The 120,016-nt window shown below is 41.7% G+C and overlaps 3 protein-coding genes across 8 annotated transcripts; 1 reads left to right on the top strand and 2 right to left on the bottom strand.

The window, feature by feature from the left end:
- Nucleotides 1–2,552: 2,552 nt before the first annotated feature.
- Nucleotides 2,553–49,722, bottom strand: WDR37 (WD repeat domain 37). Of its 2 annotated transcripts, XM_048287105.1 has the most exons (15): nucleotides 49,501–49,722; nucleotides 44,322–44,353; nucleotides 40,282–40,459; nucleotides 37,695–37,791; nucleotides 35,873–35,968; nucleotides 35,641–35,705; nucleotides 29,276–29,411; nucleotides 27,839–27,910; nucleotides 25,824–25,868; nucleotides 22,651–22,727; nucleotides 20,678–20,915; nucleotides 20,003–20,144; nucleotides 8,122–8,256; nucleotides 7,345–7,459; nucleotides 2,553–5,731 (listed from the first exon to the last, which is right to left on the bottom strand). In XM_048287105.1, the coding sequence occupies exons 3-15, from the start codon at nucleotides 40,417–40,419 to the stop codon at nucleotides 5,600–5,602; spliced, it is 1,488 nt and encodes a 495-aa protein (XP_048143062.1). In that variant the 5' UTR covers nucleotides 40,420–40,459; nucleotides 44,322–44,353; nucleotides 49,501–49,722; the 3' UTR covers nucleotides 2,553–5,599. The 2 variants fall into 2 exon arrangements, with proteins under 2 accessions (XP_048143062.1, XP_048143130.1); XM_048287173.1 differs by lacking the exon at nucleotides 44,322–44,353.
- A 5,640-nt stretch (nucleotides 49,723–55,362) lies between these two features.
- IDI1 (isopentenyl-diphosphate delta isomerase 1) lies at nucleotides 55,363–61,623 on the top strand. Of its 5 annotated transcripts, none has more exons than XM_048287008.1 (5): nucleotides 55,363–55,474; nucleotides 56,605–56,768; nucleotides 57,770–57,862; nucleotides 59,116–59,246; nucleotides 59,802–61,623. In XM_048287008.1, the coding sequence occupies exons 2-5, from the start codon at nucleotides 56,627–56,629 to the stop codon at nucleotides 60,117–60,119; spliced, it is 684 nt and encodes a 227-aa protein (XP_048142965.1). In that variant the 5' UTR covers nucleotides 55,363–55,474; nucleotides 56,605–56,626; the 3' UTR covers nucleotides 60,120–61,623. The 5 variants fall into 5 exon arrangements, with proteins under 5 accessions (XP_048142965.1, XP_048142738.1, XP_048142656.1 ...); XM_048286781.1 differs by having other exon boundaries at nucleotides 55,363–55,478; nucleotides 56,608–56,768; XM_048286699.1 differs by having other exon boundaries at nucleotides 55,363–55,478.
- Nucleotides 61,624–62,678: 1,055 nt separating this feature from the next.
- GTPBP4 (GTP binding protein 4) lies at nucleotides 62,679–73,556 on the bottom strand. Its single transcript, XM_048286570.1, has 17 exons — nucleotides 73,451–73,556; nucleotides 72,618–72,788; nucleotides 71,371–71,474; nucleotides 71,157–71,293; nucleotides 70,454–70,554; nucleotides 69,960–70,052; nucleotides 69,261–69,452; nucleotides 69,113–69,178; nucleotides 68,332–68,421; nucleotides 67,871–67,981; nucleotides 67,536–67,613; nucleotides 67,376–67,427; nucleotides 66,653–66,753; nucleotides 65,593–65,790; nucleotides 64,632–64,697; nucleotides 63,383–63,517; nucleotides 62,679–62,906 (listed from the first exon to the last, which is right to left on the bottom strand). Exons 1-17 carry the CDS (start codon nucleotides 73,496–73,498, stop codon nucleotides 62,754–62,756), a joined length of 1,896 nt encoding a protein of 631 aa, XP_048142527.1. The 5' UTR covers nucleotides 73,499–73,556; the 3' UTR covers nucleotides 62,679–62,753.
- Nucleotides 73,557–120,016: the final 46,460 nt, after the last annotated feature.

Genomic DNA, 120,016 nt, shown 5'->3' with positions numbered 1-120,016 from the left:
TTAACTTCCAGTCGTTTCCATTCTAGGCTCTAGCCATAATCACACCCAAATATCCATGCTTTCCCACTGAGCTCAGTCCTGCTGCTTTCCCCTTTGCAGGCTGTCCCTGCCCAGCTCCCATCCCTCATTTCCCTTCTCCTCACTAAGTCAGGGGCATTCACTAGACACTGACTTCCCCGCAGTTTATCCCCAGCTGACCAATAAATTCCATCTTTTAGACATGCATTCCTCTGAAGCACTTTGTATTTTCTTTCTGACTGCCTCCCTCCACAGTCCCAATTTTATTCCAGTTTCTCATTCCCCTTCATTATTCTTCCTCTGTGTTCCTCATCTGCAGTCCAAACACTTTCACCACAGATGTGCCTCTTCATGCTTCTCATACAGTCTTATTTCCTTCTCAAACGCTGGGTCACCACTCTTGCATACAGCACAGAAGCTCCAAACTAAGGGAAAAGTCTTTCCCCATAACTCTTCTGCAGCACTTGAAATCACTGTATGCTCCTGTTCAAAGCCTTAAGTCACCTACAACATCACCGCAAGTCGATTTTCTCTCGTCAGTTAAGGTGCACAGACTTGATTCAGCCTTCACTAACCCCACAGCATTAATGCATACAGCCTTCAGGAAGCTTCCATTATTAAAAATTTTCATCTGAACAACTTAAAAAAACATTATGTAGCTGGAAAAATGCACATTGAGATCAGTCAATTCTCTGCCCCCAGCACAGGGCTGCTGGATGATCTCATTTCATTGGTTCAGGGCTTTGAAATAAAGATGTAACTAAATTTGTTCTGCCTTGGGGAGAAGAAAAAGATCACAAATACAAGTGGGCGAGGAACAACACAAAATTAATGTTAAACTCAAGCAAATGCCAAGTATGGCAGGTTTTGGTGGAGGGAGGCAGAACTGTACAGTTTCCAGCAAATGGAAATGAAGCTCCAAGTAGAAGCAACGCAATTAACACACAGTGGTGTCATTCCACTGCACAGCAGTCACCAGCCAGGCTGAAGCTTCCATTTTCAAAACAATTCAAGGCAGAACTTTTCTTTCCTACATTACCTCTCTTCTATTGTACATGCCACCACTGACACTTTGCACCATTTACATTTTTCAGCAGTAAGTCTGAATGCTTGAATTCCAACTTCTACATGGCATGCTGAACCATGCCAGAAACTCCCCAGGCCTGTGTATGAGGCATCCAAGCTACGAATTCTGGCACTCGGGCTCAATGCTGCAAACGCTCAGCAGCCTCAACCCTGCACCTCTGGGAAACAGCCCCTGCTGGCAGGACTGAATATTCTCACTTGGAGGACACCGACAAGCAGCACATCTACAAAATCCCACACTGTTCCAGTATGATACCTCTCCAGTTAATGGTATGTTTTGACCAGAATTTATAGTATGAATTAAACAGGATTTCCTCTGTAAGCTCCTGCAAATTACTTATGTTCAGAAAACTCTGATCTGTGGGAATTAGAAAAGGTAACAACACTCCTTAAAAATAAAATATCACAAGGCTGGGTAATTTTTCAGTGACATACTCAGGTCTCAACAGAGCATTAAATAAAATTTCTGTGCCAGTCTAAGGAGCAAACTATGGTGCATGACAGAGTGGTTCTCCTGCAGCTCATCTTCAGGTTTAAACACAGACATACTCCTGAAACCACTAGTTGCACATGATATTTACTCACGGGCTTTAAATAGTACTAGAAATGGTAAGTTTAAGTCAGCTGGCAGTAATGCCTGATTTGAATCCCTCAGCTGAAATCAACTAAAGCCCAGGGTTTGGCATTCTGTCTCAAGCCAGCCCTTGTGCCAGTTGTGCTGCCTTGGAACTCCGGTCACTTCTTTTTGGTCCATATCACCAGCAACCCTGATTAAATTCCAAATGTGGCAATGAGGGATCCTAAAGCACATTGAAAGAGAATGAGGTGCACATAAAGCAACGTCCTGCACTCAGGTACCAGCCAGGACTCTGCCTTGGCTTCCAAAACCCAAGGGCAAGGCTTTCTACAACACCAAGTGCTTTGTGTTTTATTCCAACACTTCACAGCTTTGGTTTGAGCATGGGTGCAACAAGCAACCAACCTTTTACTTTAACCTACAGAAAAACTGATGGTGGGTTTTCCTCACCAGAGGATTTTTGTAATACTTTGGCTGTATTCCAAATGTAAAAAAACTTGTTTAAATTTAATTTTAAAATGTTGGTTTGTAAAGTGGTGTGAAAAGTCACATAGAAGCTTTTGCATAATCTGCATAACAAAATGCAATCACGATTTTTTTCCATACAGAACTGGAGAAGACAGTACAAATGCACTCCTGAACATCTTTTCAGCCTAGATACTTTACTGGCAGCATGACCATTAGTGCTACAGAAGACCTACTGTAATAAACAGACTTGGCCCTCTCTTCCAGAATTTTGCTCATCAATGCCTCAGAAACAAACTTTTTGAGTAAAAAAGAGTGGAAAGTGGGTAGGAAGATCTTTTGACTACAAAAAAATTGAAATACTGACATCAACAGCAACCGTAATGCAACACAGAAGAACAGCAAATTGGAAAAAAAAAATTGTTGAATGTTTTAATGCATTTTGAATTGTAATGAAGAAAAACATTTTACATCTAAAAACAAATTAGCAGAATAATAAAAAGTGGTTCCACATAACTTATAAATTCTTTTCCCCAAAAGGTAGTTTTCACACATTTAGGCAACAAATACAATGTTTCATTCCAGATCTTTCTGATTGTAAAGTATACACAAACTTTGTGAAAATTGATGTGCATTGCTTGAGAAAAAGACACACAAGGTTGGTTTTGCCCAGTGATGAGTTTTCTGTGAAATTCTGCACAATACTGAAACTGTAACTGCAACTCTCCTCCATTTAATGAAATGCTGGACATTGTTCAGTGCTGAAAAAACACTCTTTAGAACATTTAGAGCCATGAAATGCTTTCCATGTATTTAGTCAATGTAGTATTCTTCACTAACCCTGCTTGTATGTTTTGCTTCAAGGGGAATGGCAGTTCGGCTTACCCTTCAGTACAGTATAGAAAACTAAACTAAGTGATAGCTCAGTGTTCAGCTGATTTAAGTATTAGCCTGCTCATAAGAACGTGGCTCTAGCACCTTGTTTGGTTGATTTTTTCAAAATGAAATGGTGTAATCACCCATTCCTGGTGCCAGAGGATGGTTCCCCTGGTGATATAAAATGTTTGCAGCAATGATGATTAAACTGCATAGAGTCCAGTGGTCCTGTGTTACATATGTATGAAAGAAGCTTAGACACTATAGTTTAGCAGGACCAAAACCAGTGATCCTCTCCTCTGCCTCAGGTAATAGAGGAGAGCCATTGCTCCAGATCCTACACGCAGGCCACGCTGGAGAAACTGCTTGTGCTGGCCAGACATTTTTCCTCTTTTTTTAAACACACTAAACCTTTGTAAAGAACTCTCTGTTACCAACTAAAAGAAAGTGAGTCTTCTTTTCTTAAGGAAAAAAACCTGTACCCCAACTTCAACTGGCTTTACCCCAGAGTAAGAAACCCAGGAAAAAAAAAAGGGAAAATAAACTTTGCCACCATCAATTAACTCCTATCACCAGAAGACTTAAAACTCTGCAGCTGCTTTCTGCAACCTCACCAGTTTTAGTATTTAAGATTACTTCAGCACAGTTGTGTATCTTGTACCTCAAGAAAAAATCCCAAACCCCGAAACAGAAAAAAACAAGGGATCAAATTACTATGATGACGTGTACTATAAAGACACTACATATATTCTCCATTAAATATTTTGAGTTTCCTTAATGTTGCAGTCCAAAACTATGTCTAGGACCCCTATTTTCCTTCCAATCCTCACTGATGCATTCATTATCCCATCTCATCCCACCATACTCCTTCCCATGCCATATAAATGCTTGTTAACAGGAGAACCAGCTAACATGTTTTAATGTCATTATCAACAGTGCTGTAGAGGACATGAGCACAGCTGTAGTTGCACAGAATCATGATGATGAGATAAAAAGCTCCTAACACTTCTGCCAACTCACCATAAACCCCAAGATTCCCACTGTCAGAGTGCACCTTTCCTTACCCTCACCCTTCATCTTATACTGTGATGACAGTCAGACAGGGGCAGCATCTCCCTTTAGCCAAAAACAATTGTCTGTCTGAAGCAGCCTTTCCATTCTTTCAAAGACACCAGCTGCCACCTGCATTTACTGATAGCAGCAGCAGCAGCTGCAGTGTAACACCCCACTGGCAGTGCAAAAACAGCTAAATACAGTGAGGAGCAAAACCAGAGTAAGATCATTTGGGAGAAAGAAGGGAGAGCTATGTTAATTACCCCCTTTTGGAACAGGACAGGGACTGCAGCACCCCTGTCATGGCTGAGAACAGAACGGTGACAAATGATGTTGACTTAGTGTATCATTCCACTAGCTTTACGTGCTAACTACCTTAAGGATCACATGTAGTATGATTGTCTTTCCTCTCCTGTCAGAGATAGTACTTCAGCCAGAGACCAAAAGTGCTTTTTTCTAGGCTACAGAGAGATTTGATGCATCTTGACTGACATTCATTTTTGAGGTAGTACTCATTTGTTGCTTTGTATTGCTGGCTCAAAATAAAAATATGGGAAGTGAACACAGTTAAAAGTATGCTCACTGTAGGTACATAAACAAAAACATCAACCCCCAAATAAACTATTTCCTTTCTGGGCAGATCACCAAAAGGAATTAATCCTTCTTACAAAGGTTAGCTCACATTCATTGGTAAAGTCAAACTTTCATAAATGGTTTATAACAACAGCTATAAACTAAAGTGCTTCAGAATTTGCTTGACTTGATTTCAGTGATCAGAATCATAATATTCTGGATTTTTGCTATGTTTGAAATGTGATGAGGTTTCAGAATCACTTTATATAAGAAGGGCAGAATGAATATTTTTCTTTTTTCAAAATAAAAAGTACAAAAAGAGTTACAAATAAACCTGGCAGTCTATACTCACTACAAGTTGCTTGCATTTTCCTTCTCAAATCTACTATTACTCTAGTAACTGGAATAAAAATGGAGTTGAAGTTGCACAATACCGCAGCACTAAAAAAAGTATTCAAATCAGATGCAAACAGGAAAATGTTTACAATCATACTACTAGTGAAATTCACACTTCATTTCAAAGTTTTAGCCCTGCAGATTCCTTTTAACACAAGGCAGATATGTAGAGTCATGGAAAAATGTAACAGACTGTATACACTCTCTACAGTAATTACATAAGTTTCACATTTATGTCACAAATGTAATGCCCTACTGTGTAACTATTAAATGCTAAATAACTTATGAACGTTTATGTGCTCTACGCAACAGTGAACATATTGACCAGTGGATGCCAAAATATAAAAGTTCATACACAAGACAAACTAATTTTTAAAAAATCACATTTCTCTGTACAACCCATGCAAACTGTGCACAATGCGGTAACAAGAACAACATTTGCTCAAGTCTCCCCTCACAGAAGAGCTTTTACAGCAACAGCAGACCAGAGGTCAGAAAAGTCTGCCCAGGTGTAGAAGTCCACGGCGACACAAATGCAGAAACTCCCTCAGCATTTCACTTCTCTTGTAGCAAAGCAGGGATGTTGATGTTCCAGCCGATGGCCTGACGGTCAAATCCGCACGTGAAGAGGTTGCAGATGGGATGGTCCTCGCACCAGGCGGAGCAGCAAACCATCCTCCTGTGCCCCTGCCACAGCGGGGAGACAGCAGCGTTACTGACACGGATTTGGGAACTGCTGGGGCAGCAACTCTCTGCAACTCAAAATGCAACCCTGCCAGTGCTCAGCCCGCTCTTTGCAAACAGCCCTTGAGAATCCTAAAAGTCATTGTTACCTGCATCTGCAAGGCAAAGGTCTTCATAATGATGAGACTCCTTAACACCAGCACTGGACCCAGAAGGACAGATGCATACAAAAAGGTGCATCAAAACTTTCAAGTTTTCCAGGGTCTGTTTGCTATCTAGTTATATTTTATTTACAAAAGCAAACCAAATTTTGATTTTAGAATTTTTATGTATAAAAGTAATCTTAAAATAAGGAACTACTTGCTGGCAACTACTTTGTAACAAGCCTGCAAAACTAAATGTCCATAATGTTCATAATTCAGAAGGGATAATACTACAGCAGGAGGAATGTTGTACTGAGGAAAACAGTTCAAGAGTAACAAAAATGTCCAAAATAGGGTTCTGACCAACATTAAAGTTAAAAAAAAAAATTAAAATTGCCACAACTTCAGTAGTGTCAGCTTGAATAGAACTACTACGGAAAAAGAAAAGACATGCACACACACAAAAAAACCCCCTCAAGACTACGATAAACGAAAAAACCCACCTAAATTAGAATTTAGGAAGGAATTTTAAGACCTACTTTAAAAACGTTTTAGGTTTTTTTCTGTCAAGAATTGTTGATTCAACTGAAAAAAGGCCTATTTATGTGACATAATCCAATTAATTTCACGTAGTCTGATTTGCTCCATTAGTGATGCTTGCCATGCCACAAATTTGCACAAAACTTGATGGCTGCAGCAAGGATGGTTTATTACATGGCACGATATATCTAGAATGTATGTGCATAAGCACAGAAGAAAAAAAATTAAAATTTATCACCAAATCATACAAGGTGAGCTCACAAAACTGATCCTCACTTTTTCCTTCTGTGTTTCTATATCACAGAATCACAGAATGGTTTGGGTTGGAAGGGACCTTAGAGATCATCTGGTTCCAACCTTCCTGCCATGGGCAGAGACACTTTCCACTACACCAGGTTACTCAGAGCCCCATCCAGCCTAGAATATATAACCAAATTGGACACTGTGTAATTAAAAAAAAACAACAAAAAAAACAACAACAACAACAACAACAACAAAAAAAAAAAAAACCACAAGAAAACCACTATTAAACCTCATGGTGAGCCATTTTCCTGACACAATTCACATCAAGACATTAAAACACATCTGAAGTGCTCCTACACACTTTTTCCATTTCACAGAGAAGGCAGATACATGTTTCACTTTAGTAAGGGGAAAAATTGTGATGAAATCCACTTGAACTTGATCCATTTTCAACTCCAATAAAAAAGCTTAAAATGTTTCATATTGGCATGTTGGTTATTTTTAGTAACTAACAACATATTTATTCAGACAAGTGCCATTCAGCATTTGCTCAGCCTTAAGCTAGAGAGACCAAATCTCACTTTTAACCTTGCATGAGGAAGGACAGACACGTTTAAGGTGTAACCAAACCCCACTTTTAACCTTGTCCAAGGAAGGACAGACACATTTCAGGTGTAGCTCTGCAGTTACCTGTCTGTTGCTGCGGGGGAGCCGTGCCAGCCGCACCCCTGACATGTCGAACAATCGAACCTGCCGGTTGTCGTGGGGAAGGGCGATGATTCTCTGGCCAACACACACGTTAATCCTGAAGGGAAGGGACAAAAGGAGGCTGGGTAGGAAACAATGAGCCTGGCAAATAGAAACTGACAGCAGAAATTTAAGCTCACGGGAAGGGACACAGCTGAATTTTTCCTCACAAATGGAAAGACTAAAAAACATTGAACCATTAAGGTGTTTTTGATTGCACTAGATCCTCAAATACCCTTAACATCTGCATTTTCCTATAGAAAATTTCTGAAAAGCAATGTACTCACTAAAAATTAATGTCAATCCCATCTGCACTTTATAAAACCATTTCAGACCTTTTTCAAATTCTTATAAATCTCAACTTTAATTTCAGGGACAAAAATTAAATGTATACTCAGTGAATTAATAGAATAGACTATTTCAGTTGAAAGGTACCTGCAACAATCATCCAGTCCAACTGCCTGACCAATTCAGGCCTGACCAAAGCTTAATGCATGTTATTAAGTGTATTGTCCAAATACCTCTTAAATACTGGAATGCTTGGGGTATCAATTACATCTCTAGGAAGCCTGTTCCAGGATCTGACCACCCTCTCGGGAAAGAAACATCCAGTCTAAACCTCTGTGGTACAGCTTTAAACCATTTCCACATGTGAAAGAAATTAAGAATAAATTAAGAAAGCATGAATTAAGCAAAGCAGTAACTCCGAGCTCTGCTTACCTGTTGACTGCAGAATCTGTGCGGATCGTTGCAATAGGAGACCTCATGTTTTTCAAATCCCAGACTTTTACTGTACGGTCATCACTACCAGAAACAACATTGTCTCCCACAGTGAAAACTGCAGATGTCACAGTGCTAAACAATCAGGAATAAAGACAAAGATGTCAAGCTCTAAACTTCTATATTAAACTAGCATCTGATTTAAAGTTTTCATTTCTGTTCCTGTGTTTCCTTTAGCATATGTAGCTTGCCTTCTCTATTTTTACTTTTTTTTAAGCGAAGTATATTAAAATTCAAAGCAGGTATTTTTGAATAAAACAAAATATTCTTACAAGAAGCTATGACACTTAAGGTGAACAGGGCTTCTCTTAGCACTGGCCCAAGCGCTAAGAGAAGCGGCCCAACAGCACAGACTCGCTCAGAGGCATCTTTCATATTTCACTGATCCTAATACGAGCTAAACAGGTCCAGTCTTGAAACCTTAATTCACTTTTGAAGTTCTGCACTAATGTCCAGTAGGCTCATCATACAACCCCAACTGAATTAGTAGCATAGAGTACAAATCAGTAGTCAAGTTCTTTTCTTTCCATCCAAAGATTTCTGCAGAACCATCCCATTCACTGCACAGAGGACATCCCGAACACCTGAGATGTAGCTAAAGCTATTCTGTACACACACATGAACATGCTGTAATCCACACACAGAGTCTCCAGTATAGCTCCACTATCAATAGCTATAGCAATCTAACAATCTCTAATTGTGATTTCTAGTCCTGTTTCACAAGCACCTAAAGTCTGAGTCAGATAAAAATGGCAAGGAGTAGTAAGAAGCACAAACATACAGTTCTTCAAATTTTACCCATTACACCTAGAAGCGCACCAGGGCAGCCAGAGAAAGATTCATGAGAGTATTTCTAGCAGTTGAAAGTGCAACATATAACTTCCAGAATATATTCTATAAAGAATTTTATTTTCAAATTTTATTATCTTTGTATTTTACGGCTTCAGATACCAGTATATCAGTATTCTGGGCTCAAGCAAACAATTTTCGTGATGATTCTATGATTATTTTTAAACATTTTACCTTTATTTAATATTAACCAATTAAAAGCTTTTGTACTACAATTTTCATTGTAATTGTGTGAATTCCCAACTCAAAGCCAGTTATTTTCTGCCCACATAATGTACTAACAAAGCATTTTTGTCTCTCCTTACAACCATTAGGGAAGGCTTCTCAATCTGTTTCTACAGATTTGATTTAATGACCTATCTTGTAGCTTGGGTCATGCACATCAATTTCTTAGAATTTAGTAATTTTAATTTAAGTTGTCAGTTGTTACTGTCACTTTAGTTGTTCTGCAGAAATTTGAATTCATGTCCTATTCAAGCTGCTGATTGAGATTAGCACAAGCCAGGTCACAATGGACCAGTTTATGCAAGCCTCTTAATTTAAATTGACACCAAATTAAGTTTTAATTAGGATGAAGGCCCACTTTATTCATGATACCAAGTTTCCTAACACATTATTAGAGTGCAGCTAAGCCACCAGGGAGATGATTACAGTAAGAACCAAGAGGTCTTCAACAAATCTTCTGGACTTCATGAACAAAAAGTCAAAAAGTTAAAACATACATGAAGGCCACAACTGCTGAGTCTCTCATCAGGCACCTCCATTTTTGGGAAGAAAACTCACTCATGCAGTCAAGCTGCTGCACAATACAGCTGGTATGTTCTTACCACCAAACTTGTCTTCTACCAGCCCAACCTCCTTCAAACTTACCAACATCTGCACTTCTCACTAGTTCTTTACACAAGCTGCAAAATACCTCAGAAAAATATTTCAGGCTTTCACTAAACTCTATGCTGCTGCAACAGTTTTGAAGCAATGTTTGTAAGTTTAAAATTCTGTGTTCAATCTCCATAATTTGCACACACGTTGGGAGACTTCCTAGCACACAACAGCATAAGGAATTCAAGTCATAGAAAACCTCCAGGTGAGTGAATGTACTGCACTTCAGTATTCTGCTGCCAACAAACAAATCTGTTTTCCCATCATACATTTTATTCCAATTACAACTGGAATGTGTTGTGAAACTGTCTTAAAATAACCCTCCACTTTTGGGTGCTTTTTTTCAAAACTTTAAAGAGCTTTCCAGCTTCTCTGATCTCATATTGGTTCTGCTTTATCATTTATCACTTTCAAACATGGTTAAGTTTCTTTGACCACATGAGGTTCTCTAATCCTTAGATTTATCATTTTTAAAATAAAAATATTCAAAACTATTGCCAGGAAAACAGAATGCCAACCCTAGGTTAGCTCGATCCTTCCTGCTCCTACAAAAACTCTAAGAAGATAACAAAATCCTTTCCAGCTTAACTTACTCTTTCCAGCTTAACCATTCAGATATTACTGGGTACACTAAGCAAAAGTTTGAAAAATAAAAATGCAATGAAATTCTGCTGTAGCTCTCTGGAAACAGGGCAAGTGATAGAGAGGCAAAGGGAAGGCTGCTGGTCTGTTTTTAGTGACAACTCTAAAGGTGTTTAGTGGTCTTAGCCCTCCATTCACGCTCAGCTCAGCCCTGCAAGGCCCTGCAGGCTGGGATGTGCACTATTTGCAAGCACATGGGACTAGGAAAACCATCTTTTACATGAGGAGTTTTGAACTTAACAGCTAAATATAAAAGCATTTCTTACTGAACCCAGTGTTTATGACCAAGAATTTTGGTCCCAGTTCCAAAGCAAAGAGTATCTGGATATCTGCATAACATTCCCTGTGCTTTTACAAAAATGAAGCATGACTCTTCTAAGGGGAACATTCAATTCAATTCTCAAAAATATCTCATTTTCAAAATAATATTGCAAGGCTTGAAGTTTTAAGTAACTTAACAACAAGTCTAGAAAGGCCAAAACAGTATCATTCTCACAAACCTGACAGCTCTGGGGAGGGTTATCAGCATGTCACTGTCATCTGAGTAAAGACTAAGTGGTTTTTTGGTTTTGTTTTTTTTTTTTTTATTTTAAAGTGGAACATATTGAGTTCATACTTTAAAAAATCACATGCATCTAAATTCAAAAACATGCTTAACACTATTGACTTATAACATGAGCAAGTGCTGCGCTCATAGATCTTATGAAGCACAAATCATGTTCTGTCTCCTCTGATTTCCATCTGGGGTATCTCTTAACATGACAGATGCATCTCACCAGTTTTTTCCTTGGGTTTGTGTTTATTTGTTTTTTTTAATTAAACAAAATAGCGACAAGAAGAAAGGCCATTTACCTACTTAAAAACTAAACCAGGATTTCAGCCCAACTAAAGGGAAATGGTGAGAAGAAAGCAAGGGAAGCAAAGTCTGTGTGGGAAGAAAGAAGTTAACACAAGCAGCCAATAAACAAACAACCTTTCAGAAGTATTGCCTCCATAACCCCATCTTTATCACAAAAATTAAGTTTTTTTCCTCTATTTTCATGGGGCTAGATTTAATTTTGTTTGTATTAGTCTTCAGTTTGTTCTAACCCAGATAAAACTTTGGTTAACATCCCCTTGGCTAAACTAATAAAAAGTATCAACAAGAGATCATCAGCCTCTGTGTTAACTGAATGCTAGAAGACATTAGATTTTTAATAACTCAAAAAGATGACAGGTATTGTAGGACATTAAAAAACAAAAAAAAAAGAAACAAGTGAAGAGGAATCAGTCTTATGACACTTCAAACTGTGAGTCCCACAGGGAGTTTGGTGTGCTACAACTGTTCTCCAAAAAAGCTTCAGTCTCCACCAAACCCCAGCAAAACTCATTTATCTTGTCATAGGGAGCAGCCGAGCGTGTACTTCCAGCTGACAGCGTGGCACTTCCTCACCACACACCACTGCCTGGCCTCGAACATCCTGCTCCCTCCGTGGGTCTCAATCACCAGAAATGCTGTGGTGCTCACACTCCTCATTAGGCTGAACAGCTGTCTCCCCAGTCACACTGAGACACAAAACTGCTTTGCATAACAATCTGCTGAAATTTCACACATAGGGGAAGAGGGGAAAGAAAAAACATTGGAAATGTTGGACCATGAAATGCTGATGCAGAACTCTCACTGGCAATGCACCAAAAAAAAAGTTAACACTGCTCTTTCCATTTTGATTTGCAATCTAAACTGGGATTTACCACTGAATTGGGGACAACACATTTTCATGGCCTTGAAAAGGCATCTACATGCATTCATCTGTGTGTGGGATGAAAATGCACCAAACCAGAGCTTTCAGATAAATTTATTCAAGGTAACTTGAATACATACATTTACATACAATTGTATGCAAGCAGCAAAATTTGAGGGCTCAAATATGCCTCTCATTTTAAGTAGTAAAATTCAGAAAAAAAACCTAAAGGAAGCTCAATTTGGTATCACATTTTCTGCACAAGTTTCCTTTATTTTAGGGGAACAAAGCATATCCCCACACCAAGCAGTCTGCAGTCTGAGGGGAAGCCAGGACCTGTGTTTAAAACCTCCAGATGCGGACGACCCCACTGCCCATCTCAACAGGAGATGGCACTGACCACAGGAGTCCCAGGTAAGCAGCACACCAGTACTGCACATCTGAGTGCATTCAGGTTTCAGAAATGCTAAAAGCACTCGATTCCAGGAACAGCTACAGATATAATTCCCAAAGCCTGTCTGTGGATTTATTTCCAAATATCAGCAGAGCTTTTTTCTTCAACTTGAGAAACAGTAAGAACACATCACGGAATCACAGACTCAATTATGTTGGAAAAGACCTCTGAGATCATCGAGTCCAACCTATGACCAAACACCACCACGTCAATCAGACCATGGCACTGAGTGCCATGTCCAGTCTTTCCTAAACAGCTCCAGGGACAGTGACTCCACCACCTCACTGGGCAGCCCATTCCAATGTCTGATCACCCCTTCTGTGAAAAATTCCTCCTAATGTCCAACCTAAACCTCTATGGGCACAGCTTGCAGCCATTTCCTCTCATTCTGTCACTGGCTGCCTGGGAGAAGAGGCCAAGCCCCACCTCTTGTCAGGCAGTTGCAGAGAGCAATAAAATCCACCCTGACCTTCCTCTTCTCCAGGAATTAACAAAGCTTTACCATTTAAACCAGAGATACATGTTTCATGACGCTTGCAGAAAATTGCCAGTATCTGCCTTTCTCACTATCTGTCATAAAATAATAAAATTATGCAAGATTGAAAACAGTAACTAGCTTTTATAAGAATTTCTCAACGCTAAGTTAGTAGTTAGTTAAGGTGCAAATATTTTTAAATCCATTTCATCACATTTATGAGGGGATTAAAAAAGTTCCATTTATTCCTGCACCACTGCTGCATACGTTACCTGAGCTCAAGATAGGATACAAAGAAAAGGCCTCTCGCTATCCTCCTCTCTGGGTCGGTTGAATAAAAATCGTAACACTCCTTAGTGCATGCATTCAATACAGAATTAAGATTCTCTTGATCTATTGTAGTGAGGCTTAAAGCACTCAAAACCAATTGGATACAGACTTATCATCTACATCTTTTTTAAAGCAATTGACAAAACTCTAAAGTCTAACACTGAGTGCAACCAAACTTTGTTACATATCCCATTCCCCAAAATAAAATACTTAAAGGATTTTTTTTCTTTTAGCTACAGAGCTTTTAATTTTAAGCACTTACTCTTAAAGAGTACGTTATTCAAAATTTCTTGTACTTCTCCATTAATTAGGAAGCAACATTTGCCTTGAGGAAGTCCATCTGACACCAGAAAATGTTGAAGAACAAAAAGGAAACAAAATTATCAAAAGAATATTCACTTTCAAATTGCCTTTTTTTGGCACTTTGGTAACTCCATGACAGTATCAGGTTGGCGGAATGTTAGGCGAGAAAATTGGGAATTCAAGCTGTGCAAGAGAGCAAGGAGAGGCAACCTGGATGGGCTGAAGGCATGTAAAACATGCCAGCCCTAGTCTGTCCTGAAACAGATCTATGAAGAAGCACTCAGCATGGGAAGTGAGGCAAATTCAAAGCTGGATCCCTGGGGTTATCAGTCATTAAGGCTGCTAACAAGTCTAAGAAAACTGTTGATTCCTTAGCATGTTACCTGTATGTAGTAAATGTAAACCGAAAGGTTTTGTAAACATGTTCAGAAGCACTCGAAGCATTTTAAAAAGCTAACCCTAGGGCTTCAAGCCCAGGCCATAATCTTCATTTAAAGAATATTCAACATGCAAATGTAGGATCAGAACAGTGTGTGAAATGCAAGTTTGGAGCCTTTTCTCAATAAAATGCAAGAGGGGAAAAAAGCCCTCAGCAGACAAAACAAGGTAGGAATACTAACAGCAATATCACAACCATCTAGTTAATCAGTGAGGCTTGGGGAGAAAACTGAATGTTTCATCACAAAAATTTTGCATTTCTTACAGAACCTAGATTGAGATATCCACACATGGTGAATGCCTAAGGCATTCTTTGATGAGAAACAACAGAAAAATGGTAGACAAAGCATCACTAAAACCATTATGTGTTAGACTGATCAAACTCCACTGATAGCATCCAACTTGTTACATTTTGTTTGGCACAAAAGGTTTTGACTAAAAGCCCAAGCACAGAATTAGTCAAAGGTGCAAAGCTTGCGTTTTTAGGACTACATCCACAAATGTTTTACCTTCACCAAGAAAGTGTGGCTGAATACCTAGCAGTGACCTTGTAATATTGGGCATATCAAGAATAAGACTGCTTTCCAACAGGGATGTCCAATGACATCGCTGCCTGGAGAAAAGGCACTTCCCCCTGCCATGACTTGCTCTTTCATGAACAATATATTCAACACAGACACAAATAAGATATGAGAATTAAATCTTGCAGACCAAAGAACCTGAGAAAGACAACTGACCTTGGCAAACCCAAGTGTCCACAAAAACTAAAGCAATTATTACGCTCTTGAAACAGAATGCCATTTTGACATTAACTGTCAATTCACTAAATGTCAGATTCAGCCCAGCATCCCAATCAGCAGCTGCTTAGTAATTTTCCTATTTTTTAGTGCAGATTCTTCAGCAAGCATAAGGGTTGGAAAATAAAAAGTTGAAACAAGACATATTTGCAATTCTCTAATTTCAGAGTTCTCAGGATGAAGCACAACTCACCATCCAGCTGCACATTCAGAGACATACAGGCAGCAAATGAACAGGAACTTTCCCTTCTGGTCTCTTAGAGCCACACAAGCAGAGTGAAAGGAGATGGAATACGCTGCAGTCCGAAAGAGCTATAAGCTCTTTGTAAGAAATAACATAAGATCCATGATCAGCGTTTTTTTTCCCGAGTTTGCCCAGAAAGTAACATAAGGATACAGATTCCACAGCTAAGACACATTCATGCTTGACACACTGGCTCAATCTAGCCACAAACATCAGTAAGTTTGAAAAGTAGCAAACAAACTTTGTCATTTTCTTGGGCTAGGACAAAAGTACTCGCTCAAATTTATGGGGTTTTTAAAGATCAAAAATGCATTTAATTGCCATGACAAGGTGGTGCATAACTATATACTGAACAATCAAGAAGCATTAACAAAGGATATTCACTTAAGGAGAGCAACCCAAAGCTGCTTCTGAAGACATCACTTTATTCTTGAAGGATGGCATTTGCAAGTCCAGACTTGGAAGCCCTGCATAGTTTTTTTCAAGCATTTCAAGAGCAATGTCCCCAACCACTATGTACCTCTGACAGTCACTAAAGAAAACAAAACCCTTTATTATTTATCAATTAACTTTTCAGCTACATATGAGCATCAACATACTACAAATGTATAGTAAAAGCACTGCTTAGTTTAAAAAGTGTGCAAGAATCCACTAGTTAATAAACATTCTGTTGCCCCCAAGGTATTAATTTATTTCCAATGTTACTAAATTGTCAGAAAAAATGTATAAAATCTGTAAAGTACTGGCTAGACTTGTACAGACTAAGATTTTTTTTTTTAAAGCTACAAATGGTAAAAATTACCAACATTAGGATTTTAGAAGGCTCCACACATCAAGACAGTCCTGCACATGCAGAGTGCTCAAAGGGACAGAAAAACTCATCAAGTAGATATGCAAGAGCATGTTAACATGCCCAGAGTTATTCAACTAGGCCACCGTGTTGGGAAAAGCAAGGCCTTCACAGCTGGGACAAGATAGGCTGTGCAGGTGATGGCAAAGGAAAGCACAAGTGAAGTGAAATGAAAACTGCCATGTAGATGCCAGAACCATTTTGCTCCTCAGATCAGAACAAAACCTCAGTTCAATTTGAAGAGCTCTAATCAATAACCTCTAAACTGAATAATTTCTCAATAAGAGAACAGCTGTTATTATCAATCATGTATTTCAAAGCAGTATCTGCTGGAAAAAAGGTATTGGAATTTGAGTCACCAGTATAATTTTCGGAAGCTTTAACTCAGGAAATCAATTTAATTAACAGGCAACAAGTTAGTGCCTGGATTATAAAATAAATGTAGCCTTTTCCCAGGGTTCTGTTAAACTCCTCATACGAGGATGTGATTGGGGATTCACAGCACTAGTAAGACAAATTCCTATTGCTGCACACATAAAACCAGATAATAACAAAGATTTATATTTAAGGAAACATCAGTCTTATTTCCACATCATTTCGTATTTTTTTCATCAGCAGAGAATAAGTAAGGGAGATGAACTGGGGGCACAGCAAATCTAAAAGAGTAAGTGACAAGATACTTTACCTGCTGTGTCAGCAGGGCACAGGCAAGTAAGTCATGTATTGAACTGAAGCAGTCATATTTATAGACACACACAGAGTATATGAAAAATGTAAACAAGCAATGTTTACAGAACTGGAAACTTCCATGGGAAGATACAACTTCAAAAAAAGACACTAGGTGACTGCAGGCTTGAAGTGCAAAAGCACTATCAACGCACTATACTAAGTCTATAAATGTCAAAATACACTTAGAAACACACTTTGAGGCAAAACACATAGCTTGTAAATAAGAACAGAAAATACAGGAAACTTTTATAAGTAATATAGGAAACAAAGCTTTTGAAGATAAAAAAACAGAACACAGAAACTGAAGCTAGACAGACTCAGACCAGGGAAGCACAAAAAGTTTAGCAAAGAAGTTAAACACTGCAACAAGCAACATACAGAATTTACCAAGAGATAAGTTGAAATCTTTATCATTGGAACAACCTAACATAATGTTGTCAATTCTAAAATTACCTCCTAATTCAAAACAGATATCAATGCAAGCAGCTCAAGACAGACACCTTGACCACAACAATTCCTTCTGGCCTTACCGGATGAGAATTTATTTTCTTAAATTGCCTTAGTAGTAGATGATAAGAAAAAATCTGCTTTTAATGAAGCTATGCTCAGGACACCAAAATAAAAGGTGATTTCTTAGGCCACTTAAGATACAAACAATCTCTCATAGATGATGACATACCATCACTTTGACATACAGGACAATGCACTGCAACTCTTCATCTTCTGGCATCAATTAACTCTATAAAAGCTTTATATACTCTGTCTTTAACAGGATTCTATAGTCTCTCAACACATCGGCATCAGTTTTATTTTTCACACGATAACGAGCCATTTCGAGTAAACCCCCAGTGTCGTTCATTAAGCTAATTAGAGGAAGCTGAGATCGCACCGCCGTCTCCGCGCCGGGCCGGGCCGGGCGCCCGCCGCGGTGCGGTGCTGCCACCTGCTGGTGAGCGGCTGTAGCGCGGATCCCCCGCCAGGAGGAAGGGATCGGATGGAGAGAGATTTTGGGTGCTGCGACACAATAAACACGGAATGCTGGCCTCATGATTGAGATGTTTGGCATCTAATTATATTGGCTTAGCGCATTAAGAGTTGATCTGGTGAAACACACTGGGAAAAAATAGCTGCTCTGTGAGCTCCAGACTCAACAGGTACGACTCAGCCAGAGGGTGTTAAAACTTACGGTTGAGGACTCTAAATCATCAGTGTTAACAACTGTAACATCCAATTTACAGAACTGATGCCAAGGGCCTATCCAAATATTAAATACTTGGCATATTATTCAAATAGACATTCAGAAAAGCCAAAAAAGTGTCTCTTGTGTATGTATTTTTCACAACAGATAAAACAGTTTCTTCTGTGCTGCTTAACGTGAGAAGATTGTTAGTGTTGATTAGAAAGCAATTTAAAAATATTTTGCCAGTAGGCAGTACAATAAAGGAACAAAAATAAAATTCCTCAAAGTATGTCTCAACTGCAAAAATACCAACCCCCCCATCTCTGCTCTAACTGTACTCCTCAGTGGAACACCTTCTGTAACAGAATTACCCCTTCCACAAATCAGAGACCTCTGCAGCCCTGGCCACTGAAAAGTAAAGTCAGTTGTGAGACCCTCAAATTTAGGGTGCATTTGGTGAAAAAGCCTATGTCAATACTAAAAACTCATACATTCAAAGTTAAAAACAGAGACAGTTGATAAAGCACACAAACACAAACATGAAGACGATTAAAAGCTAGAATAAGAGTGACTGAAGAGGTTGCACAAGGTCTACTCCATTCCTAAAAAATAAACTCTCTGCTAGTTTATAGGTCTCAGCAATAGAAGCCAAAACACCAGCTAACAGTTTTTACAGTATGCACCATCACCCAAGATCAACATCATTTGGTCTCAGCAAGCATATAGGAAAACAGAAACTTGGTCAGTCTTGGTCACTTCTCTGAAAAAATGTCCTGGGACAAAGCAGTTAATCAGCTTGGGAAAAAATGCAAGCACCAAGGGATACAAAACCTTCCAACTTTATATGACATTCTAGGAAAAGTGGTAGAAGAACACAAAAGTGATGAGATTAAACAATTCTAGGATGCAGGCCACAAAAATCAAGCTTACTGCTCTATCAGGAGAAGATGCCTACTTATACAGATGATTGTGAAGCACCAAGTAATTTATCAAGCTCAGGAGTCCAGGGCAGGGGGGTTAAAGAGGTTTTAGTTTATATATAGGCTAATCAATAGCTAAAAAAATGAAAAAGTGGATACTGAAATCAGTCATAATGTAAATTACGCATTTGAATTAATAAAAACCAGAAATGTGAATAAATATTTGTGGTTTGTATTTTGAGCTATGATTAGCAATCACATTTTATTCTGAAGGAGGGAGGTGAAATTTTTTCTGAAACATTCAAGCTCAAACATTCACTAGTCTCAAAAAGAGATTTGCTTCTTTGGGTAAAGTATTTCCAAGTTACATCTGCATTTTCTATGTATCAGAATTCCAAAAAACAGAAAGGTAAGTAAACACCAGAACACAGATTCTCATGACTATATTTGTCCATATCCAATAGTAGTCAGTACAACAACATTAAGCCTAAATTGGTAACTAAAAATGTTACATCAGAATCACTGTTTTGACAGAACATGGCAGTTGGTGCCCATACTTTTATTTCTTATTTTATGTAAAAATTAGAAGCTTTTAAGAGTGAAAATTAATCCTTTTTTTATCCACTGGTTTCAAAGGAGTAACCTTTACTTCACACTGAGTATCAAGACAAGCAGAGGCAATCTGCTTGATCCACTGCCTCACAGCAATAACCCCAAACAGCAGGCATAACCAATGCCAAAAAGAACCTCATACCTTAAATCACCTTTAATTGTAACAGTTTTTATCAGGACTTACCACATGAGCAATAGCACACCAAGAGCCCTGGCTGTTGTTTTGGAAATTACGTACTGCTGTGCTACATTAGAAGGAGGACAGTTGGGGGTTTCTGTGAAAATCACTCTTACAAAACAGGAATTAACTCAGTACCTCAGAAAGAGCATGGGAACAGTTCTGGCCAAATTTGCAACTTTTTGAACTTGTAAAAACTTGTGAAAGAGCTGTCACTTACTCTGTGTGGCCCTGAAAGACATTCACAGAATGGATAGAAGGATCTCTGAAATCCCACAGGCGGAAGGTGGTGTCGCGTGACGATGTCACCACGAGACGCTGGGTGGGATGTGTACAACAATGTGTGAGCTCTTGATCGTGCCCTACAATCACACATGAGAACAAGTAAGGTAACGAAAACCAGACTTTTCATTTCCACATACACTTGGAATGAAATGCTGATGATTTTTTCCTCTTTTTCCTAAACAGAAAGGAATAATGATCATTCTGAACTTTAATCCTGTTACTGCTGTAAAAGTTTGGGAATGTGTTTGAAGGCAAAAACCACACTACTTATTTCACATTCAGTAGTGCAGGTTATTGCTGCTTAACACACCATGAACACAGCAAAAGCCTTTTGCAAGAACTAAAATCTGGGTACATTCAATTTGGGTACGTTCAATTTAAACACAACTATTTTCATAGGTTAAATCATAAGCTTAAAAGAAGACAAATTCATGCTCAGGGGATTTACAAGATTGCAATTTTAGAAACTGTTACAACACTGAGCAGCAGATGGTACACACTCATACTGCTCCAGAGAAACAACTTACTTTTCTCAATGTTTTAGTTGCTACAAATAATCCCACTTATAAAAACAAACCACCAATTTAATTTTTTGTGAGTGAACAAATACCTGTAAGAGAATGGACAAGTTCAGAAGTCTCTACATCATACAGGTTTGCTGTCCTGTCCCATGATGCTGTCACAGCTTGCTTCCCCCCAACAAGCCAGTCGGCTGCTATGACCACTCCTTGATGGCTTTTCAGTGAAGTTAATGGGGCTCTGACAGTGGGGCAATCACTGGAACCATCTCCATCTCCATCAGGTTCATCTTTATCTGAGCATTCAACTTCATCTTCTCCAGACACTTGCTGTAAAATGCAAGAGAAAAAAGATGCAGAATAAAAGGGAAGGAATGTCTCTAAGTTACATTTTGCAGGGTAAATGCTTCCCAATCCCCTAAACATGAATGTGGGTAAATTAATTCTGCTACACCCAGCCGATTCCAGTACTCCCTATCACAAACTTGGTTGAAGGACCATAACCAGTGAGTTAAATGCAGTTTTAATAACTCCTTTTAACAACTTGCTGATGTGCGGCTGAGGGAACTGGAGGTGTTCAGCCTGGAGAAAAGGAGGCTCAGGGGAGACCTCATTGCTCTCTACAACTCTCTGAAAGGATGGTGCAGCCAGGTGGGTGTCAGTCTCTTCTCTCAAGGAAAAAGTGATAGGACAAGAGGAAGCATCCTCAAGTAGCACCAGGGAATGTTTAGACTGGCTATTAGGAAAAATGCCTTCACCAAAAGGGTTATTAAGCCTTGGAATAGGCTACCCAGGGAAGTGGGGAAATCAACATCCCCGGGGGTATCTAAAAGACAGGTAGATGTGACCCTTAAGGACATGGTTTAGGGCTTTAGCAGTGTGGGGTTAACAGCTGGACTTGATCTTAAGAGTTTTTTTCCAATCTAAATGATTCTATGATTCTACTTCATCTTAAAATCTCCTCCAAACTCTTTAGCTCTGAGTATCTGTCCCCTTTACTATCTGCTAAGTGTATTACCCTAGAGTTTCATTGCAGCACATTATCAAGGGACTTTTTCCTTTCAATTTTTAAGGGTAGGAAGCATCTAACAGGACACTGACTATATTAATCTTTGGGAAGACAATAATTTACAGACATTTTTATCCATTAAAATCAAATCATTACATCAATATTTGTCTGTTGGCTGATACATAGTCATCATGCAGTGCTGATGTAAACTGGACGCAAAAAAAAAATTCTTTTGCTCATCATTAAACATCATTCTCTGAACTCCTTTTTCACTTACACAAGACAAAAACATCTTTCTTTTATGTTACTTGGGTGTGGAAAAGATAACATTTTTATTTTCTTTCAAAATGGAAATGCCAAATCAAATAAACTGAATCAAACATTTTCCATTCAGAAATCTATCTCGTATTATACAGCAAACTCCTGCCCCTACTTAGCCTGCTGTGAAACTCATGCTATAAGCTATGTTTTCTTCACAATTTAGTAAGGGTGGTTTTAAGTAAAATAAGCATTTGACAGGCTAGAGTAAACACTGACTAAATAAAGGCCTGGGGACAACAACATCAGACAATGTGATGTGTTCTGGAAAGGGTTGATTAGAAATCAATAAAGACTCAATTAAATAAATGCTAAAATTGCAAGTCTTTATCATCAGTTTTCAATCCACAGCAACTATAGCTAATACTATAGTAACTATAGCTAATACTTGTGCCTTGGTAAGTTAAGCTACAAAAATTTAGCTAGTTTAAAAAGCACTTCATTATACTTTTACAGTTCATTTACATATTTACTACCTTGAACAAGAAGTTGATTCATCTCCTTGCAGCTGTAAATTCTGTTCTGCACCAAATGCCTTTGAAAACATGAAGGGAGTCTATTTTCAAAGAAAAGCTGAAATACAGCTGTTCAACTAAAACCTTAAAATCCCACCTTTGGCAGTCCTGAGATCATGTATTTTTTAATTATGTGTAAATTTAACATTTAGTCTTATCATAAAACCTGTATCTGATGAAATTGCTGTGCAATTAGTTTAGTTGCAGTAGGTTGATTGCTTACATTGCAGTCTGCAGTTGGCTGAGGTGTAGGCAACTGTACTATGTACCTCCAGATGTGAGCAGTCTGGTCTCCAGATGCTGCACAGAGGAAAAGAGGTAAAAAAAAGAGAGGGAAAATAAATAAGAGCATTTCCATGGGCAATAAAAACAAGCTTTAATATTACATTTAGCAATACTGTCTAAGTTGCATCTATCTTTCCTAACAGATACCCTTATGAACTTCATGGTAAGCAAGTCTCAACATCTCAGATGTAACTCATTATGCAAGACATAAGTAGCTACCAAATTAATCACTCCTACAGTGAAACATACATTTGAATACTACACATCAGAACACGAGTCTCACCACTGTTCAATATGTGACATTTGGATACATCACCAGGTATTCATTTATTGTTTCTCAAAATACTGGGGTTCTTTATTCAATGATTTCTTCCATTAAATATTTTTACTGTGGTTTTAATGAGAAACCCAAAATAGCAAGTGTAAGCTACTCCTCTTCTGCCTTATGACTCAGCTTAACTAGTAGCAGTTTACAGCTCAGCAGGTACCATGTGATTTTAAACTCCATCTGTTTTAAAATGGACTTATTCATTATTAACTAAGGCAAAACTCAAGATTGTCCTTGCTATGATCAGAACGAATATGTTCCAGTACCTGAGGGGTACCAAGCCGAATGGTTTAGATAGAGAAAAACAGTTTGTAATTAGTATGCAAAATTCTGGCAAGCTCAATGTATATGAAAGTACTAGGAAATGTATCTCATCTAACAGACTAAGAAGGCTGGAAGAAAGCTCAACCTTATATTATTTCTGATGTCACTATTCTGGATCAGCAGCAAGATTTTTTTTTTTTTTAACCAGTTCTAAATTAATTATCACTGAAGAAAAAGAATCCCTGAGAACTCTCAATTGAAATATTTTGCAGAACCATCTCCCAGAAAAATAATGGGAGAATAAGAATCAAACAAAAGCTGTCTATAGCTAGGTTAGTTTGGGTTTTAAGTCACTTTACATAGTAAAATTGTTTATGGTAACAAAATAATGGCTACAGTTAGCAGATGAAAACAGGAAAATCCAAACAGATAAATCCTAGACAGAAGGCCTGCTACTCCCTACCTTCCTTTTAAGTGCCCACTGTAGATGCAGAAAGCAGAAGTGTTTTAATTTCTAACCTCAGCAGCAATTATCATCATTTTACAATGACTTACCTAATAGCGGCAAATTGAATCCAGACCTCTTTAATCCCAAAGCTAGTATCCTAAATGCTGGACTATATGAACCACAGGATTAGACCAATCAGACAGTTTTCAAACCTGAAGTTGCACTGATGGTACGCTCAGGCCTGAAAACACCTTCACACTAACAGTCTTATTTTCACACTGCTTTTTCGGCACACCCAATAGCGCAATATCATTCTCCTTTACTTCTGGAAATATCATTTATAGATATACATATAGATAGAACAGACTATTTCAATTGGAAAAGACCTACAACAAATCTCCAATTCAACTCTCTGACCACTTCAGGGCTGATCAAAAATAAAAGTGTGTTGTTACGGGCATTGTCCAAATGCCTCTTAAACACTGACAGGCCTGGAGCATCAACCATCTCTCTAGGGAGCCTGTTGCAGGACCTGGTGATCCTCTTGGTAAAATAATGCTTCCTAATATTTAGCCTAAAACTTCCCAGCAGAGCTTTGAGCCATTCCCATGCATCCCATCACTGGCTCTCAGGGGAAAGAGCTCAGCACATCCCTTTCCAATTCCCCTCCTCAGGAAGCTGTAGAGAGCAACAAGGTCATCCCTCAGGTTCCTTTACTCCAAACCAGAGAAACCCAAAGTCTTTACCTGCTTCTCACACAACTTCCCACCATTTCACCAGCTTTGGGGTTCTCCTCTGGACACATTCAAGGACCTTCACAACCTTCTTAAATTGTGGGGCCCAGAACTGCACACAGCACTACAGGTGAGGCCACACCAACACTGACTCACCTCTTTTGACCAGCTGGTTGTGGGGTGTTTGATGAGGTTTGCCCTCTGGACTGCCCAGGCATACTGCTGACTTAAATCAAGCCTGCTGACAACCAGCACCCCCTGAGCCCTTTCTGCAGGGCTGCACTCCAGCCACTCCTCTCTCAATTTATACTTGTGCTCAACACTACTCTGCTTTAGCTGCAGCATCCAGCATTTGAACTTGTTAGATTTCATCCCATCCATCATTGCCCAATGCCCTCGCTTACTTGGATCCCTCTGAAAGGCCTCCTGTCCCTCATGAGAATCAGCAGTACCTCCCAGTTTGGTATCACCAACAAACTTGCGAAAGGTGCATTCAATTCCTGCATCCAGGTCATTGATAAATCTATTGAACAGGGCTGGCTCTAGAACTGATTCCTGAGGAACACCACTGGTGATCCTTTGCCAGCCAGATGCAGCCCCATTCACTAGAACCCTCTGAGCTCTGCCCTTCAGCCAGCTGCCCACATAGCACACCGTGAACCTGCTAATCCCACAGCTGGACAACTTGTCCAGAACAACGCTGTGAAGGACAACATCAAAACCCTTACTAAAAACCAGAAAAACTAAATCCACCACATTCCCTTCAGCCACTAGGCAGGTCACCTTATCCTAGAAGGATGTCAAATTAGTTAAACAGGACCTTCCCTTTGTGAACCCATGTTTACAGTGCCTGATGACTGCACTATTCTTTAAATAATAAATTATAATCTCCATATGTTTTTCAGGAACCAAGATTGGATTAACAGGTCTGTAGTTCCATGGATCTTTCCTCACACCCTTCTTGGAATATTGGAGTAACACTAGTCAGAAGGGACCTCTCCAGGCTCCCAAGACCTTTGGTAGATAATCAAGAGGTATCCTGCCATAACACCTACTAGCTCTTTCAGTACTCCGGGATGAATTCCAGAACATTCAGCTGATGTATGATTCTCAGTGTCTGGTTTGGAGCAGGGAAGCACAAATGACAACATGACATGAAAAACACAGATGGCAAGATCTAGCTCTGATTTTTTATGCCTTCAAGTATAAAAATAATTTAATCAACAAGGATGCTGACAAAGCAATAGGGAGAGAGGCTACAACCAGAACAACTTAGCAAAATACACTTCTTTTCCATCAAGATTAATATACTTAACATATGAAAAAACTTTACATACCTGTAAGAGCCACTTGCTCAGTGGGATGAAACTTTATGGAGTTCACTGTTTGAAACAAAGTAAAGTTTTAAATTAGTATACTAAAAGAATTCTTTCGCCATTATTTTATCATTAAAAGTATTGAAAAATCAAGTCTTCTTAAGTTTTAAGCAACTTTTGGTTGTGATCTTTTAGGTGATATAAAAGTGCAGTACCAAGGAAAGCAGCTGTAATTGATTATACAACAAACACATATTTTCTAGAAAGTTATTTCCTGAATCTAGTACAAGTGATTCATGTTAGAGAGGATAAACAAACCACATTCAAGAAGTACATAAGCTGACAGGGGACAGTGCTCTGGACTTCCATAAAGAGAATTTAAGTATTCATAATTATTTCTAACTTAATGAAAACTTACTATATGTTACCATCAACTTTCTGCTTATTACTTAGGATTGCAAGAAGAAATGACTGAAAACCTGATGCAAGTAACACAAATGGGATTTCAGTCCTGCAACCATGTCAAAACATAATGGCTTCAAAATAGGCCTGCAAGAATTCTATCACCCAACGAAGCTCTTCATTTCATTTCAGTGCATAAGATTCAATTCAAGACAGAATTTAGAAATCATTTCCATTCATTATACAAGTAAAATAGATGCACATGTTGGGAGAGCACGGTGCAGTGAGTCTAAAAAGATACTCCTTACACTGAACTAATTCTATGGTGCACCAGCTGCTGGCACCCAAAACCTTTGCACCATTTCAAATCAACTGTCAAACTGTTCAAAAAAAAAGAAGTTTTACTAAATAAAAAATACATTATTTCTAATATAGTTTATAGATGTGTATAGTTATATAAAATTTATATACAGTATAATTTTTTTGTTGTTGTTCAAACACAGTTGTTTAAACACGGCTGTTTAAATATAGGTTAGAACTTCTTATTTTCATAGTTATCCAAATAGCAATTTTAGAAGAAAACTATCAGCATGGAAGTTCAAGTGAGTGAAGTTTTCAAACATGACCTTACAGAACTTAAAGGTCCATACAGCAAGCAACCCGAGATATCTGAACACATTAGTGTGTTACCAGTTTTTTCTATGTATTTATCTTTGTGCTGTAGGAGAGAAAAGTCATACAGCAGAAAGAAAAAGTACAACTCATGGCTGAAGCAGTTCTAGAGAACTTAATTCTATTTGTATCCTTACAAAGTTCCTGTGATGTGCTGAGTTACTTAACTAAACAATCCTGGTCAGTAACTGTGTTCCTCACTTTCCCAGGGTATGATCACTCAAAGTGCTCCATTCTCTACAGCACATTAAAGCTATGGAAAACCTCTCCAATTTTGGTCTACAAAATCCTGCATTGTAACTCATTAAGAGACAGAAGGGGGCGAATCAGATTCTTGTCAAATTGGATACCAAAAATTAAGATTAACATCAAGAACACTCACTGCACTGCACCTCTCCACCCAAGATGGGGTTTAAAAACCCTGTATCCACAATATTCATATTGGTATAAAGAAAGACAAACACCTATATTTAATTAACTGTCTTAAAACTGTCTTAAAAACAAGATCTTAGTATTATGCAGCAAATTATATATGGGATATTAAACAAATAAGTGCAAACAGATATTCACCCAGCATCTGTAGTTTCTAACCCAAATATAACACAGATCCTGCAAGACAGCTAATTTAGGATTATATAAGTTTCCCTTGTTCTCCGCACACACGAGACCTCAGTAAGTTGTGACATTTAACTTCTGAGTGTCGTAACTGTGCCTGTAAATTTCTTTATATGGACTTGTTTATTCACTTAGCATCTGCAGAACTGTCTTAACGTGCCTCTCCAATAAAGAATCATATTACAAAATGCTCTCTGCATGAAAATTAGTGGAACTTCACAATTGACTTAGTAATGATATTGGCACACCTGCAAGTGAAACCCCAATAAACATTTCTGTAGCTGGCCAAAACACATTTCCCCCTCCCATGCTCTGTTCCCAGTTTTCACAACATGCCCTTATCTTACCTGAGCCAACATGCCCGACATACTTGACAAGGCACTTCCCTGTTTCTATGCTCCACAGCAAAGCAGTGTGATCTACAAAGATTAAAAAGCAGCTGTAAATAGTTAAAAACATATGATTTTCATTTTTACCCTTTCAACAAACAAGTTATCTTCCACTCTAGCACATACCATATGAAAGATTTTAAATGTAGAACTCTTGACTACCACCTTATATACAAAACATTTTCTTATCATTGTACACGTCTTGCCCAAAAAGTAAAGGTGCTATCCTAATCAGATTAATTTGCAATAACTATTGAAAGACAAATTCTACTTTTGATATTTTTCCTAACTTGGTTACATGCTTCATATATAATGCTCCAGCTGTGTATCATGAGACTCAAAAAAAATCAGAGAAAGCATCCCATGATGAAAAGGCAGTCACTACAAACAGGAACTCTATGCACAATCTATTTACTTCCTGCATGGAAGTTCCAAATGCATACAGGTCACTGCAGAGCACTAAAAAAATTAATTTAAAAAAGAAATCAAAATGCCTCTCCTTTATCCTGACACACCCAAAATTAAACAATTCAATACTTAAGTGGGTAGTACCTAACGCTGAATTGGAGAATGGCTGTTTCCAAGTTAAATCAGGACAAAGACAAGATGTCGCACACAAAGATAAAATGTGCCCCTCAGCAGGCACATAAAAATTGTAACAGGTCAGTCCAAAAAGCAGAGGTTTCTGGTCTGTAAATACTGATCTAGTCAGTACCTTCAGATTCTGTTCCAGCTTCCAAAGACTATCACTTCAAATTGACTGATTCTGTCTAGTTATGATTTATTTCCCTAATAATTTTCTAAAACTACACAAATATCTATACTGATTTTTGGACTATAATAGATTTAATGACTTATTCATTAGTACTTGTTCCCCCTCAAGTGGGAAGGAATAAATCTAATAAAGTAAAAAGGACTGAAAATTAACACTTTTAGCTGTCCCTGTGTTCTTAGGCAAAAGACAGAACGCAAGAATACAAGAATATGCAAACTATGACCACGTGTATAGTTTCTATAAAACAAAGACTAAACAATGCTAGGATAGAAAGCCTGCAGGAGTCTCTGTATCCAGCCGTATGAAGTTCTGTGCCAGAGGCCTCCCCAGGCAAGCAGCTCCCCATCCCACCCATCCACACCACCCAACATGCGAAGCTGACTAAGGAGAGTACGACCTGCATGGAAGTGAACTGGCACAAGTTTTAGAAAGACCAACAAGTATAATTGAACCCTCTAAGGAAAAGGAAATTCCCATTTTAAGAATTTTTCAGCTACAGAATTTCTTTAAAAGGACTCTTTCAGCGTGGAGCTCCGTTTCCAAGTATGCTTTGGATCTGTATTTGCTATAGCTTAGCGACTTAAGCATTTTCTAAACATTCAAGCAACACAAAACTTTACCAGCAGATGCAGTTCCCAACACTACTGGCTGAGTTTTCGCGACACTGACATCCCAAATACCATCCCTGTGGCCAACATATTCCTTTACCAGTTGACAGATTGCCCTTGATGTTGTAGTTTTAAAACTGGATACAATCTGAAATAGCAGAGACACCAACATTTTTTTTCCACATTGATCCAAGATTAAGTAATTATCTCACAAATAAAAACAGACATTAACTTTTCCATGATTCTTTAATGTTCTGACAATACCCTATTGTCAAAATTTTGACATTTGATGGCCGGAAAGTGAGTTTGGATGCAAACATACCTCTCATTTCTTTTTTTTTTCTTTTTTAATAGCAGCCCTTTTACAGAATGCAAGACAAACTATTCTGTACTACAGTAATGCAATCTTATTGGAATAATGAGTTGTACAAGTGCAGAGTGCATTTCCCATTCAGTCTGGGTAAGGATTTTAATGGGAAAAAAAGAAGAAAAAGACCAAACCCAGCAAAAGACCTTAAAACTTTCCTTGCCTATTCCCAAACAAGTACATCCGATAACTCAGGCAGTCCCTGCTAGCCAGTGTAGTGTCTTTGAAAAAAATGTACTTATTATATAATTCTAGTAAAACCCAGAAACATTCCAATTTAAAACACTCACTGCTGTTTATCTTTAAAACTGCATGAAGCTAATCAAATCAAACATTAACCTGAGAGCATATGCCTGTTTATTTGTGTAATGAAGCTTTTAAAAAAATATGTCAAACTCATCTAAACATGTGATAAGTATGCTCCCTCAAAGTGAAGCTATTAGGGGAAAAACAGAAAAGACTCATTAAATCCAAATTAGTATGTGCATATGTAATACCAAATGAAAGGAAGAAAAGTCTAGTAAAACAGTAAAACTACAAGTCACTACAATGCAGAAATGCTGAAAACACCCAGTATCTACAGAAAGGAACCAAATTGCAGAAATTCTACATTTTCAGATAAAGGGGAGTGCAATATTAAAAAAAAAAAAAGTTTGTCTTGCTGAACACTTCCAGAGACAACTGAAACCAAGAGTCATGAAAGATGGCTTTAAAAAGTAAAACCACCATTACAAACACCCTATTTTTACCCCACAAGTCTTGAAGCTTATAACTGTTCTTTGAGAAAGACTACCTCAAAAGCTTTGTTAAACTGAAACAAAAAGACAACTTCAATTTATCAGTGTTTTCCTCAGCATGGAATTACGGACAGGTATCTGACCAGTTAAATCAAAACCTTTAAATACTTCAACACAAATCACATTAAGACTTATCTACAGCTTAGTAAAAGTTAGAAAGTTAATTAAGTCTACATTTCAGACAGTAAACTAAGGTTAAAATCCCATTAGTTTCTGGTATTAAAATAGAAGGCCTTAAGATGTCATTAAAGCAAATTACTTCAAAAAAGGTTTTTAAAGCTAAAAGAAAATCTGCAAGAGCATTCCAAATCCTGAGCATGTCAACTCTCCTATGATGAAATGATAATGCCCTATTTGAATTCCAAATTGTCAGCTAATATGCATTTTGGTTTCACAGCAGCAGAAGGAACAGTCCTTAAAGACGCACTGAAAAGAGAACAGGCTAATGCTAAAGATTATTAGTTCAACCGTACTGCAGAATTTCCTGTATTTTGAACACAATCCTACAGATGCAACTTTCACACTGAACACAGTCCTTAAACTAAATGCACTCATGTCTGAGAAGCAGAACAGCTGAATTAAGTACTAACAGGAAAGGACTAATACAGCACTCAGCTTAAACTCCAAACCTGGTATTTTCCAGCTCTCAACCCCACATTCAGACTGTGCTTGCATTCTGTCTTTCTAATGTTGAGTCAAACCCTCATGAAAAATTCTTCTCGGAGAAAAATTTTCTAGCCCACCAACAAACAAAGAATTTCCAAAACTGCTGGACAGTGGTTTCACTTATCATTTAATGGCAAGAATATAAAACTCCTTTTGGAGTATTAGCAGTCTTTTAATTAACACACAGAAGATAAGAGTTCAAGAACACCATCCAATAGTAAATATCCTGATACAGGTATTTATTCAACACCCACTTTTTCCACACTTCTTTTTTCCCTTTCTTTTTTTGCTGCCCTTCACATACCAGTAATTGGATAAAATAGACAGGGCCTGGACTACTTCCTGCTTTGGTAAACACACATAAACAATGTCCCAAGCCAGGAAAGGTAAAGAACATGCAACGTGATAAAAAGATGTCTCTGTAGTGCAGAAAATTTCTGAAGTAACTTCAGTAGATCATCATATACAAATAAATGGGGAACCACATCCTGAGTGTGTTTCACTTTTGTCTGTCCTCTTTCTTAAACTGATACAGTTTCATGTACTTCCTTCTGTAAAAGGATTTACTAATAGGTAAGCAATTGTTTACTATGTAAACAAGTGAAAATTGTATACAAACTGAAACAATTGCATGGCAAACAGAGTGAGGCACCTGTAAAAACGTTTCTTACACAGACAGGGCACATTCAAAGTAAGAATGAAAACCTGATCAACTCAGCACCAGTCCAGCAGAATTACACTGTACCTGATGAACAGAATGTCATGTGAAGCAACTTTAAGCAGTGCGAACAAGAACTACATAGCCAGAAAGTTTTATTCCTTTCAACTACTGGGTGAATAAAAATATTCTTCTAAGAGTCTTTATCCTGATCCAGACAAATCAGAGATCCTGGAATTTAGTTTGGATGGAGCAAGTTACAGCACTTCAGTTTATTTTAGGACTTTGCATAAACAATTGATGCTTTCCTGATGTGTAACAACTTTCATAAGCCAGGGATCATTAACAGCAGCCATAACATTTTGTTACCATCAAAACATGGATTTCATATAGTGATTCCTGCATCTAAAACCAACTGCAGCTAAATTACAGAATCTTGTCTGTTAACAAAAATTACTTTTAAGAATACCAAGTGTTAAATCTACTCTACCCCTTCAGGATTTGGACACTGGTGGATAACCCTTGCTGCTAAAACAACGCTTTTCTGAAATGAGTTTTGCCAACTTTATATACAGCTAAATGATGAAAAGTATTCCAGTATGGAAATTTCATATGAAGGACTTGAATTAAGAATGTTCACTTCAGCATTTCCCCCAAGAGAATGAACAGATCGCTTTAGCCCTAGTATTTTTTACTAATATTAAAGCAGTCAAGGATCAGTCTTCTCTTTAGATTAAGCAAATAGTGAAAGGTCTTTTAAGAAAAAAAATTAATTCTATATACGCTGCCAATCTGAAAAATGTAATTGTGTGCAACTGCACAAAACAATCGGTTTGTAAAACTTAAGTCTCTTCTAATTTTCTACAGGCAAAACAAAACAAACCAAACAAACAAAAAAAAAAAAAACAACAACCAATCCAAAAAACCACACACCCAAGAAACCCCCTGTATGGTAGAAGTATAAAGGAAGGGCTGAAGAGAAAACTTGTAATCTACTGCCCCAGTGAGTTTGGAACACAACCATTTTGGGAAACAGCTCTGTTCATTTAAGACACATAGAAAGTATAGTCATAAGAATTTCAGAGCTGTTGAACTCTTAAAACTCTACACGTCTCTTTCCCGGATAGGATATTGGGGAACTCTACATCCAGTCAGGGTACAGATGGAAAAATCACAGTCTGTTAGAAAGTTACACTCCTTCCTAACTCTTTGTTATATTCTCTCTGTGGGTCAAGAGACAAAAGGTTACAGCTTTGACTCTTCTGTGTAGGAAGGAAGGAGAGGTCAAAATAAAGCACTTCTGTGAAGTGCATTAAGGTTTCAAAGAACACACTGGACAGAGATGCTCTCAATGTTGTAATTTCCCTCAGCTCTTGCCTAGTCCCCAGTAAATTCTGACTCAAAGTTGTGAAAATAAAGAAATAAGAAATACATCAGCACATTCAGACATCTGTTGGCACCAATTGACACAACAGATGTGCATAATGTTCAGGTATTAAATTCTTCATGCTCCACTACTCATGGCTGCTTTGCTGTGCATGCACATCAGTTACCCAGGAGCCTCCACCTCATACTTCCCAGCTTCCCATGCTGAAGCTGTGAGGTCTGCCTGTCTTGCTCAGGAAAAAATACAAGTGTTACATTGCAAGAAAGTAAAAGAAGACAAGAATTTAACACCTGCCATAAAAATCCAAACAAAATAAAAGAACCCCACAAACAACAAAAAAAAAAACCTAAACAAAACCAAAAAGCCCACAAAACACAACACTACACTACACTAGAGGGTACTAATCCATAACTACATAGTAGGTGTACCAAAACTATACAGCCCCTATTAATAATAACTTGTCCTTATTTAAGTGGTCTCATTAGAGAATTTGCAAATCATTAACTCTTAAAAGAGGCACCTCTATGCAGCAAATTGGTAAGAAAAAAAGTTTGGAAAACAGCACAATAAAAAGGAGACAAGATAAATCACAGTAGCTTCAGTCTATTTCACTACCACCTTCTTACTCTCAAACTTTCATACTTAAGAGAAGGTATTTCCAAGACATCTACACGGCATATCAGCCTGCATTACAGGTCACCACAGAGCTGCCTATACAGCTGGTTCACATACCTCTGTGAGGAAAATGTGAGGGAATGCGGTTTCCTCACGTTTTATTTATGCTTAATAATGTATCAGGAAATTACTCTGATATAGGGAAAAAAGAGAAGCAGGTAAACTCCCTGTAAAAATTGAAAAAGGGGAGAGAGCAAGGAAAACAAAAATATCAGGTTGATGCAGATGTACAAAATGAAAAGCATCAGAAAGGTTAATTGTGCCAAAACATCAAGCAAAAAAAGATCACTAGCTACTGATGAGCAAGGCTTGCAACACAAAGGCAACAAATTGTTCTAGTGTCATAGCTAAAAATAAAAATTATTTTTAAAAGGAAATTTGTAATAGTACACATAGAGGTGTGAGAGGGACCAATATATATATGCCTCAACATATGTCACAAATGAGGTGAAGAAAATTTCTAAAAAAAAACCCAAACCTAATCTGTGCTGCCCTGCGCCCAGAGAGGCTTCCCCTGGCAGCCAAATCAGGGCAGAGAGAGCTCCCATGGTTGGACTGCGAGCAGCTCCCCGCCCCACACGCTTGCTGGTGAAGTACCCGGATGCCCGCGAAAGGCGCCTGCCAAAAATGCCCGCCAAAAATGCCCACCAAAAATGGGCCCGCGAAGCCGAGTGGGGGAGTTTAGGGGCACATAAAAGCAGCTAGCCGCAACACCACGAGGTCTTTTCGTTTTGGGTCGCCTGAAGGGTCAGCTCGGCCCCTTCTGCTCCCGCCTTCGCGCCCTCTTCCCTGAGATCCTGTTTCCCTGCCTGTGCCTGTTTGGCCCTGCTGTGCCAATTCCGGGAACTAGCTTGTCGACGTGAGGATTTCGTGCTCGCGGCCGCTGCCCTCACCCAGCTCGTAGCCGCCATCCGCAGCCGCTGCCCTCACGCAGCTCGTGCCCGCCGCCCGCAGCCGCCGCGCCCCGCCGCTGAGAGCCCGCCGCTGCGGCGGTAGAGCGCGCCTGCAGCCCCAGCAGCCCGTCTCTGCCGACGGAAGGGACACGCAGCCTGCGGCTCTTTAAAAGTGGCGCTCAGCCTGCCACGGCAGCTACGCAAACGCACCGCGGTTCACAACGCGCACGCTCCGTGTGCCAAAGCGATGCTGACAGATAGCCGGGGTTCTGTGGCAACGCTGTCCCCTGCCTTCTGTTTGTAGCCGCCCCCCCCCCCCCCCCCCCGCTCCTTTTTCCTGTTCCTCCCCCACCTCCTTCTTTTTTTAATAAGAACACTTAGTTGTGGTTTTTTGGGTTTTTTTTTTGTTTGTTTGTTTTTTGTTGGTTTTTTTTATTTGATTTCAATAAACGGTTTTCAGACATAATGTTGCCGTCTTAGTGCTTGATTTTTCATCAGAAAAATCTATGAAAAGAATCCTTTCCCGGCTACCCCTTTTATAGTGGAACAGGACAAGGTGCCTACTTAAATTCCCATTTCAACTGCAATACCCAAATCTTCATTCAGAAATCCACTACCAAGTTCTCTATTTCCCTCATGAAACAATTACTTTTTTTTTGTCTACATATGAAACAGCACTCCCACATACACATGTGCACACTCTCCCCTCCAACATATCTTCTTCAAAAAAGGCGAGCAATTATTGTAAAAATATCATATGGTATGGGTTAAGTAATGGATAATCGATGAATCCAAGATAAACATCCTGCTCCTTAGGAGGCAGATTTACTTACAGACCAGCACTACCCAGCTTAAAGAAACCACAATTTACAACTTAAAAGACAGTCACATTAGTCTCACACATGGATGAGTAGAGATTTAATTTGTCTCATACCTTGCTAGTAGATGCCTTGTAAGTTGTCTTTAATTTCTGAGAAAGCTGACTGGTACTATGACTGGCTGTTGAGACAAATAAATTCAAAGGAAGATATTTCAAATACAGCATTACCTTGTTTGTATAAGCAACTGGTATTAATTCCCTTCAGTAACATTCTAAGTTTTGGTCAACAAAGTACAAAAAAGTCAATTCAAAAATACTGGTTTGGGATTCTTTGTGGCTCTCTTACCTTTTGTTTTCAGTTGTCCTTTGCTCAGTTCAGCTCCATCAATTGTCTGTCCTTCACCTGCTAAGCGCTCATTCAGTGTATCAACCTCCCTACGCACTACCAAAACCAGAAATTCACATTACTACAAAAAATTGGCTATCATTAATAACAGCATTAACATACTATTTAAGAACTGTTATGGTTAGTAAGTAAGCTGTTTTATGGTAAGGAGAGGAAAAGAGATCAACTGGGATTTTATAAAAGTAGGTCTCACCAAGACAAAAACCAAGACTCATGCTGAATTTTCCAGAGATCAACCTTGACCCAGATTCCATGGAAAGCATTGGCGGCTTCTAATTACTCTTACTAATAAATGAGGCTAAGGATTAACAAAACCATTTCTGTTAAATACATGGCCCATCTGTATTGAATTAAATCCAGCAGAAGACAAAAGACTTGTAGCATCATAAATATTTTAGCCACAGAATTAACACATCCTTTCTTAACAAAGGTTTTATTAACCACAAAATAGCATTCTCCCTGAATACTTGTCTCCTACTAGAGTCTCACAAGAAAGGTAGTGCTGCAAATGACTATTTTTTATACTTTGGATTTTTTTTTAAAATCTGTATACAGTAGCTGAAGCACTAGTACAGGAATTAGACCAAGAACAAAAAACATTAGACTGAGCAGAGAAGAGAAAAATTTAGAAATTGTCAGGGGAGTGAAAAGAGACCACAACCATAACTAGAGCTGTGAGGTGAAGAAAGCATATAAAGAAATGGAAATTGAAAAGGAGGAAAATAACCATACTCTGGAGGGTAAAAATCCACCACTTGTTTTCTGACAAGCATTTCTGAAGGCTGGGGAGGGAAACTCTTCTTTTCTTGCTACCAGCCAACTTCTCAGCAGGAGGCTGAGAATTCAGTTGTGCAAATTGTCACTAAAAACGGTGTACTTTTGATGGCAGCCTTTAACCAACACAATCACAGGTTTTAAGAGAATAAAAAACCCAGCACATTTTCAAAAAAGCAGGCAAGAAATTTTTTTTTTTTTTCAATAACATGAATGACTGGTTTAACTGTGGGAACTGATCAGGTGTGGAAAAAAAATTGACTTGGAGCCAAATCAGACAGATTCCACAATTCAGAAGCCAAACCAATGCAACACAGCTTAAAATTCCAGCAAGGGAAATTGAGCAGAGGCTTTACTGTATTACTGTACAGGCCTGTCACTTAAGTTGGGATCCTCTTGCATCAACTTGGATCACTTACATTATCAGACAACTGCACTGTCATTGAACAAATATCTTTTTCAGATAACACCTGGAATTTTTATCTGAATGCATGACTTCAAAACTCCTGAACAGCTGCACGTGCTGGTTATGCAATGTTTAAGTCGTTTGATTCAAAACCACCCCATTTTACACTTTTTCAAGTAAGTCGCTTTTCCAATTTTATTTACTAATACTGCATCATTAAAATTAAGTCTGTAAATATAAAACAAATTCACGAACTTCAAAGGCTGAATGGAGTTACTGCCAGATTAACATTAAATCCACTAGAGCCTACAATGATAAGGAGATAGACCCTTCACTGGCTTTGCCCAAGAGTCAAGGGGGGCTGACACAAATCAGTTCTCACTGCTCGGGTCAAAGAGCTAAGAAAGGAATTTTTCTGGAAAAGTACAAATTCCATCTTTGGCTGCAAGTTCAAAACAATTCTTAAATTCCTCACAGAAAAGCTACACTAATTATACTATAATATCCAAGGTGTTTTAATTAGTGTTACTATAACCTAAATACAAACAATTCCTAAGTTGCCAGAAAAAAATAGATACTCACATTCCAAATTTTCAATATACAGGTTTTCAAATTCCCGCTCTATTTGTCCAAAAAGTTCAAGGAGTGTATTCCGGACAGCAGATGGTAACTTAGAATCCTAGGAGGCAAAATATTGGGGATTATATTTTTCTTTACATATATTTTATACAATTAGCCTTCAATCTTGAACTGATTTTAACAGTTATCTCAATGTCCCAGCAAGGAGGGAAATTAAAACTACTGCTAGTTTAGAACACAAAATGGATAGCTCTGTGCATCATAAAATTATTCATTTTATATATTCTTTCTCTTTCAAGGGATAGAATTCAACTCACCTATGGTATTTGTTTTGGTTTTCTTTACTAGAGAAAAATTATAAACCAAGATACATGTACAACTCATTTAAAAAAAATAAAAAGTGGGAATTTTTTTTTAAATGTCAAGATGTTTGCAGTTCAAGAAAAAAAGAATACCTTCAGTTGATAAAGTAAACTAGAAGTTGACATGCAATGGGTTAGAAAGGTGAATACAACATGTAAATTGGCTTACTACACTTACTACTTACCTAGGTAGCCAGCTATGAACTTCTTTTTTAAAAAGTTTTCACTTAACTGAGTCACCTTCCGCCACAGCCCCGGGAATTGTCTGCAGGCACAGCGGGAAAGGCCTGCCATGACCCTGGCTGTGTAAGTTATTTCCAAAGTTTTAAAGAGAGAGCAAGAGAAACAACTCATAGCCATGATACAGAGCACACCTGCTTTGTGCACAATTCAGTTTTACACAGGTTCACAGCTGGTTTAAGCTGTGGCACTGTTCTGGAAGAAGGGGGACCATGCTCCTTAAGCCCTACATCATTCCTTTCTTCACCTGCCTCTCCCTTGACAGGATACTTTTGTTCAGGCATTCACAGACAATCAGAAGCAAAATAGATCCTAACTAAAACCAACTTGAAACTAAACTGATTAAACAAGAATATTAAATAAATGAAACACTATTAAGAGAAACACCGAAGTTAGAATTCTTTCTGATTCAATTACCCAATAATTTCATACAGCAAGATTATGGAAGAAACTAACTTATCCTACAACTTCTGCAATCAAAAGAGAGATGTAGAAAAGGTTTTCAAACCACTTCTCAAAGCCTGAAAGCATAAGCAAATCTAAACTTGTAATGAAGTAACCAGCATAGTAAAATGCATCTACTTCCTTTAGTCCCTCTAAAGTTGGCATTATTTAAAATAGCTTATTAAAACAGTATGTAATAATGTTATCTCTTTATCTGCAAAAGTCCTTAGCTAGTTCTCATGTGTTCTACAGCTCCACTGTAAAGGGGCATTAATACTCTCTACTTGCTAGACTCTGCCACCTGGCTTCTCAAGGTCAACAAAATTAAACAAGATGGTAGATAAAACATTTTAAACAGCTATGTATTACAGCATAATACACTTAGAGTTTGCTAAGAAATACTAAAACAGCTTAACATTTTGGTTTAGTAGGCAGGGGTGACAGCATCTCATGACCTCTCAGCTGCCCTTCACTCCTTTCCTGAAGTAAGGCTGCAGTAGTCCCAAATGCAGGAACAGTTTTCTACCCAAGTACTTGCATTCTCCAACTTCTAAGTGACTAGAAGCAACAACCTAGGCTCTGTTAATTCCCAGAAAACTAATGCTATGATTTACTGAAAAAAATGTATTCAATTAAAAAAAAACCCCAATTACAACACTGAGAAAACACCAGGTTTTTCCCTTCAGAGTATCTGCAGACTTCAGTGTGAGGTTTCTCATAGCCAAACTCCATTTGTATTTCAAACCACCTCTCCAATAAAAATCGAGTTTTGCATCATCTAACACTGTGTAGTCAATTTGACAATAAATAGCTTTTAAACTCATATTTGCTTATCTTTGCCAGCACTGCTTCCGACAGAAGCCTTACCTAAAGGTAATACCAGAATTGTTAAGTGCAACACTCCAAGTCCAGATTGCACCTGCTACACTGATGTGATTAAGAAAGCTACAGAAGCAGTGGCTGCTGTTCTTTCCCTTAAATTTAATCCACAGAAGAGCACACCTTCATTTGAGCCAAACAAAAAAACCCCACACAAACAAAAATCTGAGTTAGCTCACACTTCTGTCAGGCAGGCAGTATTTGTTCACTTTATGGAAAGGAATACAGGACAGCCTTCCAACTAATATTTTCCCTATCAGAGTCATCATAAGAAGTATTTGGTTTATTCATATTTCTGGGTTGCTACTATTCTAAATGCAAACTTATGAAATCAAGAATCAATCTTGAACTTTTTTTTTTTTTTTTTTTTTGCACGTGGAGGGGAAGCTTGCACTGAAATAATCAGGCTGGGTTTTATATCGTTTTATGGTTTTATCATTCATGTAAGACTACAGAGAAGCTGATAAACTCCACAGGTCTCAACAGAACCTGAAACATTGTCAACATCCACATCAATGATCTCCAAAGCCAGAGAGCACTTACAAGCAACAAAATCTGTTTTTCCTCCAGCTTTACTGGATATATTTCAATATTTAAGTTTGTTTAGCTTCTCCCCATAGAAAACACATCTAAAAAGTGATGTAGGCTCCCAAGCATCACCTTACCTGCCCTTCCAACATGTCTCTCTGCAGCCCTGCCCGTTCCTGCTCGGAACTGTTGGTTCTTCGAATGGAAAGGCTGTGAGATTTACGTTTCTGCTTTGCTTGGCGAGCAGATGCACAACTTCCACTTTCTATTGGCATTACTTCAAAAAAACAGCTTCACAGAGGCTCCTATGATAAACTAAGGACAAGCATTACACATTACAAATTGCTTTGCCAAACTAACCACAACTTAAATATTTTTATCAAAATGGAAATATTTAGTTCTACTAAACTTTGGAGTTGTTTGGGTTGTCATTAAAAAGAAGAGATCCCGCTTACTTACAGCCGTTCTTCAAACAACATTAAGTTCAAAATCATATGCATATATGTAAATAGAATGGAATCACTTCAGCATTACTTATTCATTAGCTAACAAACCTCCACAAAAGGAAAATAAATTCCACTTCCTTGCTCATTTTGGAGAACACCAGCAGAGACAGCCCCAAAATGCTTCCAGGAAACAACTATTATGCATACTATAGTTCACTGAAATGCATGCAAAATTAAAACCCAGCTGGAAAATGAAAGCAAACATGGTAATTTAGGAACACTGTCAGGTTAAAAATGTATTATTCAACCTTAAGTGCTACTATACAAAATTTAACAGATGTCCTTGTTCAGACATAAGCAGAAATTAATTTTCATGACAGAAGTTCTGAAAACTACTTTCCACCATTTTTGGCAGCTCATGGTTTCACTTCCCTTAATAATGAAAGTGCCCATGAAATTATGAGAATAGTGAAAGTGCACCTGACTTAACAGGCTGCTGGTGATGTGGTTCATTTCTGTCACCTTGATAAAGCCAAATATATGCATTTCAATATGCCTGAAAACACCTGACAGTATCACCAAACAGTATTACCATGTATGAGCTACTGCTTCCCCTGTTTAAGAAAAATCAAATTATGTCTGATTTATTGCATAAACGTGGAGAATATGTACAAAAAAATCAAATTATTTTTGATTGCATAAATATGGAGAATATGTTCTTTACTGTCAAAATCTTATTTTTACAAACATTTGATTACAGGATTTTTTAAAATTTAAACCCAACATTCAACAGAAATTACTTTTTGTTTCATGGGGTACCAGTTGTCAAACATTTCAAATGTTTCAGGATTGATTACCCAAAATTTTTCAATCATGCACACTGAGAACAAAATAAAAATTCATTCTCCAGCATAAATTATTTCTGAAACAACAATTAAAACTTAAAATAGGTGCAATAGTCTGCAGAGGAATAGGAGAGCAGAGATGGCAAAGCTAACCAGGCAACTGAGCTTCCTTTTAAATAAGTTGATCAGAGAAAATTTAAACCAAACCCAGGGCCACTTCCAATTTAAGATCCGCCAACACGCAGGATCTCACGCTAGGAATGAGCACCATCACTATTAACAAGATCAGGCATTAACCATTTCAGGGGTTTGACATGGTGTTTTCAGCTTTTTAACAAATCATAAAGCCAAGGAAAAGCATACCTTACTAAAAACACAGTATGCTCCATGAATAACAGTAGCTCAAAATCTCCTTTGGGTTTTATATCACAAAATGAAAATGTATAAAGATACAGAAATTTGTATCAAAATGAGACTAGATTTAGTTAAGATTTTAATGCCCATCCATCCTTATTAAAAAACTTGGTATTTTAATTAGCTTTTGGAACAACCAAGTTCCAGTAACCTGACACCAATTCCACAGTCTAAAATAAAATTCAGGTTGCACCAGTGACCTGTACTGCACTAAAATTTTTTTTTCATATCCTCTGGACTCCACAGAGTCCTCCCCCGCACCTAATCCCATCAGAGCTTTTTATGTGTGATTAATCAGTAGTAACTAATTAGCTATATTCACAAATTAAAGAAGACTAGAAAGAACTACCATTGGGTAGTTTCTTATTTGCCTAAATTCTTCTATTCACTGTGGCTAGATTCCTTTACAAAATTTAAAAAAGCCCATCCCATAAACAGTTATTGCCAATTTTCTGGGCTTCACTATGTATCTTCCTGTTCACGGACATATGGTCAAGAACGAGGAACAGGTTTTCCCTGCTCATCACATTTCTATTTCTTCTCAAAAGAGGATCAGATCCCAAGCAAATATATATATTCTCCCCTCTTCCACCCTCCTTCCTATCTCTCTTGGGAACCACTTTTCAATGGCTTTCAGTTACCATATTCTGCAGTTTGGGATTACTCTTTAAGGCCCAAAGCATCTGCACACACGCAGATTTGTTAAGACAGTTTTATTCATACACACAGCTACATATAATCCCATAAATCCATTAACACCATTTCACTTAAGATCTGGGGGCGGAGGGGGCTAAAAAAGAACAAAAGGCAATTTCTAATCCCTGCCAGATGTGGCTCCTGAACTGCAGTCATACACAAAGATGTTAACGTGGGTTATGCCTTACTAGGCATTGTTTTAACTCTGTTAGTTTCCACTTGCCCTTTCTGCCAAACTACTTCATTTTGGAGGATGTTACCAAGAAATATCCTTTTTTTGACTGCTCCATAAAATCATAGAACGATTTGCATTGGAAGGGACCTTTAAAGGTCATCTAGTCCAACTCCTCTGCAATGGGCAGGGGCATCTTTATCTCCATCAGGTTGCTCAGAGTCCTGATCAACCTGACCTTGAATGTTTCCAGGGATGGGGCATCCATTGCCTCTCTGGGCAACCTGTGTCCACTTCATCACCCTCATTGTAAAAAATGTTTCCTTCTATTTAATCTAAATCTACCCTCTTTTAGGCTAAAACCATTACCGTTTGTCATATCACTACAGGCCCTGGTAAAAAGTCTCTCTTTCTTCAAAGTTCCCTTTAAGTATTGAAAAACCCTGATAAGGTCTCTCCAGAGAATCCTCTTGGGCTAAAAACCCCATCTCTCTCAGCTTTTCTTCACAGAAGAGGTTTGCAGCACTCTGATAATTTTTGTGGCTCTCCTCTGGGCCAGCTCTAACAGGTCCACATCTTTCTTGTGCCATTGTCTGCCACTGGCTTTCTGTGCTGCATGCACACATTGCTGCCTCATGTTTTTCATGCCCCAGTACCCCAGGTCCCTCTCTGCTGGGCTGCTCTCAAGCCATTTACCCTCCAGCCTGCACTGATATTAGGTATTGCTCCAACCCAAGGTGCAGGACCTTGCCCTTGGCCCTGTTGAACTTCATGAGGTTTGCATGGGCCCACTCCTGAAGCCTGTCATGGTCCCTCTGGATGCTATCTCTTCCCTCAATTAATCAACTGCAGCACTCAGCACCAGTACATACAGATTTGGCAGCTATAAACTCTAGCACATAGAATTTAAAGGGACACAGTCACAGGCATGAGATTACATCTTTACAGAGTAAAATTCTCACATTCACTACATAGAAGTTTCTACTTTCGCAGCTCGTGAGCGAACAGAGCAGATTGGGTAGAAAACACGTCCACTACTGTCTCTGTTTGGTAGCAGCACTTCACCTGCAGCCAGTGTCACGGCCAGGGACTGCCCTCTCCTCATGCAGCAGCATGACACACCACCCATGCACGTTCTGGAGAGGGCAAACATGCAGCTGTTCCCAGGCTCGGCAGGAGGGTGCACACAGCCACAGCAAAGCTGAAACCAAAGAGGCCACAAGCAGGCATGTGCATACAGAGGATGGGAAGGAGAAGCCAAAGGGAATAGCTTCACTGCCTTTAATATTATTGTTCTGAATCCCACCAAACAGCCTTACAAACTTTGAGTAAGGGAGCAATAATTAAAGAGGTTTTTTAGAACCAGGATTTAAATTCAGTTTTTAAAAAGTGACAGTGTCCCTTTAAATATTAACTTCACTTTGACAATTTCAGAACTCTTTTGATTCTAACTGCAACTCTTAGCAATAAGAAGCTACAGGTTTTTCAAGAGTAGATTTCACAAAATGGATCCTTGGCAATATGATGCTAAAAAATAAGGTGCTCATTTCTAGCAGTTACCTGATTCCCCTTATTATGTAAGGTTTTCAAACAATGAAAATTACCTGTCCAGAATATCAGTGTCATGTTACATATCCTATGAAAACCATATTAAATATTGATTAGTGAAACAGTCAGTAGTACACAAACCAGTCAAAGTCTTTCAATTTTTTGAAATTTTTGTAGTTAGAACACGCCAGACAACAGGAAAGAGGGGCTGAGGGAAAACATAAACACAAGTCAAGGCTAGGCACCAAATCCCAGTCAAACCAAGTAAGGAAAAAGTGCTTCAAAACAATCCATTATATATTATTAGCCAGATATAGTTAATATTAACTTTTGAGTGTTCCAAATGGGTTCTGAAAAGAAAAACTCACTAAGTTCACTTTCCTTCTATTCAATAATGCCACAAGTAGGATGGAAAAATCACCAAGAATGATTTGAATCTTGCTTCCTGAATCAAGTGAAGCTAAATTCACAGAAGCTAAAAACTAGCAATCAAGAGTAAAAAAGGTGAACAAAAGTACTTTCTGAGAAAAAAGGGAGAGGGGGAGAAGGAGGAAGTGTATTGTATTACTAAACTATATTCACTAGGGGTGGCAGTTCACAAGTACTGTAGTACTAAAAAGTGAGATTAAGAGACATACTGAGCTATTCTGCTCAATGGTTTTGGAAAACACTACATTTGCATAGACTTCACACAATGATCTGTCAAAGCCTCGACAGAACCTTTCTAACAGTGTAAACGTGCAGAAGTAGGGGAGGAAAAGATGTCCTAGAAAACATCTAGAGCACAGGTGGTTACTACTTGCTGAATGCAAAGACACTCCGGTATTTCAGATATGCTGTTTAATTAAACTCACAGGATATTTTACAGTGTGTTAAATTAAAGTTCCGCCACCTACCTTTCTGTAACAGATGTACTCAGCCACAGGAAATATTTCATCAGAGTAACAGCAAAGAGCAGATGTGTAACCAATTACTGTTTTAGCTACAACAGAGAAACGGCACCAACAAAGAGTGCACACACTGGCCTTACCAGACTTAAAAACCCACTGCAGATATAACTAATTGTACTTGCCTACTTCTGCTCTTGAACACAGAACAAGAGGGCTGCTGAAAGGAAAGTATTCCTGGGGTATGCACGTTGCTGAAGCCAGGGAGAAAAGCTGTTTTAAGATGTGTCAGAGCATAGACAGAATGGCTACAGTACTGCATTTCCTTTTTTGTTCATTCAAGATAACACACAAGTCTGTAAAGGGAAAGCATCAAGAAGATTCAGCAACATCTTACCCAACATCTCCCTGCTCCATTTTGTTTAGAGTTTAGAAATAGCAATAGTTACTATTTAAGTTATTGTGTCAGAATTAAAAAAAAAACATACAATTTTACTGTATTTGTATGCTCATAAATCTCTTTGTCTCATGTCTCCCATTTTCAAACATAGCTTAGAAGAAAATTTCAGTTTATACTACATAAAACACAAAGGCATTTTACAATAGTAATTATTGTCTAGTGCAGCATTAAAACTTTACAATACAAAGATGTCCATTAACGGGGGGGAGTGTGTGGGTTTTGGGGCTTTTTCCCACAGAGCAGGGAGGGAAAGGAGAAAGAGGAGAATGATTACAGTTATTAAGTTCTTAATTACATGGAACTCAGTTTAACAGCATTATTCATGAGTTAAGGGAATTTAAGTATCAACATACGCCACTACACTCCTTATTAACATGCAAAGAAATCAAATTTAAAGGAGTAAAACTTCCATTTTGAGGTCTTCAGTGAACAATTTGCTTCAAGGATGCTGTACATTGAGGTGCCATTAATTCAGTGCAAGCCGCAAGACTACAGCACACCTGAGAAAGATCAGGCTAAGCAGACTGCTTTGTAAGACTGGTTGTTTTGCTAAAGGTAAATATTTAGGAAACAAAACCATTCCAGATCATCACAGATGATGCTAGAAACACTAATGAGCGTGCTCAAACCTTGTGAAATCCACTCAAGCATTACAACATTGATTTTTTTTCTAAATTTAGTGCAGCTTGCTTTCAAATGAAAGTGGATGTTCCTCGAAATGTAAAAGAGGAAAGCAGGCATCCACCACTGAAGGTAACAACCTTCTTTCAACAGAAAGCAGAGTAAAGAAACTGCACCAATAAATTCTGTTATACAGCTGAAATCAAGGATAAAAGCTTTAACACATTAGTGAGTACCTACTCTAAGCAAGCTTTTAACACCAACATCCAAATGCAAGCCAGCCCCGTTTTGCTGCTAGCAAGCTTTGATCTTGCTAATTCAACTATGTCAGCAAATGCTGCAGTCACACCAAAATGCAGGGCTGACCTAGCCTGCCATACAGTCTGCTAAAGCAAGAAATGCTACTCTCACCATACAAGCTTATGTTATCTAATACTAAACAACAATAATTATCAGACTTGGATTTTTTTTTTTTTACTTTTTTTTTAATTATAGTAGAAACCTTCCTGGATCCACTAATAATCATCAGACTAAGAGCTATTTAGTGAAATTGCTGATGTCCTGAAAGCTTCCCTTTGAGACCTGTGCCACCTGTGCTTGCTGAGGGTGCTCACTGCTTAAATGGTACAAGGTACAATATAATCTTATATTCAACACTAGTTAGTTACCTATGAGTATATATTGTACCTTCTTTTATTTATAGGTATTTGACTTTTATTGAAGAGTTCAACAGACAGCATCAGGTCCTGCTAAATTACTTACAGCTGGTTAACTCCTAAAATATGTTTGAAGGCTACTTTATTTCCTCAGCTGTTTCACAGACACTGCAGCTCCCATTTCTGTATTAGCAAATCCCTAATAGCCTAGAAGTAGCCTAAATGCAGGCACAGGTATGCAAATACAAGACCTGAGGGTGAGGAATCCTAAGGAACTTCAAGAACAAAGGCGATTTAACCAGGTGTTTGTACAAGGAAGTACTGCACCACACTCAGAGGCCAGAATCTTATTGCACAAGTCTCTAAACAAACAATGTTTATGTACTCGTTATTGATGTATTAGATGAATTGCTATTATGGTTTTATTCAAGCAGAGTGACCTCTAACATCATTGCTCTTCATCTGGAAATATAATACCTGCCAGTAAATTAGAATCTTTTAGTGCTTAAAACTTGAACAAAAGCAATGAATTTTGACTCTAAATATAATACAGCTAGCAAGCTCTTCTGAAGCACCGATAAATAATCTCTGTACAGCGCATTCCTGAAGCACTACCTCATATGGTCTAGCACAGAGAGCTACAGAACCTACCGACAGTCCGTGTAAGAGCGTTGTGAGCACCCAGCCTACCATCTTGAACACCAAGCCTAAAAATAGTCAGTACATATTACTGGAGGATGAGAAAACACAAATCACTCTGGCTTGCAAGGAGACCACCCCGGTTCCTATCCATTCCTCAGTGGTCATTCACAGAGTACTAACCAACTCTCCCTCCCCACAGGGGTTTGAAGGGGTGGCCTCCAGAAGTCCCTCACCCTGGCTTTCACCTCACAAGACAACCTACTAGTCTTAGCTACAAGACTTAAAATTCCATGACATAAAATGATCCTAATCTCATCTCGAATTTATAGAATGCAATACCACTTAATTCCTCCTTACTTGGCACATACTAGATCTGCCTTGCAATTTCAGGATTTCATAGAAGTAAGATCTTCTTGTAAGACATTATCCCTACACTCACAATATTTGTCTTGTCACTGTACCAACAGACTTAAGCATTTCAGTCCATACTAAAGACCGAATGCTTTAAACAAGTTCTAAATTTAAGAAAGAGATGGTGGAAAGGCTGTCTACATTAAAGAGGCATCTCATCTTAGAATCCTTAGATTTAACATGATAAACCTAGTTCAGGGACAAACATACACATAAACAACTGGCATTAGAAAGACAATCAACATTATGGTTGGCCTCTGCCCTAAATTCTTATGTTTGGTACCAGCATCTTTTCTTAAAATAATTGCCCAAGTCCACAACACACAAAGCTACATATAAAGTTATTACGAGACAGGTTAGAGCTGACACCACGCACAAAGATTATTTAACCTAAACTACTCATTAGAAAACATACTTGTGGGTTCTTGGGGTTACCGGCTCTCTTTCAAAAACATCGAGAAACACCAAGGGCAGACTTGCTTAGAAAGCAGTTTCAGAAATTTGCTTAAGGAGAATGATGCAGTTGTAATGTTGTAAAATGGGCGCCTGAACAATAGACGTTTGTATCACTTCAAGGTGTACTCAATGACACTGAATCACTTCAAAGAAGCTGTTCCACCACTTCCTTACGTAAACCTTCCATGACATTACTGTTATAGAAAGCCCACTTTAACCACAATAACAAAATAAATTTGACAAGCTGGACAAGAGAGATAAAAACACATGTAGAAGTTTCTCTTTTCTCACAAACACCAAGATGTCCTTGAACCACAGATAAACACTTGAAAGAAGTTTTCTTCTTTGCATAAGGAATGGAACCTAACATGCACTCAACCTCTGAATATATTAAGCATATCAATTCTTCCCTCAAACTTATTTTCACAGGGTTTTAGCACAGAAAAAGAGAGAACTACTGAACGTGGCTCTTTACAGACTTTTATCCATCTTGGACACTTCCATGTCATCCTCCCACTGCTGAAGGCCAGATTGACCCCATGCCACCACAAACGGTGCTTCCCTTCATCATTTAGCTGCGCCCCACTTCAGAAATTTGGGCGTTTCACGTTTACTCCATTTGTACAGGTGTCAGAAGATCCGAACTCCACCTGTAAACTAATGGGGCTCTACGCTTGGCCTGTCCTTAGGCAGGATATGCAGCAGCACACGAACAAAGTTAGCGAGAGGAGTCTCCTCAGCAGCACCTTCGGCTTCTCTCCCCGCAGACCTGGAACCATCCCTACAGCCTCGGGCGGGAAGCGCTAAAAAACCGCGACACACAGAAGAGGAACGAGGGCTTATTTTCGGTTATTCTGGGCTTTTGCAGAAGAACGTGCAAGTCATTTCACGCGGAAATAAAGCGGAATAGGACGGGCAGGGAGGGGGTGCCCGGGCAGGAGCCCGGGTTCGCGCCGCGGGCCTGGGCGGCGGCGGCGGCGGCACCGCGCAGGTACCACCGCGATGGCAGCACCGCCACCGCCCCGGACCCCCGCTCCCCCTCAGCCCCTCGGGCGGCCGCGAAGATGGCGGAGGGTCCGCGCCCCGCTGCCCCCGCACTCACCTGTCAGCCACAGCCGCGGCGGCGGGCGGGGAGGGGCAGGGCCGCAGGCGGCGCGGAATAGGAGGAGGGGAAGGATGAGGACAACGAGGAGGAGGAGGAGGAGGAGGAGAAGGCGGGAGGGGCAGCAGCAGAGGCAGCAGCAGAGGCAGCAGCACAGCGACGATCGCGGCGCCGCTCGGGCAGGACGCGCCTCCCCGGTGCCGAGCCCTCGCGGCGACATCCGGCGGAAGCGGCGCGGCCCCCGCTCCGAGCCGCGGTGGCGACGGGCCGCGTACCGGGAGAGCCTCCCGCCGGCACAGCCCGCGGGTCGGGAATGGCCCTGGGCCCAGGGAGAGCCTCCCGCCCGCACAGCCCGCGGGTCAGGAATGGCCCTGGGCCCAGGGAGAGCCTCCCGCCCGCACAGTCCCGCGGGTCGGGAATGGCCCTGGGCCCAGGGAGAGCCTCCCGCCCGCACAGTCCCGCGGGTCGGGAATGGCCCTGGGCCCAGGGAGAGCCTCCCGCCCGCACAGTCCCGCGGGTCGGGAATGCCGCCGGGGCCGGGCAGGAGCTGCCTCGCCACCACCCCACTCCTCGGCCCCGCTGCTTCCCGAGTCACTGTAGTGCTGCTGGTTAAACAGCGGAGGTGTGCTCCATCCCCACTGAGGTCCCTCGGGGTAAAGCTGTGTTAGTATTCTGGTATTGTTACCATATTAAAACCGCTGCTGCTTTAGTTAGTTACCTCCAGTTACCTCCAGTAACACTGGATCAGGTGGACTGACAAGGCAGATGAAACTTTCCTGAAACACCACTGGAATTCAATTTTTTTTTTTAATACAGAATAGCTGGGAGATACCTAATGTGGAATTTTTCTACTGTGTCTGCAGACTGAATGACAAAAGCAGCGCATCAAAGCTAACCGCGATGTTCTGCAAGTAGGCTGTTCACTCTGAAGCCTACAACGCATAATTGAAATGTGATTAATTCCTTTGCTGATTAACACTTTGAATAAACCTCCACCTAAAATTCTTATTCATTGTAGCAGATAGTGAAAGTCAAAAGAGGCTTCGTCTAATTATTTTCTCTCTTCCAGCAAATTATCTTAACTGCCTTAGAAGAGGATGTAAAAAGGCCAGAAGAACATGTGCCAGTGAGAACTGAAAATATTACATTTTCTTTTAATGTGCTTCCCAACTATAAGTCTGCCTGCAGTTCTCATTGGTCTTTTTTCCTTTCTACCCACTTTTCTGCAGTCATGTCTTAAAGCTGTATTAAACACTGACAAAAATAGTGGTTTACCTTCTTATGAGCATATTTTTCATTACTGGAGGTCATTCTCCAAGATCACCAGCCTAACTGGTAGAGAACATCCCATAATTTTAGCCTATTCCCTTCTTCAAAGCCACTAAAAGGGAGCAAATTGTTTAGCTAAATGTTCAAAGGGAGACTGCACAGGCAAAAGGAGAGGGACAAGAGGTGGAACAGAGTTGTCCAGGAGAAAGCCTGAGCACAACCTGACCAAATGCCCCTGTTCAATGTTTTGAATTCTCTTTAGAGCTGGTTTAAGTTGTGGGTGGCTGAGCCATCTTAGCTAAGTGACAATTCAAGCTCTCAGCTGTTCAGTTTCTAACTAAACATTTTTAAGCCTCATTATCACTTCAAAAATTACCTTACCTTAATATAATACTACTCTACTGTAACAATTTTAGCTATAAGCATGAAGGAAAAACATGTCCAGCAGGAGTACAAAGATCTATGTTAGAGATTTCCTGGGGAGAACACTTGGCAACTTTCTTGTCCTCTGGAGCAGCACACTCCCTAGGAGCAGGGTGCATGACAGAGATGACCAATTTTTACCTGAAATACTGAAATACAGAAAGACAAGCTTAAACAACTTTTTCCTTGGTACAGGGTGCGTCACCTGAAAACTAACAGGCCATGTATGGATACAGTTGCTTTTTCATGAGAAGAGAATGACAAGTGGCCAGTTGTCACTCTAGCTCTGCTACTGGTTTGGTTTTGTCACGGCACTGCAAGAGTAGCAGGCACTGTGTAATGTATAGGAGCAAGTATGGAACAAAAGACTGACCTGCTTTTCACAAAGTACCTGATACAAAACAAGAGACAGCAATATAGAAGCCTAGGGAAACGGGGCAGTACTAGCCAGCATCTTTTCAACAGCTAAGAAGCTTTTTAAATAAGCATCACCGTAAATAGAGTGGCAAAATTTAGGTTGTCCTGAGCAAATCTATCTCTGCACCCATGGCTGGACTTGAAAAGACAAGATAGAAGGCTTGGGAAATCAGAACAGAATAATAGCTGAATCTCCCATATAAGCATTTTTCAAACCTGTAAATGTAGCAGGAAAAGGCAAAGCCTTCTATCCAGAGCTCAAACCAAAAGAAAGAAAACCAAAACCAAACCAACCAAACAAAACAAATCTAAGGGAGAAAAGGACTCAAGGGTTATTTCTTGATTCATATAGGAAACCTCCTAATAACTCCTTCCTAGAAGAGTGGTTTCCTATACCATTATTCATTCACCTTATGCTGTATAAAATAATTTGGAAGCTGTCCATCATAGCACTCTTTCCATCAGCTTGAGATAGCAGAACTAAATGCAAATAAAACATCCTACTTATATATTTAGCATATATGTATTACATTCTTACTACAAAGACATCTGTCTTCTCTGAAGCGAGCTGAAGCCAACCCACTTCCCTGAAAGAGGCCTTTTAAGAAAGAAGAGTCAAATGAACAGCAGATTAGTTAAGAATGGGAAGTATTTACTTCTCATTTCAGATAAAACCCAGGTTGCTTTTCTCTCAGCACATAAGTAGATCATTTAGACAAATATTTTCTGAAGAGCTATGACTCCGGGACAGGAAAAGACTCCCAGGAAGAATTCTCTATGGAAACCAGGAACAAGGATAGCTCTGTAGCTGAGAAGGGTGAACTGGAAGTCTTAAACTTCAGAATGAGTGAACAGGAAGCTGAAAAAGAAGGTTGGATGTGAAAGGAGGAAAAGAAGCCCATTAATTTTCCTTGGCAAATCTGAAAATTGAGGACAAGCATTTTTCAGGAGTTTATTCATTCTATGCTGGGGTCAAATGCAAGGTTTGTTCAGCATTTATTTCATCTTGTAGTTTGTCATCATTTTGTTTAACTTGCAGGAGAATTAAAAGGTTTTCCTTCAGTTTGGTGAGAGTTGTACTTCCCATTCTCTTAGCACATACCAAAAGTCTGTCAGTGGTTTGAAGCTGGTTGGATTTTCAGGTGAAATTAAAGACTTTCCAATTGTTACAGGAAACTGGTTTTTTCCCTTGTTAATAGAGCATTTGAAAACAGTCAGCAGACTTCAGGAAATGCATTAATTAAGTCTCAAATGCATTTATATGTCACTTCAGGCATTCTGCTTATGGAGGGTGGAGTAGCAGTTCAGAGGTTTCAGTGAAGTGCATCCCATTACAAAAATTAGCATGCTTTGTTTCAACACAAAGAGCCTTGAAGGTGCAGAGCAAGTCTGGAGGGGAGCAAAAGGAAAGGTGATACAGGTGACATAAAACACCTGATCCTGAGCATATCTTTGGTTAAAGGCTTGGGAAATCTCTCCTTTGTCCCTTTTGTGAAAATGATTTGTTTTGTCTCCGTCATCCTTTGTCCCTGCTTCTTTGCCTCTCATTATCCACCAGGACTTGTCACTTGCTGCTGCTCACCACCATTGACTCAGGTGAAGTGCTTTGTTTGTCTGTGCAAGACAGGAACTGGAAATGTCTCTGTCAGGTTCTAAAGTGCCTGTATAGAAGTTTCAGTAGTTATTACTAGGAAGAAATGACTCTTTATCATCTATAAGAACACTTTTTCTGGTTTCCCTCTGCTGTGTGGCCTGAAGGTCACTGTGTACACCTGCTCATGTCCCATGCTAGCTGTGCCCTAGGCACAGACCCATCTCTGCCTCCCTGGGGAGAAGTTTCTATTCTAAAAGAGCTTCACTTGCAGGAGAGCTGCTTGTTAACTCTGTTGTCTTCATATGGAATGCTGGTTTGTATGTCCATCTCAGTAGTTGTATTTTTGATAGGTCCGTGTAGCTTGCTTTGTTACTTTAGGAAAATGATAGAGGGAAAAAATAACAGGTTGGGTTTTTTTAATCTGGAACAATGAAACAAGCAAGTGATTGATCTGCTGAAGGATGTTCTCAGTATTTCTTCAAAGCTCAGTCTCCAGTTACTGTGGTTTTGTTCCAGTGACTCAGCAATAAGTAATCTGTAAAGTAATGATAAGTAAACTCAATAAAAAGTAATCTGTGTACATTTCAGTCCTTTATGAGAGTACATATTTATTATTAACATTCTTGTGATAACATTAAATTTGTAGTATATTAACGAATAACACAATATTAACATTAATTCTAATATTTTAATGTTATGTTTTATGTAGTTAAAGGGATATGTAGCAGCCAGCACATTGCTACATTCTTTTTTTTTTTCACTTTTGATGCTCTGCTGGTTTCAAGTGGCTTTCAACCAAACCACCTCCACTCTTTTCTCTTTCACCAAGCTCTGCACAGGGGAATGCTGTAAGATGTTCCCCTTGTAAAATATTAACTGTCCATTTGAACATTTGTGCTGCTAATGATATTTCTAAATCACAGGCCATCTGTCCTGTTCACAGGAAAAATCGAACAAACCAGACTGAAATGCTAGAACTTGAGCTAAGAGGGAATCAGAGCAAGCCACGCCTCCAAGACATGTTAAATGTAATTTCTAGGCCTTTTATAGCATCCAGTCATAAACCCAAATCTGTGGATGGGCAATAAACCAGCAAAAGTCTTGCTGAAAAGGTGCTTAGTTATGGTGGTGTGAAGTTTCTAGGGGCTGGTATTGAAGTTTTTCTAGTTTGGTATCTGTGCATACCTAAACTGCCATACCTGACCAGTTCCTCTTGGCAGCCTGCCTGTGCTCCAGTCCTACCCAGAAAGTGTGTTTCATTCTCTGGCCTTCAAGCGCTCGCTGAGTCAGGCGATTTCAGAGCTTCCCACCAGCTGCAGCTGTCGGTGCAGGAGGGAGCGAGTATTCCCCGCCTCCCGTTGCCACAGGCTGGGATCTCTGTGACACACACTGAACCTCTCTAGATCAAAGGATGCTATTGTGGATCAAAGAAAACATCCAGGATTAAATGTGTCCTAAAGCCCTGTTACTCTGCAGTCCCGGGCTTATGGCCGCCACCCGAAACACTTCCACAACCGGGCAGACATTCGGTCCAGGAACTGTTTCCCACAAACACCGGCACATTCGGAGGAGCCAGTGCTTGGGCACAGTCCTTCGGTTTTCGTGGATGGGGTGAAAAGACAATAAGCAGCGCTGAATGTTAGAAATATTCAATCTTTAGACATTGCAATGGGCTGCCTAAGGAGGTGGTGGAGTCACAGTTTCTGGAGGTGTTTAAGCAAGGAGTGGATGCGGCACTCAGTGCCGTGGTCTGGCTGACAAGGTGTCGTTCGGTCATAGGTGGGACCCGACGATCTCAGAGCCCTTCTGCAGCCGAGTTGGCTCTGCGGCGCCCGGTGACCGTGGGCAGCCAAGGGCGGGCCGCTCCCGCTCCGGCTGTGGGCACGGCCGCCGCGCCGCTCCCATTGGCCAGCCCGCCGCCGCGCCGCTCCCATTGGCCAGCCCGCCGCCGCGCCGCTCCCATTGGCCAGCCCGCCGCCGCGCCCTGTCTCTATTGGCCATTCCGCCGCCGCGCCCTTCCCCTATTGGCCGCTCCGCGCCTGTCCCGCGATTGGCCGCGCGCGCCGCCGCTCCCGCCTGTCACGGGCGGCCTCGGCCCCGCGCCGCAGTGGGGCGATCGGGCGATGCGGTGACGTCAGCGCCGGGCGGCAGCGCCATTGGCGGGCGGGGCGTGACGAGAGATGTGGCGCGCGCTGCGCCGGGCCGGGAGCGGGGCTTCTTGGAGCGGCCCCGGCGTGAGGGGAGAGCGGCGGGTCCCGAGCGCACGGACAGGCAAGTGAGTGGGGAAGGGGACTGCGGGGACAGCTGCCGAGCCGGCCGAGGGCGGTCATCCTGCCCCTCAGCCCTGCTGAGGCGCATCCAGAGCGCTGTGTCCAGTTCTGGACTCCTCAGTACTAGGGAGACGTGGAGCTCCAGGAGCGGGTTCAGCGGAGGGCAACGAAGGTGATGAAGGGTCTGGAGTATATCTTACAAGGAAAGGCTGAGGGAGCGGAGCCTGTTCAGTCTCGAGAAGAGACAGCTGAGAGGGGACATCATTAGTATCTATAAATATTTATGGGAGGGTGCCAAGAGGATCATCCTTATTGCTGAGCAATAAGACGAGAAAGAGGTAACAGGCAGAAATTGATGCACAGGAATTTGCACCTGAACGTGAGGAAGAACTTCTTTACTGTGCAGGTGACCGTGCACTGGAACAGGTTGCCCAGAGACGGTGTGGAGACTCCCTCACCGGAGATAGTCCAGAACTGTCAGGATGCAATCCTGTGCCGTGTGCGCTGGGATGACCCAGATGGAGCAGGGAGGGTCACCAGGTGACCCCCTGTGGTCCCTTCCAACCTGACCCATTCGGGGATTCTTTGGGCTGCCGAGAGCACGCCCACGGCAGCAGAGGCTGGGGGCAGGGGAGGTGTTGCTTTGGAGGTGCCTCGGGTTCAAACCCTGGTACCGAGCCTTTACAGACGTGTGGAGGGGAGAAATCCTCTTGCACAGGATGCTCGGCGTCAAAAATGTAGCCAGAGTTAGTGTGCACAGCGTGCACAGGCGGTGGGGTGAGGCGAGGTGAAATTTGGAACTGGAATTCGGTTCAGTTATTCAGCTGACAGTCAGCTGCCACTGGCAGCCCATAAAAATGTTAGGCTCAGCATGGCTGTCTTGCAGCAGCTGCTGCAAGGGCTTCCTGAGAAATATAAATGTCTCAAGCACCTGCCAAGCGTTGCTATGTGATTTGTATTGTAGATAGGAAATTTCAGGAACCTAAAAGCGTGTAAACTCTCTCAAAATACGAGTGGTGTGCAATTTTTACACCATGTCAGAAAAACAAGCCATTTGGTTATTTCTCACACTCTGCCCAGAACCTTATGGATGTTGTTTTTAGTGAATGACTCTTCATTGTTTGTCTTCAGTAGAGTGTGTGCTACCATCACGATGCCTGAAGTAAACACAGATCAGCTGGATGAGCAGCAGGTGCAGCTCTTGGCAGAGATGTGCATCCTTATAGATGAAAATGACAATAAGATTGGAGCAGATACCAAGAAAAACTGTCACTTGAATGAAAACATTGATAAAGGTACGGCTTGCTTATCTTCTAATTGAACCATTAAGTTGATTAAATATTTTCAGAAGCGGAGTCATGATTAAATCAAAGCCTTAGTATCAAGTGAGTGTTGGATCAAACCAGAGCAAGTACCTTCCCATAGGGCCCTCCACCCCAGCATAAAATATCTGATGTTAAAATTCTGCAGTATGGAGGAACATTCAATTGGAGGCAGTTGCAAAGGAGAGAAATGTGTGATTGCACATACAAGCTTGATAAATATTTTTAATCACGTTTTGAAGATAAAATAGTATTTTTCCTATTATGGATATCTGATTCTATGTAGCTTTTTATAAAGAATGCTGTTTGCTTCTTTGCTGAGTTCTTTTCAAGTAGAAGAGGCTTTCATTTTGAAGTAGTTCACCCAGAGCTCTGCTTCAAACACTGCTAATAGGAAAGGGTTTAACTGATTTTGGGTTTATTTGAGGTTGGTCAGATGCAGCAGTGTCACATAGTAGAGTGTGACCTCCTTTTGTGTACTTGGGGAAGGCATCTTTCTGAAGAGTGAGGAATAACAGACTCAAAAGGTGAAGAAAACAGCAATTATACTGTTTTTAATGGAGCCTATTTTCCTTGTACTTCTGTGATGCTTGAAGGGTCTTGAAATTCTGTACAGTTTTTTAGGAATTTTTGAGTCATCTCTTTTTTTTTGTAAATTTATGGATGCCAAGCTCTATTTGGAAGCTTGCCCAAATGTGCACATTCGGAATGGTGAACTGAGCTTAGAAGAACTCCTCTGTTGCATTTTTGTTCTAGGCACTTTTCTAATTTCATAGTTTTTCATAAGCTGACATAGAAACCTGAATAATAGCTCTTGAGTTATTTATCAAATCCTTGGGTTTTAACATACATTAATTTTAGATTGGATTATGTAAAAATGAGGCCATTCTATGCCCTTAAACTATCTTCATATGTTTTTTTCTCTTCTGTGAAATATCTCCGTTTTGTTGTTTGGTTTTGTTTCTTTTTTTTAGGTTTACTGCACCGAGCTTTTAGTGTTTTCTTATTTAATACAGAAAATAAACTGCTGCTGCAGCAGAGGTCAAATGCAAAAATTACATTTCCAGGTTAGTACTGAAACATTATATTTATAAAAATGTTTTATTTAAATCAATATTTAAAAAAAAAAAAAAGTCAATCCAATCCTGCAGTGTAACTCATTATGAGGTTTTAGAATTTACTACTTTGGAGAGGACCTACTTCCAATACTTTTGGGAGTTCAAGATATCTTGTGGGTGAAGTGAGATAATGGGAGCACTCGTGTATGGTTATATATATTCTTGGGAAGTGGTTGTTCTGTGACATGTGATCCTGTTGATGCAAAGGCAGAGGGTGTGGTGTTTACCCCCATCTGCTGCAAGACGTTTGTTGGAGTTGAAGAAATGACTCTGGTAGCTGTGGAGTGTGTCCCACTCCACTGGTAAAAGCTGATGTGCAGCAGAGCTCTGGTGCTCGGGAGATCTGTGGACCTTTGTGTTGTCCTAACAAACACTTCTTCCAGAAGTGAGACTGTGTGGCCAAACTATGCAGTGCATGACTTTTGAACACTCCTGAACTATTGCTGACAAATGTAAATGGAGAGGCATAAAACTAAGGAGGGGAATAAAACAGGAATAGCTTAGATGAGACATGCTGGAGGGAGCATGAGGTTGTCTGTTGCAGAATTTTCAATGGAAAACAAAATCAAGTGTTTCTAACTTCAGGAAGGAAGATCTTTTTCTTCTTTCCAAGGGAATCTTTAGTAAAGAGATTGCTTTTAATTTTTTCTTTCACTGCTAACCAGTGAAAATGCTCAAGTGTGGTTTGTAGATATTCTATCTCTATTTTAGATGCTTTTGAGCTTGACTTTTACAGACAAAAGGTTGAAACAGAGTATGGATCGGTTGTCCTTTAAACACAGTTATAAACCTTGTATTTAATTCTACTTACTGTCAGCTGGTCTTGAAGCTCTGGGAATATTTTCAATATCCTGTAACATATAAACTCCCAAAAGTAATTTTAATTGGCATTTGAGAGGTAAACACGGTCTTTATAGACTAGCTCTCGAAGTTGTTGTGTTGGGGACAAGAATGCCTGTCCTCGTGTGTATCAAACACTAACCTGCTGAGCAGTGCTTGGCAGAGGCACATCCCAGTGCAAAATATGTAAAGGAAAATAAGAAGTGTAAATATCTTCTTCTGTGACCTTTCTCTGCAAAAGAGAGACAAAGCTGTCATGTGTTGAATAACTGGCTTCTGTCTCTGGGGGATTTTGGTGTTGTGGGGTTTTTTTCCTAAGTCCTTATAAGTGTCAAAAATGGATTCATCCAAACTTCTTGCAGACTGTTTTACCAACACATGTTGCAGTCATCCTCTAAGCCATCCACAAGAACTGGAAGAAAATAATGCCATTGGTGTTCGGAGAGCAGCACAGAGACGACTGAAAGCAGAGTTGGGAATTCCCATGGAGCAGGTAAAGGAAGGAGGGAGAAATGGGAATTCTTGCCAGTGTTTGCCAGTTTACAGACTGTGTCTGGCAGACAGAGTCAGCCTCAAACCTAAAAATGAGCTTATCTTTGGAGATGCAGAGAACTGAGTGAACTTCTGAGATCGCTGGAGGGCAGGCTTATACTTGGTCTGTCAGTATGTGTTTCTGACCTTGGCTTCAAGTAGTTGTCGAGTCTTTTCCTTGGGGGTAAGGGGTAGGTGCAAGTGTTTGTCTTCACCAGTGCTCACTGAGTGTGCAGTTGAGTCTGGTAAACGTTATTTAAAACATACCATATAGGAGAAATACACTTCAAGTGTTACAGGCTGAGTCTGACTAGAGAAATTCTGTGCAATTCATGCCATCAAAGCACTTTAAATTTTGTTTTCCTAGTGATTCTTTGTGAAAAAGTACATTGCCGTTGTACACTTGAGAAAAAAAAATTTCTAAGGAGGAGGATACCAGCTGATAAATGGTACTGCAATGCCCAGCAGTGCAATTCTCCTGGTCTGGCAGCGCTTCTGACATGTGATTTGGTTGTAGGTAACTCCCGAAGAGATCTCCTACCTGACACGAATACACTACAAGGCCAAGTCTGATGGGATCTGGGGAGAACATGAAATAGACTATATCTTGTTTGTGCAGAAGGATGTGACACTGAATCCCGACCCCAACGAGATCCAAAGCTACTGCTACGTGACACAGAAAGAACTGAAACAGCTCTTGGACAAAGCTGCCAGGAATGAAGTTAAGATTACTCCATGGTTCAAGCTGATAGCAGAGACCTTTCTTTTTAAGTGGTGGGATAACCTGAGTAACTTGAACAAATTTGTTGAGCATGAAAAAATACACCGAATGTAAATAGCTGGGATGAAAGGTGCTGAAGGCTAACAACGATGTGTTGTCCTATTAACACTGATAAATCATGACTTAAGTGCAGAGAATTGGTCCACATGGAGCATGTTTAATTTATACAGATGTTGTTATAGCCAATGTTTTTTCTTCTTCTTCATCATCTCTTCCCCCTCCTCCTCGGTTCTCTTGGGTGAGTTAAGCTTGATCTCATGTAAAATGGGTAACAGTAGCATGAAACCCCTGGGTTCCTCTTCCTCCATTGCCTGGTGAAAGATCCTCAGCCTGTGTGTGCCCTGCACACCTGGGAGGGAGCCTGGGCACCTCCTGCCCAGCTCAAGCAGAAGAGCTGGGGTGTTCCCACTGAACTTGGCCACGCCTTAAATAGTGATTACACGATTGTGGGCTCTGCTGTGATGTTAAGACCAGTTGCCAGAAGAAAAAAAAAACAATTCAAAGTAATCAGGATTATTTTTAATTGCAGAAAGCAAATCTCTTCAGCTACTGTACTCTATTATTAACCAAACCCATAAAAGCTTAAGTAATTGGATTGTCTGTGTGGAGTGAGTTTGACTTTGAAGTGCTGACATATGTGATAACACTTTAGATAATAAACAGTGTTTGGGGTCTTTTTCCCCACCAGGCTTCTCTGATTAGCTAAGTACTGGACATCTCTTAAATTAAAAAAAAAAAAAAGGTTAATTACACCAAATGTAAATGGTAGCTGTCTAATGCCAGTAGTCTGTCTTTGGAGACAGGATATGCACTAAATGGCTCTTCTCAGTTTTCCAGGAAACAAAGGCATCTTGATACAAGGGCTTTTCTTTTCCCGTAATAGTCATTCCCAGACAACTCAAACCCACTGAACCCCAAAATTCAAGACTGACAATTTGTGGGCTTACAGTGGGTCTTGATGTCATTTAATTAGAAATTGTACCAGAGTACCAGAGCTAATCCTTTTTGATCTTGCAGTCAATTGCTAGTAACATGGAAGGCTTTTTTCAATGAGACAAATACTTAAAGGTGCTTCAATTTTAATTACAGATTCGGGAGGGAGGATCCCCAAAGAAGTTTGTGATTTCTTCTGTTAGCACACTACTCAGGCTAGGTTTCTTAAGCTCTCCCAGAGCCTGATGAAATAGGATGTTTGTCATTCCACTTCTCATTGCAAGTAAACCGTGGTTTTAACAAGTCTGTCTGAATTCGGGGTAAAATTAACTTTTTCCAGTGGTCAGGGTTTCTCTTTCTCATCCCAATTGTGACTGCAGCACTGAAGTTTCTGTGTACTAGCACCTCCAGAGGTTCGACACGTAGAGGTTTTAGAGCCAAGTTTGTACGTGGGCCAGAACTGATGTGTTGTTTCAAAGCAAATTATATCGGGTGAGGGGACAGTGATGTGACGTAGCAGCTCTCTTGAATTCAGTGCTGTCAGCCATGGTACCCAGCTGTAGGTACGGAGTAGTTTTCAAATACTTTTTAAATCTAACTTTATAATTAAAACACCTTACCTAAACCCTTGGACTGTTGTTTTCTTTTCAGATGTGAAGCCGTAAGGAGAATAATCTCTGTCATTGCCACACTATAAGCACCACCCTGCCCATTAACCACCACTGAAGCAGCACGATATGGGCGGGGCAGCAGGGCACAGATCTACTGAAAAGAAGTTCTGTTTTTCTAGTTCAGCTTGGAGAAAAAGCTGGCAAAGCAGATCCTAAAGTAAAAATACTGTGCATAAGAGAAGTTTTGCTTAACAGTTCCTCAGAGGCTCCCAGAAGTTTATAATGCATCGTTTTACAAACCTCTAGGTAACCATTGACCAAGTAGGAACAAAAAGGAAATATTTCACATTTGACAATATATTTTGAGCAGAGACAGAATTTTGTCTATCAGGTCCTGAAGGGAAAATGTCTTGCTAAGCCAAGGATGGCAGTAGCATATGTTTGGGACAAAATTTCAGTCTGATCCTCATTCTCTACATATCTGAAATATTAATACTAATGTGAAATATTTGAAGTTGTAAGGTGTAACCTTCCCTGCCCACGCTGTTTTAGGTTATTACAGATGGCAGGTTACTACCAGAACTGCAGCTGCTCCTCCAGTCACCCTGTATCTTAGTAAAGTGGCAGCATTTCTTCCCTGTTTCAGTGCACAAACACAAGCTTTGTGCAGTCCTTGTTGGTGTCCCACTACTTCCCCACTAATTTCAGCCTTCACCAGCAATGTAAATTCATCACAAAGAATTACTTTGTGTGCAGCAATCCAAACCTTACTGAACCCAGGCCATTAAAGGTAGTTTAACAACGTGTACACACTTCTAGATTTAAACTTATTTAAAATTAGTTTTGTATAGAAATATAAATACTTTACTGATACATGAAAATCAGGAATAAGAACATGGAAGAAAGTATTTTTTATGTCTGTTTATAAATGGCTGCCACTAGTATTGAGAAATTTCTCATGGTATTGGTTGGAACTGCACCATCAAGGTATTGAAACACTGAACTTGAAGTATCTTAACCACTAACACAAAACACCAAGTACTACCAAAACAGATGACAGGACTAGAAATGAGTTTTAATAAATTTAATTTTGATTTTAAATTTGATTTTTTGATTAGCTTCTAATTTTTATTCAGAAGACTGCTTATCTTCTCTGTGTTTTACCAGATTTTCTCTTCCCAGCCAGCAGATGTTTTGGCTTCAAGTTAAATATGTGCCTGTCTGCCTCTCCTTTCCTGCCCAGGCGGTTCATTTTCTTTTGAGCTTTCTTTGCCATGATCTTGACCTTCTTCACCATCTATTTAAAAACAAACAAACAAACATGCAGAGTAACTTCCTCAGTAACTCAGGCAACAAGCTTTACCTTTAAAAAAACCCTGGATGGTTTTATCAAGGACAACACCAACTCTAGAGCAGTATCACTGCAAGTGACACTAACCCTCCTTAGCAAAATTTTTTCCAGTACACTAACAGAGGATCATGCTATCCCTGGAATTCCTCTCTTACTAACAGTGGAACTCCATAGTTCGCATAATTTTTCCTTCAGATTTGCTTTTAGAGACAAAAATTAAAATGCTCTTCCTTGGTCTGTATGATTACATGTTATTTTTTGGAAGGAAGTACAGAAACATAGAGTCCAAATGAAAAGATGGTGAAGCTGCAGAGAGAACGAACACAAATTCTGGACAACCAACCAGCCTACTGTGAAGTTTCCCAGGAGCTAGTCTAGGTACAGTCACACTGGCTGAGCTGCCATACAGGTAAATAACAAACCTTTTCATCCCGAAGGCCGGACACGTCCCGTGGTGTGCGAGAGCAGCTGCGACTGCGTGACACCGACTTGGGGGTTTCAGACTCATCCCGTTTACGCTTCCTCGTGGTACTGCGGGACCTTCTCACATAATGTGCCTGAAATTGAAAACATAATTTAACCATGGAAGCCAGAAACAATCAGTGCATTTCTAATCAGAGTAATAGGAAAAACAGGAAGTGGATTGCTGTGATAAATTATATTGGTTATTCCGTAGTAACATAAAGATCTTGACAGCTGTTGGTCACTGCCTCTCTGTCCTACAGGAACACTCAAATTTCAGTGAATATTAGCTTTTTCTCCTCCATAATTACGAACTCCGGTTTTCTCTTTTTTGGGGGGGGGGGGAGTAGACTCATAAGTAATTAATACAAAGATACAAATTAATGGATAGCAACACTGAAGCAATTTTGCAACAGCAAAAAAGCAATGAAGAAACTTACCCCAATTAGTGTCCTGTGTAAAGGGCAAAACCATAAAGATTTTCAGACATGAAAACTTATCATGTTATAGCTAAGTATTACATTCCTTCTCACTGAGATCACTCCTGCATCAACATGGCATGGCAGCTCTGAGAACCATAAATGCTTGCTCCAGATGTGTAGTGTTGACAGTCCTTGTTTCCTAGCTAACTCCTTGATTAGCTAAAGAATTAGAGGTCTCAAGATCCAGGGAGTTGTGATACTGCTGGATTTGCTGTACAAAATGAATTTTTTTTTTATTTCTGTTAAAATGAAATGCCTCCTGAAGGCCAGTCTCTGAAGTACTTTATCTGCCTTACATTTAAAGATGCCAGCTGCCCTCAAAAACTTCAATTACAGTTCATGGAATTAATGAACTATAAAAAATAGACCTGATCTGTTGTTATACTATTTCTGACACAGTAGAGTCTCATCCAACAAAGCAGACTTGAAAATTAAGAAGTATGTTTAGCCAAGCCTGTTCTCAAATCCTGCACAAGTTCCAAGAAAGCAGTGCACATATATATATATGATTCTTGATAAATGTTAGTTTATTTTTTCAGCTTACCCTATGTGCTTTGCTCATGTTATTAAAAAAATTCCAGTACCAACTGCATCATCTGCAGCTCCTATTTCATCCTTAATAGATCCTATCTCTCTCTTGTGCCAACTATTATAAGCATTTCAACTGTGCTCAAAGAAATTTAAGTCTCTTTTAGATAAATATTATGTTTAATTAGCAAAAACTTACATCATCTTTATTAGTCATGTCAAGTCCAAGATCAGTCATTTCTTTCTCTAGCACCTTCCTCTGGACCTGTAAAAACACAGTTAAGAAAACATGTTTCTTTCAGAAAAGAATGGTCCCACCTTATCTTTTGTCTCAATACACCACCACAAGTCCATTATATTAACTATATATTTTTAGCTTTATCACAGCCACAAGCAGATACTTGAAGTCCTACCTTCACATTTCGTTTTTTGCAACTTAATTTTCTTCACCCATAAATTCTGTTTCACAGGATTGCAATGGCCCGGCATTTCCTAAAGATCTTATAAATACATTGCCTTTCTGGGGGAAGCTGACAAGGAGAGGTATTTTGGTCAAAAATGTTTCCTTTTCTCCTAAAAGGCACACTCTCTGGAGAAGGTGAGAGCTATTGGGGGCAACAGCAGCTAGATTCATTTTCTCAAAGTGTCTAGTTATCAGTTTACTATTTTGCAATTGTCCCGGACTGGTCAGAAGAGACTCTGCCATCAGAAAGCGTGATACCTGGCTTCCAAAAAGACACATGACCTTTTCCAGAACTGGGAGAGGCCCGTAACAAATTTTACATGATTGTGATTTTAAATAATTACCTAATTCTTATACTTATTTTAATTTAAAACAAAAAGATAGTAATAACAATTACAATGAAACAACCCACTTAACACGAACTAAATCACACTGAAAACCTTTTCTGCAATATATATGGAATTTTACAAGATGCACTTGTGTACAGTGACACACAAGAAAAAGGGCTACTATCCCTCACTTGGTGTGGCCTCCACAGCTAAGCAGTCACCAGAACTCCCAGGACAGAAGAATGCAAGCAGTGGGAGGGCCAAGTATGAGAAAAAGTCACCAGTTCCACTACCTGATAGTGATACATGCTTTCATGATGTTGTTACACATCTGCAGGATTTTGTTACAGAACATGTTCTACACTCACCTTTTTAGCTGTTCTAGGCATCCTTGGACCGTGAACGTCTTTTTCCTTTGACTGCAGGATTTTCAGTTTCTTCTTTTCTCGGATCTGTCTCGCCAATTGTCTGATTTCCATCATTTCTTCATCTTCACTTTCTGGTTCACTGTCATATTCTCCAGCAGCTTCTCTCAGCTCTTCCTCTTTCTCCAATTCTTCTAGTTTCTTCGATTTTGAAGAGATAAAATGGGGATCAGATCCTTGACTTACAATCCTCAACATTACATTTTTGCATGGTCTTGGGCCATGACAGCCCAAGAAGGAACTACATAATCTGACAATGACCCTCTGAGCCACACGTAACTGAGCTGGTGATGGAGATCACTGTGAACCCATGGCACAGCCCTGTGCAGACTAACTCCATCACACCACATCATCACTTGGCTAAATTTGTGTGGCTGCCCAAAGCTGCCCAGAGTGTGACAGCAGCTGTACTATCCTGTGAGCTGTGCTTGCTGTGCCATTTCTGGAAACAGACTCCGAAAAACCCTTCTCTTTCAATGTTCAGCATGAGTCCAGAACACGAGCAATTCAGAGGAACTCAACTGCGTAACTGGCAGGCTCTGTGGGCTGCACTCACCACTCCTTCTTAGCAACCAGCAGGAAATCCAAACAGTGCTTGTTATTAAATACAAATGTTACAAATTGAGCATTCAGTCCATTTCCTCCATAAACATAAATCTGATGGATGAATTTCATATTCTTAAAAATTAATAAAGTTTGATAGCTACATTTCTGTAGCTGTAGTCAAAGAATGAAGAGAAAACTTGTAGTGCAAACCTCGTATGTTAGAATGGAACAGGTAAGATCACCGTCATTCTGACAAGGTGAAGCAATTTTCCATTCTTCTGAAATTCTGACCGTGATCATTCAAAAAATAGTATCTTTTCCCATGACAAGTGCAGACAACGTAAAAAAGAACAGGTTCTCATTGTACATTGTTTTTAATCTACAAATAGTAATTGACATTAAACAAATAAGGGATAAAGATGAAAGAAAAGCATAAGGCAAAAAATGGAAAACTCACTCTCATTATATCTGGATCTATGTAGTCAAGTATATTATGGCCTTCCCATATCTCTGGAATCTTATCATATTTCTCAGATGAATTCATTAAGTCCCAGTATTCTTAAAAATACAACAAAAGTTGATAAAGAGACAAAAATTAATTTCAAAGAATGTTCCGTGACAAAAAACAACAATCAGAACACACACACACAAAAGAAGTGCCCTATCCCTAAGAATCTGGCAGCACCTCTGCCATATAAATATTTCTGATCTCCATCCCACTGCCAAAGATTATTCAGTAATGGCATGACCCACTGCCCCAAGACATGCTAGGCAACAAATATCCAGCTGAAACACAATACATGCAGTCTCTTTCATATTGATACTTTCTTAACAAAGAGAGCATCAGAAATTAATGAAGTACTACAATACAGAATGGAAAGAAAAAATCACTGGTCTGAATCATCTGACCAGTCATTTTATGTCTGTGACATGAGTGGGAAACAACTAAGTGACATCACAAAACACACCACTAAAGATCACCAGTTCTGGAACAGAAGGATAGTGTGCAATGAAATGTGGCACTGGCATTTAGTCGAAAGGAATCAGGTTTAGGTATTCCCCCTTAACGCTGGAATAGCCACAGTTTACTGCTTACTACTACTAACTACTACTAACTACTACTAACTACTACTACTACTACTACTACTACCACCACCACCAATTCTTATGTCATACTTACTCTGCAGATCCAAAATATAATCATCTCCCATTTCAAGTTCAATATCTCTCTCCTGCAAAGACATACATGGCTTTAGGTACCATCTAATTTAGAAGCAATGGACTAATACAGCAAATTTAAAACCCAGCTGCTGATTTCCTGATTTAGAGATGCCACTTACCAATTTCCTCCTGGGAGTGTCTACTTCCATGCGTTTCTTACGTGCTACTACTCCCTCAGGTATAAAAGGCAGTCGCTCCTGGAATAAATCCACCCCAACAATAAAGGGAAAAGAAGTTCACATCAATGTTTTTTTACACTGCTATAAATCACCAGCTGCACTGTAATGTATTTTTGAAGAATACAAAATCCCAAGCTCCCACCGGAAGGGCACTTAGAGATAATAAATTAGAAAACTTCATCATATGAATCTATTCACAGATTAACAATGACAGAATTCTTACCCTACTTAAGAAGTACTGGAAATACATTAAATAGTGCAAGCATGTAGCATACCTTGTTATCTCTTTTGGTTGGCATGGCCAAGTGTAATCTATTCAGTACTTCATTCACTTTGTTTCCTTTCATTTTAGTATCAACACGATGGGCCAAGAGTCTGTCACAGGCCTGAAAGTGCACGTAAGGTGAGGAATGAAGCCTTTTAGACACAGCAGGCATTCAACCGCAAATATCTAGCGACACACTCTCTTATTATCTTATACTTCTAACTCTCAAGAAAGCATCCAATTATTTTATATAAAAAGTATCATGGGAGGATGCATTTGCAAGTACGTGTTTTTAACAGGACTCAGAAAAAAATCACAATTTAAAAATAATTATTATGACATTATTTTCCATTTTCACCCAAGCTCACTGAGGCGCAACAAGGAAAACATTTTTAAAGTTTATCGCTATAATGCAGTTTAACTGAGATCAAGTTCATGCAAGTGAAGCAAAATGTTAGAGAAGGCACCTACCTCTGTTTTAACTTGGATTACACCTTCTTCAGTTAGAGTACTTGTCTCTATTACGGAAAATCCTTCTGCTTCAAAAGCTTCAAATATTTTCTAAAATTGAAAAATTTTCCCAAATAATAACATCCTGTGCATTTCTTTCTATACCAATACATTAAGACCAGAAATCTTAATCCAGTATCAATACATGCAATGTATTAGTATTTTATTAGAACGTGTTTCTAAAAAGACGACAGAAAGTTTACAATTACAGTTCTATTTAGTCTCTTTCTTTTATAAACAAGTAACTACTTTATAAAAGGCACCTATAAATGACCCAAAAGGGGAAAAAAGAGAAACACAAATTCTATGTGCTTTAACCTGTAGATACAAAAGAACTAGGTCTGCAGGACCTTTTATTGCAACTGTTCAGCAACACCTGTCAGTATAGTGCTCACTGTCTCTGAACTGTCACTGAACTGGTGAGTGAGTAAGGCTACTGTCTAACTTCCAATTACAGCAGTAACTGAAAGTTCTCACAGCATCAGAGATTTCTGAAACCATTAAGAACCTGCCTTCTGTTTGGCATTTACAATATTCAGGCAAGGATCTACATTAGACAGTACTAAAGAAAGATGGGGTCAAGACCTGCAAAAAGCTACTTTCCACTGCACTACTAGGGCAGTTCAATAGAGAAATATCATGTAAGTTTTGCCCAGTACAAATTATAACCATCTACAACTCACACACACACAGTATTTTTGGTAAACATCAGAAGATGAAGAGGTGAGAGAAATATCCTAACCTGACTGTCTTCAGGAAGTTCTGAAATCCTCTTCACATCGCATTTGTTTGCAACGATTATAAGTGGCTGGTAAGAAAAAGCAAAATCTTAATTCAAGTTACCATGTTATAAAACACTGGGGTTTATTAATAATGTGAACCAAACACACCTTGTTAGCAAACAATGGCTTAATATTTTTGAAAAGCTCCACCTGCTCCTCTAGGCTATGCCCACACTGCTCAGACACATCCATCACGTAGAGCACAGCAGCACGCAGATGTGCCAGGGCAGTGATAGCCTGCATCTCAATGGTGTTCCTGTCCTCCAGGGGATGATCCAAAATGCCAGGGGTATCTACAACCTAAAATTAACATCATTAAGTCAGGTGTTATTGATCAGCTATTGCAGAACACGTGCTTGATTGTTCATCAATATTGTCTTTTTTAAGACAGCAATACTTTCTCCTTTCAGTCACAAATAGGACTGTGAGCTCTGCCAAACAGAATCTGAAAATGGAGAAACGGGATAAGAATGAGGTTTCAGCATAACCAACACTCCAAGTATTGCAGAGGAAGGGAAAATGCTGCCCCAGCCTGGCCCAGAATTTGACAGTGATAAAAAGTGATCTGGCTTTAGTCAGTGATTCCATTTCCCATCTTCCCTCCAATCGAAAACAGACCCATACACGTACATTTTCAGAACAGGTTTTGACTGCTGCCCTCATTCGGCATGCTGTACCTTGCCAAGCAGCTGTCACACACAGCATGTCTCATCCAGACAAAAAAATGCAACTCCCATGGCAAAAAGGCAAATCAGACTATAACCAGCTCACTCTTTCAAGAAAATGCAAAACAGTAACAGTTCTTACCTGCCAGCGTAGATACTTATAATCCATATGTCCCACAAAGAGAGATTTCGTGGTAAAGGCATACGGCTGCACTTCTACATCTGCTCTTGTAACCTTGAAACAAGATTTAGTCACACACATTTATTTAAAATTTTCTGAAGTTGCAAACAGTATATCATAATTATAACAGACTTCCTTTGCTACACAGGGAAAAAAAAAAGCTAAAAAATGTTATTCTAGCTTCTCTGCAAGCAAATGCTTGTCAAATGCAAGCAAATGTCTGTCAGAAAATATGCTAATGGGATGCTATTTTGGAAAAGATAAGGACTTTAAAGAGTGAAATCTATCATAATTTCCCATTTATTCCTCCAGGAATTTCATTCAACCTCTCCTCACACATTTAAACTTGCTACTGCTCACATCAGACACTGCCACGATATCAAATTGTTTAGAAGTTACCTTATTTTAATTACATGGTTATCTCAGTATTATTTATGGAAAAACCACTCACATACCTTATTTATAAAGCTGGATTTCCCAACATTTGGGTAGCCACACAACAGAAGAGTTCGTGTGTTGGGATCAATGGTCGGCAAACGAGACAAATGTTGTCGCACTGAAATGTTAAAAGATTTTTTAAAATATCTGTGATAAATTAAGTTTTACTGAGATGGGGTAAAAATACATATGCTGAATTTTTTACATAAAAATTAGTAACATTTCTGATATAACACAATCATTTATGAAAGTGTGTAATAGTTTGCAGACTCCACCAAGTATCTACATACAACAAAAATAAAATTTCATAAATATTTAAGAAATGAATACCACTGTCTTATAGCTAGAATGATTCCACCAAATCAGGCAATGTAACCTGAAGGACTAATAAGTCTGAAGTAAGGAGTAGTGTTTGCAAAATCTTTAGCAATTATTTTTCACATATATGTTAATGAAAAGAATGGTAAGTAAAAGCATGGCTGTGACTTTTGAACAAAGAAAAAAGTTTTATCACTGTTACTAATACCATACCATTTAAAAAATACTCAAAGAGAAAACTATTTTGTTGAAAAATAAAGTAAGTATTTGGGGATTTTAAAACTGTTTCTGTGTTTCCTGGATCTGTAACCTGTACTAAACGCATTCTTCTATATGCTATTAAGCATAATAAACTTTATATCCAATTCACATGCCTTTTTTCAGCCCAGATGTAACACCAACCTTGCTCCAAATACTCCAGGCTTTGTTTCTGTCTCTTGATGATGGTGCACATGCGTCCCAGGGCCGCCCGCTTGAGCTGCTTGCAGCGGTACAGAGAATCTCCGTACTTCATGAGCCGCACGTAGTCCTTGGCAACACTGCAGGCACAGGAAAGCAGAACTCAGCCACCAATCCACCAGGCACGTACAAAAGCAAAGAAATCAGTGCCCCTTACTTGTCAATCAGATTCTTGGCAATATTGATCTGCCCCAAAGCCAGCTTGTAGTGATCTTTGTCATACAGAACATTCATCAGATCCGCGTAAAAAGGATGAATATCCTAAAACAAAAGCACAGTATTAAATTTAGTCTCGTGTTTTCTTTCTTCAAGAGGACTATTTCTTGGACATTATGTAAGTTCTACTTTTTTCTCCAGTACAGCAATACAATGATGCTAAAAGCCAAACAGTTTTCACTACTATCTGATGTAAGAAAAATAATCTGCTTGGTCATTAAATCTATGAACCTTAATCGCTCTGAATTTCTTCTGGAGACACATCTTTGACTTACTCATACAGAGTTTCCATTTGATCTTTTGCTTTCTAAAATACTTCAAACTTTGAAGTCTTTTTTTCAAGTAAAAAACTTCAAGAAGCCAACAGAAATTGTCTCTAAAAGGAAATTCATATTATAGCAGAAACACAGCAATACTATTAATTCCTTTTTTTTCTCCTGAGTGCTACATCAAAATGGTATACAAGACTGGATAAAAAGGGTTTTTTAAATGCCCAAATAAATCCTCACATTTTCAAGGAAGTGGCATCTCTGGTGCAAATCTTTTAAACAAGAGTATATCAGCTAGATATGTATTTATCTGAAGAAATTTCATCATGTGATGTTGAAAAAAACCCCCAGAAGATATTTCTGCGAATTATGGAGCAACACTCACTGGATATTAAATTATCAAGAAAAACAATTTAACAGGTCGACAATGTCAGCATGAGCAGAAAACTGCCCATAAAAAAGTCCCACTGGACACATGGATCCAGTGGCAGTTGTTGGAAGTTAATACTGTGTTTCCAATGCAACCCTTTATGGGGCTGAGAACAACATTTGTGTTGTCAAAGTAACTCCTGAAGATATATTATGGTATTTCTTGCTTTCTGCATGTATTTTCTACGGAAGACTAACCGTAAGTGCAGTGTCCATATGCACACACAAAGAAGAAATAGGCAGACACAACATACTTTTAAAAACCCCCCCATTTTCTCTTCATTCAACAGCAACTACTAGCAAACATATTTGATCAGCTAAAAGCTCATAAAATCCAACCTCTAATGACCATCCACGGGCTAGACTTCTGTTCTTAGCAGGAAAATGCTACTTTTGCAGTACAGGCTTTGCCCACAACTACTCACAGTAAAGTCTACTGGAAATCAGCTGAACTGTCTACAGTGAAATCGGCAAATGAGAAAACACTTACATCTAACTTCGGGAAATCTGTTAAGATCTGAGTGAGTCTGTCGTGGTAATTCTGTTGGGTATATTTGACTTTTCGCATATAAAAATGTCGAATCCGATGGATTTGATAATGTTTATGAATGACAGTTGGGGTCTTTCGCTGAGTCTTTGACAATGTCAAATCTATGAAGTCCTGCAATCAAGGAAACATGATTAATTACACAAAACGTCACGTTCTTGTAAAGGCAACAATTTTATGTTGGTGGAGGAGCAGCTGACGAGTGAACTGCATCCACAGTTCGACACGTATGTTTAAGGACAAGCAGAAATAAGCAGTTTGCATATTCCATTTCAAAGAACCGCGGGCTGCCCCCGGCCCAGCCGCCCCAGCTGGTCCGAGCCCTGCGGGGAGTTCCCCTCACCGGGCTTAATTTAAAACCCCTTCCTCAGACTGGCAAAGGACTTTATTTTGAACGAAGACGCTGCGATAAGGTTCATATGATGAGGTTCGGTTCAGGTTTGGGGGGATTTTTGTGGGGGCCATCCCGACAGCCCCGCAGGGAGAAGCGCGGCCTCAGAATCCCTGCTCAGGATCGTCTCTGACAGGACCCCCCCGACACTGTACATGGTATGGGCCGCCGGGCCCAGCAGCGCCAGCCCAGGGCGAGTCCACGGCTCTCGCGGGAGGGGAAAGAGGCGAAGGCCGACACCACGCCGGCACCGCGGAAGGGGCAGGAGGGCAGCGCGGTCCTCGGGAACCGCCGGGCGGGAGGGACGGCCCGGTGCCGGAGGGCGCTGAGGGCCGGGGCAGGGACAGGGCCGGGGCGGACAGGGGCCGGGGCAGCGCGGCCGTACCTTGGCAGACGGAACCACCGTGATCTTCTTGAAGTTGTAGAGCGCCATGGCCACCGCCAGCGCCGCGCCACGCGCCGGAAAGGAAGCGGGACCCGGGCTCTCGCGAGAGCTCCGCGCGTCCGGCCCGGGAGGGAGGGGAAGAGAGGGGAGCAGAGGAGGGAAAGAGGGAGGGAAGGAGGGGGAGAGAGAGAGGGAAGAAGAGAGAGAGAAAGGGGGGACGGAGGCAGCCTCTTGGGGTTGAGTCCGGGTGTTGCCAGAGAAACACTTGACCGCGAGCAGGATTCGAGCAAGGGCTCCTCGATGTGATGGTTCAGGGCAGACATGGCTTGTGCCCGTAGGGCCGAGAAGGCAAAATACACCGTCTCCCTGTTGACCGATGTGTAAAGGCTGATTTCCATTAGCACGAAGGAGCAGAGAATAAGGATGGGGAAAGGGACCCCAAAAGCCTTATCGGGGCCAAGGGGCCCCCGACTGGCCTCCTCCCCAGGCTGTCCGAGCTGGCAATCAGCGCTGTCCAGAAGGGGCACCCACCAGGTGGGTCTGCAGGAGCAGCCCTCTGGGTTACCTGGGGGATACCTGGAAGAACATCCTGGGATTGTGCAAGAATCACAGAATAACAGAATCAGTTAGGTTGGAAAAGACCTCTGGGGTCATCGAGTCCAAACACCACCATGTCAACTAAATGCCACTTTGCCACATTCTTAAATCTTTCCTTAAACACTTCCGGGGACAGTGACTCCACCACCTCCCTGGTCAGCCTGTTCCAATGTCTGATCATCCTTTCTCTGAAGAAATTCATCCTAATGTCCAACCTAAACTTCCCCTGGCGCACATTGAGACTATGTCCTATTGTCCTGTCGCTGGTTGCCTGGGAGAAGAGGCCAAGCCCCACCTGGCTGCACCCTCCTTTCAGGCGGTTGTAGAGAGTGATAAGGTCCCCCCTGAGCCTTCTGTTCTCCACGATGAACAACCCCAGTTCCCTCACCCGTTCCTCATATAATTTGTGCTCCAGACCATTCCTCAACTCCATTGCCCTTCTCTGGACATGCTCCAGCACCTCGATGTTTTTATTGGAGAATGTCACGCCTTGAAGAATGTCTTGGGAGACATACAGGATCTTTAGAGGAAGGACCAAAGCTGTGAAGAGCGAGGGATTAGTGTGAATAAGGGAGGAAAAAGTGTGGGGAAATGGAAAGAAAAGGGAATAAAAGAGGCCAGTATCACATCATGGTCAGTACAGATGTCTGACCGTAGCCTGCACATCCTGTCACCCCAGTCTGCCCTTCTTACTAAAGTCTATTCCTGACCATTTTCCAGATTGAGGGGGCTCTCTGTTCTGTTCCTGCAAGTATGAAGCCAAGTGCCTGCCACAGGAAAAGAGGCAGAGACCCACGGTGGCCATGTTTCTGGGGTGGCAGGAGCTTGAGGGACTGTGGTGCATGCACACTGTGTGTCAGTGTACATGTACATGCAGACACACGTACTTGACAGGCTGAGAAAGTTGGGGCTGTTCAGAGGAGGTTGTGTGGAAACCTCATAGCAAATTTCCAGTGTCTGAAGGGGGCCTACAGCAAAGCCAGAGAGGGACTCTGTGTCAGCAAGTGATAGGACAAGGAGTAACGGGTGCAAACTGAAAAAAGGGGAAATTTAGGTTATGTGTTAGGGAGAAATTCCTCACTGTGAGGGTGGGGAGGCACTGGAACAGGTTGCCCAGAGAACTGATGGATGCCCCATCCCTCGCAGTGTTCGAGGTCAGGTTGGACGGGTCTTTGAGCAACCTGGGATAGTGGAAGGTGTCCCTGCCCATGGCAGGGGGGTTGGAACAAGATGATCTTTGAGGTCCCTTCCTCAAACACAAACCCCTCTATTTATGTGTGTGAGTGCACCTGGGAGAGCAGGGGCTCGAGGGCCCAGAATGACCCAAGTGTCAAGGGTCTGTGTGAGTGGACACATGCACAGGAATATCTGTACTGCGGGTGCAGGTGCACACTCAGTCTTCCTTCCACATGGGCCTGAGGCCATGGGGCTGCAGCAGCCTCACCTCCATCAGGCTGCTGGGTTCCTAACCCCAAACACACACACTCTTACTTCCCTCTTTTTTTTTTTTTCCATTTCATTTTTTTCATAGTAACTTTCAGTGACTTGTCTCATGCTTAATTGTAAATATTTTCAGATAAAAGCAAAGCACGAGTGAATTCTGGAGCAGTTTATGAACTTGATTGTACCCTGTGCTCTGGGGCTTTTTGTGTATCTTCAGCAAGCATGAGATCCAGAGATCTAAGATACCTGAATGTAGGCACACGCTGCAGTCTGCATAGCTATCCCTGTTTTCCACTTGACAGTATTAGTAAGCTGGCATGCACATCAGTTTTAAATAAATTACAAATTACTTGATACACTTTGGGAGCCAAATTAGTTTAAAAATTAGGAATTCCCTTGGCTTCCACACTAGGGAAGGTTTTTTTTTCTTCTCTCCACACAAAACATAATATTTTTTCCACTTGAGAGAGTTCAGCTATGTATTAATCTGTCATTGCACATTTTTCTACAGTACTAGAAATTTAAATGCATAACTCCTTTTAATTTCCTTTATTTCACTGCGCTCCTGGTTTTGCTGAGATGCTCCAAACAGCTGTCCAATGCAGTGGAAATTTGTAAGGTATTTGAAAAGTAAGAATTCATTTTATCAGCCAGACAGTAGTTAATCCTTTCCAGCAATTAACTTCAGTAATGACTGTATGAGCACTATTCTATCATAAACATGCTTTTAGAGCCATTCCTGCTTCCAGTCTCATGGTGGGGCTGCAGTTGCCCCCTTCTGAAGGGACATGCAGCTTCCTAAACATTTTGATATGACCACTTCTGTCTGCCTTCTTGAGCAGTGAGATTTGACTTCACACTTTATTTCTATTGCATTTTGCCTGCAAATACATCATTTTATAGAGTAGAAGGAGCTTTTGTCCCCACATTTCCTCATTTTCTGGAAAGATCCCTCCAGGAGGTGGCCTGGGACACTCAGACTGCCCAGCAGCTGGGACCAGCAGCCCCAGCCCTCCCCAGTCCGTGGCACTTTTAGGTGTGAGCCCCTGAGGCCCACATGCCCACTGCAGGGACTCCAAACTCACGTGCAGACATGCCCTGTGCACCCCCCATGAAACTGATCCTCAGCATTCAGATTCTCCAGGAGCAGGCCCTGGCACCCCTGCTCTCACACTGCCTGTACATTACTACTTTCTCAGACAGTTTTCAAGAGAATGAGTTCCAAGACAAAATTTGGGTACTGTTCTAGGTATTGTGTCCTCTTATTTCAGAAGTCAGGAGAAGTAAGACCATGTCAAGTTATGTTTCTTTTGGTCCAGAAACCCAGCTGATTTTCTACACTCAGACATTCTCATTCGTATTAATGATAAATTTCTGGCATGTAATGCTTATTCTCCATTTCATGTTTAAAACTAGTAGACTGTAATTCGTATCAATTTGAAATCGAACAACACAAAATTATTCTTGTACGTTGTACAAGGGTAACTAATAGCACCAGCAAGACTCAGACCATGTGCTGTGCCAATCAGCCAGAGAGGAACTTGGAAAAAGAGGCACAAGAATGGACACTGGTAGATGGCAGGTATGAAAAACTATTGCTTCTTCTCTAGCAACTCCTCCAGGCTTCATCAGAGAACATTGATCTCTGAACTACCAACCCAGAAGTATCACATTAAATACAGAAAATAAAGCTATAAACAGGTAATAATGCTTCCATTTGTCTGCAGTATCTGAAACATCAAGAGCATGATTTTATTTTGAAACGGTGCCATTTCATATCAGCACACAAAAGGCACATCACACACAAAGGGGACGTTCCAAAATTAAATTATTGAGTATCAGACTCTCTTACTAAATTATCATTACGAAGGGCATGCACAGTGATGGACCAAAGAGCTTTTTGGAGAGTGACAATACTGCTCCAGAAGAGTAATGTCATCTAATGCATCTCAGTAACGTGGCTGAGACACACTTAGGGACACACTCAGGAATGCAGTGTTAATAGTTGTAGTTACTGTGTAATCCTGGGAAAACGCTCAAGTTGTGTAAGGAAATACAATAAAGACAGACAGACTTGCCTGTCTTTCCCAGCTGCTCCTCTTTATGGTTGTTGGGGAAGGAGACAGCTTTACCACAATGGAGATGGGGGAGTATGTCCTTTTGTTCCATGATTTGCCACAGCAGCATTACAGAGAACAGCAATGGCAGGTGGAGAATTTGCTCTGTCTGGCAGCCCCTGCTGGAGTCTACCGGGGGTGGCCTTGTGGCAGGAGCCCCTCACCCCCAGAATCAGGATAAGCAGGGGCACATGGTGCTGCTAGGGTAAGGTCAGAGCCATGTGGGCAGGAAAGGGCTCGTGGAGAGCTGCCTTCTCCTGTGTCCTCTGCGGGCATTCAGCCAAGAACACAGGCTGGGAGGGTCCTCTAAAAGCCTTAAAGAGCCCCACGTAGAGCTTCTGAAGCATCCTGTCTCACCCTCCCTTCCCTGAGGATTTGACAGCCAAACTGAAAGAGTGGAGAGCCTCGGTAGATCATACTGACAGTTGCTACACTGTACATTCCTGATACTAAAAAAAAACCCCTGAAACCATCTGAAGTTTGGTGATTCTTACGGTCAGGAAAGAGTTGCTTTGCTAATCATTCTGAATATGGACACAGTCTTAGAGCTGGCAGGGTCTTGTCATGCTTTAAGGAATAGGTAATTCTTCTGCAAAAATAGTGCCTCATGTCAGCCTTGTCAATGCTCTGGCCCCGACACAGTGGCACCAGTGGGTTACATCTTTTAAATGAGCCACATCCAGGCTTCCTTTACTGGAAGAAAGTGCTCACAGTGCACAGTGCAACACAGTGTGCCCTGGGCAGCTCCCCAAGACACCTGAGGGGAATGGTGGGCTCTTGCCTAGCTCTCAGGTGCAAGAGAGTTATTTTTGTGTTCCACTAGCTCACCTAATTTTCAATTATCACCCTATTTTTAAATTACTTTACATCCTAGGCTGCTGACCCATTCATGACTTGTGGTAGCTCCATGGAAAAAGGAGTGTTGGCAGAGACCTCACTGAGACTCCTTGTGATCAGAGGCTCTTGACAGAGAGGCCCAAGGTGTGGGATTCATTGGCTCTAAGGGCTAAACTGCACTCACAAAAGGCTAATCACTTCTGTGAGCCTTCCCTGAATAGTGAGGGAGGAATCAGTCTGGAAGCATTTAGCATGTGTGAGAGATAAGGGAATAAAAAAGAACAAATAATAACAGTAGTGTTGGAAAGTAACACAGAGTAGGACCATATTAAGATTTTATTTAATTATTATTTTATTTACCTTGTTTAAGGCTTAAAAGACTTTAAGATCCAGAAATGTAAAAATTGGAAGGATTCAAGATTACTAAGTGGATATTCCTCCAAGAGCAGAAGCCGGATTTGCTTTGTACTTGCAATAGATATTAATGTCCTACTTTTCTCAAACTTCACATGCTTGGAAATTATTTCAAGTGTTCTTAGATGTTTGCACTTGACAACATCTGCAGGTGTCATTTTTTGCTGGCACATATAATTGCAGGCACATTTTATTGTACTTAGATGCCTATTTTGTTTTGTCTGGCAAATGAGTTGTTTGATATCTAAATGTGCCTGCAATCAGCTGTGACATAAACTCTATCTACAGATGTATTTTTGACATAAAATTGGAAATGAAGTTGATGTCCTTTCCAAAAGTAATGCCTTCATCCTCACATTGCTACACTGAAGAGAACAGGTTTCAGGTTTTGCAATAATACTAAATCTTTGTCAGCGTGTAGTTAAAATGTATTAGCAATGACATTTTAAAAATATCACCCTGATATTGCTAAATCCATTGAAACAGCCAAAGAGCTGCAAGTAGATAAAACAATATTTGATGAAGGCGGCAGCTGGGAAAGCTCTGTACAGTGTGGGCTCAGCAGGTGGGGCTTTGGAGTCACAGTGTTGTCATCCTGCCAAAAGCAGCACTGCAATTCTCTGGGTAGTTTCAGAGCATTCTGCTGGATCTGTTGGTTTCAGTGTAAGGCACAGTAATGATGTGTTTGTCAAGTACTGTATTTTGAGCTACCGATACTGCTACAATTTGCCCTAATGACTCATTCTTTATGGATCTTACTTCTGTGGGTGGCCCCAGGACCTCCTGTGCCTGTCACCTCATGTTTCTGGGTTGCAATTGCTGGTTATCCAAGTCCTGGAACAGTCAGTTGTATTCCCTGGTGCAGATCCCACCAAAGGATCACCGCTCTGCCAGCATCACTGGTTTTTCTCCATGAGTCACTCTACCATGTCAGGCCAGCAGTCATGTCTGAAGACTCAGCTGCCCTGATCTAGATCATGTAAGTCTGGTTGCAGGCAGGTTTTTAGGCAGTCAACAATACTTCTGCAGTTCCCTATTCTTGCAACCATAGAGGTGAGAGAAAGGTCAAAAAATTTCTCTTGAGTCAGAACAGACTCCCTTGGATGGCGGGAGCTTCCCTTCTCTAAATACGGGGCCACCAAACGAGTCTATGTTCCACTATTTAAAATTTGTACTTTCATTACTTTCTAGTCACTGACCTCCCTCTCCCAAAGCCCTTCAGCTGCCAGTCTCTCCACCTATCACAAACCCTTTCTTTTTGCATCTTTCAGTCCTGCCTATACAGATCCATACGTCAGTCACACCAGCATTGTCCTTGTCAATCACATGGATGCTGCCTGGCATTCTTTCTGAAGAAAAACTAAAAATACCTGCTAATTACATGCGCTGTAGAACCATTCACTATTTTCAGAATTAATTTATTTTTCTTTTATTTTTAAAACCTTTCATTGGTTCTTGTTCAATGAGGATGTCCTTGCAGTAATTTTTCTTAGCCATTAAATCAGCAAAACTCCCAGAGATATAAATGTGATTTGGTACTGAGCATTTTGGGCTTCCCTTTGCTGTCGCTTCTCCTGTGTTTGCATATGGCACACAAACACACTGTACTGTGAAATATGCCATTTGTATCACACTGTGACAGAGGAAATTGAAACCCCTTCCTTACCTAACTGGATTTTTATCAGGTCACCTTGTCACTGTGCTGATAGAGAGCCTTTCAGCAGTACCTGTATGCTTCCACAGGTTCTTGAAATAATAGTGAGTTAAATCCAGGAGAGCCTTTGATAGCAAACTCTGATGGTGACTGATTTAATGTATGTAATTTACTATATATTCTCGTATTTGCTATGAATCATTGCTACTAAGGCAGAGTCAGAAACACAGAAGTTGTGAACTTAAAGGGACCTGCATGTTATTTCTGGGGGGTATATTATCACAGCATCATCTGTGAATAATTACTATGTATCATATAATAATTTATCATGTTGTCCTCTGCATACATACATACATACACACATGTATACCTGTTTATAATATATACATATGTGATAATATATATGTCTTACGTGTTATATAATAAATTACATATTAAAATGTACATAGTTTTATAATGGCAAAACAGTCCTAGCCTTTAGAATTTATTTCTCACATGTTTTGAGAATTATAATTTGACCCATGGTCCACTGAACTAGTACTGGTAGTTGAAACTTGTGTAGTACCAAGATAGGAAGTTAAAGCTGCAAAGAAATACCTGGAAAAGACCCAAGGTTGTGAACTATTGTTCTATAATACTTGATAATACTTAGGAACACTTACACAGCACTTTTCGTTTTCCCAACTTTTAAAAAAACCTAGTTAATTAATCTTTGCAACATAGTAAGTGCTCCAATAATCCTCAAATAATAGCACATATCCAGACAGCCCAAAAGGAGATACAACAGAGGGCTCCAGAGACAAGGGGATTGTGGATGGAGCTGTAGGTGATGCAGTGCTGCTGTTGGCCTGTGGTCTGACCCAGAGCACGAGCTCCCACAGACAACAGTGTGCAGACAGAACAGTAATTGGTGTTCGGTTACTCCTGTTTTCACTGTATTAATGCTAAGGATCATGAAGGATCCTGTGCATGTGATGCAGAGAACTGATCCTGAGACATCCAGTCACTGGCATTTTGTTAGAAGTGAAGACAACTGGTGTGCACGTGACTGATACTGAGGAGTTCTTCCATGTAGTCTGTAGGTGAGTCCCATGTACACTATGCCATTGTCTGCATGCTTCACATTCAGAGCTACACTGCAAAAAGCCACATCTGGCTGGCTAGGAAGCAGCTGTGCCTGTGGTCAGCATCTGCAAGGACCATGCTTGTACCCACCGATTCTTTGGCAAGAAGATTTGCCAGCAGCAATATGAAGAAATAGCAGACATATAAAGTACAGACAGCTTTTTACAGCTGAGCAGTGCTGTTTTGCATGAAAGGTGTTGGAAGCTGTATGCAGACATGGAAGGTTCAGAAACCAGTCCTTGGCTGCAGCCAGAAATGCCAGCTTTTGTGACAAACTGCACGTAGTACTTGGGAGACCTTGTTGGTACCTCACATGGTCTGCAACCTTTTGCAGTCAGGGCTCCATGGCAGCCCTTTACTAATGACTGACATCTGCCATTTAAGACTCTTCACTCACTATGGCAGCTGGAGAGAGAGTGGGGGGGAGGAGAAAGAGGACCAGGCAGGTCCTATCCCCCTCCTCTCCACCATCCTTGGCAGCAGACTTGGAAGATTGGCAAAGAGCACATGTCCACCTCATGGGGCAGAAGCACTGGGGTGGGAGAGGACTGCCTTGCATGTCTAAAGCCGTGCTTGGGGCCATCCATCAGAAATTATGTAGGTGCAGTCCCTGGGTAGGTTCCCTGGCACTGTTCAGTGTAGCAGCCCAGATGTGCCCAACGTGTGTGACTCACAGGCCTCGGGAGCTCAATGCCACAGCCACAGCCAGGTCTTTACATGGGCCAGCACATGGTCTGGGTACTGCAGAGTGCCTATCAATCTGGGCACAGCCAAGGGATTCCTCCTGTCAGCCCTGCCTCTGTGTAAGTGCACAGGTGGAAACCAGAACACTGATTCTAACCCACAAAACCCTAATGGCTTTGGATGTGGTTACCTGTGACATGCCCTCCTCTGTGTAAGTGGAACTACTGTGCAAGGAAGGCACTGCTGATGGGCTGTGCTGTCCAAGGCGCTGGAACACAAGGGAGCACTGTACCCATCTCCTCAGAGTTACCAGCGTCCAACTGTGTCATTCCAGGTGCTTCAGTGCTTCTTCCTTTACCCCATCAAGCCAGGGAGTGGCTTATTTGTGACAGCCAGTGCAGAAAATGCACTTGGGAAAACGATGCTCTCTCGCTAACCCCAGAGTCCATTTATTTGTCTGCACTCTTCCCTACCCTGCAGGGAAGCTGCTGGGCAGGAGGGGTTTCTGTGCCAGCTGCTCCCGAGCTCAGCTTGACCAGGCCCTGGACTGCTGCAGAAGCAGGTAAACACAGCTGAGAGAAGAGCTCCTGGCTGTACCCAGGGTTAGGTCCCTCTGCTGTGTCTGGGGACATAAACAAAATAAGGCTAGCTAAGGAAATTGCAGGCCATACAGCCCCCTCGAGTTCGTGATGGGTCAGAGTGCGTTCCCAAGGTCTGAAGGGATGCAGTGCATCACATCGGCAGCAGCAGCCCCCAAGGCAGCCAGTCATGCTCCTGGCCCCGAGGGATGATGAGGTCTGTTGTGTAACACACAAGATGGGCTTTGGAGAGGTGCTCTAGTGAAGAGTGTGCAATTTTATTTTCTTTTAAAGGCAGGCACTTCAGAATTGTACAAGTGCAGAGGAAACATCTGATGTTAATTCGTTCTTTGTATCATCAAAATTGAAAAAGGAAATTAAGCTTTGCTAGCAAATAACTGAAATACAGTCAATATTATTGTATGTCAAATTACAACTTGCAGTAATCCTTCATCTCCACATTATGAATTCATAAAAGGAATTGCAGCATGGTTTTAATTATTAACTATCACATAATGGAGTGGGCAATACAATATTCTAGAGATTTTCTTTTTTTTTTTCCCATATGGGAGATCTCAATTTAAATTCTGGATATGGCTAGAAGTTAAAACAAATACTCAAATTTCAGTGTCACCTTTCGCTATTCTCACAACAAAACCCCAATTAAAATGAATTCCTCCAGGAACAATTATGGCAGTGCTGATTTTTGTCCATTTTCAAGTGCAGATCGACATATCCCTATGAAGGGATCTTGCACAGTGGGTGCATATTAATGTCAGGAATACCACATCCCTCATCCAGGAAAAAATAAAAGGAATTCTGATGACTTCATTCGTCTTCCCTGTCAAGTGACCTGCAATGCCTAAATAAATGGATATTTCATAACACGTATGTGTAACTAAAAACAGCTGGAGGATGAGTACAATATCTTCCAATTAACAACATTGGATTCTAGTGGCTTTTTATTTTAAATTCTGTACGTGTTGAATACATCCCCTGCTCAATTACCTCTAAGTGAGATGGACATTGGATGAGTATGACTTTCAGTTAAGCTAAAGTGCTTTTTATGGCACTTGATTAGTCTAAAGGAATCTGGAAGTGAATGGAAATTATGCTCTGCTCCAAGGAGAAGTTCCTGGGCTATAGGTGTGTGCAGATAGGATGAGATCAGCTATATGGAACAGGACACCTTGAGTGGAATTCTCTGAACACATACAGCCTCTTCCAGAACACTGTCTTCAACAGAAATGAAATAGTGACAAAACAACCTATGCTGATAACTAGGTGAATCTTCAGAAATATCATACCAATGTCCTCACAGCGATCTGACAGACACTAGGGGTTAACCAGCACCCTTTGCTTTGCTTTTTGCACACTAGAAATAGGCTTTAGTAGGACATTGCCTTGAGCTTCCCTACCCCATGGCCCTGACAAAACCAGCATGCTAAGTTCTTAAGATTTAGGTAAAACATATATCAAGAGGAACTCATAAAGCAGTATGAGTTAAAGTGAAATCCTGGTTCTACTGTGATTTGTCTTTGCTATTTCTGGGGAAGGTGTCTGCACACACTACATTCTGTATAAAATTTACAGAGAACTGACCCATCTCAAGGGCACAGGTGTGAATCCCTCCAGTCATTTTCACTGTAGTTTACCAAGAAAGAGTTTCCTTAATGAATTTTTGCTTGTGAACTTGTTCTGCTCTGATATAGCTAGGGAATTATTATCCCTCTTAATGCTAATCCCTGGGGTTAAGTTTTAAGATATTAGACATTTTGCCCGGGATCAGTTTTTTGAAATATACTTTTAGTATTACGGTGCATTACCATCTCTTTATTCCTATTTTCTTGTACATAATATACTTTCTATAATTTCTGAAGCATTAGGACATGTTGTACAGTTTTAAACCTGCCCAAAGGTGTGCTCTAGTGCATAGGCAAGCCATTGGGGCTTTTTATGCAGAAAATATATTTCTTACCTAAACAGCTGAAATCTTACCCTGTGCTTTGGAATTTAGCTAGATGAGAAGAGAAACCTCTCTATACTCAACCTGAGCTCCTCAGACCTTCTTCAATATGGTATTATCATGCTGCCAAGAGCACTACAGTAGGACCTAAGCCCATGTACAATTGAAGATGTGGGATTACAAACTTCTTTCCCCTCCATATGTGATGAAATCCACCCAGCACACCGTTAGTTCAAACCAGAAACACGTCCCAGTCCTCTCAGTATGAGGAGTGTCTTGTATTCCCCTCGAAGGGACTGGTAGGGTCTGCAGCTCCCATCACCAGGGCAGAGGTTAAAGGAGGAATGTGCTTCCTTTTAAATAGAGTGCTGTCAAAATTCAAAATTGGACAGCAGAACCTGACACTGGGAGAAGAAAAAAAGTGTCATAGTGGCACTCCTGTGCTCACTCAGAAGAACCATCTGCTGGGAAGGGCAAAGGGAAAGGGAGGCTCCTTCCATGGCATCTTTGCTTGGCAGGAAGGCAGGAAGCAGTGGCTACGTCCCCCTTTGTCCTTTTTCTACATTACATGCTGCTTCCTTTGATTGATGCCACAGAAGAAGAGCAGAAACATTTCAGTACACCTCTACTTCTGTCAGAGAAAAGCCCATCCAGCCCGGCAGCCAAAAACAATTTCTGTAGAAAATACAAATTGGTGCTTTCCTGATAGAAAACATTCAAAGAAAGGAAGACGTGCAGGGTGCAGGGCTTATCAGCAAAGGCTGCTGTGCTTCACAGCACCAGCCACTGCTGCCAAGCTCAGAGAGGAGCAGAATTAATTATAAAGAGTCTTCAGAGAGGTGAGATCCTTGGTAAAAAGACAGTTTCTTCTCTTCAACCCAGAATGAATCAGCTGGGAGGTGCTTCTCACTGAGAGGAGACACCAGGTTCCCCTGCCAGCACTAAGACCTCTCCTATCTCAGGGGAAACTGGGTTCACCAGGACAAGAGCTCACTGCAAAGGGAAAGGACTAGGGAAGAGCTTAGTTTGTGGGCTTTCACTTTCCCACCTGGGAAGTGAGAGGGGCATTCCATTTTCCCTGAGGTGGTGGAAACCAGAGATCAGAACAGCTGGAGTTCCTCTTCTTTTAAATCAAGCATTGTTTTAACGTTAGAGGGAGTGAGAGGCTCTGCCGCATTGCTGCAGGGAGGGGAGGATCTCTGAGCAGACTGAGCAGTGGAGCTTGGTTTGATCTTGCCGGGTGCTCAGACTTTTTGTTAACTGCCTTGATCTTCTTGTGGTGGAAGAGGGTGTTTCTCCTGACATTGCTCTACAATCTCTTGTCTCTACTTCTGTTTGTTCCACATCCCCACGCTGCGACCCCTTCATGAAGGATGTGCTGAGAGCTTGCCCAGCCAGGTGAGTCCAACAAGGAGTAGCTGCTACAAGGGGTTTTACACAGAGAGAAGCCATGGTAAGCTCACCAGCTGAATGGTGCTTACATGGACTGCTGTCAGCAGCCTGAGCCAGACACCACAGACCCTGGCACAAAACCTATATATCTTCACTCTGAGTCCAGTCTGATGAAGTCGATAAAAGTATTTAATCTTTCCAGTTTAGTCCAAAATTCAACTTTTCCTTGGCTCCTGATTTGTCTTGTGGGATGATACTAAGAGTAGACAGTGCAGCTGAACGTCACCAGAGGAGTACCATGGCTGAGCTCAGCTGTGGTACAAGCATGTACAGCTCCAGTGATGTTGATAATTACACAAGGCACATCAGCAGCTGCATCCCTGTGTGCCTCCAAGGAATGTCACCTCTCACATGCCTCAGCAGTGGGCTTCACTCTGCCCGCTGCAGACACTGCCATCAGAAGGGAGCTATTAAAGCTCATGAGGCTGGTCAGCAGGAAGACTGAAAAACGGAGGCCGGGAGCTTTCCTCTGCCAAGCACTGTGAAGTGAAACTTCCGCCCATCAATGATTTGAGCATCTGGATTCCCACAGTGGCTCTGAGTGCTGGAATACTGCAAAGTACTGCAGATGGGCAAGTCTGTCTCAGTTTACACTCTCGTTTCTTTCACTCAGTGCCTAGACACAACTGTGACAGAGAAGGAAATGATCTTCAACATGAACCAAAAGTTAGGAGTGAGAAGTAATTACCCCGTGGCAGACAGGGGCACCCCTCTCTAAGGCTGATCTCCCTCCACTGACACTGTTAAATAAATCACTGCCTCGATTCCTCTCAGCTGTTCTTACCCTGTGGCACTCGGGGTTATGGCCAGAACTTCACCAAGCTGAAGTGTCCCCCTAGTTTGAGGGGTTTTTATATTTAAAAGCTGTTTTTTAGTTTGGCACCCAGCAGTGATAAATTCAGAAACGCTTCTGGGAAGGCAGCCAGTGCTGTCGAAACCCAAGAAAAATCAATCTTCAGCAAAGAAATAAATTAAACTCTGTCACCATCTATCAATATTTACCTCTGACTCCACATAACAATTATATGAAAAAGGACCATTTGCTTTAAATATGGAGAAGAAGGGAACTACACACAGATACGTTTTGGAGAAAAAGAGATCTTTTACAGCGCAGAGCTGTTCCCAAGATACTGTATGATCTCCTCAAATGGGCACTGCAGGAGCAAACACCAAGTCAGTCTTAAAGAAATATAGTACTGTCACCTTCAAAGTCTTTACATCTATAGAAATAATCCTCTCATTTTTTTCTGTGCTGCATTTTATACAGATTTCACACTGACTTTATAGCCTAGATAAAGTGGAAATATAGCACATGCCACTTATCTAGGACAGCAGCACCAGTGGGGCATTGCTTAGTGAGCTGGCACAGCTGCATGCCCGTGAACAGTGTGGATTCATGCTCTGGGAGAACAGACTCAGCCAGGTGTCCATGAGCGACTGCTGAACGTAAAGACACCAGCCCTGGCTCAGGAAGTCCCTGAGCTGCACATTGCTGGAGGCTGGGCTGCAGTGTATTCAATTCAGGAAGGCAAAGCTACACATTATCTTGTTCTCACAAGCTCTTCTGGAGATCTGCTGTGAAACAGTAAAAGAGGGAGAGTGCAAGGCTGAACAGAGCTTTCGTCCGACCCAGGCTGCCCATGCTCATGTTCCTCACAGAGATACTGCACCTGAAGAGGTGTTCAGTCCTGTACCACCCAGGAGATGCTGTGTTTTACAAATGCACCCAACTCCCAAGGGCAGCCCACTGGCTGTTCATATTTGCATGTTTAAATTACATTTACCCCATTAAAATATGTATCCAAATTATTTCAAACCTTCTTTCTTTTATACATTGTGGGGTAGATGTTTCATCCCTCACCTGATCGCCAAACTGAGAAAAATACAGGAGAAGATGTGTGACCACATCTATACATTTTTCTGTATTGTTTTTTGCTTCACCTGGACCTTTTTCTCATTCCTGGGTTTTTTTGGTTGTGGTTGTTGTTTGGTGAGCTCCATATAAGGTCTGCCTCTATAACACTTACTCTGGAGCTACAGATGAACACACAGATGAAACGGGGAGCACAGATTCTCTTGTTTAACTACAAACCAAATAACTTATCCTATTCCTGGCACAAATACAAATGCACCACTGGGCTTTTATATTATTTCTACCTAAGAACCAGATATGCCTTTGATACTGTTCAATTACTGAACATTTCAGCTGTCAGGAAAGAGAGGGATGAAGAGGGAAGTGGTAGAGGTCTCATATGTCACACATCTGTAAAATGTTCTGGCTTGAGTGAATTTCTTTCATACAGAATATCTGACAATACATAGCCTGAGGTAATCCTCATCCCCTTTCTGTATTTTGTGGCACCAGCATTTTCAGTATGATGGATTTCTGTAACACTAGTCAGCATTACATCTAGGGCTGCTCCCTGTTGAGTTGTATAGTCAGGGTGAGAGTGTAGAGCCAGGTATGTTTCTCCTGTTCCTCCCAGCCTCCTGTTTACTGTATTATCATGGTTAAGTGGGAAGTCTGTATATAAAAATAAATAATTTCTCACTGTCCAAAAATAGGTCAAGAAAACCACTGGGCATGCATAAGAGAGAGGCAGCTTTAAAGCACTGCCTAAAAGTGATGAGGCTCCAAATTCATGTGGTTGTAATTCTTGATGCAAGTAATGGTGACAGTAATTATAACCACAGTCCTTCAAACACAGCCAGGTCTCCGGGCTAGCCTGCCAGCACGCTCAGTCACTGGGCCTGTTTCCATGCAGAATATTTTTTCAAATTTTAGCATGAAAGTGCACAGTGTCCTCTGACTTGCCCACACTCCCGTCCTGAGGCGCGCCTCCCCGGGTGGGGCACGCTGGCTCCTCTGCGCTGCAGAGGGGAGTTGTGCCATCCGAAAAATGAGTTCTGGGTAGGCTTAGGGAACACAAACTGCCTCAATTCCTAATCCAGCTGCTTTCCTTTATTATTGCACTGTATGTGTTACCCCCTGCATCAGCGAGCTTTTCAGCTGTGTTATCCCGGTGTTCCCTCTGGAGCTGAGTGTGCAGGGCTGAGTCCCAGCAGCACGCACCAGGAATGGCTCCTTAGCAAGCGGTACCACGGCAGCCCCGCCGCCCACCATCCATCCTCCTGCGCTGTTGAGGGACACTGTTACCACCAGCCCACGAGCAGCAAAACCCTAACCACGGCATGGGCAGCGTGGTGGCCACGGGTGCTTGTGTCGGGCACGGCAGGAGGCTGGCAGGGCTCGCTCGCAGGCTCCGGGCTCCGCTGCGGGGCACACGAACCGCGTGGCCCCCGTCCGAGGCAGGATGAGTGCTCATCCCGGTGCCCACAGCCGGGCGTGCTGAGCTTGGCGGGATCAGCCACCAGGAGGAGCCAGTGTAACTTATTGCCAGGCTAATTAAAGCCTGAACTTCCAGGTCACATAACTAGTGTGAGGGGGGTGGAGCAGGGGGAGATGCTATCTGACTTCTGCCTCCTTTTCCCCGTGAGCACCTTGCAGACAGGTTTTGTTTTAGCAGTCGCTGAGGGTTTTGTTTTAGAACCTGCATTCTCTGAGGGCAACGCTTCCCAGCTTCCCAAACCGGGGTGCCTCAGTCCTCGGGTGCGGACTGTGCTCCGGGCGTTCGGGAGGATTTGTCACACGGTGATGGCCATGCACAGCCAGTTCAGAGCTAGCGCTGGGGGATGAATCAAAGCCACCTAAATGAAGGTGTCTCAACGTTTTCCTTTTTGTAGTCAAAGGAAAATCGCGTGCCTAAATCCAGGGCTTGGCTTTACCACTTTTCCTTCATACACTCCCAAATAAAATTAATACAAAATTGTGGTATGTAAGAACAGGATACTGTTATTTTTAATAACTTGAGCATTTTGGAGTGAGTCTTGTCATTTTAGAGGCTACCAGAAACCACCTGAGCAGCAGAATATGAACAACAGGGGTTTGCCTATTTGCAGATTCAGTGCTCTGGGCCTCCTTTAACTGTTGGTTGAAGACGGAGAAAATGCATAGCAGTAGTGAAGACAATTTCCCTGCCTCCTGCTCGTTGCCAGCCAGAGTGAGTTTTCTTGGCTGCAGGAGCATCGTTACAGCAGGGATGGCTCTGGTTCCCCAGCAGCACTTCTGGTGTTTGCTCTGAGCCCTGTGCTGATGCACTGCTCCTCTGTTAGCACACGTGGGACTTCCACCACACAGCTCAGCTTTGGAGAATAATCAGGTTTTTAGCAGTTTAATTGTTTTCAGGTTTTGAGCTCATGTGGGAAAACAACTGTAAGAACTTGATGCAGGCTGAGTTGCATGCAGGTTGGTGGAGTGCCCACAGCTCTGGCCATGTGTGGCCTCTGGGCACCAAGGAGTGGCCATAACTTCCTCGTCCAGAGCCTTCAGTGCTTTCTGAAACAACATGACTTAGGTATGTGCTTTACAGAGTGAGAGAGTGTGCTTATTTTTAAGTATTTCACTCTAGGAAATTTTTGGATATTTTTCTTTCTCAAAATGTGTTTTATGACACTGTGGAGTCAGCTGCAGTGATTCAAATGCTGAGGAACAAGAGAATGTATGACTCCATGGGATTATTTTTAGATGCTGTGTTACATTAATTTTTTTTAGGACGAATATGCCATTTGTGGTTTAAGGAGGCCTAAACTTCAGACAGCTTAAAGCTGGGATACTGTGTGGAAATGCTGCTGTTGGGAAGCTCTTCCATATGTCTGTTATTGGAAAGCTCTCTTCTGGATGTCTGCTATTGGCCACTCTTAGGAAGGATAGCAAAAAGCCACTAGTGCCTGTTTATGTGCCTTTGTGTATCAATAAAATAATCCTATAAGGACCCTCTTGACTGACTAGACAGGCTGGTCCCCTAAAGCCTATTTTTATTGTGCTCCAATTCTCTTTCATGAGAGTTCTGCATTGGGAAATCACACAGAACCTAAATTCAAAACTGAAGTGACTGGCCACAGATCTCAAATGAGATGGCTTCCAGTCACTGGGGAGCAGGTGGAAACCACACCTGGAATGGTCACCTCAGGTGCTGGAGGGTTTGCAGAGCAGAGAAGTCTCTGACCAGAAATCTGCCTAAATCCAGCATTGAATCTTCAACTGTTTTCCTGAATCTTGATTTGTGTGGAGGTGGAAATAGAAGTTCTGTGAGTAAATGCAAACAGAAGACAGATTTTTCAGAAACTGCACATTCAGCCCTTGGCTGTGTGTGGTGCCTCAGATGCCTGGGAGGAAGCAGGACTGGGAGGGCAGTGGGGACAGCCCCAGCCCTGGGCACTGGACACCTCCCTGGGGGTGGGGTCAGACTGAGGCCAGACCAGGACATCAGCCCTAACACCTGCAGGCCCTCACTGCTGCTGCTGTGGCACAGGCTGGCATCCCCCATCTTTTCATAGCTGCCAGGATTTTATTAATAAAGCTGGTACATCTGCTGTATTTCACAGTGCCAACTAACACTAAAATATATACACATGTATGTAATTATTTGTATAAATGCAATTAGATGCCTTCTAAATCACAGCAGAGGCAAGCTGAGGAGTTATCAATATCATATTCCTAAAAAATACTGCTCTGGGGACATAGAGGTAAACAGCTGGGGTCATTCTGTGCAGTGCAAGGCTTATCCCCAAAGCATCACCTTGCGGGGTGCCCAAGAGGCAGGGAAACCTGGTGCCTGAAGCTCCACCCTGGCCTGGCCAAGAAGAACCAGCACTGCTGTCTTTGAAGGAAAGAACAAGATTCCCTCAACTCTCAGCTGAGAGAAACCCCTGCCCTGCCCTAATCATTCTATCTTAATCATATTGCCCTCTTCACCTTCTCCAGTGCTGCAGAGGTTTTAATGAACTAAAGTGGTGTCAAGTGAACAGTAAATTAAATGTTTAGCTTGCTCAGGTTTAAAATATGTTAGTGCTTATTATATGAAAGCTTTGTGCAGGAGTAATCATTAAATGAAACACAGTGTGGTTTTGGTCTATTGTGCTGAGTTGCAAAAGTAAGTTTGTCCCTCTGCAAACAGTGTGTCACTCACTCAGGGTCACTTCCCTGTATTAAAGACACCCTTATGGTGCACCAATAGGATAAGAGAGAAATCCTCCTGGCTTTACAGTGAATGGGAAAAGGACTCTATTAGATTGAGTCATCTCTACAAGCCCTGCTGATGGCCCTGGTAGGAATCTCCCCCAAGGAGCAGGACGATGGACTCTGAGGTACAAAGTGACACCATTTGCTCCAGCGCCAGGAATACTCCTGTATGACTGTGGCTAATTGCACAAACTCACAATTTAGGAAGTCCCTGTTGCAGGCTGTTCTGACACATATTCCTCTGGGAATGCAGGGTGCTCCAGCACAGCTGGCAGCTGGATGCCAGTTTTGGATATTTCTGGCAAACATCCTGGGCGTGGTGGTGGCCCCTGGCCCAAAGCAGCCTATAATGTGCAGCTGTCAGGGTCAGTGCTGGGCTCCACACGCTCTCCCAGAAGACATTTCCATGACCTGCTTCCTCCTACGTGAATGCCATGGTGTCCAGTACTCGGCTGGGCTTGGTCATGCAAAGGCTCGGCCAGTTTCCAGTGCTTGGCCTAGTTCTGCTTTACTAAGAACCACTCACTATTTTCTCTTAGACCACAACTTTAAAACAAAGGCCCTTATTTGGATAACATTTTATGTGTGACCCAAGAGGTTTTGGTGATGGAGTATGACAGAGTAAACTATGACCCTGCCTGGAGCAGGGTCTTCCTGATCCTGGCACAGAGTGAGACGGTTCCCCGCTTTCAGAGGGAACATGGTGTGGGATTGCTGTGTCTTTGACCCAGACACCTTCTTCTGCACTGGTCCATCACTCAGGTTCCCTCAGACTTCTCACATTTATGGCTATTTTTGCCATTTACCTGCCAGCTAAGAAAGAAGCCTGGTCTGCCTGGTCTCAACACCCACTTTGAGAAAGTGATACACAGCTTTGAGAGCTCTGCTGCAGAAGCTCTGACATTCTTAAAAATAGACCAAAGATGATATAATAATTAAAATACAATAATTTTAAATAGTCCTTTTCAACAAATTAACATTCTTTTGTGGATAGAAGATAGTTATCTTAAGCAATTACTCTGTTATCCTAGTGACAGACTGTTGGTGACCTTTATACTGCAAGTGAATTATGCAAATTGGTATTTTCATTAAACATTAAATAACTCCCTTGGGAGGAAAAAATGTTACTTACTGTATATTGGCTATTAAAGTCTAATGATACGATTTACCACAACTTTGTTTTCTACCTCCAAGGGCTCCAGAAGAGAAGGGATTAAGTCGTGGTTTGGAATTTGAGGCTTAGACGTGTGTAGACAAGCCAAATGAAGTAAAAAAACAAAAGCAAAACAAGTACCAGTTACTTCATCCTGTGCTCCACGTTTATGTTCTCTCTAGCAGAGCATCAGTACAACAGTAAAATGCCTCCACTCCTACATTTTCCATCCCCCTGTGCACCTCAGAAGTACTAGGTAGCCTTCTCATTGACACAGCCTCCCTCTCCTCATCAATCTGTACTCCAAACTAACTCATCAGCATCCCTCAAACTCAAACCCTGCCTTGTTGTCCTGCTTTCAGCCTTTCATGTGGAGCACACATGCTCCCAAAGCCAACCTTGTGCTGAATCAGGTTCAGGGACAACAAAATGTGGGTAAATAAAGCCTACAGGAAAATCCAATTCACCTGATGCGCAGAGGTGATGGGAATGCTGGAGAGCACAATTCCAGCACTTCCACTGGAAGTGATGAAAGTTTACTGCATTATGTCCAAAGTCATTAGGAATGAGGCCAACAAGACAGGCTTCAGGAATAAGAATGACTCTGTTTATTTTCAATGATTCCTGTTGTACAAAATGGCCCTTGGTAATAGCACAAGCTGTGAAGAAAGTGAAGCACTTTGTTAGTGGCATGGTAAAAAGGTTTAGTCCTTAAGCATTGCTGCTCCCACGGATTGCTACAGCTTAAATGTCTTTTTGGAAACTTCCACCACTGCATTAAAAGGGATCTCAGTAGGAGTGCACTTTTTTAAAAAGAAAACTCAACATCCATTCTAAGAAAAGCAAGAATGTATAGGCTTCTGGGGAGCACCATGAACTGCACACAGTAAGGGAGGTACATACTGCAAGAGCTGGCTTCCTCCTCTCTGCACCAATCTTGGAATGAGTGGGACTGTACTGCAGTGGTTCATGTGAAAAATCAAAATATTAGCTGCTTATTATTTGTGCTTTGTGCTGAAGATAAACCAGTAAATACATTTCTCTGAAATGTCTATGTTTATACAGTCATGGCTTCATCCAAAATAAGAGAACAGGGGTGCCCATCTATGTGTGCAGTGTGCATTAACACTGGCGAGTTAATTTAACTCGCTTTTCAAAATACTAAAGTATTAACAGTGTGAGAGCAGATGCCGGTGCAACAGCTTTAGAAAGCATATTCAACAGTTACACACTTTTATTTTGAAACAGCAAAGTTTCCTGGTCCATTAAACTGCAGTTAATGTGTCCTTTATAAATAAATAAACAAATACACCACGCATTATTTTAATTACTTAACACCTCTCTAGTGGGCTGTAGGAAAATGTAACTTGTTGGGGAAGATGAAACAGGAAAGCCTTGGAAATATGATTGCCTGACAAAAGATTTTGGGAATATGAAAACTACAGGCAACATCGAAATGAAAGCCACTTTTGAAATACCAGGTCTTAGTTACTGAACAACTGGAAAACAATGGTATGGCCACTGAAGTAATCCCCTCTTGATGGAACAATACCCTCTGCTTGCAAACAGGTCCAAGGGTCAGAGCAGACCCTACTAGCTCAGCAGAAGGGGTCCAAAGAGTAGTTTTTAGAAGTTAAGATGTAACACTCTATGGTAATATAAGAACTCTTATAGGCTGTATGTAAATGCTATAGGATTTGTATCTTGTATTAGATTGGTTAGTGACAATTAGAATATTCAGTACAGAAGATGATTTATTGTATTGTAACCAGGACTTCAGACATTCCTTACTACCACTTCTATTCATTCTCTTCTATTCATTCTCTCTCTTCCACTTCTACTCTTACTTCCACTCTCGCTCTTACTCTCTCTCACCCGTTCACTCTCTTGCTCTCTTGGGCCTGCTCAGAGCTGAGTCTACCAGCTCTGAGCAGTGCCCCAATACCCACGCCCTTTACAATAAACCGACTGTGTCCCAAGACCTGCCTATAGAGATCTCTCGTCTCCATCCGTCACCGTCTACGTCCAGCCGTCCCGACTGGACCCCAGAACCCCCGAAACCTACAGTCTGGCGCCCAACGTGATTGCCGAGCCCACACCCAGCACCTGCAGTCTGGCGCACAACGTGATTGAACGCCCGGTTCAGCTTTCTCCATCTGTAGGACTTTTCTCCATGGACGGTAACTAAAAGACCAGTTATACCACCTAGAACTTGTCGTGAGCACGGCATACCGATGCTGCGCATCGTAATAGCTGGAGCTCTGTAATTCTGCTGAGGCAGCCTTCGAGCACGGGGTTTACCTGGAGCTCTTGGAGGCAATTGCCTGGCAGCCCTCGAGCACGGGCCGCCACTGCTGCGCAGCGGCTCCCTGGAGCTCTTTGAGGAGGTCTGCCGTATCACCCCTCGAGCACGGACACGCTGCTAAGCAGTACTGACCGGAGCTCTGCGGAGGGAAATCTGCCGCACGCCCCGAGCACAGGCGAGTAGTGCTGAGCACCGCCCGCACTGGAGCTCAGTGCGGACCTACCCGTGAGGTCCTGAGCACGGAAAGCCGTTGCCAAGCGACGCCTGAAACCGGAGCTCTGGGAAAGGACCGAAAAGCGGCGTCCTGACTGCCGAGTGGAGTGCCTGGCCAGCCCCGCACGACAGACATCTGAGTAAGGACGCTGCTCCGGCGACATCACCTAAGTGAGGATCATACTGGTCTAAAAAATGGGACAAACCCACTCTGCCCATGACAGAGATCTCTATAAGCAACTTAAGCATTTACTTATAAGCTCTGGTCCAAGTCAGTTGCCTAAACACGAGCTAAAAAATCTTTTAGAATGGACCCGACTTAATTTCCCAAATGCTGACCGTTCAGCCGTCTTTACAAGAGACTTTTGGGACACAGTTGGAGTTAAGCTCTTTAATAATATCTCCTACCGGGATACGGCAGCCGCACAGCTGCTCCCAGCTTGCAGAGCGCTGGTAGAGCTGTTTGCCGCGGTGGCGCCGCCCGCAGCAGTCACCCCGCCGAGCCCGGCTCCGGCTGCGAGTCCGCCCCTTGCCGTCGCGAGCCCGCAGCGGAGCACGGCCCCCGCCCCTCCGCCGGACCCCGTGGCTCCGATACCCGCGGTCCGGCTGACGCGCGCCGCCCCGCCCCCCGCGCTCGCGGCCCCCGCACCCCTTACCCCGGCCCCAGCCACCCCACCGGACCCTACGGCCCCTCCCGCCCCTCCCGCCATCCCGTTCCTCCCCGCTGCCCCATCCCCCGCGGCCCCCGCTGCCCCATCCCCCGCGGCCCCCGCTGCCCCATCCCCCGCGGCCCCCGCCTTCAGTGCCAGCGTCACCGCGGCCCCGCCCCTTGCCCCTGCCCCTCCGTGCCCCCCCCCCGGTTCCGTCACCGCGGCTCCACCCCCCCTGCTGCCGTCATTGCTACCCCACCCCCCGCTGCTGACATCATGGTGGCCCCGCCCCCCGGCGGTACCCCCGGCGGGGCCAGCGCCTACCCCCCTGCTACCTACGGGTGTTACCCCTCCCCCAGCCGCGCCGGTTATGGCCATGGCTGCCATTATAGCCGGCCCCCCCCAAAGCCAAGCGGTGACCCTTCTTCCAGCCCCCCAGGTTCCCCCCCCCCCCCACGGCGCCGATGATAGCCATTGTTCCATCCGCGTCCGCCGCTGCTGCGTCTTCACAGTCCCCTGCCGCTCCCGAAACACTGGTGCCCAGAGCGCCGGCCACGGCCGCGCTGCTGTCTCCGGCACCCCCTGTGCACGTTACCGCAGGAACCATACCCCCCCACCCTGCCGTTCAAGCGCACACAGCACGCCCCGAGCGGTCCCCCGGCCCCTCGGCACAGCAGACGCCTGTGTCTACTCCCGCCCCTGCCGCCGTTTCTGTGCGGTTCCCCGATCCCCGCACACCATCGCTTGCGCTGGGAGCGCCCCAGCTCCGCGAGCCACTTGATGCCGGTGCCGCGCTGCCGGCACGGAGGTCTGCAGTCTCCTCCGTTCCTGCCGCTGCTCCAGCCCCGCCTCCCAGCACCGCCGCCCCGCCACCACCCACCCCAGCCCAGCCTACAAGCTTCCAGCAGCAGCACGCCGCGATCCAGCCACCAGCCCTCCTGCCTCCCGCGACCGCAGCCCCAGCCCCTGGTTCTGCAGTCCTGCCATCTCCCGCTCTGCCCGAACCGCCCGCCACACGGACTGCTGCCCTTACAGCCTACCGCGCGGACCTGATGACGCAACACGCGCATGCGCAATTGCTGCAACTCCCGGACCAGTGGTATCAGTCCGCTCAGACTTCTCCAACCTCAGCACCGCTCCCGGGACCAGCCGCGCATCCTCCCGCGACTCCGCCGCGCAGCTCCACCCCGCCTCCTCGCCCGCCGCCACCGAGATCGGCTGCACCACTCCCGAACTCTGCCATGCCATCATCACCCCCGCCGGGTCCCATCCCCGCGCCGCAGCCGCCCCCGCCGGGGTCCCCCGACACCGCGCAGCCGTATCCCTCCGCGCAGCGCAGCCTCGCCTCAGAAGCCGCGAGCAGGGGGGGAACGGAGAGCAATAATGCAGCTCCAGTGGCAGGGGAGACGGAGAGCCCCTCTGCCGGAGCTGATGCTTTAAATCTAACACAAGTAAACTCTGAAAAGCAGCCAGAATTGTTTGCAATGAGCCCCAGAGTCCCGCCAGCGAGCGATGGGAATCTTGCAACCCAGAAAGAGAAAACGAGTTCTGAAAGTTTGTCAGCGCTACCTTCTGAATCAAAAAATCCTCCAAAGTGCTCAGACTATTCTAAATTAACAGATTGCCATGAAATAAGACCCCAAATCTATAAAGATGAAAGTCTTAGTCTATTAACTAAGCCTGTGATAGCTAGCCAACAGCCTGACAGTCCTAAAACGTTGGCTCTCATCTCCACTCTCGAAATTAAAGAACTAGAAAGTGCTGTAAGATACAGTGGCATTTGCTCTCCATACCTTAAACAACTGCCAAAAAGTACCCTAAAAGGAACACATCAAACTTTAAAACGCATTTTTAATCAACAGAAAAGGGGAGAAGCCCAGGATACACCTCAAAGAAGGTTGAATAAAGCCTTGTATGTTTTTAATTTCTTGAATAGCTCTGCAGAAGAGCCTGAACCCCCCATCTATAGACATTTCCTAAACAACAAAAAAGCAAAACTGAAAGAGCACCCCCCAGTTTTAATTAAGAATTTAGCATCAGGAAAAATAGAAAGACCTTATGATCTTATAATGTGGGGAAAGGGATTTGCATGTCTCTCCACAGGTGAAGGAACCAAGTGGATTCCAGCAAAGAACGTGAAGCTGTACCACGCATCAAAGCCCACTGTCGGTTCCACTTCAGGCAGTGACCCTGCGAGTAGAAGCCGAGAAGCCGGCACTGAAATGTGAACTAGGCAGAACCACTGAGAGAAGATTGTCTGCCAGAAACAGCTCAAGAAAAGAATAGAGTTTTAGCATTATTTGTGTAGATGCATGTTGCTTTTAACCTTTTGTTTTTGTTTTTATAGTGAAGCTTTACCTGTAAATCAACCAAAGACAAATGTCTGGGTTGCTTTAGCCAAATCTGCAGGCTCTGATACCATCTGTCTATCTGACACAAGCCCTGACAAACCTTTTTCAACCTGTTTAGTTGAAATGCCTTTTCCAGAAGGTTTTAGTAATGTTACTTTTGATAAGTATTAGCCATGTGATAATCATCACATTTCTCCGACTTCCAGCCATAGACACCAAACTTATATTGATTATCTTTTATTAGCACATGGGCATGGCTGTGAAGATTTTGAAGGATTATGCTGTATGAACTTATCCGATCATTCTGTTTCCATTCACAAACAGTTACAAAACCTAAGGGACCTAGCTAACCAAATTACAACAGATAACTCGTCTTGGCTAGACAGTTTGTTTGATGGTTGGAGCTTTGCACCCTGGCTAAGGGAACTCTGTAAAATAGGCTTGATTATTCTAGTAGTAATAATTATAGTTTTAGTAGCAGTACCTTGTATACTTCAGTGTGTGCAAAAAATGACGAGTAAGACTATGTCTAATATCTTAATTGTCCATCGAAAAGGGGAAGATGTTGGGGAAGATGAAACAGGAAAGCCTTGGAAATATGATTGCCTGACAAAAGATTTTGGGAATATGAAAACTACAGGCAACATCGAAATGAAAGCCACTTTTGAAATACCAGGTCTTAGTTACTGAACAACTGGAAAACAATGGTATGGCCACTGAAGTAATCCCCTCTTGATGGAACAATACCCTCTGCTTGCAAACAGGTCCAAGGGTCAGAGCAGACCCTACTAGCTCAGCAGAAGGGGTCCAAAGAGTAGTTTTTAGAAGTTAAGATGTAACACTCTATGGTAATATAAGAACTCTTATAGGCTGTATGTAAATGCTATAGGATTTGTATCTTGTATTAGATTGGTTAGTGACAATTAGAATATTCAGTACAGAAGATGATTTATTGTATTGTAACCAGGACTTCAGACATTCCTTACTACCACTTCTATTCATTCTCTTCTATTCATTCTCTCTCTTCCACTTCTACTCTTACTTCCACTCTCGCTCTTACTCTCTCTCACCCGTTCACTCTCTTGCTCTCTTGGGCCTGCTCAGAGCTGAGTCTACCAGCTCTGAGCAGTGCCCCAATACCCACGCCCTTTACAATAAACCGACTGTGTCCCAAGACCTGCCTATAGAGATCTCTCGTCTCCATCCGTCACCGTCTACGTCCAGCCGTCCCGACTGGACCCCAGAACCCCAGTAACCTACAGTAACTTTTTAAAATTCTGTGACAGTTACTACAACCCACCAATAACAAAGTTTATTTTAAATGTACCAGGCTGCCAGGCCAGAGCTACTGTTATGTGCAGCCCCTTTGGAAGACTGAGCAAAGCTGAATTGAAGGGAGAAATACTGAAGCCTTGGTCACGAAGAAGAGTGTTTATATCACAGTGGGATCCAGTCTGCTTAATTTAGGGAAGTTCTTGTCAACTCTACATCTCTGAATAATCATTTGTCATTTATCTACATTATCACTTGTTTTCCTTTTAGAGCAAATGGAAAAGGATAATTGCTCAATGGGGATTAGAGAATTGTGCTAGGAGAAGAGGAAAATTTAATGTTCTGGTCTTTTCCCCCAGGGCAGCTTCCCTCAGGTCTCCCTCTGTCTCACTGAGTGGTCCAGAGACAAGACTATTGCAGAAGAGGTCACTGTCACCTTGACACTGAAGTGCCTGTTTGAAGACAAAAGCTAATGGAGAAGATACCATTTTCATTGGATAATCTCTTCTGATCTCATCTGCATGTGTTGTTAAAATAGAATTCATTGCTAATAAAGCTTTAAGTCTTAATTTTTCTTCTGTGTTATTCTTATCTCTGTTAGATTAAACAGCTCTTAATTTACAGTGTTTTTTTCCTCTGATAGTGCTTCTATGCTGTAATCAAACTGACTCTCAAAGCAAGGATAAACTAAACAGATCCCTGTAAATCTCAGTATATTGAAGTAGTTTGTCAGACAGGATCAAATGATGCATCAGAAACTCATGTATGTGTCATGAAAAAAAAAAAGACAAAATGTAAGACTGATTTTTTCCACATTTTCAGTTTATTCAGAATTAAGTTGGGTTTATTACTATTATTATTACTGCTGTTATTACTATTGTTGTTTTCCTTGTTCTTGTTGTTAAACATACACAGTCAGTTTCTTGATTGATTCTATCACCCAGACCAGCAAAAGTTCATTCCAGAATAAACATATTCTAGAAAATATTATTCAGTCTGAAAATGCTAAAAAGTAGTCATGAAATACAAAAAAAAAGCATTTTCCAGATAAATGTTAATTCATTATATTTTCATATAATGAAATAATATTTCAAAGAAATAAGATTGCTTTTTCCTAAATAACCTCATTTAAATTCTGCTTTCAAGCAAAGCTATATTAATCCTTTGTTGTTATTATGTGTCCAAAATTCTTACTAGAGACAGAAGGCTCCCATCAGTGCTTGGCACTTCGTCACAACACAGAGTTGGTGTGAATTTAAATATGCAGAGGGGACCTTGGCAGTGGCTACAGGGTTCTGATAGCACAGCCAAGTTTCAGGCGGTTGATTTCCAGGGGAACAGGCTGGTTCTACCTACAGTGCTCCCTCCATCTCCAGTGTGTGGAGCACATCTCTATCTTTCCACATCACGTTGTGGGAAGCTGTCTTTGGAACTTTTATTCCAAGATCAGGGCAATTGATTGCTCACATTCAAAACAGAGAATTAATTTTAAATTTAAGTAATATTGACTTAAATTTCTACAGTTCAAGCATCTTTCTGAAAACTTCTGACATTGCATTAAAAGAAATGTCAATAGGAGTATATTTTATTTAAGATACTCCACTGTCTGTACTGAGACAACAAGGGCATTCAGGCTTCTGGGAAATACCACAAGGAAGTCACAGCAACTGCACTTGAGTAACAATTGATTTAAATCAGTTTAACTTTAAAAGACCACCTTACTGTCCCTAGGGCTCATACTCTTGTGCTTGGCCTTGTGACAAATGCTTTTCAGCATTGAGGGTCCCTCTGGGGTCTGTGCTAAAACATAAGTGGAAGTGGCATCCAGTCTCTGTCACCCCGTGTGCTGCCACCTGGGAACTGCTGAAGGGTGGCCTTTCCCTGTAAAGCCAGCAGGCCCAGCACCTACACCCAGCTCCAGCTTGAGTGACAGTGGAAAGAACGAGGCAAAACCCAAACAACATGTAAATGAACTACCCTGCACATGAGCCTGACCTGTGGCCCCGGTGAGGCAACTGCAGTTGTTGAACAAATGTAATCTGACAGCAGGGCTTTGTCCCAGATCATCCTTTGTGCACTGGAGTGCTTGGGTGTTTTTCTGACCTGGTGCTGGGATTCTGCAAGCTAAAGCTACCAACCACAGCCTTGCAGAGAACGATTATTTAAGGTGAACAGGCCACTGAGGATATCCTGACACCTGCTGTGCTGCAGATGAAAAAGCAAAATTGCTTCTGTTCACACCAGGACACATTCAGGGCTTGATTCATTTTCCTAAAGATAAGTGTGTCCTGTCATTGGAGATATCTCTGGACACATGAGATACTCATAGAATCTCAGAATGATTAGGGTTTGAAATGGACCTTAAAGATCATCTAGTCCCAAGCCCCCCTGCCATGGGCAGAGACATGTTCCACTAGACCAGGTTGCTCAAGGCCTTGAGTTACTGATTCAGGTGAGTGCAGGTCTTCTATGGACTCTAGAAATGTTGATTGGAAGGGATCTCAAGAGGTCATACAGTCCAGTCTGAACATCCCAAGCCTCAATTCATGGCCACTATCTCCTGTGTTCATTAGCTGATGCCAGTGAAGCTGAGAGGAAGAGCAGTGAATCTCCTCCAATACCACTTCTCCCTGGAGCAATGCCATGGCAGCACAACCTCTAGCAGACAGACTGTGAAGTGCTACCTCACTCTTTTAGAACAGAGAACATTATATGTTGTCTAAAGTCTTTTTTTGATGTGGTAAAATACACTTAGCTGAGGCATAGCACATACAACTAAGCTATGCTTAAAAACTGCACCTACAGTAACCATAAACCTCACAAACTGCTGCCCTCCCTTCAGCTTTGCCAGAAGGATTAAGGATTTATTCTGTGATGTTTTCCTTCTGTACCTATTACTACCCTCTGGAGACCAATGACATGAACTCTCCACACTGCTGGAAATCACATAGACTGTCACAAAGAGTCAGTGCTGCATGGGCCTAAGAACACAAAACTGGCCACAGAGACCAGGTCAAGATCCAGCTGGTGCAATATTTCACCTCTGATATGTGGCCAAAAGTGGATGTCTAGGGAAAAATTTGCTGAATGCAGAAAAATAATAAATTGCAGTATTTTCTCAGAATAAACACTCAGTCTGCCATCACTGGTGGCCTGGGAACTCCCTGAGGCAGAGGAGATAATTTTGGATTTAACACTAGCACATTATTCTCTATGAACAGTTTACACTTAAACCCATGCACGTGTAAATACCTTTGATGCAGGCTGGTCTGAACTGAAAAGTGTGATCTTGCAAGTCCCTGCCAAACCACTCTGTGCAATCTCTCAATCATTGCAGATGAACATTGAACCAGGGAGCACACACAGATGTTACAGCTCAAAGCTCTAGGAAAAATGCAACCAGTAGCACGTCCTTTGAACCCTGCCTCATATCCCCTCACTGTACATTTGTAGATACTGAGGCCAGAATGAATCTGTAGATCTGACTTCCACTGCAAAAGATAGCTGTAATCCAATTATTGCCCCCATTATTTGGAGTGTGGACTCAGCCTGCCAATCAGAACCCTTTAACACAGGTTTTTACAGCTGAGCTCAGTTCCTAAATGTGTGCCCCAGTTTCCAATGTCACTAGTGCACACTGCCAGCAGTCTGGGAGCTCTTCTGGCTCACTTTGATAGTGACTACCTCTGCTGAGTTGAACAGCTCTCCCAGTCCCACCAGTGATGTGGATTACATTGCCACTGCCAGGAACAGGAACCTGGAAAACCAGCTCAACTTCTGGGGTCTTGATCCACGGGGTGAACTGATACAATCAGCTCCCAGAATGACATCTGAAACTGCCTCAAGTTCATGTGTTTTTATGAGTGGGTATTACGTCAGCCTGAAGTTTCAAACTCTACGGTTATTAACTTTTGGAAGACTGCTTTCCAAAGGGTTAATGAGTCATATCACTAGCTGATAGAAATGCCAATTAACAGGGATCAGCTGTAGAATAATTAGATGCAGAATGTGAGCATTAGGTATGCACAGAAGTTACAAAACCCAAGAGATATTGTAAAATTGCAGTTTCTAGGAAGCTGAATCTCTGGAAACCCTTAGTCAAATTTCCCAAATTTGGATCCCTTTCCTTCACTTACACAACAAATAAGAGTTTTCAATATAATTCAGATTACCTTATATATTTTAAAATATTTAAATCCTTAATAAGGCATTCAATTTCATTGTACCACAGAATCACTCAACAGAAAATTATTTAATGAATACATCTGGAAAATGCATGTATTTTAGTGGCTGATAACATCTGAAGTCACCTAGCAACATATTTGTGAGAGTGACCTGGCAAATTGTTGAATGACATTTTTAACTGCTTAGCCACTGGACTGAATAGGTTTTTCTCATTTCAGTCAGATTTGGTATTAGATTGCACATATGAGAAAAAAAAGAATTAGTATAATTCTAAATTATACATAAATGTACTGAGACTGAATATTAGAAAAGGCACTGTGATTTTGGGAAAGTATTCTTGTGATTCCAACGTAGCAGTGCTGAGAAGTTTTTCCCACTTTCCTCTGCCTTGGTTGCTTAAACTGTGTCAGGTATATAGATTATCTAACTTTACATCTGTTAAGGACACAAGAAATCTATTAGAACACAGACTAGTTTTGAATGTATCTCCTGTGCCCTAGAGAGCAGTATTTATTGCTTGTATTTTAGCTAAATAGTATTAGCATCAAGCATATTTGCATGTAACATGATCTATTAATAGACAACTATGAATATATCTGGATACAGAGTGTGGCTTTTTGCATGGCTTTATGCTGCATCTCTTTAACCTCTGCATTTCACATCTAGAATAAATTAAGTGATGCACTAATCCTGGAAATAGGCACATGAAAAACTCACAAGTTACCATTCCTTCCAAGAATTAGCTATAGCAGGTCTGTGCCTTTCATCCCAAACACAGGCAAATGACCTTTCAGTTACATACAACATAATTTTCAGTTTTTCATGGCCTGTGAGTTTGTTTCTTCACAGCCCCTCTACAGTGAGCTCAGCAGCAGCAGAGATAAAACTTCCACAAGCACATTGTTTCTCTGACCTGCTGACAATACACAACATCTAATGCACAGTTTCAGTTCAGCTCACAGGCAGCTCTATCACTGAACACGTGTGACCACCAGCTTATTGGGGGGGGGGGTGGATTCAGCTCTCCCCAGACCAGACACCAGCATCGGTCAGCCAACATGTGCTTTGAGGTCTACTGCCTGCAGTGATTGAACTTCCATTGACTAGAGTGAGTTCATACACCTGTGCAGCATTTAGCAAAGGGGAAAGAATAATGAGTGCTGAATAATGCATGAATAATGAATTCATATCCCTCCCTTGGTCTCTTTTAAGTTTTATACATCATACAGAAAGCAAATGTCCCTTCCTGGTTAATGTCTTAAGGGATTATTAAACCACAAGTTCCGTGTTGGCTCAACGCACGTTTCAACCTACTGCCATTTGTGCATGAACATTCCTTCCTTATTGGAAAAAACATCACCCTCGGAAAATTAACTACGAACACAGAGAGACTGCAAGGTGAAAAACTACTCACAGGATCTACTCACTGCCTAGTGGCAGTGAATATAAAGCAGAGGTGAGTAATTGGATGTTCTAGAAACCAATGTGAGAAATTTGGATGGACTCCCCCCAGAAGGATTTGGATTAAAAAAAAGTTGCTGGTGAATAGCAGGTAATTCCAGTGGTTAGGATTCTCCTCTAGCAATATAATTGATTTAGTGGCTGTATTTTTTAGACTTAGACCAGATTTTGGTTCACTTTTGTACTGCATGTAAAAAAGTTATAAATGGGGATGATTATACTGAATGTGTGGACAGGAATCAGGGCCTTACTAAGGCATTAGGTGAGCATTAGATGGGAGATTGAAGCACTCAATAAACAGGCAGCACACATTTCAGGTATATCCCAATTAATTGCTGTTACTCTACACTTTATTTCATAAACCTGCATTCGTAAGTGGAAAAAGCCTGTCCTGAAAGTAGTCACTGCTTAATACCTCTATCATTTCTCTTTACAACCATGCTGTTGCTGTAATGCCCATAAAATGACGTGACAATGGTTAGGCAGCTGGTGTCATCTTATTGATCCTCATTAGACTAATTATAAGTGTCTCACCAGTGTCTTCTACTTCTCTGTCATCAGCTGGGCCACAGTCTTCTTTTGTCTTTGGAACTTCTTCAGGGCAGGAACTAACTTCTGGGAAAAATATCCTGCCTTGCACAACAGAACCTTGACCTTTGACTGAAATCTCTGGACATTGCAGCTTATTGTCTGAGAACACAAACAGGCTGGGTATGCCTGGACAAAACCTTCTGGTGAGAGAACATAGAAAAGAGGTCCTTCCTATGTGTCTGAAACCAGCCATGGTAAAAACAAACTGTAAAGTATCTATGAACGTGCAAGACTGTGCTGCTGCTGTTCACTGACATTTTTGGCTGAATTTATCAAAAAGACAGGAAATCTTTACCCAATAAAGTTAAAATTCACCTAGAAGAGAGGCTTATTGTCCTTCTACAAAATGAAGAAATTGATGAGGAGGATATTCTAGACAATTCCTCTTCAATTTCAGTGTTTTCCATCCACATATCTTGAACTTTCTAGCAACAACCTCACCTATTTCCCCCTCCATGCCACCCTTTCCCCTCTCCAGCACTGCTCATACACTTTCAGGTATATATTGGCAGCTTTCACCCCTCCACACAGGGAAACCACCATAAGGATTCCTCAGCATCCTCTTGTAACTACCCAAGGGCTTCCAGCATTCCATGCCCTGTGGGAGGCCTGGGCTGCAGCTCCTCAGGAGAGCAACATCCCAGTATGATCCTCAAAATGATGCTGTGGTATGCTGCTGTGAGCGAGGGGGTGTGGAGGAGCAAGCAGCTGCACGCCAGGTTGCCCACACGCCGTGCGGCAGGAGCACAACCTGCCTGCACATCAGAGGCTTTGCAGAAGTGACAGGTGACATCCTGCAGGGCTGTGACTCTGAAAGGACACGGCACCAAACACCACCACAGCTAATAGGCACTTATAGTACCTGTAGCACCAGTAGCAGCACCTGTAATACCAGTCCTGTGTCCCAGCCGGCAGTGCTGAGTGTGGCCGCGCTCTGAGCCACTGTGAGGGCATGGTCCCTCCCTGCTGTGCTCCTCTGGGGGAACACACACAAACTGTCCTTCCCTCCAACCCCTCCTGCTTCCTTACCAGCAACATCCCTCCCTTTCTTTAACACACAGGAGGAACCAGAGGAGCCCAGAATGGTCCTGGGTCAGGATGACTGTGGGTTCGAGTCCCCACACGAGGAAGTGGAGGGGGAGAGATGATGAGCAATTCCTCCTGTCCCCATGACATCCTGTAGTGTGGCTTCCTGTGGTGAAGCCTCCAAGGAATAAACTATGTGTCCCAGCAAGATGAGACCAGCTGATGAGTGCAGGGTTTGGTGAGGAAAGAGAGCTTTCCATCTATGCCCCCAGCCCCAACAGCTTATTAGCCTTTACTAGGATTAGTATCCCTCTAACTACAGATGCATGAACGTACACTTGCAATGCTAGCAGCAACTGTGCGGTGCCAACCATGCTCAACAAAAAGCAGGATGAGCACAGGCAGAGTGACAACGGAACAATGTCCTGGCTCTTCAGAGCTGGTGCATGACCACACAAAATACACGCACCCCAAATCTGCTCTTGGTTCCATTCTGCAGAGGATTTTACACACCTGTCTAGGTCTGGAGCAAAACCTGAGACAAAAAAAACCACAGAAACATTACCAAACTCTGAGAGGTCCAGATAAATTTGCCCAGCCCAGAAAAACCCAAATCCAATCTTTTGTAATTTTTGGATCTGGAGATCAAGTCAGAGTTGTACTTCATGGCTTGGTCCCACCTTTAATATAAAGAAAAAAAGTATTTCAGCCCTTAAAGCAATTCTTTTTTGTCTTGCATGACTGCCTTTCTGATTTCAGGATTTCAGTGATGACTAAAGACATGGTTGTTACTGACTTGACCTCTCCCAGTGGAGGCATCTTCTTACCTACGTGTTTCTTTGGGAGGCAATTATTTTCTTCCTGCTTCTGAGGTTTGCAATTTTGGAGCTAGTGCTTTCTTTCAAGCTCCCACAACCCTCTTAGGAATCTCTCCAGGTAAAAGCAAATGTTATCTCAAAGGGGTACTGAGGCTTTTATTACATCCTGACTTCACTTCTGTAATTCGTTATTTGCTGATCTGCCTGCCATTTCCCTGAGGCATTTGCAGCTCACGTTGAACTTCACTTCACTGTTGAACCTGGATTTCTGAGCATTTTGCTTATTTCCTGAGAGAACTTCTCAGATTTCATCCTGGTAAAGTGGCAGTTTCAGGTTGAAATTAATTTTCTGCTTGCCAACATTCAGAGGTGCTTTCCTCTTCTCATCATTTTATTTTCCTATTACTTAATTTGCAGATTTGTCCCTTTGAGTTGCTTTTCATCTCCTTCTGTCAGAGTCAGTTTCACTGGTGAACCTCCAGAACACTGCCAAAGCCCCACACTCTGTGCAGGCCTCACAGTGAAGTGCCCTCACCTGCCAGTTCAAGTCACCCAAAATGGGACTTTGTAAAGGACGACTGACCAGGACTGGCTCCAGCTTCTCCTTCAATTCTTCTGACAAGTTCTTCTTGCCTTTTCCCTCTTTTTCCTTTTTGTCTGTGATGAACACCTATACAAAAGCCAAGCATGTGGTTTACTTGCCACATGGCTGGTAAGATGGACAAATTCAGCTTCAGTTGTCTCCAAAGACAAAGATATACATAACACACCCTGGAAGATATAAATGCTAGGTCCACCCACTGTATGTATTCTCTAGCAACAGCTGGAGAACCTAAGAAGGCTCACTTGAGACAGTATTTGCCTAAGGACAGCTCTGTGGTTGCACACTGAGTTTTGCTACAAGCTAATGAGCAAAGTTTAAAAATCCCTTTAACACTGTAGGTTTCTGTGTAAGCTACATGCATCATAAGGTCAAACCCTGCTTCCAGGTCCACCTCCTCTGTACAGGTCCTCTCAAACTGCAAAGGGAAAAGAGCATGTATTTTGGCTTCTCTAGGGGAATAGTCAGGTGCCACAAAACTTGTATTGCTTGCCTCAGCCCTCAGCCATGCTGGCAAGGTGGATGCTTTTGGTGGTGACTCTTGGCTGGGAGATCCTCCCAGCCAGTGACCAAGGCTGTTCTGAAATGTCTTCTACTCTGCTACTATGAGTGAATGGTGATGGAAAATCAGCTGTGCCCTACTTTTTGTGCTTGCTGAGTTCACTTCAGCAGTGATCACGGATAATTTATCTTCTGGAAGGCATTCAAAGAGTCCAGCTATGTCTGCTCTCACACGTCTCCACCTGAGAAGCAGAGTGACTCCTCTGGCTTGGAGCCAGACCCACACTACCCCTGCTGAACAACCTGGGACACATGAGATTGCCAGTGCAACTCGGGGGGGGGGAGGTCCCCAGACTGTGGCACCAGCACTGGGCATGTGTTCCAGAGTGCTGAGCATGCCACAAAACCTAGGCAGGGAGAGTGGAAAGGAGCAGGAAATCCCAGGATGCCATTCCTTAAGCAGGCATACCCACACCATTCTTCAAAGAGGCCTGGAGGGTGTGCAGCCGCTGCCCAGAAATGGGGCCCAGGGTAGCCAGACCTGCCATCTGCTCCAACTTGCTAGAATGCTATATATGAGCATTTGGAAACCACAAGAGTTTGCTTCTGACTCCACAGGCATCTGCTTCCTTAGCACAGACCAAAATCAGCAGGGATTGCCTGTGCCTCCCCAGTGCAGACTCATCGGCACTTGGTTCATGCTGGGTTTGCTGTCACACCCACACCCTCCCTCAGGACTGCACCAGCATCCACCTCTGCCTGCTCTGGTTTGCCTCCACCTCCTGATAAACCTTGCCCACCTCTCTCTTGCAGAACCGCAGACATCTGATTTGGTTCCTCATGTCTAGTCCTTGTTGCCAGCACTGCTGAGTCCTGCCTTTTCCCATACTTGCTACACAAATAAAAGGGCAGCCTGTCCATGGAGACCACAGACCCAAAGAACAGTGAGGACCACGGCACATCACAAACACCAACCCTGGCATGCCCTGACAGACAAGGGAGAAGCTCTGTGATTGTTCTGCACCAATGGGATTCCTTAGCTGCTTTTCCAGGTTTTGCAACATTTGGTTGGTTTAGGGTAGACAGTGAAAGTCTGATTTCAAAAGCTGGCTGGATTTCACAGGAAAACACTTTCAAAATAAGCTCTTTAGAACCATGCTTTCACACTTCAATGGCTGCTGTATTGGTAGCAGCTGGAGTTAGCACCTAACTCTTGACTTGGTTTAAATAAACCAAATGCTTACTGATGAGTCTGCTTCCAGGCTTCACATGGAAGCAAAATACAATGAATGGTAAAAGGTATACACAAAAGCTTGGGGGGCTTTGCCTTGATGACAGCAAAGAGAGATTCCATTTTTATCAATATTTTCAATTTTTAGCACTTAGGCATAACCTTTTAAAAATGTATAGGTCAGATCTAGGTCTCACTTAAAGTCAGGAACAGCTTTTCTACTGGTTTTGATGGAATTCAAGTTCAATGCATTAACACTGGTGTATCAATACCTTACCATTTGTATCAGCATTAGCATTGCTAATAATTTTACAGTGAATGTCATGATCTATAAGAGGATTTTACATTCAACTTACTAGCAGAATATAACACTTTTAAATGATACATGACACTTTCTAGCTGATAAGATCTCAAAAGTGTGAACCCTCAGTTTTTTAATGCAGAATACAAATAACAGCCCAAGGGTAATATTTTTGTATTTAACTCCTTAACCCAATTTTGGCTTATTTTGGAGCTTTAAGGCACTATTTTTCAAAGCTTGTATTTGGCAAGACAGCTGATTTTTGTTGTCATTATTTGTAATAATTATTCCAGCACCAGGAAGTCATAATTCATTAGCTCAGTCTTCTTTAGCTGATTTTTACTTTTATTTCACAGATCCCTGATATAAATAGCATTGATGCCATACCAGTAGTATCTTGAATTTTAGGCAGGTCTGCCATTCTCCCCAGAAAAGAGGCGGTTCAAGAAGTCCAGCAATCTTGCCCTCAGCTTCTTTTTTCCTTTTGCTGCTAGAGGCCACTTGCACAGCAGACATCTGCACTGGTTCCTACAGCACCAGGTCATCCTGGAGGGGTCTGGTCCAGGCTTGGCTATCATAGAGCAGATTACTAATCCCCACTACCAACACTGAAAGAAGAAAGCAAACAAGAAATGCAGCCTGGCAAGGAAGCCCCTTGTGATGCTGCAGTTTTTACACCTATTTACGTACCATCTGTTGGTCAGGGCTGTGCCTGCAAGTGCAGAATACATTTAATTGGAATGGGCCTGGAAAAGCAATGTGAAGGGACAGTAAAGCAGTGGTGGAGAACACAGGCATCATGTTTTGCAGTGTGATGCACCAGACACTTGATACCTTGTTGTGTTTCTTCATTCATTCATTGCAAGTAGAATTTTTCAGATGTCTTTTCCTCCCTGCCTGCAGTGTGAACCACAGCACCATTCCACAGCCATCTACTGAGAGCGAGGCAGATCTCACCATGGATACCCATTTAAATAGAGAAGTCACAGGACAGTTGCTATTTGTGTGCCTGAATGGAAGTCTATTGTGCTATTTTTTTTTTTTTTGCTCCAGTGAAGCAGAACAAATCCTTCTTTTTCTTTGTTTATATGAGGTGAAAAAACATATTGGTACTGACTTTCTGATAAAAAAACTCCTAGTTGTAGTCAGTTCCTTCTCTCTTTAAGAACATCTGGGGATACAGAGACAGTCCATCTGTCCTACTCCAACACTGAGACAAAATACCTGTGATCTTAAACACCCTTCTCATTTCCTGTCTGGTTATATACCTCATGCTGCAGTCCTTTGTGGCCAAGGACTGTTTCTTTTCTCCATATGCCCATATCTAGAAACACCAACAAGTTTCAGGCACTACCCAAATACAAGATTTTGATATCATGCATAGATTTTTTTTTTTTTTTGAGGAATTGAGTCAAACCTCAGAAGACCTCAGACTTGTCTCAGAGGGCCATTGTCATCCTTGGTGTAATAACCTCTCTCTCTGCACTCTGGCTTTCTGTCTCTATTTTTAATTTGTTTTGCCACAGCGTCCTTGTCAGACACTAGGGGCTCCTTGTGCTTCTCTTGTACAAACATGTAAGCAAACAGTAGTTATTGCTGCAGTAAATTCACATACTCAGGAGGAAATTATTTCTGGGGAAAAAAAAGTAAAATTAAGGCAAAGGAAAGGAAAAAAAAAAGGATGTGTAATGCATTTCCAGTAACATCTGAGACATGTTCTCTGTACAGCCTTGTGCACAAGCCAGTGCTCGATGCCAGGCCAGTGGTTGTCCACATGAGCTCCCTCTGCCCAGCCCACTGGGTGCTCTGGCAGCACTACACGCCCACGGTGTGAGCCAGCTTGGGGTCCACGCCGTGTGCAGGGGCTCTGCTCAGCTCTGCGGAGCCGCCACGCTCACTCAGAGCACGGCTGAAGCTCACATTCTGACATGCAACTCCAGCTCCACTTCAAGACCCCTGATTTTTAAAAAGAGGTTGAAGAACTTCCACAATGTTAGCATCAATCATTTTTTTAATGTATTATCTTAAAGGACACTACGCAAAGTCTTGTCTTGGGGCACCTCTTAAAGGACAGTAATATTCCCCTTGCAGGTTAGGAGACCTGGGAGGTGTCCTAACTGGATGCCCAGGCTTCTGTTACAGTCAGTGGAGTCCAGAGACCTGCCCACTTCACCCCAAAGCAGACCTCTTGGCACACCAACTAGCTGGCTAAACTTAGATGTCTAGTGCCAGCTTTGCCTCTGGTATCCAAGACATTTACACAGAATTGCCAAATATTAAACATGACCTTTCTCCCTCCCAAGTGGCAGCTGGAAGTTGGGGCCTATTACACGACATCTCAAATGGCTCTAGACAAACAAATATGGATAGCTGAAGCAGTCAGCAGGACAGCTCTTGAAGTTTCCTGCCTATGATGGGAGCTTGGATCTATCTCATATAGAGGCATTTCATCCTTCCTGAATGCCACAAAAGAAGACAACTGTCAATTTTTTTCCTTCCCAAACGATGGGAAGCTTGGCTCCAAGTTCCAAACCAGCTCCTCCCCAGAGCATCTTTCCTCCCAGAGGGCACCATGGGGCTCACCCAGCTCTTCATGACTTTCCATATCTCCAAGCAGTATCCAGCCTGCCTTCATCCGATGCACTGACATGGTTTTGTGCACTGCTTGAATTCCAGCATAATGTAAGCTGCTGAAAAGGAATGGTGTTTATCCAGGACTCTGCACCTCTCTGACTTTCTCATTACTTACATGGTGTTTATACTGCTCAGTGGTGCCAATCAGGGTAAGTATTTATTGCTGCAGGCTGTTTACTGCTCCATATCTGAATATAGCTGCTGCCCTGAAGAACTCACAATTTAATTATAAAACAAGATGCTGGGAGTTCAAAACAAGAGAGAAAATTGATTAGCAGAAGAGGTAGAGTCACAAAGTCAGGAGAAGCAAAATATTTTTTATTCTACTCTGTTTATTTTTTACAATTACATGCTTTTCAATTAAAAAAAACCCCAACAAACAACTAACCAAACCATGCATGCTTCATTTCTCTTTCCCCCCTTCCTGATTCTCATTGCAATTTGTATTTCTCAGTAGAAAGATTGCACTTTACATAATTTGATGTTTCCCTTTAATCCTATTTAAGATTCTCTTTCATATTTATAACTTCCATCTACTTATATACCATTGGTTCAGGTGTCTCTCCCAAGCTCGGTGCTGGATTATCAGCAGGAATACACAAGGCCTTTCTTTCCCTGGTGGTCTGTGAAGCAAAGCAGGTCACATTTGTCCATTTTGCCTCCATTCCTCTTGGTTGATTTGCCTAGTTGTGATCCAGCCTCCAGGCTGGACCATGTGCCAACATGTAGGTTTCCCACTGGTTTCTCAGCAGGACCTCCTCTGGATTTCCTGGAACCATCAGTCCTGCTGTGAGTCTTGGGACATCACCCACCATTATCCTATCCATATCACCCCAATGAATTCCAGCTCACCTCTATCTGCCATCCAACTCACTTCACAGAATCCATGGACATGCTTTCTCAGATACAAGATCACTTCTACCATTCATTTAAAAAGATAATTTGTGTTATTTCTGCAGGATACCCGCCACTTATAGCTCAATTTGATAAAAATCAGAAACATATGCCTGCAAGTATTACCCATACTATAGCAGGCACCAAAACACGCTGCTGCTGTGCCAAATGCAGAAGAGGCACTAGAAGTGCAAAAGGCATCACAGGCAGCATTAAGCTTCTTTAAAAAATCATTATGTATTGAAAATCAGGCTTTAGACATAAAGTACACACATCTGCACTGTTATCTCCTATTCAGATTCCACAGCTGTACTCAGAGCTCTCCTCTCTCCACACACAGAAGAGGCACAGGAGGTTGGAGGGAAACACTCTTCTTCTGTGCCAGAAAGTGGCTGTTAAGAAAACATCTCCTGGATGCATAGGTCACACAGCATTTGTCTCATCTGGGCTCATCTTTGTGTCACCAGGCATTGGCCTGTCCCAGGCAGCCTGGCTGTGATGCAGAGAACTTCCTGATGTGTTTGTCCAGTGAACACTGAGCCACCCGTACATGTCACAGAAGCCACTGGACACGCTCCCAGCCCCGGCTCAGAACTGACCCCACCGGACTGAGGAGAGAAAAACAGCATAAACATGTATTTTTCACTACTGGGTAGTTCTCATGGGGATTTTATCCGTCTATAGTAATAACCCAGATGGATGAATATTAAGTTTGTGTCCAAAGCCTGTGTTAGCTGACCATGCCAGTAACAACAGCCATGGCTGCCTGCCACCAGGAGAAAGCTCTGTTATTTCCCTGACACTGAATTTTCCATGTTGCGCTTAGCTTAGTAAGTAGTCAGCTGGAGCTTGCTATTCAGACTTTCTGTAGTACAAACTTCTTTTTCTTTTCCCTTTAAAACAGCTTTCTATTTTCTCTCTAACACCCAAGGGGAAGTTAGAACTGAGATTGCACAAAACCTCTGCATAAATGATACAGTTTTTACGTGTACCTTGAGGTGCACAGGGATTTCCCCATACTTAGGTAAGTATGCTCAGTTTAGATGTCTAACATATGTGTCAGTAGGTCACAATGAGACATCTCCAGTCTCCATTCATGTGGGTTTCCTCCACTCCCTTTACAGGTCATTCCACTCCCAAAATCTGGCTCACATGATCCACTCAGGGGTGGCTACAGCTCTCAATCTGGTACATTCAGCTGTGCTTTCATCTCGTCCTCATTTTATGGGCAGCAACAACTGTTAGGGCAGCCTGGGCACTCTGGAGCTTCAGCTCCAGACTTAATACATCTCCACCAAGTAATTGCTTGACCTTGCTCAAGCTGTGGATGACTTAAAAACCTGCATTTCTCTTTCTGGGTGATTCTATTAATTGGGCAGGAGCTACAAGTACTAATCAAACAGCAAACACTCCTTTCTGCCTGCTTGGAGCCACGTATACAGACTTAGCAGGGAGAAGTAAGGCATGGACTGAAGATAAGACCCACCAATATGATGGAAAAAACACATAACATCCTAAGAAGGGGAAAACTTCACTAGAAAGATAGCAAGTTTTCAAGTAAACCAGCTGCCTTAAATTAAGTGTTACCATCATAATTTGGAAGAAGAAAGAGTTTGTGCTGATGTCAGCATTGCAGCTGAGTCAAGGAAGCACTGGGAAGACAGGAGGAATAAACTCTAACACCCTGCCTCCTCAGAGATAGTTCCTTCGGCCACTCTCTTTGAGTCTTGAAGCAACCAACAGCCTCCACAGAAGCTCTGTGGTAGATGAGGAAACAGATCAATCAGAAATTTTCATGAGAGCAACTGTAGTTTATACAGGAAAATGCTTCCCCTGAGAAACATCCTGAGGATCAAGGCCCTCTGGTATGGAACATGTTTGAGATGCCAAGATCACTACTTGAAACATGGAATGAGAAGAAAGCATTGTGACATCTCAAATAAGATCTAATTGTGTTATCTTTCCAAGTATTAGAAAATGACAGGTGTGAAAACTGTCCCTCTTACTGGAATTGTTCTGCTGGCTGAAAACCAAAAATGAATGCTCATGTCATGGAAAAGGGCTCTGCCAGAGGCAAGAGGATTCACAGGGCTGCATTGAATAGATCATCTTGACAATTTCTAGGGTTCAGCAAGCCTCCAAAGACTAGTTGTCCTCTCTGACAGAGGGGAAGAGGTGCAAAGAACAATCAGACATGACTTTACAGAATAGACCCGATGGACTTTTCTTGTGGAGATCTTAGTTTGTTCTCTGAGGGCCTGCCTGCTTCTGCAGAGCACAAGGGACACATCAAAAAACCCGATGAGGGTGGGTATATGTTACACTCTATCTGTAAATTATGGACATAAAATAACTGGAGACAGGACAGCAGAGTTCCTTTAACACAGATAAACCCCAGTTGCTATGATGCAAAACTCAAACCCACTCTGTCCCTCTGCCACAGGTGACAAGGGTAGGGGGTCTTCTTAAAGCAGCTCAGAGACAATCAGCCCTTCTCTGTCCCTTTTTTGCTACTTTCCTTAGAGTTACAGGGAACTTGGTGTCAGTTTATCAGTTTAGCAGAGAGAGGCTAGTGGGCATCTCTGAAATGCCCTAAAAAAATCTATCTTGAAATATACGTGCAAGTATAGGTAAAATTCACCATAAAATTATTTAATTCTTTTTAAATATTCAAGAATTATCTGAGATTTTCAGGACTGGATGTTATCAATTCCCAGTGACTACCGATTTTCATGTGATGTTTATTTATAATGCATAAGCTGCCACTGTTTTTTCATTTATATAGCAGAGTAGCGGAGGTCTACAAAAGAATTAGCTTTTAAACATTGCAGCATGGGAAGAATGACACCCTTTTTTTGACTTATCTAATAATCACCTTGAGCTCTGCAGTTTCAGGAGCAGTAAGCTCATAATTCAAAAGGATATGTGAAAAGAAAAAAACCAAGAAGTTGTTCTGTCCTCACTAATGAATACAACAACCAGGGTTTTCCTGCCACCTTTGCCACTATCCTCCCTAATCACACCTTCTAGCAAAAGTACTTTTTGCCTCACTGAGAAAGATGTAACCTCCTAATCCAGCCATAAGGTGTAAAACTGTCAAAAAGATCCCTTTTGTTGGGTATGTTTCATTATAAGCAGTAGGTTGGCTTGGTTCTCGAAGCTGTGTAAAAAAACCACCAAGGCCAGGACCAATCATCTTGGGGGACATGGAAATGAAGTGTCAGGCACTGTACATCCAGTACTTGGCAAAAGGATACATGGTCTCCCTGCTCGGACGGAGCAGTTTCGGTGCATCTGAAGAAGTGTTGCACTGCTGCAGGAGACAATTTGCAATTCCACTCTTCTTGGCATGGCCTGGGAAGTCCTTTCCCAGCCACACCAGCTGCTGGTGGTCTCAAAGGACTAGAGAGCACCTGGGAATCTCTAGCACTGGCAGGATTTTTGGATAGACTCCTTTTTATCTGAGCCACAGTGACCGTAAAAAGCAACAAGTGTTAAATTACTGCAGCCAACTATGCCCTTAGGAAATCCTGGTGAAAAGGACTATCCAGCATTTTGACATAAAAGCATCTCTCAGACCCTACAACTAGACCACAGCGGTTCAAAGTATTTTTTAAACAAATAATAGTCACTGTTTTATGGCATTTGAAACACTAAAGTGTGTCTGAATTTCATCTATTTACCAGTCCCTATCAAGTTCTTTATTATAAATCTGAAACTTTAGCCACTTCCCTGTACATAACCTGCCCTGTATCCAATACACAGATGAAACAGCAGCCTGCAGCAGCTTTCTTTTGTGGTGTCAGGACAAATTTATGCCCTTAGCATCCCACTGTTGTACATATTTTATAGTGAAACAGAGGAAGGACAACCCTGAAGCTTCCCAGTTGAAGCAACATCACTCGGACCATACAGGCTACACAAGAAATCTGGAGAGCATTTCTGTGTCACAGAGAGGTATTTGACGCAGAGTTAAAGCAGAAAACCACATTTCTCCAAGTAAATTAAAAATTTAGGAGAGTTCTGTGATTTATACTGTGTTCTATGTTAATGCTATTATATTTAGTGATACGACTGATACTAGATTTAAGGGAAGTATTGCTTTAGAAACAATTCTTTGTAAGCAATGTTTCACTTGGCCTGAATATTAACTCCAAAAAAGAGACACTTCTTGAATTCTACGTTTGGTCTTTTTGTAGATAATATTCTGCTGTGAAGGGAGAGTCATATTAAACAATCTATCTGATGACAAATTAACTAACAGCCAAACAAAATGTTAATTCCAGGCAAGGAGTACATTTTTGCTGAAAACTGGAAAAAAGGTTGCCACAAATATGTTTCTATAGAAGGTATATGCTTATTTTTCAAGTCTTGAGTATTTAAGTTACTACCTTTCAACATTTTATCCCAGTTCCCTATTATGCCTTACCCAATATATTTCTCCTATAACTAGAAACATTTGATATTCATAACTTTGATTGCAAAGTCATTCATTGGGGGCATGACATTTTCATGTAATTTTCCTCATAGATGTCCAACATAATTGAGAATGAGAGAATTAAAATTGCATCCAAACACACACAGAGAAAATACAGAAACAGAAAATATTAAAATCTATGAGGACAAGAACAAGAAATACAATTAAGGAAGCTCAGATTTGAAATTGGAAGTTTGGGGAATAAAAACATATGCATATATGATCCCCACAGAATCTTAGTGTAGTGCTTAAGAGGACAGAAACACAAAATTATAATAATTTTTCAGAGCATACACAACTTCTGCACAGGGCCTGCTACAACACAGAGCTTAAACATCTTCATGCCTTAGTTTGCCACCTGTTGATAGAGGATAAATACACTCATACTTCACACAGGAGCTATAATGATATTTTAAGACTGTTGTGAAGTGTTCAGAAACAGTAGTGACAGAATGATGAAAATAGGTAGAAAGGCAGAAAACTGCTAACATCCTTACTGATAAGAAAATCTGAGTAGATTCCAGACCTCTTAAATTTTTTTTTTACTCAGCCAGAAAATGTATAAATTATACATTTTTTCATTAATGTTTAATTAGCTTTTAAAAATGGGTCCAAGCTAAAGAAATAAATATGTCACAGATTAATAACTAAACAATAACTAAATCAAAGACAGAATATTGCTCAAACCCAGAATATGCAAGATCTGGTTTGAAGTCCTGACTCTGCTACAGACCTGCTACCTATAGACAGAGTAAAGCCTGTGCACAAGTCAGTTTTATGGTAGTGCAAAGTCCAAGAAACAGAATGGCAATTTTCAGATTTGTGATTATGCTCAATTAACAGTAATTATTACTGTTAAACTTAAACCACCTCCTGAAAGTTTGCGATCAGCTGCTGTTAACAACAGTTTTGATATTTATGGAACCATCTACAGCTTAGACTTTTTTTACAGG

Source organism: Corvus hawaiiensis, chromosome 1 (assembly GCF_020740725.1).
Source record: "Corvus hawaiiensis isolate bCorHaw1 chromosome 1, bCorHaw1.pri.cur, whole genome shotgun sequence".
Classification (NCBI taxonomy): Eukaryota; Metazoa; Chordata; class Aves; order Passeriformes; family Corvidae; genus Corvus; species Corvus hawaiiensis.
The sequence above is the reverse complement of the archived record's forward strand: the minus strand, read 5'-3'. Positions and strand labels throughout refer to the sequence as shown.

Coding starts and splice junctions, on each gene's coding strand:
- WDR37 (XM_048287105.1), bottom strand. CDS start 40,419: ATGCCAATAGAAAGTGGAAGTTGTGCATCTGCTCGCCAAGCAAAGCAG. Junction 29,412..35,640: donor ACAAGGCATCTACTAGCAAG/GTATGAGACAAA, acceptor CTGCTATTTCAG/ATTGTATCCAGTTTTAAAAC. Junction 22,728..25,823: donor TGAGCAAGTGGCTCTTACAG/GTATGTAAAGTT, acceptor TCCTCTGTGCAG/CATCTGGAGACCAGACTGCT.
- GTPBP4 (XM_048286570.1), bottom strand. CDS start 73,498: ATGGCGCTCTACAACTTCAAGAAGATCACGGTGGTTCCGTCTGCCAAG. Junction 67,982..68,331: donor TAATCCAAGTTAAAACAGAG/GTAGGTGCCTTC, acceptor GTGCACTTTCAG/GCCTGTGACAGACTCTTGGC. Junction 67,428..67,535: donor ACACTCCCAGGAGGAAATTG/GTAAGTGGCATC, acceptor ATGTCTTTGCAG/GAGAGAGATATTGAACTTGA.
- IDI1 (XM_048286699.1), top strand. CDS start 55,384: ATGTGGCGCGCGCTGCGCCGGGCCGGGAGCGGGGCTTCTTGGAGCGGC. Junction 56,769..57,769: donor GAATGAAAACATTGATAAAG/GTACGGCTTGCT, acceptor TCTTTTTTTTAG/GTTTACTGCACCGAGCTTTT. Junction 59,247..59,801: donor TGGGAATTCCCATGGAGCAG/GTAAAGGAAGGA, acceptor ATTTGGTTGTAG/GTAACTCCCGAAGAGATCTC.